Genomic DNA, 138,969 nt, shown 5'->3' on the forward strand with positions numbered 1-138,969 from the left:
TCCTTAACCCATTAACCTTAGTTTGTTGGTTCCAAACATTGTAGTAGAGACGTGGCGAGGGATCAAAATGTGGTGGTGATGTAGCACAACAACGGGATCGACTAGAGTCGCTCTGGGTGGCGCACGAGCGACGTCCTTGGGACCTACTGTTGGCCGACGAGAGTCGGATCCGGGCATGGACAGCCGGGAAGCAACTTCGTGATTCTGGATTCCTAATCCATCGCGTCGTCTTCTCTTTTCCTCCGCTACTTGTAAATATCTGTCGAGGTTGTCTGTGCCCTTTGTTGCGTCGTCGATGACCACCAACTCCTGTTCTCCATGCAAACAAGCTGCTATGCTTTCCTCGATTCCTCTCATGTCAAAGTACATCTCACTTTTCCTCTGAAATCTTGTGAGGCCGGAGTCAGGGGGCCGCTAAGGTGACGGTTCCACCTTTTACCAATTACTTCTTCGTTAGAAAGGGGAGTAATTCAATTTACATAAAAATCTAAAAAAAAAAATTAAAATAGGAGGGGACGGTCGCACCCTCGTCCTCAAGTGACTACGCTTCAAAGCCATTAATTAAAGGGTACTGATGCTTCTGGAAGTGTCTTCGTAATCTCAAACGTTTTAATGCACAATTGTACATATAAGGAAAAAGACGAAATCAAATCGAAATTTGTTTCTAAATGGTCCTTGGAATTTGGAATTATTAAAGTATACTCCAATAGTTTTATTGGAAGTGCCATTATATAATTTAAATAAGTAAATAAAAATTCCATCCACGGTTACTTTGACCTGAAGTGATTTTGGAATCCGGAGTATTAGGGTGAGCAAATCATCTGTTATCACGTGGGCAACGTGATTTTGGAATCGCCTTCGGATTTTGGCATTGATCCATTCCATTGCTTAACGAATTTTGTGATGGACTTTAGTCATAAAGGACGTGTAAACTGTAAAGTAAGCTGCAGACCGATAGAAAAAGGGCAGAAATGTCATTTGAGATCAAGAGCTCCGGCACTTATACCACATGATCACGTCTGACTTCAGCCCCCTCTCTGTCTCTCTTCGTCATGGCGAGAAGCTTCTCCCCGGCGATTCCTCCGCCTCCTCTCCTCCTCCGTCTTCTCTCCCTTCTATTCGTCTCGTCGGCCGTCTCTTCGCCGGTTGCCTCCGCGTTGAGGGCGGTGGCCATGGACAGTGGCACTCCCTGCACAATGTGCGCCTCCTGCGACAACCCCTGCCAGCCTATCTACTACCCTCCCCCTCCTCCCCAGTATCCAGCCACCCCCCAGTGCCCCCCGCCTCCATCTGCGCCTGGATCGACCTTCTACTACAACTCTCCCCCTCCTCCATCCATCGGCGGCGGAGGCGGAGATGGAGGCTACTCCTACCCTCCGCCGACGGGCGGGATCTACTACAAGGCGCCGCCTCCTCCGAATCCCTTCATGCCCTACTTTCCCTTCTACTACTCCAGCCCTCCTCCGCCCTCACATTACGATTTCTCCTCCGCCTCCGCCGCCGGCGGTCCCAAATCACTCGTCCTCTTCTTTTCCGCTTTCCTCTTCCGCTTTCTCTTCCGGATCTGGTAGGAATCACTCATTCCGCTTTTCCCAAATGCCCCGCTCGACCTCCCTTCCTTCAACAGAAGCAACACAGATCTGACGACTGAAGACTGAAGCAGAGGGCGAAGCAAGCAGCAACGATTTCTTCATCTCTGTCTAGTAATTATTAATCCTCAACTCCAAAGTATGTATTCGATTCTATTTAAAATTTGCATAAATCAATCAAATTATTGATGTTTGGCATACTATATAGTATATATATAGAGAGAAAGCTTTAATCAATCGAATCTTTATGATTTTGAAAGCGAAGGGCATTGTTTAGATTCTTTAGAATGAAGATTAGATGGGGATTTGTTAACAGTGATGGAGGTCGGTGTGATCACATGCAAGTTTGGTGGCACCCATACTCTTGTCTCTCGGTGTTCTCAATTATTGCTGCAGATAGTCTATAAGTTGTGATGACTACATACATAGTCTACATGGTGATGGCTAGTGCATCTAATTAGGTGAGGACCTCTGCATACCACTCTTGTTTTTTTCCTGAGTCCACATGTCTGATCAAGTTGTGATTTCCATGAGGTGTGTCTTAATTTTGTATGACATATTAAACCTACGTTTCATTTCTCCCAAAATGCCACTGGGTGGAGTTAGCTTTTGGGCCATTTTTTATGTCAAGTGTTTCAGCCACTTGGCGAATGAGGCCAATGGAGTTTGCATGATTGAGAGTGGCACTGCCGCACTGGGACATGACCAATATTCCACTTCTATTCTCTTTAACTTTTCCCTATATGTTTATCAGGAAATTTTATTCGTTATAATACATGTATATATGTATGCATATATTTTAGCTTGTGAAATTCTAACCATTTAGTATTATCTTATGTTTATATCCCTCTTCCAAAGAGATCAAGATTAACTCACTGATATGGTTGCTTGTCTTGAAAATATAAGACTTGATAACTAAAAAAAATTATTTATTTATTTTGTTTGAAGCGACAGAAGGTTAAATTTAATGAGAATCAACCGTGCCGTAGACTAAGAAATGATGCCTATCTTTACTTAAATTGTTTGGATGATTCGATCAAAAATAACAAACTATAACTTTTTCCTCTTTTACATATTGATTCAGTCCGATTACTGGTTAGGATTTGAACCTTAGACCTTAAGGTCACCATGTGTTAACCAACTGTCTATCCTGAAGTGCCTAATTTTACCTGCTACATGAATATTGTAGATGTGGTTTTGTTTAGAAATCTAATTTATAAGAAAATTATGATCAAATTTTTATAAAATAAATTATATCATTGAATAATATTATTTAATTACTTGACAGTAAATATTAATTTTATAAAATTTATATGTATTCATATATTATATTACACATGTGTATGGATAAAAGATAATTCTTCATCTGTCTTATAAATTTTATTTCCTATTTTAATATATTAGTTAGAATTTTAAAATGTTTCAAAACCATTAATTTGGTTCATTTATCATTAGCCACTGGGCCATAATTTCACAGCTAGTTGGGCTGCTTGGCAATTGGGCTAACATGATTTAAGTGGCTTAGGTGCACAGTGGCTGACTGTTAACTTTTAAATAATTCACCAAATTCATATAGGTTCACATACATAATAAAGTATAATTTATATATGTGACTTTATTTTCCTAGTTAAACTTGATGTAGTGCCTTATTGGTTCGATCTCATTCTTACCTGTAATTCATACACAGTCTTAGTTACTCATCATCAACTGCAAGAGACATAGTTTTTGCCCGACATCAAAATGGTCAAGTTACAGGCAGCAATGAGTCAGTGCATCTTCTCAATCTCGTGTATTTCTTCTGTCACTGAATTCCTTTGCATTAATGAAACCATCAACACAAGGTTCCCCTGCTCTCTCTGTTTCTTCTCATTGGGTATAAAAATATCTCATTTGGTATCTACCTTTTTCATACAAAGAGCCGTTGAATCTCTCTCCTGATTTATCTTCTTTCAAGTGCCGCTAAGATGATGGCTTCACCCTGCTCTCTCTGTTTCCCATTTTTAAAGAACTCTACCAGGCCTGTCATGTTCTTCACTCGCTCAAGTCTTAAATGATGGGCTTGGTTTGTTGGTTCAACCACCCCCTGCAACAGGTATCCAAAACTAAGGATCTAAAGGAGATAATTAAACATCGGTTGTTACTAAATCATTGGCGACTTCTCACCATAACAATGTTTAGTAATACACTAACATGTGTGTATCTCATCACTCTTTGTAGTCCAACTCTTTGATTGAACGATGTGTTGGATATTGGGGCCTAAATGGACCAATACGATTTTGAGGAGGAAAAATCGGAAGCCATCAATTGTTGAAAGTCGTAATTGACTTCAAAATTGAAATCTACGTTTCGCGTAGATAGATTTAGACTATTAATTTGCTCAAAACCGATTAAGGGTGAATGAGAAATTAATGTTCAAAGTCGGCCCAAAATAACGTTGGTTATTCATTAAGGAAATGCAAGGGAGAATAGTCCCACATCGGAAATTTCCGATGTGCATTCCTTACTTATTAATGATGTTGAGTTATTGGAGTTAACTCATAAAAGTACCAGGTACTCTCTGCTCAGGGGCGAGCAGGTGCTCGCACCTGTGAGCCCGCCACGTGCGCAATGGGCACTTTGCACTTCGCATCGTCGCGAGGAGCTTAAATTTATGCTCCAGGTGACATTGCAGTGCCTACATGGCACTCGGGTGACGTGTCAGGCTAGTACCTGACATGGCAGTGCCTATGTGGCATCCTCGTGGGCAAAGGGAGATGACTGGACAGTTGGTTGGGCGAACGGATGGCAGCCGTTGATCAACGTTGATCAAAGAAGTATGGTGGATCGCTTGTGATGCGATCTAGAGCGTTGGATCACAATGAGTCACGATCTGACGGCTTGGGATGAGACATGATCTGAAGCATCGGATCAATGGATCCAGATCCGATGGCTGATAGATCTGAGGGTCACAACTCTTAGATCTGATGGATGAGATTAAAGGGGCTATGTGAAGGGTTATAACTCTTCATCGGACGGACCAGATTAATCCACCCAAAGGTCACACCCTCCCTAAAGCCTCTTCCTTCAGTATAAATAGAACCCTCCAGATTGGAATCAAATCACTCAACTTAATCTTCTTCCTCAAGTATTCACTCACTCATCTTGTGTTCAAGAGTCCAAGAAGCCTACGAGAAGGTTCACTGGTCTCGGAAGTCGGCTACGATTCAGACGATTGTCGTCGTTGTATCTTGGGAAGAATTGCAACAATCCGTTAAGCACGTAGCGGAGCAATATCGTTTTGGAGATAGTGTCGAACACTAGCCTCGACGATCGGTTTGCAGTACTCCGAATTTACGGAAACAACAATAAACGATATTCCGTATAAACCGATATGGCTACCAACGACGTTCCAACCGCCATTCCGAGTTGTTCCGACGGCTCCGACCGCCGTTCGACATCCATTCCAAGACGGAGAAAAGCCGGAGAAATTCACCGGAGCCGACTTCAAAAGATGGCAGCAGAAGATGCTGTTCTACTTAACAACGCTAAACCTTGTACGGTTTTTTGCGTGAAGACCCGCCAGTCGCTACGGACGGTAGCAAGCCTGCTTGCGATACGTGGACGCACGGAGATTTTCTGTGTCGCAACTACATTCTCAACGCCTTGGACAACACGTTGTATAACGTGTATTGTTCATTGGAGACAGCGAAATCTTTGTGGGAATTGCTTGAGAAGAAATACAAGACCGAAAATGTCGGACTGAAGAAATTCATCGTCGGCCGGTTTCTGGATTTCAAGATGGTGGACTCAAAGAGCGTCTCATCTCAAGTCCAAGATATGCAATTAATACTGCATGATCTGGACGCCGAAGGAATGAAGCTGAACGAGTCATTCGCAGTTGCTGCGGTAATTGAGAAGCTCCCTCCGTCATGGAAGGATTTCAAGAATTACCTAAAGCACAAGAAAAATGAGATAGGGCTGCAAGACCTGATCCTGAGGCTACGAATAGAGGAGGATAATCGAAAGTTATCCGACTGCAGAGGAACCAAGCGGACTATAGACGATATGTCCAACCTGGTAGAGCCGAACGCTAAAAAGCCGAAACAGTTCAAGAAGAAGGCACAAGCGAAGAAGTTCAAGGGATCCTGCTACAACTGTGGAAAGGCAGGACACCTGTCCAAGGACTGCAGACGCCCGAAGAAGCCAACCAAGGGGCCAAAGGATGCTGCGAACCACGTCGCAACCTCTCTTGAGGACTTGGATCTCACTGCGGTTGTATTTGAAGCCAACTTGGTGGATACCAACCCGAAGCAGTGGTTCATTGATACTGGAGCAACTCGTCATATCTGTTCCGATAAGGCGATGTTCTCCAAGTATACTCCGATAAATGACAGGAAGCTCTATATGGGTAATTCCACGACGTCGCCAATTGTCGGACTCGGAAAAGTTGTTCTGAAGATGACGTCCGGAAAGGAGCTAACACTCATTGATGTACTCCATGTTCCCGACATCAGTAAGAACCTAGTTTACGGAGCGGCACTAGTTAAGGCCGGATTTAGGCTAGTGTTCCAGTCAGACAACTTTGTACTTACGAAGAATAATAACCGTAGGAAAGGGGTACCTAGAAAAGGGTCTATTCAAAATGGTTGTAATGCCTGTACTCCGAAATATTGATGGTAATAAAATAAATGCTTCCAGCTATGTTGTTGAGTGTTTTAATTTGTGGCATGATCGACTCGGACATGTGCATAATAATACTCTTAAACGTCTCGTCAAATTAAATTTATTACCAAACATCAATGTTGACGGAACACACAAATGTGAAGTGTGCGTGGAAGCAAAAATGACGAAACTACCTTTTCATTCGGTGGAAAGGTCAACGACTCCTCTAGAGTTAATACATAGTGATCTATGCGACTTGAAATTTGTGCAAACTAGAGGAGGTAAAAAGTATTTTATTACTTTTATCGATGACTGCACAAAGTTCTGTTATGTCTTTCTTTTAAGAAGTAAAGACGAAGCCCTAGAGACATTTAGAACTTATAAAACAGAAGTTGAAAATCAACTTGACAAACGAATTAAAATAATTCGTAGCGATAGAGGTGGAGAATATGGTGCACCGTTTAATGAATTTTGTTCAGAATCTGGCATTATTCATCAAACAACGGCACCTTACTCACCTCAATCGAACGGTGTTGCCGAACGTAAAAATCGGACACTAAAAGAGATGATGAATGCCTTGTTGATAAATTCAGGCTTACCTCAAAACTTGTGGGGGGAAGCAATATTATCGGCAAATCACATTCTCAACAAAATCCCTCATAAGAAAAGTGATAAAACTCCTTATGAACTATGGAAAGGCCGCGAGTCATCGTACAAATACCTGAAAGTGTGGGGGTGCTTGGCAAAGGTCGAAGTACCTAAACCAAAGCAAGTAAAGATCGGACCTAAAACGTTCGATGCAGTATTTGTCGGATATGCCCATAATAGTAGTGCATATCGTTTCCTAGTTCACAAATCAGACATTCCTGATATTCATGTGGGAACAACCATAGAATCTCGGAATAACCATAGAATCTCGGAATGCAATATTCTTTGAAAACGTATTCCCAAATAAGAAGGGAAATGTTGAAAATGATAACAACGGAAGTTCAAACGAGAATGTCGTTACCGAACTTAGCTGTTATAAAAGAACTATTGACGATCAAAACAAAGAGCCACGTCGTAGCAAACGGGCTAGAGTTGAGAAATCGTTCGGGCCAGATTACATGACTTTCATGTCAGAAATGGAACCAAGAACATTAAGTGAGGCTCTCTCTAGTCCCGATGCTCCAATGTGCAAAGAAGCTGTCAATAGTGAGATTGAGTCTATCATGAATAATCATACTTGGGAATTAGTAGACCTTCCTTCTGGTAATAAACCATTAGGTTGTAAGTGGATACTAAAACGCAAGTATAAAGCTGATGGATCAATTGACAAGTATAAGGCCAGACTTGTAGCCAAAGGGTACAAGCAAGAGGAAGGCCTTAATTACTTCGACACCTACTCATCAGTGACAAGGATTACGTCCATACGAGTGCTAATAGCCATTGCAGCACTGTATGACCTTGAAATACATCAAATGGATGTTAAGACTGCGTTCTTAAATGGTGAATTGGAAGAAGAAATTTATATGGAGCAACCCGAAGGGTTCATAGCTCTAAGAAATGAGAAAAAGGTGTGTCGACTTGTTAAGTCGTTATACGGACTTAAGCAAGCGCCTAAACAATGGCACGAAAAATTTGACAAAGTAATGCTGTCAAACGAATTCAGAATAAATGAATGTGACAAATGCATTTATGTCAAAGACACACCCAAAGGCTATATAATCGTCTGTCTGTACGTAGACGACATGCTAATAATGGGCAGTAATCATGATGTAATCATGACTACAAAGAAAATATTGACCAAAAATTTCGATATGAAAGATATGAGTCAAGCAGATGTTATATTGGGAATTAAAATTCTCAGGACATCAGAGGGGATAGTTCTAACACAATCCCATTATGTAGAATCAGTATTGAAAAGATTCAATGCGTACGATCTTTCTACTGTAAAAACACCTATGGATATAAGTCAACACTTAGCGAAAAACCATGGTGAGACCATATCGCAGTTGGAATACTCTCGGATAATAGGCAGTTTAATGTATCTTACAAACTGCACACGTCCGGATATTGCCTGTACGGTCAACAAGCTGAGTCGTTTCACCAGTAATCCAAACGACGCCCATTGGAAGGCATTGATGCGAGTTCTTAGATATTTGAAATATACTATGAACTATGGATTACATTATGAAAAATATCCCGCTGTGTTGGAGGGATATTGTGATGCTAATTGGATATCAGATACAAAAGACTCCAAATCCACTAGTGGATATGTATTCACGATCGGTGGGGGAGCAGTATCTTGGAAATCCACTAAGCAGACGTGTATTGCTCGATCAACTATGGAATCCGAGTTTATAGCACTAGACAAAGCGGTGAGGAAGTTGAATGGTGCGGAACTTCTTGGAAGATATTCCGAGCTGGGAAAAAACCTGTACCTTGATCCATTGTGATAGTCAATCGGCGATTGGAAGGGCACAGAGTATGTATAATGGGAAGTCAAGACATATCGTCGTAGACATAATACCATTAGCGGTTGATCTCGAATGGAGTGATTGCAATCGACTATGTTAAGTCCAAAGATAATTTGGCGGATCCTCTTACGAAAGGGTTGAGTCGAGATCAAGTATCCGCTCATCAAGAGGAATGAGATTAAAAATCTACAACTGAAAACGATGAAGTGGAAAACCCAACCTTGTTGTTGGAGATCCCAAGATCTTGGTTCCATGGGACAACAAAGTTTCAGAAGTTGTGGTTCAGCACAGGAGATAGTTTATCTCTATCTCAATCCTAGGATGAATTTGTGCTGTCCTACCTCATGTAGTGAGGTTAAGCTTATGCTTTTAGTGACTTCTATACCTTATAAGGTGGAGTATGGTAGGATACTCTTGATAGAAGTGTCACCTATGTGAGTGTGAAGACAGACCGCTCAATGAAACACTCATGAATCCAAGATGGTGTCCATGGCCAAAACGGAACCAACCATGAGAACCTAAAGTAGGTGAGATAGGTCTCTGTGTGGGTGTTATTGTCTTAGTATACACAAACAGCTGAGCAGTTCAAGACATCACGTTCACTGCACAGCCTAGTATACTCGATAGCATTCCACTACGGAAGGTTCAAAGCCACAAGCTACCTCTCCCGATGCAGTGACTTATCGATTGGACTCTTGTAAAGTGTCAGCATGCATACACGCATTACATTAATTTCCATTCATGTGGGGGATTGTTGGATATTGGGCCCTAAATGGACCAATACGATTTTGAGGAGGAAAAATCGGAAGCCATCAATTGTTGAAAGTCGTAATTGACTTCAAAATTGAAATCTACGTTTCGCGTAGATAGATTTAGACTATTAATTTGCTCAAAACCGATTAAGGGTGAATGAGAAATTAATGTTCAAAGTCGGCCCAAAATAACGTTGGTTATTCATTAAGGAAATGCAAGGGAGAATAGTCCCACATCGGAAATTTCCGATGTGCATTCCTTACTTATTAATGATGTTGAGTTATTGGAGTTAACTCAGAAAAGTACCAGGTACTCTCTGCTCAGGGGCGAGCAGGTGCTCGCACCTGTGAGCCCGCCACGTGCGCACGTGCGCAATGGGCGCTTTGTAGGCGCACTTTGCACTTCTTAAATTTATGCTCCAGGTGACATTGCAGTGCCTACATGGCACTCGGGTGACGTGTCAGGCTAGTACCTGACATGGCAGTGCCTATGTGGCATCCTCGTGGGCAAAGGGAGATGACTGGACAGTTGGTTGGGCGAACGGATGGCAGCCGTTGATCAACGTTGATCAAAGAAGTATGGTGGATCGCTTGTGATGCGATCTAGAGCGTTGGATCACAATGAGTCACGATCTGACGGCTTGGGATGAGACATGATCTGAAGCATCGGATCAATGGATCTAGATCCGATGACTGATAGATCTGAGGGTCACAACTCTTAGATCTGATGGATGAGATTAAAGGGGCTATGTGAAGGGTTATAACTCTTCAGTCCGGACGGCCCAGATTAATCCACCCAAAGGTCACACCCCTCCCTAAAGCCTCTTCCTTCTGTATAAATAGAACCCTCCAGATTGGAATCAAATCACTCAACTTAATCTTCTCTTCCTCAAGTATTCACTCACTCATCTTGTGCATTCAAGAGTCCAAGAAGCCTACGAGAAGGTTCGCTGGTCTCGGAAGTCGGAGTGCTACGATTCCGAGACGATTGTCGTCGTTGTATCTTGGGAACGAATTGCAACAATCCGTTAAGCACCGTAGCGGAGCAATATCGTTTACGGAGATAGTATCGAACACTAGCCTCGACGATCAGTTTGCATACTCCGGAATTTACCGGAAACAACACGATGTTGGTTTCCGTTGTTGGTTGAGTCGATCAATCTAGTAAAAAGAACCCTCGTCCCTTTCAATCTAGTAGGAAAGCCACCAACCTTGAGAAACATGCATTCATATGACAAGTCAATTAAATTGATGACTCATTTCTCCATGTTCCATCAAATACAGCTCAAGAACACCCATCACAATTTTGTTTAATTAGTCTAGTTTGTCCTTTGGAATCCATATTAATTATTGTGTGGAGACTAGTCCAACAAATCATGTCTTTTTTTTTAATTACAAATTGGTAGGGTTTTGGTAAGAACTGGTCTCACTATTCAACTTCTCCTCCCCACCTCCACCTTCCCGAGTTGATTAAACACTTCCTAAATATTTGGAGATTATTAAATAATTTTTTTTACAATATTTTGAGAATATGTCATTTTTGAATAATTTAAGCATATATTGACAAAGTTTGTGAGATGACAGTGATAGATTATTAAATAATTTATTTTTACAATATTTTGAGAATATGTCATTTTTGAATAATTTAAGCATATATTGACAAAGTTTGTGAGATGACAGTGATAGATCTACCTAACCTATATAATTAATGATTAATTGAACTAAAAAATCAATTATAGGTTTGGATGTCATTGTTTTTTTTTTTTTGTTTGTTATTTTATCTTTTCTTTTTAGTTGTCATTGTTTACTTTTATTTTTTTTATATAACCACTTTTTAGTTGTCATTGTTTACTTTGATGTATGTGCCAAGTCAGCTTCATGTACTCTATCCTTGACACTTTGGTGGACATGAAAGGTTCAAATATTGCCTAACCCTTTCAATAATTCCAATTTGACCTATTTCTTTGTCTTTTTATATATTTTTTTTAAAATGATTTTCTTTCTCAATATTTGACTTATAATTTTAAATCAACTGAATTTCCAGTGTCATTATATTCCGGAGTAAACTGACCATAACATTTCATTAAATGGTGATATAATTCATATAGTTATTATAAAACTATATTAAATCATATATCCTTTAGCTTTTTCTAAACAAATGATAATTTTCTTTACAAATTGGTCAATTTATATAATTCGTTTACCATATCGATGTATTCTATTCATATAATTTAAATTTTATTATATAGGACATCCGATTTGTCAGGAATAGTCGGAATACCATCGCATTGAAAAAAAAATTATTGGTTTAAAAGATTACGAGGATTCTTTTATATATAGAAATTTTTTTAATAAATCTTGGACCGATCATTACTATGAGGATTCTTTTATATAGAAATAATTTTAATAAATCTTCCATTGTTTCATGGAGTAGGCATATCGTCAAATTACTGTAATTTTTCTCTTTCTTTGATTTACTCTTTTTGGTATATCTTTGGCTCATTACTTTGCGCGATCTCTTTCTCTCTTTTTCTTTTTCCACGCTAAAGGTTGAGAGGTATTGTCCCTCCTCTTTGAGCAACAAATAGTATCAGAGTCATGGTCCAGATTGATTGCTATATGAGGTAGCCTTGAACGAAGTTGAGAGGAGATCTAGAACAAATCAAGAGTAAGTAGTGTAGGAGCGATGCACGTGAGAGAGAGGTAAATCATGTGATTTAAAAAATATTTCTTTTTTAGTTTTATAAAAGTACACAATGGAAAAGATAAATAAAAAGAAAAAAGAAAATATGAACACAAACGGTTAGTTGTTTCAGAGCCTTCAACGACTCCTACTTCAAGACACACAACTATGAGCAAACCACTAAAAACCTTTTTCGGAACCGCTGGAAGAGAGAATTGATTACAGGAATGAAGGAAGTGTAACAACCCTACACTTTCTTATAAAATAATTAAATTAGCTGAAAAATAATGTTACCCAACACGAAGATGGAAATTTGAATGCGCTCACGTATCGATGTTGGTTCGTATACAGTAGTCGAGGGTAGTGGAGTTGCAATACATCAGTATCGCGAAGACGACGTAGCAAGATGATCATGGACTCTTGAGAATGTGTTTTGTTTCAAATGTTGGTCAAACATCTTACTTAAAGAGTGTTGAATGCGCCTCCAACCTCATCTGAGGTGCCTCCAACCTAAAGTTTACCTCAAAAATTTCGGCTTTGATAAGCTCCGACACCTTCGACTTTTATCCATGCGGAGGCGCCTCCGTGCCGAGCTTCAGGGTGCCTTCGCCATATAGGAGGCGCCTCCACGCCAAGCTTCAGGGCGCTTCCACCACACAGGAGGTGCCTCTGCGCTTTTTTGCGTAGAGACTTCAGCCGAAGCAGCCAAGGCACCTCCAAAGCATAGGAGGCATCTCGGATCATTGTTCATCCGAAATTGAAATTTGCACTTAGCTCCTGCAAGTTCATATTAGTCCAATAATAAAAAATAACATGTAAAACTGAGTTAGCACAATACAGAGATAACATTATTAATTAGATTATGTCTTACTAAGATCATGATCTAGTCACAGTTTCAGTTTAGATTTCCAATATAGACCTAGATTGAACCAACGCTTACAGTCTTGCTTAGACTCGTCCTCACCATATTACTCTATTGGAGCGTGACACATGTGAGAGGGGGGGGGGGGGGTTAATCACGTGATTTTCAAAACATTTTTTTTTTTGTTTTAAAAACTTAAGTACGCAGCGGAAAGTAAAAGAAAAGTAACAAGAAGAACACAAGCCATTTTTTATTTTGTTCGGAGCCTTCGACGACTCCTACTCCAAAGTTTAGCTCCCGCGGACCTATTGATGGGCAATCCACTAAAAATCTCTTCCGGTACCCCGAAAGAAAGAATCGAATACAAAAGGTTAGATCAAGTGCAACACACTGCACTTGTCCTTTGATAGTAATTAAGTACAAAAGAAAACGTTACCAACACTCTCTATGGATCAAAATGAGAGCTCTTCTTGTGCTGATGTCTATCTGCCAGGCACGACCGAAACTCCTCGGATCAGTCGTCGGGCTCAACAGCTTTGTAGTAGAGTCGTAGCAACAACCAGAAGCAGTCGGAGGCTCAAATGTGTGCACAATAGCTCATATGTAGTTGTTGTACCAATGCCTCCTCGAGATTGCCTTATAAAAGGCTTGGAGGGCGCCTCCCATAAGCATGGAAGGCGCCTCTAATGGGATAAAATTTTATCCCGGTTTCGCTGCACCTTATTTGCGAACCGGTTAAATTTTATCCGCGGAGGGCGCCTTCCATAGCCATGGAATGCGCTTTTCATGAACAGTACCAAGGCACCTTCTATAGTCATCAAGGGCGCCCTCGGGTACTGCTCACCCGAAGGCGGCTTTGGTTCCTTGCTTGCTTTTTTTGCCCTGCAACAAATGTGTTAGTATAAATACCCTGCAAGACAAGTGTTAGCATGGATATAATAAATGGAGTAATTAGTTCCCGTCCTCCCAGGACTAAGAACTAGTCAATATCTCAGTTTAGGGATCCCAAATGGACCTAAACTGGATCGACGCCTACTGCCCCTCAATTGGGACGCGTCCTCACAGTCACTCTTCTCCAGTGACTTACCCTCACTTACCGTTTGCCAGACATCTGGTCAGTCCGTCGACCTAGTTGGACTTTGTGCCAGCTATCCGATTGGCTTGTTGACTTAGGTAGGTTTCGTGTTAGATATCCGATCAGCCCATCGACCTATCTGGATTTCGTGCTAGCTATCTGGTTGGCCCATCGACCTAGCTGGGCTTCGCACAAGCTATTCGGTCGCCCGTCGACCTAGCTGGATTTCACCTGCACACTCATTTAAAGTGTTAGATCACAACAAAACTAACTTAACCTACTTTGTCATTCATCAAAACCTGAGTTAGATCGTTAGTGGTAACCGCATCAACACACTTTTCTCCAGTGACTTACCTCACTTACCATTTGCAGTCTCTTAATCCACTAGGTCTTCCTGTCGGAATTGTACATCCAAACTTCAACCAATCGTCTAGAATCGAACATCCTGATTGGACTTCAGTCAGTAGTCAGACTCCGTAGACCCAACTATACTTCTTGCTAGAATCGTGCATCTGGACTTCAATCTAGTGTTAGATCAACTAGACTCGTCAATTCCTATACACTCGATAAATAGATTAGATTACACAACATCTAACTTTAATTCATTTGTCATTCATCAAAATCTAAGTTTGACCATTGGTGCTAACTGCATCAACAATTAGATGCTTGCGGGAGGCCTGAAGCAACTCAAGAGTGACCGGATGTGAATATTTGTGGGAGGTCTGGAGCAGATCAAGAATGACTAGATACTTGCAGGGAGGTTCGAAGTAAGTCATGAGTAACCGGATACTTATAGGGATACAGATGCTTGCGAGAAGACCCGGAGCAAGTCAAGAGTAATCAAATTTTTACGGGAAAGCCCGAATTAGGTCAAGAGTAACCTGATGCTTGTGGGGAGGTATGAAACAAGTCAAGAGTAACCAGATGCTTACAGAGAGGTCCAAAATAGATTAAGAATGATCAAATGCTTACGAGGAGGCCAAGAACATATCAACAGTGACTAGATACTTGTGGGGAGGTCCGGACTATAAGAGTAATGATGATCATTCGTTTGAGAAAATGATGATTAGAAATACAATTAAAATCTCATATTGGAAAAATATAGAAAAAACATTATAAATTTAAAAGAATAAACGTATCGGTATTAGACTTTTAGATAGAGTAAAAATAAAATCATAAAAACTTGGAGCTACAATGAATAGTATCATTTTATTATTATTATATATATAAATTCCTTCCGTCCTAATAAAATTGATTAAACTCCTAAAAAATTAAAAAGTTACGAAGTTTATTTTGTTAGTAAATTAATCAAAAAAAGTCTTTCTGTATCTTCTTTGTTACAAAGATGTATTTCTAATGTAAGATTTTTACTATAACATCAACGCTGTTAAACAAAGCATGAAGTGGAAAAAGAAATATAATTTTTGTTAAATTTAAGCAATCAACAATATATTAATTAAACAGAAATTAACAAGTGGGATTTAGACCTATAACAAATAAATAATGAGAAATTGACACGAATCTACTTAATTTAGATGACTTTTCTAACATTAATCTGATAATTATTTTTTAGATGACTAAAGTTATGCTTGCAATAAATAATATTTGCAAGTATTATACATAATACTAATATTACCTTCTAAATAAATTAAAATTATAGTTCGTCACCATAAGTATTGGCATTTATATATGAAACGACAATATGCGGATTGTATTTACCATATCGTTATCCTATTAATTAGCTTATGACGGTTAATGATTTAAAACTAAAATAATAAAATTTTAAAACATTTGTTGGAGCTTTTTTTTTGTTGAAAAAGAAAATAAATATTCTGGTAATTCCCATTTATTCTCATTTTCTTTTCAAATGAATGAAATATATATATTTTTCTAAATCCTTTTCCTTGTTCCGGTGCTTTCTCCCAGGCAGGCGCCACGCGCTCCCTCTTGCAATGGAACACTGAGTTTACCATTTTACCCCTCTCATAGCGTCCTACATAAAGTCGCCCGCCCCCTTCCCCTGCTTCGGTGCTTCCTCCTCCACGCGAGACGCGACCAACTCCATGGCCTCCGAGCTCATCTACCGCCGTCACGACGCCTCGCCGCCGGAATTTGCCGAAAAGTACACCCCAAAGTCGGAGAAGTCCCTCATCTGGCTCTCCCGCTCCCTCCGCTACTTCTTCCGCCAGCAGCGTCCTCTTTTCCTCCTCTTCGGTATGGCCCTCGCCGCCCTTTTCTTCCTCCTCTCCCCTCGCTCCTCCCCCTACCCTTTAGACTCCGATCGAAACATGTGGATGTCCACCGAGGCGGCTCACTCCTACGGCGCCCACCATTCCCACCGCGCCGCAATCCAGACGGCCTCGAGAGGGCTCTACGTCGGGGGGAAGATTCCGCTGGGGCTCAAACGGAAGGGGCTCCGCGTCGTGGTCACCGGCGGGGCGGGTTTCGTGGGGAGCCACCTCGTGGACCGCCTCATCGCGCGGGGGGACAGCGTCATCGTTGTTGACAATTTCTTCACGGGACGGAAGGAGAACGTGATGCACCATTTCGGCAACCCTAATTTCGAGCTCGTCCGCCACGACGTCGTCGAGCCGATCCTGCTCGAGGTGGACCAGATCTACCACCTCGCCTGCCCCGCCTCGCCCGTTCATTACAAGTTCAACCCCGTCAAGACCATCATATCCTTTTGCATCAGGTTCTTCAATCATCCAAACCTTTTGATTTCAATTTTTTTTTCCGCTAATCACAAAACTTCTTACTAGTAGTTTCTTTTCTTGGATGCATCTATCAACTCTCTTCTTGCCTTTATTTACTTCCAGTTGCTTTTTCGATCTAAACTGTTTGCTTCCAGATCGTTTGGATGATCCCTTTAGCCATCTATCAAACGATAGCTTCATTTTTTATTTTCCAAAAATCCGATCGCAACTGATATGATTTTGGACATCATCGCTATAATATTCTTTTTTTTTTTTTGTTAAAAAAAAATGTTCGTCGTGTCTGTCTCTTTAACTCTTTTCCGCACAAGACAAACGTGGTTGGAACTTTGAACTTGCTCGGACTGGCGAAGAGAGTCGGTGCCAGGTTTCTCCTCACCAGCACCAGCGAGGTCTACGGCGATCCTCTGCAACACCCTCAAGTGGAGACCTACTGGGGTAATGTCAACCCCATCGGTACGCCTCCTCTCTCACACAAATCGTAACAAAGTCGAGATTTTGAAATTTGATGGCTGGGTTTGGTATTGAAACGAACTGAGTTACTTCTTCAACAGGTGTTCGGAGCTGCTACGACGAAGGCAAGCGAACGGCCGAGACACTGACCATGGACTACCACCGTGGAGCCCAAGTCGAAGTACCCAACACAAACTCCCCTGATCTATTATGTTTCTTCACCAATCACAAACTACTTTTAATCAAGTAGTTTGATACAAGTTGTGTTTCTTCCACAGGTGAGGATTGCTCGGATCTTCAACACTTACGGTCCTCGGATGTGCATCGACGATGGCAGAGTCGTCAGCAACTTCGTGGCACAGGTATGCTACATTTGATTTCTGTTTCAAGCAGTCTAATTGGTTGGTCGAATGAGATGGAAATGCGTTTGGTGCGTTCACTTAGGCCTTGAGGAAGGAGCCGTTGACTGTTTATGGCGATGGGAAGCAGACAAGGAGCTTCCAGTACGTCTCTGATCTGGTGAGCTATGAGCTATCTATCTTTTTTTCCGTCTCGATCCATCAATTTCTGCTTTGAATGTTTCGTCGAGTTTGATTGAATCCATAATTTCAACAAAGCACTGTCGATGGATGGAATTTTTAACTTCAACTTGAATATGTTACGAAGTTGTTCACCTAGAATTTGTAAAATAAAACAGGTGGAGGGTCTGATGCGGCTGATGGAAGGGGAGCATATCGGTCCGTTCAACTTGGGCAACCCGGGTGAGTTCACCATGCTCGAGCTTGCAAGCGTGGTGCAGGACACCATCGACCCAAATGCGAAGATTGAGTTCCGCCCCAACACAGAAGATGACCCCCACAAGCGCAAGCCGGACATCACCCGTGCTAAGCAGTTGCTAGGGTGGGAGCCCAAGATCTCCCTCCGACAAGGCCTCCCCCTCATGGTCTCCGATTTTCGACAGCGCATCTTTGGCGACCAATCGGAGGCCGCCGCCACCACCAGCACCGGCGCAGATTAAGGTGTCGTAATTCGCGCTAGCAGCTATTCATCGTCCCTACGTTTTGTATAAATTAATGCTATTTCTGCAGAATGGTATAGTGTACGAGTAGCACAAGCAGAATGTAATTTTAGTTATTTGTTGTGGACCATAAAGTTTATAAATGTCATATTATTGCACATGAACTTAATCATCTTTTAACACAATAAATATCATATTATTATTTGCCTCCACAAGCTAATGTAATTGGTTCATGTAAAAATATTTCTGTCAATTATCCTTACATATGCTACTGTTGCCGAAGACCCCTCAATTTATCTTCCTTTTCAAGAGTGAGGGACCACCTACCTTGAAAGGGCTGCTGAAATGAAAATTTCACTTTTTTGTTGCCAATAAATGTCATATTAGTGCCCCTTGGAAGTTGATATTCAGGTAGAACTTACCATCAGAGGCACGATTCGATTTTTATCATGTGTAAATGCTGTTTAATAGTATCTCGTGTTCCTGTTTCAAGAAGACCGTTTGATTAAGACGAAATAAGTGACAACTTCACTTTTTTGTCACCAGAAATGTCATATTATTCAATTGAACGAATTATCAATTTGCCGTGCATTGGAACAGATGAAGAAATGAATTAGAGAAGAATAAACATTTCTTAGTTTGCTTTTCAGAATGTATAAGTAAAAAAATAAATATTCCTTACTGAACTAAGAATTCAAATATGAAAAAATAATTTTTACATAGAATAATAGACGGTATGTTCTATCTCTATCGATGGAACCTCGTACTATTAGGGGTTCCATTATCAACAAAGAAGGGTGACCACCGATGCCACCCCCTTCTTAATCCGCCCCTGCTTACTTTGTTCTTTATTTAAATTTGATTTGTTATTATATTTAATTAGTATCAATTATATATATATATCTATTGTAATAAGAAAATGTAATATTATTTTCATCTTGGAAAATTTGCACAATCTAATACCGACATAACAAACTCCACCTGAACGATCATAGCCAAATATAAAATATTTCCCTAAGATTTTCTTGTCAAAGAGATATAGATAAGAAAACAATTGGATTTTTTATTCAGTTTGAAGTTTGTTTTGTCTACATCCTTGTATTGCACTTTCAATATTTCTAATGATTTATTTTTTCGAAATACAAAAGAATTATTCGAAAAATAAAAAATAATAATAAAAGGGACAATTTGGTGCCTAAGATAAGTGGAATCAACCTGCAAGTTCACTTATGGGTGCTCGATCCATTACGTCCCTCGCAAGCTCTGCATTTTTCTGTAGCAACGGATCAATGTCTGGCAACTTCGGGATCTGGAAAAAGAAATAGTAATGGAAAAAATCACGATCATATCGACTTACAAATAAAAATTGAGAGAAAATAAAATTATTAATATTTGAAAATAGCCGGGCGTAATGATAAAATAAAACAAAATCGATTGAGAGACGACGACGACAACTGACTTGCAACATACAAGAGTAGATTACCCAGGAAACATACAAGATTTTATCCCAAGAGTCTTCCTAATGATGGATTGATGACATATCTGCAGTTTATGTGTTTGATCCAAGAAGCATGAAAATGAGATCACACACCTGTGCCAACAAATCAATCGTCCGGCGTAGAAGCCTAGCGAGATCACCCTCATCCATAGCACAGTCCATCATTATCTCTCTCCATGTTAGACCAGAGGCCCAGGCTTCAACCATTCCCGAGAACTGACCATCTAACTCACAGGGAATCTGGATAGTAGAAGATAAGCTTACGTAGTGACGGAGTGTAATGACTCAGACATTTAGCCGGTAACATACCTTAACACCATGATTCTCTTGAATTTGTATAAGACTGTTTCTTTGGTCCTCAAAGAGGTGGAGCACAGCAATAACGTTCTTGGATGGCTCATATACATAGCTGAAAAATCAAGAACAATGTCTCGTAACAATACAAATCATCCACAGTAGTCAAATTGTCCACAACATTTAATTTGTAGGTCTTTGGATCAATAGATCAGTATAACACTATCAAAATGATTAGAAATATGTTGATTATATATATATATATATATATATATATAGACAGTTGATATCCTGTGCGCCCGCACAGTGCGCGACTGTGCGCGCGCAGGAATCAACTGGTTTTAGTTTTTTTTTTATTTGTTTTTGTTTTTTTAATTATTTGTTTTTAATTTTTGAATTAAAAAAATAATTAAAATATTTTTTTAAAATTTTATTTTTAGGTTTCAGGCTTTGGGTTATAGTATCAAAACTATTTTTTTTTAGATTTTACATCTAGGGTTTAGACTTTGGGTTATAGTATCAAATCTATTTAGGGTTCAGGCTTTGGGTTATAGTATCAAAGCTATTTTTTTTTTAGATTTTACCTCTAGGGTTCAGGCTTTGGGTTATAGTATCAAAGCTATTTTGTTTTTTAGATTTTACCTCTGGGGTTCAGGTTTTCCAATTAGATTATAGTGTTTAGTTTTTAAAAAAAAATAAAATAAACTTAATTTAAGTATTTTATTGAGTATTGTAATATATTGAGGGGATATATTAATGTATTAGAAATTTATATAAGGAAATATTAATTTTTTTAATTTAAAATATTAAAAAATAAAAAAATTAAAAAAAAACAAAGCTTAATCTTCTGCGCGACGCGCACAGTCTACTATCATGCATAGAATGGTTTTGTTGTTTTTACAATGCGTAATAAAAACACATTGCGAATGAAAAAAAAAAAAAAACCTAAGCATCCTAAGGTAGGTAACTAACTTGGCAGAAAAACCAACCTGTTGCTTTTCCAGGGCCGCAACTTTATACCCTCTGAAACTAAACTTCCACACACTGCAGCAAGTTGAGCTGGCTTTAGGTCCAATAGAATTTTATTCCTTAGTATCATGGCAAGCCATAGCTCATTTTCTCCTCGTATTGTTGCTGCTGTTTCACCCAAAGGGAATATAACTTGAGTGTTCAAATCCAACGCTTTAGTTTCTTGTATCACCTTGCTTATCTAGTCAGAAGCAACATAAACTCACAGAATTAGCAGTCTTACAATATAACAGCAGAGGTGCAGCTATTCATAAGCCAGGGAAATAAGATATTGGTGGTGAAGGCAACCAAGTATGTCACTGCCCTGAAGATTTATTATCGGCAGGCAAATGATTTGATTTAATTGCTCTTGTATCCTAATGTAATCTATTTTTATTCTCTAGCTACACAAAATTCAATATGAAGGCTGCATCTGAATGACCCTACTAGACATATACAAGGACCAGACGTTTTTAAATAAGCCCAGCCACATTATCAGTTATATGCTTTGCTCGCTGTACATATTCTATTAATCAGTATTAGATACGATATATAAGCAAAAGAAAACTTAATACTGACTGCTTAATTAGATACTAGAAAAAGCCAAAACAAAGAACACCAAATTTAAAATAGCACTGCATAGATATAGAGACATTGAAGCATACTAAATATGCACACCTGCAAGAATTCTCTCCAACCTGTTGGCTCAATTTGTGATATTCGTTTACGTAATCGCTTTGACCTAGCGTCCATGCGTTCAATTTTCTCTTTAGTAAATTTGGTTTTATCAATGATCTTTTTGAATTCCTTGAATCCTTTGGTGCTTGTTATCATTTTTTTCAGTTGTGAAACTTTGCCTCTTTGCTCCTTGTAACGTTCAACAGCATCCTGGTATGCTCCAGATTGATTTGCCACCTGCAATAATAACCAACAAATGTTCCTCAATCATGAACAAATACAGCTTTATTAACAAAGCATTCTGCTATATGAACAGAAAAAACTTTCTTAATTCATCAGACTTCAACTTTCATCTAACAAAAATAGGGAACAATCTTCTCCATGTCAATAAAATGAAAATAATCAATAATGGAGCATAAATTATTGGAATTAAACCATGGAATATGCCAGCACTTTTAGTAGTCTCTAAATCCTAATTATTTTTCCCCCTGGCACAAATTGTCACAAGCTAGCTATTGATATTTTTTATGTACATGATATAAGTAAAATACATTGCCAGAATAGAACAGATTAATTAATTGATGATGAAAGCTGAGCAGGATAAATATAAGATCGAAACAAACCTCAGCATCTTCCGGAAGGCTACTCAATACAGGAACATTTAAGCTCCACGACCATGTCTCAAGAGATCCACCCATGGACAACAATGACCCAAATTCAGAATCAACAACCTTTTCCCACTGAAAATCTTCCACCATGAGAAGTTTCATCAATGAATCTCGCGGTAGATCACCATTGCCTGATGAGATGTTAGGAAATCCTGTTCTGTAAATAGATTTTATCCATTTCTCTGTGAAGAGATACCATGTGTTATCTGAACTGAGAGCCAGATAATAAGCTAGTTTCCCATCCTCGTCATCTGTTGCAGCTTTGGAATCTATGTCCAAGTTGCCAAGATCAGAAGAACCTAATTTCACCTGTAGCACCAGTTTTCAGTTACAGGTGAAAAGGGATTCTGGCCACTTAATTCATTTTTAGGTCACTTGATTTAAGAATCTAGATTACAACTTGAATAAATACAATTCTTCCCTATTCAAACTAAGACAATATAACATTATTAGAGAAGAAAAACCACATCATACCACATTGGTAAAAGTTTTGGGTTTTCTAGGAATAATGCTGTCATGGTATATATTTCAGTTCCGCATTCACTGAACATGCAGATTCATGATGACGGCAATAAGTTGAGTCACAACTATTTGGATTGGACCCTTGATTGAAATGTACAACCATAGAAAAATATTTTGATACATTCAATAACTGTGGCACTAGTAATTTTCTACTCCCAACAGCTGACACTTGTAAGTACACTATTGTGCATGTACCTTACCCATCTACACAATTACTAGATTTTTTCTCCTTTTCTAAAACTCATCACGGTAAATGTCCAAGGATTCTATCATAAACTTCTGAGGATTATAATTATTTACAGAAAAAAAGAACTCTCCATATCAGCCAAATTTAGCAACTATATACAAATTATACATGAGTTGGCAATGGTGAGCCTTAAAAGGGATATCTGTTTTTTGTTCTTTCACCATTGCGATTCCATATCATACAAACCAAAGTTTCAACCAACCAATCAATTTGATCATCTGGGTGTGCATACTACGACTGTGTGTGCCATGTAAACTGCCAATAAGTCTGCCTATGTTAAACCTCCCCATGCTCCTACTTCATGAAAGCCCTGAATTAGGCTACCTTTTTAGCTGATGGTGGCCCTTTGTCCTTGTAATGAAAAATAAATAAATCCAATTTAAAGTTATAATATATGAGGGAGAGAAGGAAGCAACATAGCAAGAACTAATATCATAATCTAATTATACTCAAGTGCATGCGCCAAGAAATATTTCCAACTTCACAATTTTACTATCTAGAACATTTTTAACTTGTCTAGATAAAGAAACAAAGTTTATTTTTTTATACTCACCATATTTACAATCTTTTCTGCAGACATAGAACTGAGTTTTCCGATATAAACAGCAGGTATATTGTGCTGAACTGCTTCCTTGTCTTTATATTGCAAACAGACAAATGGAAGGATTTCATTTCCAATTTCTTCTAGCAATTGTCTCCAAGCAGCCATGCGTTTAATTTCCATCTGTCGCCTGAGTTCAGTCCTAGTCCGTTTCTCAGCCTGAAAGAATGATTATTAATTTATCGTAAGATAGCAAATATTATTAATTATTAATTATTAACTTCTCCACAGCAACAACAAATATTTTATGCTTAAGATAATATAGTTAACTTGTACTACTTCACTTATAATGCACTTTTGTTAGGACTAATAGTATATGTTGGTGCAGCAGGGCCAGCAAGAGAGAGGGTGAATTGTCTGTACAAAGTAAAGCTAAACCCATCTTGATCATTCAACTCAGATTAGTAGCACAATTAAATTAAATAGAATTGAACAACTAATAAAATAAAAGAGGCTAAGAAATTACTTGGTTACAACATAGGTGATTGTTAATCCAAAACAAAAGAAAGCATTAAAAAAGTCTCCTTCATGTAGGCGGAGAAGTCTCTTACACTCGTTGAACCTTCAGAAATGTGCTAGGAAATGAATACAAGAACTGTTGAATATTTCTTAAATCCAAGGATCTATTTATAGCCCCTGTATCCGTAGCTTGAAAACGCCTTCAAAGAGGTCCAAGGCGCCTTCCATCAGATAGAGTTTATCTGCTGAGGGTAAAACTTTATCCTGGCTAACGGCTAGGGAAGGTGCCTTCCATGGGCTGGAAGGCGCCTTCGCACTGTTCATCGAAGGGGCCTTCCAAGCCATGGAAGGCGTCTTCCACAAGGCAGATAAGCTCCCATAAGCTGATCTCTTAGTGTGGGTGATGCTCCAGCTATTCAGAGTTGAGCTCACCCGAATCCAACTCTGACCTTCTCTTCGAGTAGCCTTCCTACTCGGCTTCTTGTCCCTCGGACTGTCGCGCTCATCATTCTCGTCCGGCGATGTCCTCTTCCGCAACACCTCGTCCTTCGGATGCACCGAGCCCATCGACTCCTTTCCCGTGTCATCATTTTCGCTAGTTGCATCTTCCGCTCGACTTCTTGTATTCCTAAGCTCCTGCACACTTAAACACAAGGATCAACTACAATAGGACCTAACTTAACTTAGTTGACCACATCAAAACTACTAGAGGTACTTACGATCTTCCCCTTTTTGATGTGCATCACCCTAAGTTAAAGTTAGGATTAAACAAACTAATAACATAATTATGTAAACATTTTGCAGTTAGAATAAGATATTACAATTCAAAGAATTAAGCAAGTTAACCAAATTGCAAAATTAGTAAAAAGGTAAAAAAGTCTTTACTCCTTAACTTATACCTATTTTTTCTCCTTTGATCACATCAAAAATCAAGAAAAAATACGACAAATAGTTAAACAAATTAGAAAAAAAAAATTCTAGGTGTACATTACAAACATCACTAATAGGCTGATATTTTTCAGAAATAATTTTCAAACATAATCGATTTTTAATAATTAAGTTTCGATTTTGAAAAAAAAATAATTTAAAAATTACTTTTCAGTTTCGAAAAATCTTAAAAAAATTTGTCAAATTTAAGCAGAATAAGTTAAACAAGTAGAAAAAGTTTCACAAAAAGATATTATTTAGTCTAATAGAAATGATTTATTTTACTAAAGCAACTTATTTTCAAAAATAAATCAAAAAAATATTTTTCAACTCTAAAAATTCTCCAAATTTTTCTTGAATATGATATACAGATTGTGTAATATTGGAAAAATCAAAGTTCCTGAATTTCTATTTTTCTGAATATTTTATATTAAAAATTAACTTTTAACAAAAAAATTATAATAAATCAAATAAAATTCGAAAAATGTTAAAAAATTTTGTTATGATAGAAGACCTCATGTTTTATCCCGAAAAAATAAAAGATTTCAAAGATCAAGTCTGAAAATTATTTTTAATTTTCAAAATATCTTTTTCGTTAATAAATTCATAGAAAATAATTTATTAGTTAGAAAATTGTAAAAATATTTCCTTTGACAGAGTATTATATTTTATCACAGAATAAATTGTTTTTCAAAAACTAAGTTTGTGAAATAATTTTAAACTTCAAAATACAATTTTTGTTAATAATTTTATAGAAAATAAATCATCAATCAAAAAATTCCAAATAAAATCCTGTTTGTATATCATATTTCCATTTTGCACATGAAAATTTTTTAAAATTAAGACCAGAAGACTAATGAAATAAATGATTTTATAGAAATGACTAAATTAAGTAAATTAATGCATAAATAAGATTTTGAGCAGAGAATATAACAACGAAAATTACTCAAACAATTATCTTAACATTGAAAGAAAAATTAATCTAAAATAGATTTTAGAATCCAATATGGGTTCCTACCTACTGGATTTACTAAAAATTTCGATGATACATAATTCCTAGGGAATTTCCTAATCTAGCCTTGGTGATTTCTAATGTACCAATTAATTTTACCATACTTTCTAAATTTTGATTTTTGAAAATCGTTTGAGCATGCATGGTCATTTTTCAATTTTTCTATTTATACTTTTAATTTTAATTTTCTATTTTTAAATTATCAAACATATCTAATAGACATGAATTTGCTAAGTTTCATTTTAACCTAGCATTATCTTTTTCTAGTTGTACTATATTCTTAGATAATATCTTGATAAACTCAAAAGATTGCTAGGAAAATAGTGCACGTACCTCACTTATCCCGTGTTCTTAAGCTCCCCTTCTTCGCAGAATCCCCCCTTTCATCAATGCTCATTTCTAAGCTGTTTTCATCTTCTCTATGGTGGTCTACTAATAGGGCTAGTCTGACGTATTTTTCAACTTCTGATTCCGATGATGACTCATCCCATGTTGCTTTTAAGTTTTTGTGCTTTGATTTGATTGGCACTTTCTTTTTCTCCTTCGTCTTCAGTTTTGGGCAATCATCCTTGACGTGCCCTTCTTCATTGTAATTGTAGCATCGGATCTTCCGCTTGCTCCGAGATTGTTTCTTAGACTGAATCTTATAAAATTTATTAGATTTAATAAACTTACTAAATTTTCTTACCATTAGGGCCGCTTCGCCTTTGTCGATTGACGCTTCGGAGTCTGAATCGTCTGTTCTTGCTTTCAGGATAACGTCCTGATTGGGCTCCTTTTTCAATTCTACACATCTAGATTTGTGAAGTTCTAAAGTGGAAAATAAATTTCTAAAGTACTTACCTCTAGATCTTTTCAAATATAATAGGAGTCTACTATAAACGTCCAATCTTGTGTCCTAGGGAAAGCATTTAACGCATACCTTAAAGAATCTCGGTTAGTTACTTGTTCTCCGAGATTCGTAAGTCCGGTGATTAACTCCTTCAGCTTAGCGTGCAGTTGTGCTACTGACTCTCCTTCTTTCAGCTGGAAAATGGTCAATTGGTTCTGGAGCAGATCCCGTTTAGCGAGCTTGACTTCGAACGTACCTTTGTAGCTCTAGGAACTTTTCCCAAAGTTCCTTTGCTGATTTGTAGGCGCTGATTCTGCTGACTTCCTGCGGAGATAGCACGCTCAGCAGATAGAATTCGGCTCGTCCATTTGCTACGAAGTTTGCTTGCTCCTTCTTGGTCCATTGGTATTCCTCTTTTTCACTTCCTTGTGGGTCTTTGGGAGCTACAAAATCATATTTAATTATTAAAAGCAATCCAAAGTATGTTTTAAAGAATACCTCCATGTGTTTCTTCTATGTTGCGAATTCTTCCTCGAACTTCAGCAGGTAGATAATCGATCAGGTCATTGTCTCGGTGCTTCAGTCGGCGGTTAGTTCTTTTGAGGCGTTCTAGCTCTGATGTCACTTGTTGGTGCAATGGGGCCGGCAAGAGGGGGGTCAATTGTCGGTACAAAATAAAGGTAAACCCTTCTTGATCTTTCAACTCAGATTAGTAGCACAATTAAATTAAATTAAATAGAATTGAACTAATAAAATAAAAGAGGTTAAGGAATTACTTGGTTACAACTAGGTGGTTATTAATTCAAGGCAAAAGAAAACACTAAAAAAGTCTCCTTTGTGTAGCGGAGAAGCTTTTTACACTCGTTGAATGCTCAGAAATGTACTAGGAAATGAATACAAGAGTTGTTGAATATTTCCTAGGTCCAGAGATTTCTTTATAGTCCTTGGAAAATGTTATCCGCAGCTTAAAGACACCTTTAAAGAGGTCCAAGGCACCTTCCATCGAATAGAGTTTATCTGCTGAGGGTAAAACTTTATTCTCGGCTAACGGGGAAGGCGCCTTCCATGGGCTGGAAGGCGCCTTCGCATTGTTCATCGAAGGCGCCTTCCAAGCCATGGAAGACATCTTCCACAAGGCATATCAACTCCCATAAGTTGATCTCTTCGTGTGGGTGATGCTCCGGCTATTTGGAGTTGAGCTCATCCGAACCCAACTCCGACCTTCTCTTTAAGTAGCCTTCCTACTTGGCTTCTCGTCCCTCGGACTGTCGCGCTCATCATTCTTATCCGTCAATATACTCTTCCGCATCACCTCGTCCTTCGGATACACCGAACCCGCCAACTCCTTTCCCGTGTCATCCTTCTCGCTAGCTGCGTCTTCCGCTCGACTTCTTGTATTCCTAAGCTCCTGCACACTTAAACACAAGGATCAAATGCAATAAGACTTAACCTAACTTGGTTGACCATATCAAAACTATCATGGGGTACTTATAGTACACTGTCTTTTTCTGGCACAACATGGTCAAGGACAAATTGAACATCATTAATAAATGATATAAGGCATAGTAGAGGTAAATATAATGCAAAATGAACTGTTATAATGAGAAACTAGTAAAAGAAAATTAATAGTAGAATGACTAAACCCTAACAATTATATAAGATAGAATGGAACTCGAGGAGCCGTTATTGAATATATTACGTCTTAGTTAAATTCAGAATAGTTACCAATGTTTAAGTTTGTCAATTTCGGCATTGTGCCTTCAGGGATTGATTAGGTAGAGCCACAAGCTTGATACCCGTGATGCGACTTCATCCTTAGGAATTTAATAATATGGATCATCTCTTAAATAACAATCAAGAGAAATCTACAAAATCAACGGAAAAGATCTTATGGAACAATAATTCATCAAAAAAGTTAAAATTGTTTCATCTTTCTAAACTAAATATCATAACTATTACCTTGAAACAAATTAAATGGAATAACTGTCAAATCAAATTTAGCAACTTTTTAACCAATATAAATAGCAAAATTTTGAACCAACAATATCCCAAATTCCCAGTATTCTAAACTACAAAGTAATGACTTGAGAACTTTACCCTTAATTGTCCTTGCAGTCCTGAGATCTCAGTATAATCAATCTCAGATAGTTGTTCCTGGCATTTTCTATCGATAGCATCTTCAATAACTTCTAGAGAAAGCATCCCAATTTCTACTTGTATTTTTTCAAGCTCTTCTTTAGCAGCAAGCATGACATTACTGCCGACATAGTTTCCAAAGCTTTGCTCCACTAGCTTCCGTGCTTCTTCCAAAGTTCGCTTGCACTGGGAAAGCTCTTTACATTCTGGATCATTAAACATACGAGTAACTTTTGAACCCTGTCGAACATGTGGTGACGCCATATTACAACAAGTAAACAAGATATAACTTAACAGGAGATCTGCATAAACAGATGACATACAGAAAGGAGATTCAAAACCATCCCATATGAAGCAGTAAATTGTGAAACAAGTGGTTCAAGGGCAGCAGAAAGTAGTTCGTAGCACTCCTGAGCTCCTTCATAGGGTGTCTGGATAAAAACAACATAGCCCACTTCATCAATGCCTCTTCGTCCAGCACGGCCTGCCATTTGGAATAACTCATTTGGGCTTAAAAATGTTCGTCCAGTTTCACCCTTTTTGCTAAGTGAGGAGATTACTGATGTTCTAGCAGGCATATTAATCCCTGCAGCTAATGTTTCGGTGGCAAAAACAACTTTTACTAAACCACGCTGAAATAATTCTTCGACAAATGACTTCCACAGAGGTAGGCATCCAGCATGATGTGCAGCAATTCCATGCAAGAGACCCTTCACAGCAACTCCTCTAACAGCATCAGGATACTTCATCCTAAACCTCCTATATTCAAGTTCGACTTCACCAGATTCACACTCGTCTAAAAGATTGTAATCTTCAACATACTGAACTGCCGCATCACAACCTCTTCTACTAAAGATAAACCAAATGCCTGGAAGCATGTCCCTCTCTACAAGCTGCCATAAAGTATCCCTAATCTGAGGAATCTGAAGCATATAATAGCACACGACCACATGTCAGAAAAAATTGGTTTAACAAGCATACAAGAAATATATCCTCAAAGTTTCAGCAAACATCTATGGTGGTGAAAGAACTGGAATTAACCAGCAAATTGGTGACCTCAAGTTTATATTCTACACCTGCGAACGACGAATGTGGTTCATATCATTTTTTGACAATGGTGTCTGCCTTGATATATGAGCAACACTCTTGTAACCATGTCCACTGCGCATACTTTGCTTCTTAGTTTTGTTTTCACGGGATAGTTCACCTCTTGAAACAGAAGCTTGCATAAAGTCCAGAGAAAGCTTCCTTCAGAAGAAAGCAAGAAATCAAAAGATGTAGACCAACTTCAATATACAAGTTTAGTTTGGAAAACAAATGGATTACTAGATGTTGCACAAATAATTGTGAAGAATAAGTTTACACGACAATTTAGAACATAACATGGATCAGATGATATCATTCCATAATTGAAGACCACTTGAGCAGATATTTCTACCATTCTGATAATCTTAAGCCTTGATCAATTGATCTAATTCCTCCTAAGAACCCCACTTTAGGTGCTGTGGCAGTTGCCCAGTAAATATTATCGGATATTGAGTGTTAATTGATATCAGCAGTTCTGCACAACCTTGTATGCCATGAGAACATAAATGGTTAATTAGAAAATCAGCTACAAGGAAAAAGAATTGGTGAATCATATGCAAACTAAAAGATCTCCAAGAGATCAATCAAGTGGAAAAGGAGTTTCGGAATTTAAACCTAACAAACGAACCGAACCAACTGAATTTGAAAAAATTCGGTTCGGTTATTCAGAATTTCAGTTTTTTTTCTTTAAAATATCAGTTATATTGGTTAATTTGGTCGGTTTAGGTTTTAAAATCCCTTATTTGGTTAAACTGAATAAATCACAACAACAACAACAACAACAACAACAACCAAGCCTTATCCCACTAGGTGGGGTCGACTATATGAATCCTTTTACGCCATTGAACTCTATCTCTTATTATATCATGATCTATACTTAAATAAATTTTATCTTATTTTATTATTGCTAACCAAGTCTTTTTTGGTCTTCGTCTTCCTCATTTGATACGCGTGTTTGTCATAGTTTCACATTACCTAACTGGAATATTGTCCGTACCATCTTAAATATATCTCTCGGAGTTTTTCCCCAATAGATGCTGATCCGGTGGTAAGAATCCGGAACCCCATAACGAGGGGTCAACACCACGGGGAGGTCAAAGGGCCCAGCGGCCCACCAGAGAAGGACGAGCCGATCGGATTTAGAAGAAAGGGACAGCTGGTAGTAAAAGGCACCCTGGTAGGGACCAGGGTTCCGACGCTCAATGAAACAGTACATAATGACCAAGCGGAGGGACTGGCCGCCCGGCCGACGCAGGAAATTAAGGCCGTCCGGACGACGTTCTTCGCCCGGTCGGCCGGACGGACGTCCCGGCCGGGCGGTGGGTAAAGGAAGGGAACACCCTCTGACAGCCGTCAAGTCGTATGGCTACGCCATACTCCTAGTCTGGCAACGGGGTGTCCTGTTGTCCCATCGAAGACATGCTCGGACTGTAGTAGTATGGTGTCAGGTAAGCTCTCTGACAAGTGCATACCGAGGTGTGGGTTGCTGACACGTCTGTACCTCGATGAACGTGCATTAGTTCTCTCCTCGCTCTATATATATAGAGCCTCTTACTTCGCCGCAGGTACGCGAAAAAGATCATTTCTGGAGCCACCTTTTGCATTATTTGCTTGCCTGACTTGAGCGTCGGAGGGCCGTCGCCAGGACACCCCTCCCGGCCCGGTTTTGCTGCAGGTTCGCCGGAGCACTCGAGGATCCAGCAGGGAGCGCCACGTGCCCAGTGTCCGTTGACTCCTGATTCGGACAGGATCAAATTGCGCCGTCGTGGGACGCATGTCGAATCCGAAGGTGGGATAGTGACGACGACACGCGCGACAAGGCAGGGAGAACTCCGCTGGATTCGGCCGGCTGAGACACGTCACCTGCGATGGCGAAGCAGCCGAGCGGCAGGAGCAACAAGCAACATCTGCGTCGGGTGGCGGGCGGAAGCACCTCCACCACCGTCGCATTCCATCGGGCCTTATTTCGCACCACCGGCTCGAAGAGATAGAGGATCTTCTTGACGAAATGCTGGCGAGGCAGACGAGAAAGGGAAAGCTCCCGGCGGACTCGTCTCGGCGGATCAATCGCCAATTTTGGAGGCTATTCGAGACCCTCCGCCCAGTACTACGTGCCTCAACGATCGGCGAGTCTGATGGAAGCCAGACCCGGATGATCATGGGTAAGTTCGATAACACTGCCACGCTCCATCAATTCACAGATGAGTAAAGTCGAGTCTTTCTTACCACTCTCGGGATCGGCTCAGCGATGGTTTCGGAGGTTGCCGGACGGATCCATCACTTCAAGGACTTCCGAGCGGCCTTCCTCCACCACTTCGCGGTCGGCGTTATCGGAAGACAAGTGTCGGCTTGTTTGCCATCAGCAAGAGCCAGAGAAGCGCTTGAGCTTACATCCGGTGATTGACAGTGGCGATGGATATTCCAGCCACATCGGAGGCGATGATGAATGCCTTCACACGAGGCCTAGTGGATGGGGACTTCTTCCGGTCGCTCGTCAAGAAACCGCCCGAGATTATGATCACATGCTGCACCGAGCCAATGAATACATCAACGTGGAAGAAGCGCGAGCCGCCGGAAAAACTCCAATGAGAGGGCGCTATTCAGCCGGAGGAGACCGCTCGTCACCGCTGAGGACGAGGCGGCGGTCCACTCCCTCGTGTGAGGTTCCAAGTTAGTAGGCCGCTGAGCCAAAGAAGAGATGGACCCCTATGTTCGCTCCTTCCACCGGACGGATCGCACAACACGAGGGATTGTCGAAGCCTTCCCGTGGCTAATCCGTTCCTAGGAATGTCGAGCAGCGGTCTCCTCCAGTGACGAGACAAAGGACCCGTAAAGCCGGACCCGCACCGAGAGGCGACATCAACAGACGCCCGATCGACACCGATCTCCAGGCGGGAGAATCACGTCGAGAGAACGATCCGGCCGTCCGCTCGGGAAGAGGAAAATAAGCAATACTTCGAGGTGGGATCAGCGTTATTCTGGTGGGCCGGCCGGAGGAGACTCCAACCGAACGAGGAAGTCCGGCAGCTCCGGATCCACGCGGTCGGTTGCAGCCGAGCGGGCAAGTGGACCGAAATCACTTTCGGACCACAGGACTTAGAAGGAGTTGAAGTGCCCACGACGACGCTCTGTTCATTAAAGCGGTAATAGCAAATTATACTATTCACGCGTATTCGTTGACACTGGAAGCTCGATCAACATCGTATTGAAGGCGTTCGATCACTGCAAATTGATCGAGCCAGCTACCCGACAACCCGCTCTATGGGTTTACTGACGAGTTGTGGTCAGACAGATCCTGGCTACTATTGGGAGAGGAGCGCTCGGGAGGACCGGGACCATAAATTTCGTGGTGGTCGACTCTCCCTCATCCTACAACGTCATTTTGGGACGACCGGCGCTCATTCCGCTCGTCTCAACCTTCCATCAGAAGATCAAGTTCCCGTGGAGGACAAAGTGGGAGAAGTGCGAGGAGACCAGCTAGCGGCTCGGCGATGTTACATCGAAATGGTCGAGCGAAGCTAACGCTCGGAAGGCGCCCGAATCGAGGTACACGCCATAGCCGAGAAACCTCCCGCTTTAATTTATGATGAAAGGAGGAGGTTCAGATCCATCCGACCCGATCGGAGGCCACGACTTTATCGCCTCGATCCGGAGGAGAAGCGAAGGAGGAACCGATCGATGCCTCCAGCGAAATCATGATGTCTTTGGACACATGAGTTGCCGAATTTCGCCGAACCTAGCGCATGAGTTGCATGTCCGACCGGATGCTCGGCGATGAAGCGAGAAAAAGGATTTCGGTGCGGCGAATGCCATCATCCGGGAAGTAGAAACTTCGGAGGCCGCCACATCGCGAGGTGCGGTTCCCAGTGGGCGGCCAACGTAGTATTGGTCTCAAGCCGGGCGGCAAGTGGAGAGTCTGCGTCGACTTCGGGACTTAAACAAAGCATGCCCCAGATTTTTATCCCCCGGATAGATCACCGGTGGACTCTACGGTGCGAATTAATTGCATGACGCCTACCAGGATATCATGAGTGCGCTCGGGAAGATCAAGAAAAGTAAGCTTTACCGACGACACGTATTGCTATAATGTGATGCCGTTCGGATTGAAGAATCCGGGGCCACCTATCAACGCTTGATAAACAAAGTGTTCGGGAGCAGATCGGGCGAATCTGGAAGTCATGTGGACGACATTCTTATCAAATCCGTCCGAGCGGCCGATCTCTTGAGGACATGGAAGAAACCTTCCGAACGCCGCAAATATGAAGTCAAGCTAAATCCCGAAGTGTTCGGAGCAAAAGGAGGGCGTTCTTGGGGTGCATAGTGACCGAGCGGGAATCGAAGCAAAACCAAGGTGAAAGCTCTACAAGACATGCCGCCTCCAAGAAATACAGGATCTGACCGGTCGGATAACCGCGTTGTCAGATTCATCTCAGCGCCGGAGCCTCCTTTCTTGAAATTTTGCAAGGCCACTAAATTTCAGGACGAGGAGTGCGATCGGCGTTCAAGAATTGAAGACGATCTTAATTCCCACTGTCTTAGCCAAGCCGATCGGGGTGAATCACTTTATGTTTATCTGTCTTCATGAGCATGTTGTAGGCTCGGCACTTGTGAAGAGCCGGTGTATTTTCTAAGCCACATTTTAAAAGATGCTGAATCTCGTTACAACGGGCTCGAGAAGTTGGCCTTTGCTTTGGTTCTAGCCGCTCGGCGCCTTCGACCATATTTCTTGGCTCACACCATCATTGTCCGGACGAACAGCCCGCTAGGAAGAGTGTTGTTGAATCCAGAAGCGTCCGGACGGCTCATCAAATGGACTATAGAGTTGAGCGAATTCGATATCAAATACCAGCCCCGCTCGGCGATCAAAGCACAATCCTTGGCTGATTTTGTGACCGAAGTGCAAAGGCCAGAGCCGGAAGCCATGTGGAGAATATATGTGGATGGGTCTTCCACTCGACTCGGAAGTGGGATCGGAATATTACTACTCTCACCTCAAGAAGAAAAGATGCACCTATCCGTCCGGCTAGATTACAAAGCTACCAACAATGAGGCAGAGTATGAGGCCCTTATAGCCGGATTGCAGGCAGCACGGCATGTGGGAGCCGGTCGGGTGACACTTTATTCGGATTCACAGTTGGCCGCTCAGCAACTTTCCGGCACCTTTGAAATCAACTGCGTTCGGCTTAAACTCTACGCTGAGGCCTTTGAAAAACTCAAAGCTACTTTCCGAGAGGTGCTTATTCAGAAGATTCCCCGAACGGAGAACCAGGCTGCCGATGAGTTAGCCAAACTCGCAAGCTCAATAACGCCGGTCGCCATTCAGCAACCAATTGAAAAAATACTGCTGGTGGCGCATGTCGACCGGATGCAAGGCCTCACGTTTCCAAGCGACTGGAGGACACCTATTATAGAATTCCTCCGTTCGGGCACCACACCATTCGATGAATATGCAGCCCGGCTCCTCAGAAGAAGAGCCGATCGGTTTACACTCATCGGAGATCAGCTTTACAAGAAAGCTTTCTCGCGCCCGTTGCTGAAATGTGTAAGCTCGGAGGACTCAGCTTACATCCTCCAGAAAGTACATCAAGGATCATGCGGGGGTCATCCGGGCGGGCGCTCGTTGGCCAAGAAGATCCTCTTGGCCGGATACTTTTGGCCAACTTTACAAACAGATGCCGCTCGAACAGTATCTACCTGCCTTTCATGCTAGAAGTATCACAACTTCTCCCACCGACCGGCCAAAGAAATGAAGGCATCAAGCGTTTCATGCCCGTTCGACCAATGGGGAATGGATATCGTCGGTCCATTTCCGATGGCGGCCGGGCAGAGGAAATTCTTACTAGTGGCGGTAGACTATTTCTCCAAGTGGGTGGAGGCCGAGCCGCTGGCAAAGATCACTGAACAAATGGTTAAAAAATTCATCTGGCAACACATCATTTGTCGGTTCGGCATCTCTCGCCGACTAGTGTCCGACAACGGGCGGCAATTCACAGGGAAGATGTTAGAGGATTGGTGTAAAAGCTACGACATTGAGCAACATTTCACGTCCGTGGCCTATCCTCAGAGCAACGGTCAAGCTGAAGTCGCCAACCGGGAAATTCTTCGTATTTGGGAGGGAGTTGGCCGGATGAAGTGCCGAGCGTCTTGTGGGCCATCCGAACGACGCCAAAAGAAGGGACAGGAGTCACACCGTTCCATTTGGTATATGGCGGCGAGGCCGTCATTCCGGTTGAAGTCGGCGTCGAGTCTGCCCGGATCTAGAGCTACGATGATGACAACGCCGAAAGGAGGAACATGGAGCTGGATTTGGTAGAAGAGGAGAGGGCAAAGGTGATGGCATACCGTCAGCGGATGAAGCAAAACTACAACCGGCGCGTCATTCCCAGATCATTCCAGGTTGGCAATCTTGTCTGGAAGAAAGTCAAGCCGGTCGGCGACGTCGGCAAGCTTGAAGCTCCGTGGGCAGGTCCCTTTAAAATCATCGAGAAGCTCCGCTCGGGTGCGTATTACTTGGAGGATAAGGAAGGTCGGCAGCTAGATAGGCCGTGGAGCGCGAACCACCTCCAGCCTTACCGAGCAGAGTGAAAGGTGTGCCTATGTAAATCATCCTGTGTACTTTTTTAGACTGAATACTTGAAATGCAGAAATAAAAAATCAAGAAAACAAATATAAGGCATTGTCAACGAGGATCGAAGGCCCCGTACCGTTCGGACGGAGGTAAATTATCCGAGTCAAAATGCTCAATGCTGAAGACCCCATGCCATCCGGCCGGGCGTACAATACCCAAGCATCAACACAGATTCCGAAGGCCCACGAGCCGATCGGCCTGGAGGTTTATATCCGAGCTGGGAGCTCGAAGACGAAGGCCCCGAGCTGCTCAGCCGGAGGTATATTGTACGAGCCAAAAGCTCAATTCCGAAGACCCTGTGCCGTTCGGCCAGGTAAACGTTGTCCAAATTAGGCTTAAAAAGCTCGTCTAGCCCAAACGTTAAACCGCCGACCGGCTATAAATAACCGCGCCGTCGAGCACCGACGTTAAATATCGAGAGACGAGCCGGCGTCTATAAACGTCCGAGCGGAAAGCCGACGACCGGCTATAAATAATCGAGCCGACCGGCTATAAATAACCGCGCCGTCGAGCACCGACGTTAAATATCGAGAGACGAGCCGGCATATATAAACGTCCGAGCGGAAAGCCGACGAGCCCCGTCGTTAAAAATCGAGAGCCGCGCCGACCGGCTATAAATAACCGCGCCGTCAAGCACCGACGATAAATATCAGGAGACGAGCCGGCGGCCGAGTCGACCACCGACTATAAACTTTCGAGAGGCAAGCAAAGGATGGTTAATCGGAATTAAAGAGGCAAACAAGTTTGCGCGCTGAGCGGCTAATCAGGCGCGTAATGAGACATTAAAGATAATTCGCTCGCCTGGCATAGCGAGGTGCCGAGCGGGATGATTATAAAGAATACTTAGTAAGTTCTTGCCACAATAAAAGGTGAAAGGAATAGAAGATCATCTATTACGCAAGCCAAAAAAGTCATTACAGAGATAGCCTGGGCCGAACGGCGGGAATACAAAAAAGTTTATAAAAACGCTCCTCACACATCAAAATCAAAAAGAGCGTCGGGGATGGTGTCCATCACGCTCGTTAGATCCTCGGGGGGATGGTCAGCTCGGCAGGCAGGTGACCTTTGGTCTTTAGATATCCCACCACCGCCTTAATCGCCTCCTCGAACGTGAGGGATATCTTGTCGGTAAACTTCTCTCCGAAGCCCTCCGAGCAAAGGAACGCTTTCCTCACTTCGTCAAAGCGGGCCGACTCCCCCTCTTGGTATTCCTTGAGCGCGGCGTGGGCGGCATCTCTGGCGGCTTGGAGCTCTGCCAAATCTCCGTCGAATCTTTGGAGATCCGCCGAGCGGCCCTCCTTCTCGGTGGCCAGCAGGGCGTCCAAGTCTTTGATGCGTTGTTCCAACCCCCTGATCTCCACCTTCATATGGTCCATATCATTGATGGCCTGTTGCTTCCGAGTGTTCGCCGTTTTGAGCTCCTTCTCCCGTTGCTTGATCATCGCTTCAAGCCGAACGACTTTGCTCGCCAAATCGTTAGCCCTTTTCCGTTCGGCATCGCGATTTTTGGCCTTCTCCAGAGCGGCCGTTGCCCCCCGCGGGTTTTTCTTTTTTCAATTCGGCCTCCAGCTCGGCCAATCGATCGCTAATAGCGATCTGCTCCACCCAGTTCTACCAACAAATGTCCCCAGATTAAAAACATAATTCGAATATGCAAACAAAGAAAAGGAGAGCATACCCGTGGCTTTGTTGAAGGTTGCTATCGCCTGCCGGGAGTCATCTTGGCTACGCCGAGCATCTATCCAGCTTGGGCAAGAGGCCCGTCGAGTGTCTCGCTTGGGGACCATTGGCCGATCAGCCGTATGACGCCTCGAGGGAGGCGCGAGCAGTCTTTATCACCGCGCTCGGCTCGCTCGAAGCGGCCTTATCGGACGCCCACCCGTAAGAGGAGGAAGCTCACCCATCGCTGATCGCAGAGTTGGAAGGGGGACGGCGGCACCTCAGGCGGCCCTCGGAGAACCCCGAGGGTTGGGGTACTCGAGGAAACCGTCCGGACAGCACCGTGCGCGCTCCGCTCGGTGGCTCATCAAGTTTAAGCGAGGCAGATTCTGGTTGTCGGCACATCCGAGTGCGTAGCGGCACATCATCGGCTGAACGACCCTCTACCTCGGCCTCAGTAGGAGGTTCCAGGTCGCCCGCGGCCTCATTGTGAGAGGCAGGGACATCTGAGGCTTCGGGGACAATTGGTGCCCCCTCACCTTCTCCGCCGGCCGGATTAGATGGAGCAAAGCCCCGCTCGGCGGCCTCCTTGTTCGTCACCTCCTTAATCTGAGCGGCCTTCAGTTTGAGCTTCTCGGTAGCTCTGGCACGCCACATGACTTCAGCTGCAGAAGCAAAAAATAAATCAGTTAGAACAAAACAAATGGGAAGATAAGGAAACTTACTCATGCTGCAGGGCAGATCAGCTGGGATAGAAGACAAGCCGAATATATGCATTACTCCCGGAAGGAGCATCTCGTCAATATGATAGCGCTGACCGACTAGCCGTTCGGCTGCATGGAGATAGTCCGCGTCGCCTCTAAACTTGCCGAGCTCCGGTTGCGCGGGCATAGCCGTCTGCCACTTGGTGCGGAAAGTCGGCCGCTCGGGAAAACGTATATAGAAAAAATGCTCCTTCCAATGTTTGTTGGAGCTCGATATGATCGAAAACACGAAGCCTATCCTAGACTGGAAAACAAAGGTACCCCACTCAGCTTGCTTGGGATAGTAGAAGTAGTGGAATATTTTTGGGTCCAAGGGGATGTTGTTCAGCTTGAACAAAACTATCACTTCGCCCAGCAGCCTAATAGAGTTGGGAACTACCTGGCCGAGCGGAATGCGGAAATAGTTGCAGACTTCTAAGAAAAATTTGTGGGGTGGAAAATGCAGTCCGGCCAGAAATTGGTCTCGGAAGAAAAGCACTGTGCCGGACGGCGGTTCATGAGGTCGATCGGCCGATGTGGCTAACACTATTTGGTGGTCGGTCGGCAGGTCATAGGTCTGGACGAGATGCAATGCGTCTTCCTCATCAAAACGGCTCTCCATGGCCGTGTACCATAGACCAGGAGCGCCGCCGGTCGACTGTGAAGTGCTAGTCATGGTCAAGGGACGGGAATATAGGATTCCGAGGGAAGGGGCGAGCAAAGGATGGAGAAAAGCCGATTGCAGGAAACGAGTAACAAAAAGAAGAAAACGCTGGGAACAAGAAAAAAGGCCTTACAAACAAAGAAGATGATCGACGAAGGGCTGAGGTTTGCCAAAGAGTTGAGGGGCGAGGTCGCCGGAAGAGAAAACGAGCAGAGAAGTGCCGGAGGAGAATGAAGCAGCGAGGCGGCGGCGGAAGCGGAGCCGCAAGCTTTATATTGCCGCTCGGAAGCAACCTCCACCGTCCGATCCAGGTCGTTGATAACGAGGTCATCATCCAGCCGTTCATTTCAAACGGCGGTTGTCCCATCGGAAGTGACGCCACCGCCATGCGCTGACAAGCGCACGATCGCCACGCGTCAGTAAGATACTGGCCGCATTTAATGAGCTCCCCTTACTGTGCGCAGTGCACGTGATAAACAGTGGGAAGGAGCATTGGACATGGATTCCAAGAGAAGCACAAGGCACGGACAAGATACTGCCGAACGGATGAGCATCCTTATGCCTGGCTGAGCGGACTAATGCAAGGATCATTGCTCAGTTAGATCGGCAGTCCAGTCAGTCGGACTGCGCCTCCTTCGACTAGACTCGAGGGGGAGGCAAGTGATCCGGTAGTAAGAATCCGGAACCCCATAATGAGGGGTCAACACCACGGGGAGGTCAAAGGGCCCAGCGGCCCACCAGAGAAGGACGAGCCGATCGGATTTAGAAGAAAGGGACAGCTGGTAGTAAAAGGCACCCTGGTAGGGACCAGGGTTCCGACGCTCAATGAAACAGTACATAATGACCAAGCGGAGGGACTGGCCGCCCGGCCGACGCAGGAAATTAAGGCCGTCCGGACGACGTTCTTCGCCCGGTCGGCACGGTCGGTGGGTAAAGGAAGGGAACACCCTCTGACAGCCGTCAAGTCGTATGGCTACGCCATACTCCTAATCTGGCAACGGGGTGTCCTGTTGTCCCATCGAAGACATGCTCGGCTGTAGCAGTATGGTGTCAGGTAAGCTCTCTGACAAGTGCATACCGAGGTGTGGGTTGCTGACACGTCTGTACCTCGATGAACGTGCATTAGTTCTCTCCTCGCTCTATATATATAGAGCATCTTACTTCGCCGCAGGTACGCGAAAAAGATCATTTCTGGAGCCACCTTTTGCATTATTTGCTTGCCTGACTTGAGCGTCGGAGGGCCGTCGCCGGGACACCCCTCCCGGCCCGGTTTTGCTGCAGGTTCGCCGGAGCACTCGAGGATCCAGCAGGGAGCGCCACGTGCCCAGTGTCCGTTGACTCCTAATTCGGACAGGATCAGATGCAATTTCGATTTTCTCTCTAATCCTCTCATTTCTTATTTTATCCATCCTCGTATATCCACACATCTACCTTAACATCCTTATCTCTGCAACTCTCATCTTTTGCTCATGTGCTCGAGTCATAACCCAACATTCAGCTCCATATAACATAGCATGTCTAACTGCGAATTTATAGAACTTTCCTTTAAGTTTTAGAGGTACTTTAAGGTCACATAAAACACTCGACGCTCCCCTCCATTTCAACCATCCTGCTTATATTCTATGTAAGACATCTCTCTCAATCCCTCTATCGTTTTATAAGAATGATCCTAAATATTTAAAGCTCTTGGTTCCGAACAACTCGTCCTCTCCTATCTTAACAATTGTCTCATTACTTCTAATATTGCTAAACTTAAATTCCATATATTCTGTCTTTAATCTATTAAGCCTAAAATATTTCCCTTCTAGTGTTTCCCGCCAAGATTCTAGTTTAGCATTTACTCCTTCACGTGTTTCATCTACCAAAATAATATCATCTGCAAAGAATATGCACCACGGTACTGTGTCTTGAATGTGCGCAGTGAGTTCGTCCATAATTAGTGTAAAAAGATAGGGACTTAGAGTTGATCCTTGATGTAACCCTATCTTTATTGGAAATACTTCAGTTACTCCGCCTGAAGTTTTTACTCTGGTTGTTACATCCTCGTACATATCCTTACTTAGTTTAATATATGTTACGCTAACACCTCTCTTTTCTAAAATTCTCCATATGATTTCCCTTGGAACTCTATCATAAGTTTTTTCTAAGTCAATGAATACCATGTATAGATCTTGTTTTTGCTCCCAATATTTTTCAATTAATTATCTAAGAAGATGTATATCTTCTATTGTCGACCTTCCAGGCATGAACCCAAATTGATTTTCGATCATTGTGGTCTCTTTCCTTAATCTTTTTTCTATTACTTTTTCCCAATGTTTCATGGTATGACCAAGGTTTAAAATTTCGACCCGTGCCGAGGTTTCAGTCTCAGACCGGAACGATACAGTTTCGGTATCGTATCGTGTCGTACCGATACAATTTCGATATTTTTTATTTATCTATAGTAATTATAAGATAAATATGTTTATTGTGTATATAAAAATAAGTTGTATATTGATTTATTATAAGTTCTCAATTATTGAATAATTTAATATTGTTAGAAAAAATAATTCAAATTAAAATGGAAGTATCTATAATAATAATAATAATAATAAATATATAAATTAATACAAGATATTACTTTATATTAATAATAATTATATAAATTAACTATTTATTCATTTAATTAATTATTAATTAAATAATATATATTTTAAATAGTAAAAAATATCAAGTAAAAGAATTTTTAAAAAAAATTTAAAAATATCATAATATAAATATAATTTATTAGAATTTTTTAAAATTTTTTTTAGAATTTTTTTAAAAATTTAAATGAAATTTAAAATAATAAAAAATATATTAGAATATAAATAAGAATTATTATATATTTTTTAAAATTTTTAAATGAAATTTAAAATATTATTTTTTCAGAATATTAATTAATAAAATTTATTTAATTTATTTTAATTTTAAATATATTTTTTATATATTTTATTAGGATAATTTAATTAGGGTTTATAAAAACCTCTTCGAAATATCGCACATCCTCTACACATCCTCCTTGGGAATTCTTTAAATTAATTAAATAAAATAAATAATTATTAAAAACAGAAGAAGAAAAAAACTCGGGCAGTACGCGAGATCGCGCCGCGATCATCGCGGGCGATCCCGCGAGGGGCGTCCAGCGGCACCGGAAGCGTCGTCGGACGCTTCCGGCGTCGCAAAAGCCATCGCGCACGATGCCTTCGGCGCTGCAGAAGGCGTCGCGGGACGCTGCCGGAAGCATCCCGCGTCTCCTCCGGTGCCGACGGAGGCATCCTGCGTCTCCTCCGGCGCCGCCGAGACGGGGACGCCTCCCGTGTCGGTTTCGGCCGCCCGGCGGAACGGTAAAAACCATCCATGTCGGGCGGCACGAAACGACATTTCAAACACTGGGTATGACTCATTAGTTTAATACCCCTATAGTTTATACAATTTTGTACATCTCCATTGTTCTTATATAAGGGAACTAAAGTACTTATCCTCAATTGAACATGCATTTTTTTTCGTTTTCAATATCATGTTAAATAATTTTATAAGTCATTCAATACCTTATTTCCGTAGACACTTCCATACATTTATTGGAATATCGTCTGTGTGCATCACATTTAAAGTTTGTTCTACTTTTAAAGTTTGAATTCTACGATAAAAATTGAAATTTCTATGCTTATTTGACCTACTTAAATTACCTAAGTTTTGTTGGTCACCAAAATCTTCATTAAAAAGTTGATGAAAATACCTCTTCCACCGCAGCATCGTTTACTAATACACTATTACATTCATCTTTAGTACATTTTATTTGGATAAGATCTCTTGTTTTCCTTTCTCTCACTTTAGTTATTCTATAAATGTCTCTTTCCGCTTCTTTTACAGTAAATTTTTGATATAATCGTTCAAAAGTTTCATTCTTTACTTCACTCACTACTTCTTAATTTCTTTCTTGGCTATTGTATATTTTTTTAAGTTTTCTTCGTTCTTACAAATATATAATTCCTTATAAGCTATTCGTTTTTCTTTCACTTTCTCTTGTATTTTCTCATTCCACCACCAAGATCCCTTACGTAATGGTGCATGTCCCTTTGACACACCGAGTACACTCTTAGCTACTATTTTCAACTTTGATACCATCTTATCCCATGTTGTATTAGAGTCATCGTATATTTCACCTAATGCTTGTACTTCTACCTTCTCCTTAAATATATTTTGTTTCTTATCCTTTAACTTCCACCACTTAATTCTAGGAGTCGTATATATTTTCTTGCTATTAATACTATGTTTGAGGCATATATCCAACATTACTAACCTATGTTGGGTAGTTAAACTGTTTTATGTGATGACTTTGTAATCTTTACAAATTTTTCTATCCTTCTTCCTAACCATAATAAAGTCAATTTGCGATTTATTATTCCCACTTTTGAACATGACTAAGTGTTCTTCTCTTTTCTTAAAAACGTATTAGCTAATATAAGGTCATGTGCTATCGCAAAATCTAATATAATTTTCCCTTCCTCATTTCTCGTTCCAAACCAATAACTCCCATGTACCCTCTCATATTCATCATTTTTCACTCCGATATGCCCATTTAGATCACCTCTTATTAAAATCATTTCATTTGGTGGAATATTTTATAATATTTCATCTAAATCGTCTCAAAACCTTGATTTGGTAGCTTCATCTAATCCTACTTGCGGTGCATATACGCTAATTATGTTTATAGTTTCTTTTGCCACTATTATCTTAAGGCTATAGTCTTATCCCTTTTTCTAACTGCTCCTGCAACTTCATCTTTTAACGAACTATCTACAATAATACCCACTCCATTTCTTGCTTTACTCTTTTCAGTATATTATAACTTAAAACCCGAGTTCTCTATCATCTTTGCCTTCTCGCATATCCATTTTCTCTTGTACACACAAAATGCTAATTATTCTCCTAATCATTATATCTACTACCTCCATTAATTTACCAGTCAGAGTTCCTATGTTCCAAGTTCCAAATCTTAGATTATTAGTTTTCATATCATATTTGTTCTTATCCAATCTATGGTTTGAGAACTCTTGTCTATTTAACACTACACCCAAGTTCCCATAGAGATGTAGCGGTCTTTGCTAATACGTTGTAGCGGTCCTTGCTAATACGTTATAGTCAGACCTGTAACGCGAACTATTGCATATTTAGCACTACACCCAAGTTATGGAGATGTAGCGGTCCTTGCTAAGACGTTACAGTCGGACCCTGCAACGCGTTTCTTCCGAGGAACAACCTAGCATTAACACAATAGTTTAATGAATTCATTCATTGAATATTGGTCATAGTTTTAACGCTGGTTGGCAACCTAACATAATCCTCCTCCTTTATCAGGTTTATCTGGATTAAACCGAATAAATCAAAATAAAAAACTAATCGGCAAATTCCTAAGTAAGTGAACCTATAAATTTCTAACTAATCGGTAAATATCACACCATCATTGTTGAAAAATTCAATTAATTCGGTTAATTCAGTTTTCGACTGAATTAACTGATATTTTATTGGTTAGGTTTGTTCGTTTTTTTATTGGAAAATTTGATCAGTTCGGTTGTTCGAAAAAAATCGGTGTTTCAGTTAATTGGATTTAGTTTGGTTCGGCTTTATCCGAATACTCAACCCTACACAATGCCACTCATTACCTTACTAATCCATGCATGTGTTACACAGATACAAACAGTTTACACATGGCAAAGTCATTTTTATAGAATCATAATAAAAAGAGCATTAACACCAAACATTATTTCTCCAAGTAAAAATCCCAAAGTTCAAGAATACAAGATTACTGAAATTTTTTCAAACAAGTTCATCGAGCTAAACCTATAGTATGATGCAGGATAGAGAAGCTAAAATGTTAGCTTGAGCACCTAACATGTATACATTAAACCAAGGAAAAAAGGTTGAGAAATATTTCAAGCAGTCTTTATAACCTATTACAGGACTTAAATATGCTTAGCATTACCACAAATACTATCAGGAACTACCTGTTCATTTTTTTCCCTTTCTCATCAAATAGTGGTAACAGAGAGTTCTTCAGCGAGAAGTGCCATGTAAGGGGAACTGGCCGTTTAGTGGATGTAACTAACTCTGTTTTACCATGAACCTGCATTCAAGTAATTGGATTTGTCAAGGTTGGAATGCAAGCTATTCAATAAGATGCAACAAAAAAGCATAAGCCTGATCCTATTAATGTCTATATTTAAGATGTACTTATAGGTTCATCCTTTCATCAATCATTTAAACATAAAGAATTAAGCCTCTTAATAAGGTTGTACTACATTACTACGAAGAGATTAAATTGTGTGCATGCACTTCAAAAAGTCATGCTTCTCATCTGAAATTTGTTATGAATCACTTCTGACCAATTTGACTCTTGAACTTGTACTTTTATATATGCTAAAACTTTGATATTTTGAGGTATCACCTTGACCTATACACAATAGTCAATAATAATTCTCTGCATAACCAACAGGGAACTCCCATGAAAATTCTCTTTTAATGATGTGTTTCCAACAAAAGTTTCTCAAACGTCAGGTGTATTTTTAATTTTTAGTCAACAGTATACATATTCATTAATTGACAACTCCACATTGAACCACTATCCAAGGTCATATATACTTTCACACAGGAAATAAATTCAAAAGAAGAGAGTGATAACTAATAACCATATCCTTTATATCTATTAGTGTGCTTCCAACAAAAGTCTCTCAAAGGTCAGGTGTAATTTAAAATTCTAAAATCACATATGCAAATTTAATAATTGACAAACTCTGCATCGAGCTACTACCCTATGTCATATATGTACTTTCTCACAAGAAATGAATTCAAAAGAGAGAGAGTGATGACTAATAATCATGGTTTAATTGACATTGTTAGCAACTTTAAGAAAATTATGAATTCCACAAGAGAACACAAACAAAATGGATATCAATGTAGGGGAAGTTGAGGTGGCTTGAAGATGTCAGCAATAAGTAGGATTTACAATTGTGATAGCCTAATTTAGTCTGCAATGGAGAATTATAGGCTCATGAGTAAATTAATATTAACTTGATCATAAGCATTTTTAGCAAATGGTTGGGAACATGGGCCTATCAAGTTAATGGAGGTTAATTAAAAAATCTGAGATTTTTGTCCCAAATAGTATCAGAGAGAATCTAGTCCTAAGCCTGACAAAGTATTTAGATAGGGTTGCCTAGGCCTTACGTCTTGTCAATCAAGATAGATTTTGCTTATAAGGGTTGCCAAGGCCTCAATCTTGACAGGGGTATCAAGCTTTAAATGGGGGAAATTGTAATAGCCTAATTTACTTTCTCATGGAGAGTTGTGGGCTAATTAAAAGAATCCATAGACTAGATGAGTGAATTACTATTGACTTGAGATTAAGCATTTTCTGATCAATTGTTGGGTGTTAGAAATTCATGGCAAGTTCTCTCATTTGAGTAGGTTGTTATAACAAAAATCTCTTTTGTTGTGCATGATATACTTGCACCCACATGCAATGATAATTTTGTGAAAACGACAGACCCTCTTAAAAGTGGATATCTACTATAGCTTCTATAGGGCAACAGGACGAAGACTAGAAATAAGAAATATGGCAGTTACACCCAAGGTTGAATTGGAAACTTCGATAGTAGCTAATCACCATGAACATGAGATAATTTGGAGAAACTCAGATAGAAGCCAATCAAATAGAATAAATAGAAAGCATCTTCCAATGAGTTGATTAATAATAGAAAAGAACATGAAAGCTTCTGGAGTCTCATCTCACCTGCTCTATCCAGCCAGCCAATTCATCTGGATTTGCTACTGTAGCAGATAGACAAATAAGTTGTACTTCTTTTGGTGAATATATAACCTGAACAATTGCCTCAATTTTACTATAAAAAACTACACAGAAACAGGAACTAGTAAACAGAATATGGCATTACTTACTATCTCCTCCCAAACTGTCCCTCGAGATATGTCACTAAGATAGTGAACTTCATCTAAGACTATCACATCAACTTGAAACAATCTGCTTGCAGAAGAAATCATTCCTATACTGGAAAAATAAACGCTAATCATTGCAAGATCTATTACCCACTAAAACAAGGGCAAAGTGATGTTCTATCAGAAACACATGATGGAGGACTTGTCAAAGCCTAAGAGCGAGCTCAATCCAACCCAAAATGCCACAGCACTTAGACAGACAACTTGTTGATATTTAAGCATGCTTAGAAGACTCACAAAGCAATGTGGGACTAAGAGGCAAAGTTTCTTTCTCACATCACTTCTTTAACTCCTGTAACATATCTGCTTTCGACTAGACTAAAACGTCTTATATTGACTCCTTGTCAAATAAGCGGTTCCTGAAGGTTAATTGATTGTTGACTTGAATTTTAGTTCAATGGATTGTCTCAAATGTTAGTACTTCTAGGGGATTCAATTTCCTAAATATCATCTTCTTCAATTTAGTTGTTCTTCATACAAGGGTAATTTATATATGAACATTGCTCTACCATCACACTAGCACTTGCTAAATGATAATCATTGTAGGCATATGGAATTGTGCCTCAATTCTATTGCTGTAACATTAGTCTTACCATATATTACTTTATTCTCAACACATGAAACCCCTTGTGCGATTTTAATCCAATGACAGTCCCAGTGTACAGATATAATAACTGACAGAACCTTAGAGTGAAAACTAACTATTTGGTACCTGAAAATTATACCAAGGATTTTCTCTTAGTTGTATTTATGATCATTAGGTAATCCTATTCCAAGAAGTTTAGTTTTTAAGAAAATTTATACTTTAATAAGCACATGACACAAAGCAAGTTCATAAAAAGGTCTAGAAACTTGTCTATGATAGCACATGTTTATCTGAAGGGCACAGGTAAATATGATTTTCTACCTCTGATCAGCTTGTCTAGTTATGACATTGAGTACCTTTGATAGAGCATGTTACGCAAAATCTCAGTTGTCATGATCAGAATAGGTGCTTCTCTGTTGATAGCTGAATCTCCAGTTAGAAGGCCAACATAGTTATCACCAAATGTCCTCCTGAAAGAATTGTATAAAATCAAATAGTGCAGTTAGTGGAAGAAAGGAATTGAACTCCATCCTTGATGTAGAGTTTCTGTTCCATATAGCTTAAAAGAGATAAGGACTTCAAAAGAGGTGTTGTGCAAAAAAAAAAAAAATGGATTGAACCAATAAAGTGGTCGCCATTAAAGAAACCTACAACGGACTAAGTAATTATTATCTTTTTCTGATCCACAAATACTGACATATAAAATACCTCACCTAGAACTCCAAAAAACTACCTTAAGTAAATAAACCAAAAGGTATGGACATCACAAAATTGACTAAACTCTGACTGTGTTAGGACCAAGAAAAATGACGATACTGAGTAGCTTGACATTAAAGTGCAACTCAACAGACAACATAATATTAGTGCAATCAACCAAATAAAATGGAAAGAAGATAAGAACGTTGGGTCTGGAAGTGTCTGTTTTCACTGGTCACTTGCAATGACTTATACATTGGCTATTTAAGTGTAGAATAACCACTTAAGAATCCAGCTAATGAGCCAAATCTACCTGAAATCCCGGAATTTCTGATTTGACAAAGCCTTCAATGGTGTTGTGTAGAAGAGACGTCTTCCTCTACAAATTGTGGCTACAGCAGCAGCTTCAGCTATTAAAGTTTTCCCACTGCTTGTTGGTGCGGAAACAACGACGGATGAACCTCTCAAGAATGCTTGGATGGCTAAGCGCTAAAAAAAAAGAAGAAATAGTCGTTGGAAAACAACATATTAGTTGAACAAACATAGGACTCTTATTATCCTTCAAATACTATTGGGAAACATGAGATAACAGGAATAATGAAAATTTTTCTATAGCACCTAATGTTACAACCAAGTGTAGGAACGCTATGTAACCGAGTTAAATCATCAAGAAGCAATAAGAGAGCAAAGTTCATGTTATCATAGCCATATTTATTCTTCTAATGTACATTCTTAGGCTTGTCAGTTTTTCATTCAATTGATTAGTTTCCTTTATTTTCACTTTAATAAGTCATTCCCTTTAATTTGTCTAAAATAAATTATTTCACTTTACTTTTTCTAAGATGTATATTGTCCTCGGATAAGCACTCTCTCGGAATTATATAAACTGAATAAATGAAATTGTAACCTTGGTAGTTAGAGATTGACCCCTCAAAGTGAAAAAAAAAAAGAAGATGAAATTAAAGGAGAATGATCTTCAATTGACTAAATATATTATTGGTCAATGAGAGATCCATATAGAGAAAATTCCATCTAGATGAGAAACCCGCAAAATATGACAATTTGTTGCTTCCATTTCGAGACAAAAAAAAAAAAAATGGAACCGAACCTGGAATTTGTCAATTGGAAAGTCATATATCCCAGCGAGCTCCTCGTAATCAATGATCTCCTGGCCAAACTCTCTCACTTCAGCAAGAAGCCTGGCCACTTTCTCTGACTTCTGCTCCTCCGATTCATTATACTGCCCGGACTCCGACTCCAGCAAAGTCGCCTCCGGTTCCCCATCCTCATCCTCCTGGTCACTCTCGGTCGAAATCCCGTCTTCGTACTCTGGGGCGGATATTTCTTCGTCCTCCTCGTACTCCTCGTCCTCGTCCGCATCCGAAAGCGGCTCCTTTATCGGGGAAGTGGATCCGAGAGGGTTCACGCGGAGAAGGAAGAGGGAAGTCAACCTCGTCGGAGCGTCGACCGTGGACCGGCGAAGCGGGAAGGCACGGCGTGAGGTGGGAGGAGGGAGGAGGTGAAGCGGAGAGGCAGAGCAGAGAGCCGGTGGTGCGAGAGAGCGCATAGCGGATGGAGCTAGCGGAGTGCGACGGCACGGAGCGGTTTTATCGTCATTGCCGGATTTTTTTTATTGTTTTTTACAAATTAATTATTAAAAAATAGAGCAAATTGCTCAAAATATTACTGAATCTATAAAATCTAATAAATATATTATGAGTTAAATCCATTTTAAATTTTTTTAATTATAATAAACTTTCACAGTGTAAATTTCTTATCGTATTCGAAAATAAAATTTTCATCATGAAAATAATATAGAGAAAAAATTAAATTCTTTAATTAAATATTTTATTTTCCCACTTTAGCCAAATAAAGTAAGTTTAGAAAATTTTAGGAGAATTTATGATATTTTAAATGAATACTGTGCCTTTTTGAAAATTACCAGTAATTTGACTGGTCACCTGCGACTCTGCGAGGTCGATAATAAGTAAATGGACGAGTCGATGTGTAGATTTGTAGTAAAAACCCAGACTCATTTCTTGCCACCTCTCGCTGTCGCCGGAACCAACCAAAGGCGCATCTCTGCGCGCACTCTCCCTCTCCCTAGGGTTTCGATCCGCCCTGTGCTCCGTCTCTCCTCGTCGTCCTCTTCGATCTACGCTCTCACTGCCATCGCCACTGCCACCGCTGGTGACCATCTCCATAACCCGAGTGCAGAGTCGATCGCTCACTGATATCCCTGTTCGTATCTGCCTCTATTTCAGCTGATGGCCAAGACCAAGCCCGGCAAGAAGGACCTCGATTCCTACACTATCAAGGGCACCAACAAGGTCGTCAAAGGTATCTCCGCGATCCCTGCCCAGATGGCTTGCTCCGTTTTGGTCTATTATTCTCGACATGGTTTAATTGGTTGTGGGGGTGCCGTCGTGTCGAAGTCGGTGACTGCGTGCTGATGCGGCCGTCGGAGTCGGAGAAGCCGCCGTACGTGGCCAAGGTGGAGAAGATCGAGGTGGACCACCGTAACAACGTGCGGGTGAAGGTTCGGTGGTACTACCGCCCTGAGGAGTCCATTGGCGGCCGACGGCTGTTCCACGGCGCCAAGGAGTTGTTCCTTTCGGATCACTACGACGTGCAGAGCGCGCACACCATCGAGGGAAAGTGTATTGTGCACTCGTTTAAGAACTACACCAAGCTTGAGAATGTCGGGGCTGAGGACTACTTCTGCCGCTTTGAGTACAAGGCGGCCACTGGGGCTTTCACACCTGATCGTGTTGCCGTGTAGGTTTTGCCTGCTTTTCATCTGTTTTCTCAATGATCCGTGATCCTAGATTTCTTGTAATTGCATCTTTATATGTCAAGTTTGTGTTTTTCCTTCTTTTCGTTTCAGGTACTGCAAGTGTGAGATGCCTTACAACCCTGATGATTTGATGGTACAATGTGATGGATGCAAGGATTGGTAAGTGAGTTCGACTCCTCATTCAAGCTGTCTGACTTGTCATTTACATAATTGCTTCAAACTAGGTTTTGGAGGACACGCGGAAAAAAATTCTATTATTTTTTTTAAGTTAAAAATTGTTATTGTCTGCATGCACTCATGATTCGGAATGCTAAAGTTGGGAAATTTCTCCAATATGGGCTTGTCCATCCATCTTGCAAAATTCCTAAACAAAATCCCTCTTTTAGAAAGGCATCAACAAGATCTCTAGTTGATAGAAAAGTTGAAATGTAAATTAGTAAAACTTATAAAGAACTAAAAATGCAAAAAAAAAAAAAAAAAACAGAAAGGAATGAATTAGATAAAAAGAAAACAATTCAAGTATGATCATTGGCTGTCGATGTTTACACTCTTTTTGGTTTGGCACGCTGCTTTTAGCTTCCTTGACATCTATATAATCTTAACCCTATTTTCCATTTTTAAACTTATTGAGAGGATATAAGGACGGAGGACTTAAGTTTACGTTGATGAAACAATATGAAACAGAAAGAATTTCCTTAAGTGGCATCTACATTGAAGGATTTGGAAGAAAGGAAAGGGAGAAACTTTTAAATATCTCGTCAACTATACCGTTGACTGAACAGTAAATGTCAATCAATTAACAAGCTAACAATTTTATTCCTTATATTTTCATTCACTTTTGACTTGATCAAAACAAACAAAGCACAAATCCTCAATATTTCTTTTATCTTTGTTTATTTCTGAGTAAACAAAGACTCTTGTGTTCATCGTTGCCAAAATCAATATCAAGATAAGAACTAGATGGTCAAAACACCTAAGTATTGCCCTTATTGGATTAGTATAGTTGATGAAATTGAAAGACAAAATCATTAAGCAAAATAAAAAAAAAAGGAGAATAATTAAAATAGTGTCAGAGATAAATATATATAAGAAAACAATATGGTGCTCAATCATAACCTACTTGAAGAAAGGGAAATGTTGAAGTCACAAAAGTGTGTGTGATCGGAAGCCTCCTTTCAAGGAAAGGGAAAGGCTGAAGTCCTCCACATACACATACACGCACATGAATGTGCGCACGTCAAAGCATTCACCCTTTTGATGAAAGGGAAAGGTTGAAGTCTCATAATTAAGATGTATATTATGTTTTATTAAATATTTGATTATCAATAACACATATAATATATAAATAGTAAATAGTATTAATAGAATTATGTTAGCAACACAATACATTATCAAATTTTCAATGATATTGTAATAATTATATTGTTATGATTAGTAGGTTAATAATGGTATCAAATTAATACAATATTATTTGATAATATCATATATTAAATTATCAGCAAACGTTAGGTTATATATATATAAGATTATTAATGTGAATTTATTTATTAATTTCTTGATAATTCTTCGAATCTATGTTTTTTTTAAAAAAAAAAAACCTCATACGTCTTTGTAAGATGATCCATTTCTTAGGAAAGATTGGATTAGCCTTTCTTCCAACTTGAGCGATTCATATCAATTTTGGCAACTTGTAACCTTTCTATTCCTTCCTTTTGGTTCTAATTGATCTTCATTTCCAAATAGTAAAGTGGGCATCGTTCACTTTATCAATTTATCAGACATTTCTGACATAGCAAATCAAAATGCTAAAAGTTTTCAAAATGAAATCAAATCGGAACTGATATGCTTCAGTCCATTTAGAATTGATATTAAAAAGGTCCATCAGTGTTATCATCTTTCAAGTATTGTATACGTACATGCTTATCTATTAAGTTCAAATTTATCAATTTGACATTGTTCGAAACCATAATCCAATCGGAACTAAAATCTTATTATTTTCAAAACCAAGCCTTAAATTGATATATCAAATTTTTTTTATTTGGTTTGATTTGTCCAGTTTGTTTGTTCACTTTTCTGTTTTGATGCCCACAGTACCAATGACACAATATAAAGTAGGGAAATTCTTTAAAATAAAGTGGACTAGGGATCTTTCTAGGTCACTTAAAAATTATGGTTGAGTTATTGCTATATAGGACTTTTTTTCATTTCTTTTTGAAGCATTGTTCGAAAGCTTTTCCTTCATATCCATTTGTTTCACCACCCAAGTACTATTTGTTGTATGTCCTTTATGTTGGGAATACAATCAAGTCCCACGTTGAAAATGCATGGAAAAGATCATCGGTTTAAAAATGAAAGATATCTCCATTGATACGAGACCTTTTGGGTAGAGCCTAAAAACAAATCCATGAGGGCATAGGTCTAAAGTGGACAAATATCATATCATTGTGGAAATATGTGAATTCTTTTGGATATAACAAGTGGTATCAGAGCGAGGTTGCTCTTCACCAGACTAACCGGCGAAAGAAGCACGAGTCAGAGTCATGGTCCAGACCAAATGCCACGTGTGGTGACCTTAAACGAAGTTGACGGGAGGCTCGAAGTAGATCAAGAGTAATTGGATACTTGCAAGGAGGCTCGAAGCAGGTCAAGAGTACGGGGAGGCCTGGAGCAGGTCAAGAGTGATCGGATGCTTGAGGGGAGGTCACACCATGAGAGTGATGATGGTTTTTTGTTTGAGGGGAGGATTGTTGGGAATACAATCAAAGTTTCACATTGAAAATATATAGAAAAGATCATGGGTTTAAAAGATGAAAGATATCTCTATTGGTATGAGATCTTTTGGATAGAGTCCAAAAACAAATTTACAAGGGATTAGGTCCAAAGTGGACAATATCATACCATTGTAGAGATATATGAATTCTTTTGAACATAACACTTTATTCTGCATGAATGAATCTTACAATACTATCAATTCTAATGATATTTTCATGTAATTGTTCTATATAAAAAAATGCTCAACAAGATGCGTACATCTTGTGATTTTTCAAACCTCTAAATCTAGTAACCTTTTTCCTGTGATATTAATAATTGTTTGTCCAAAGATAGTGTGTGTTGGCGATCAGTGATAGATGTGCCAATTTATACAATTTTCTAGTAAGATTGCAAAATTATAGGAAACCTGCCTGTTAACAAAAGTAACGGTTGGAGATTAATTTAGAATCTAGTCAACCCTGTCTGCGCTAGATTTTTTTTTTTTGCTAGCCTTGATTGTTTGTATTTATCATCTTCAGTTTCCATATAATTCTGTTTGTCTCAAGTGTTTGTACACAGTCAATTTGGCATGTTTCTTGAGCTTTTTTACCTTTGCTTTCATTTTAAAGCTATTTATGTTCTTTCTTTTGTTTTATGCAAAATGTTTTATTATCATCATTTAGTTGCACCTTTCATGAACTGTCCATGTTTGAAGCATGTTGATTCTTTCACGCTGAGGCAATTCGACAATAAAATACTTATAATTTTAAATAGTCTCTTCTCTGCTTGTGGTAACCATGATTGAAGTTAGTAAGGAAGACTGACAACTAATGACTAATATAAATATATTTGTTTGTTTATTAATACAAATGTCTCTGAGAGGATTATTGACATGCTTATCTGAGCAACAATGTGAACTGATTTGATCATGGAGGTCACTATCTGAATGCATTTTGTTATACCTACAGGAAATTTTTTTGCACACTTTATCTTGTTTCAGTTTGTGGTTTCACACACGACTTTTGGAGTCCTCTTGTCCATTCATAGGATTAAGTTTCTACATAACACTGTGCCAGTGTGCAAGGTTTTGCATGAAATTATTAACCATTTAAGGTTTCTTCTCATGCACTTTTATCCATGCGTGTTATAACTCCTTTCTTGAATTGACAGAATCCCTACAAGTAATAAGTAATGCTTCTTGCCAGTGCAATAGTTTTATTCCAAAATTATGGCATGCAAGTATTTGGTATATATGGTACTTTAGTAGCTTGATTGAAAGATAAGCATATTTATTACTTTTCCAATGATGATTTGATATAATGCATAGATAACTAAAGATTTCATCTTATGCTTTCTTGTTCCATGGATGAGATCCTATTAGTTACTGTATCTATTGAGGATCAATTCTTAGGATTTAAGTTCTTGTAATCAAGGTTGTTTCTCTTTTTTCAAAAGTCTGCTTAGCTACAATTTATGCTGAGTTAAATAAATGATTATTTAAATAGGTTCCATCCATCTTGCATGGGCATGAGTACTGAACAAGCAAAAATGTTGGAACATTTTCTGTGTTTAGACTGTGACTCGGAAGATGATGCAAAAAGATCATCGAATGGATATCCAGATTCGACAATTTCTGAATCCAAGGTAATAGTACTAGTATTTATTTGTGCAATTCTTTAGGCACTCAAGTTATACTTGTTTAGAAAAAATAACTAACCGCTCTTAATTGACCAAATTCATGTGATAATTGTCATTGGAAACACCTGCTATTTCTTAGGTAGTATGACATCATTGATAATTTTGCTACGGTTGTGTAAGTGTAAACAAACCGTTCTTAGAGCTCCGTCTTCTTGGTTTTATTTTTAGGAGCATTGATTTAGTGTAGTTTTCAGTTCTCATTCTGTAGTCAGGGCAGTTTCCAACTTGCTCTAAAGATTTTTAGATTGCCCTATCAAGTCTCATAGCCTGTTGATTTAATGGTTCTCTATCAATAGTCAATATTCATTTGTGTACTTTTTCACGGATTTTACATTTTTTTTTTCGTGTTTCTTTTAAAATGCTGCAGGTTGAACCTAAGAGAAGAAAAAGGTAACTGCTAATTGCTTTAGATGGATGTGCATTTTGTAAAACCCCATCATAATGCTGGTACTATGAATGAGATTGTACAGTGCAGAGAACAAAGAGTTTGACCATAACCATTGCACTGTTATGAACTTTGTGATTGTTTAAGGTGGCAATATTTGCACTGGAGGAATCAAACGCTGGTGTTTCTCAAATCTCAAATATTCACCCCTCTTGATTACACTTCAGCCATATGAATATGCTTTAGTTTCAGTTCATGTCGTGTGTTATCTTCCAACCCCTGTCTAAACCACATCCGACCTGACCGTTCGACCTTGGACTACTAAGGAGGTGTGGTCAGGTTTCAAAATATCTCTTGTTTGAGTAAGATGTGTGGAAGTTGAAAGTTTCTGTAGGTTTTTCCTTGAATTGCTCTTTTCTTTCAGGTGAAAAATGGCATGAAATTTCTGCATCACGCGCAGAGACGGAATGAATACTAGACGGTCCGGTCCGTCTTCTTCCTTAGATTCTCCGAAACCCATAGAATCCGGTAATTTGAACATAACTTGAGTTTGGATTTGCATTTGTAATAATATTTAATTTAATTACTAATTATCAACCAATTTATTGATTAATCGGATCGTAGCTAAGAGTTGATCGCTTTTTCTTCGTGGATTTTTCATCACGTACATTCATGAACAATATTTAATATTAATTTATAAATAATTTTTTTTATTAACTAAATCTATAAGCAAAAATCGGCGATTTATCAAGCGATGCAGTTGGTTTTGCATATTATCTAAAAGCGTAGTACATTTTTAAATTGTTCAAATCACACAGCTCTTTTCATTGCCTTTTCCATAATACTTCTCTTCTTTTTTTTTATTATAATTTTTTTAAAAAAAAAACTTATTTACTTCTCTTCCTTTTTTTATTTTATTTTTTTTAAAAAAAAATTTAATTTCTCAACCTTCCTCTTTTATCTTTGCTTCCTCCATCGTTAGAGCATTGGCTATGGCTATCGTTGTCCCTTCGTCTTCGTCTTCGTCTAGCAGTATAAAGAGACATGGTAAGTCGGTGACCGTTTGAGATAAGGTTGAGTTTTGGACCGATTCATCTATCTCTTTGTCACTCCTCTCTAGCTCTTCAAGCAGGACGATGACGCGGCCTTCGTCAGTAGCTTTGCCCTTTACATGATCCCCTAGATGTTTGCTTACGCACTCAATTTCCCCCTCTCCAAATTCCTATGGGTGTAAAGTAAGGTCTTGGTCTTGGCCAGCGTCGCTGTCATCACCCTAGTCTTCCACGTTGCCCTCACTTGACTAATCGTCGGTCACTTCCGCCTCGGCCTCTCAAATGTGGTAGCATCGCTCAACTAAGCTTGGTGGATTGCATCGCCAAGGCGAACTGTTTCGGCGCATGGAACGCTTCAGCTGGGCAGCCTTTTTTGTTTGCGTACATCACTTGGTTCCCTTTGAAGGATGCTTAAATTGTAATCATTGCCGTATCGTGATCCTCACGCCGTTGCATTTCATTTACGACAATTTATCATCAGACGTATATGGTATATTGTATTTATCAAAAGATGTATCATCGTTTGGTATTTATCAAAAGACATATGTAAATGATGTGTAATACCGAATATAATCCTTCCACCAATCTCCTCTGATCAGTCATCATTTCCCAGGCATCCGAACCACATTTTTGAATAACTTTGATTTTAAAAAAATAAATTTGATCATTAGTGTACCTTCCTCCTTCGTGACATGCGAGTGCAGCTTCCTCTTGTGAAACCCTAGTTTAGTGACCTCGAGTGTTTCTCAAGCGGCATCAAGTATTTCAGTTCAATTAAAACCCAGGACTGTTCGCGAGCCAACAGTGAAGGATTCTAGGGTTTGCATCAATCAGCTAGTATCATAATGGCGCAAAAATATCGGTCGAGTGTATCATCATTCTCTCCACATCAATTAGCTGTAAAGGTTGTCATTTTACAAACTCTGTGATCTTGAGAAGCTGAACTAGTATGATTAAATTTTTTTATTTTTATAAAGTATAGGGTTCAGTTGATGTTGGACAGAAACTGCATTGGAACAGTGTTCTCGGTCACTTTAAAAGTTTTTTTCAAGCATCCACGAAGAAAGGAACGCATGAAGGGTCTGTTATTTTACATTACCGACACATAATGCTGATCAAACAGTCATCCTTTCGTATTTTTTTGGACATAGAAGATATGCAGCACATCCGTGGGATTTTGGTAAATATATTTCAAAATTGGGATTCAAGTAGTCAAACCTTTAGATTCTCAGGTACAATTTATAATTTCATATTTTAATCACAAAGTAGTTGTATGGTAAAATTTAATCTTTTGCTAAACTTGGGCCTGATACGATGCTGTATCAGGCCTAACGTGAGTCTGATACAATGTCGTATCAGGCCCAACGTGGGCCTGATACGATGCCGTATCAGGCCTAACGTGTGCTTGATATGACATCGTATCATGTCCATGGTGTTCCTAATACTTTTGTATGTGTTGGTAGAAGTCTAATAATAAGTTAACTTGGTCAGGTGTTCCGGTTGGCTTCACAAGAGGAGACGTTTCATTACTGCTTGGTATTGCAGACCGAGGAGCTTCAATTCCGATGAATTCAGCTAAAGCATCCAGTGACATCTTTCTAACTTACTTCTCAAACAAAAAAGAAGCTACTAGATCAAGAATTGAGGAGTTGCTTAAATTTTATGGCAATCGCGTTGAAGGCGAAGATGATGTTTTATTATTTTGCAAATTCTATATTTTGTATATATTTGTTTGTGTATTATTTTCTTCTAGTACATATAAGGTCACATTAAGTCTTATAGATATAGTAGATGATTTTGAGAATCTTGATAGATTTAACTGGGTTGAAGCAATCCATGAATTTATGACTCCACAATTACCTAAGATTGGGGACATATTTTCATCAACTCAGACAAAAAAGTCTAACACCAACCTCCCTTACCTAAAGGGATTTGCTGGTCTTTTGGTAGTAAGTGTATAATTTATGTGAAATTTTTTAATATTTTGTGGACATTTTTAAAATAGTTAACCCTTGTGATGGTGAATCAGGCATGGTTTTTGGAGCATGTTCCAATCCAAAAACCATACAACATAAAAGGAGCAAGAATAAATAAGTGGAGGAATATTCCTTCACATATTAGTAAGGTGAGGGAATTGATTGACCAAGTCTCATCTGAAGAGGTAAATTTTGAATACTTTGACTATAGTTTGGTTAAAAATTCTTGTTTTAACATGTGGTTTAATATTCTTACAGGTTGTGATTGACTTAATTCCTAACCAAGATGAAAGATCATTGGTTGAGAACCTTGCTGGTGTTGATGACAGTCCACATGCAATGGAGGCATCACAAATTGAAGTCACTGTAAGAGGAAGGCAGATTAATAAGGAGTGTTGTAATTGCATTATTCAAGCAAACAGAATTAAAGAGCTAACAATGGAGAACATGCAATTGAAGGAGAGGGTGAAAGAATTACTTAAAATAGTTGAAAATAAAGACATGGAATCTCAATATAGTGAGCCTGTAGACGATCCTCAAATTGAACCGGTAGGTGTTACAACAAGAAGTAGGAGAGGACGTGACAGAAGTTGCTATGATTACAGGGATACTCCAATTGATAGTTCATTGTGGCTCAAAATTTTACCTAAGAGGCAGCATAGAAATATACAAATAAGTGAGCCTGCGGAGAAAGTTACAAGTCTAGGAGAAGGAAAAAAAAGTTGTCAAAGAATATGTTGTTGTGGGCAAGTGGAAAGGAAAAATTGATTTGGATGAAATGGAAGAAGAAATTAATATTGTACAATTGATGGAAGACAAATCTGATGAAGAGGCAGAGAAGGATGTAGATATGTTTGCCAAATATGACAAAATGAGGAAACAAGCAATTGCTGTAAGACGATATCTGTAAATTTCATTGTAATTCACTACAAGAAAAAAGCTAATAGACAATGCTTTTAAAGAGTTGTCTTTGTGCCTGAAAAAACGTTGTTAAAGGCACTGTTGTTAAAAGTCTGCTCAACGACAACGCTTTTAAAGCGTTGTCATTTGTAGCAAAGACAACGCTTTTGCAACGCTTTAAAAGCGTTGTCGGTTTATGCAAAGGCAACGTTTTGCAACGCTTTTAAAGCGTTGTTGTTGGTAGAAAAGACAACGATTTTGCAACGCTTTAAAAGAGTAGTCATATTTTGCAAAGACAACGCTTTAAAAGCGTTGTTGTTTTTTTTACAAAGACAACACTTTTTGCAATGCCTTAAAAGCGTTGTCGTTTTAAAGAAAAAAAATTTTAAAAAATATTTAAAAATCATTATTTTTATATTTACGAAACTATTATTTTTCTTTTACCATGTCTAGATTCAAATTTGACATATAATCAACTCAGCTAATGATTTCAAACTCATACCAAAATAATAGAAATCTGACGTTGAAGTAATATTAGTATTTAATTACATGAGAAGCTAGTAAATATCAAAATTAACACTAATTCTGTTTCAAAGTAGATAGTGATATTCACATATAAAACAAAAGAGCACAAAAAAATTGTTTTGAATAGCTACAATCTGTTTAGCCAACAATCTGTTTACTTCTAAGAAGTAGCTACTAAATACTGAATACTGAAGAAGTAGCCAACAAGTTGTTTACTCAAACAGTATAGTAGTTACTGAATCTAGACGCTTAGTGTACTGATCAATTACTGAATCCAGACGCTCCTTAATGAACTGATCTCGACTGTCCTGTATCCACCTACAAAAGTAGCAATAACATGTTTCAAGTCTATACATGAGCATTACTGATGGCTCTCAAAAGAAACAAAACAATCATTGGAGACGAATGAATGAATACTCACAACCAATATTAGATGAACAATCATTGGAGAACTAGTATTAGATGCTAAAATTGCATAAACTTTTGAAATCCTATCAAGTTCTGAAAATAACTACTTTTTTTTTACTTCAAATTCCACAATGGCTTCAATTATGACATCTGCACTTTTAAGATCTTCTAAACTTGATGTGTATCTCGAGTGGTTCAACAAATCAGTACCTACAAGCCATAACACAGATGCAACAAGTGTTGGAAAATGAAACCCTATAAGCTCTCATTTGCAACAGCAGAGTATCAAGCCATTAATGGCTGGGCAGCATGAAGGAGAGGGACTATCTAATGCATACGTGTTTAATAAGGCTGAGAAAACAGGGACAATGACGGAGTCATTACAGATTAGTATGGAGAATAGTAGGTTTCTCAATTTTTGCACTGCAGTTCAGATGTGCAGTTTCGGAAATCAGATTACTGTCCTGGCAAATTCTGAAGCAACAGATGTTTTCAACAACCAGTGAAATAGGGACTGATGAGACCATTTATAGCAGCAAATTGGAGGAAAGACCTTCAATGGTACATACAAATTCTCGAACACCATTCCAAGGAGTATGAAAGAACCTTTTTTTTTTTAATTCTGATTTCTACATCTGATACTCTACAATATCTAATAACTGAAGCTGTCTTGAGTTTTCATAATCAGCAACCATCAACTGACTTGACTTGCCTTGCTGTTTTTTTGGGAAAACCAAGAGAGGATTAAAAAAGACTAGCAACCATCGTTCATGAAATTTTCTTCAGTTATGTTCAAAGGGAAACGAGTGATTTTCCTACACAAGGCTAAATGGAGGTACCAAAAAGGTGAACAACCCATATAAGAAACTTCCGAACATAAATGGAGGTACTCAGAGAATACCCACTGGTATTGATCAACATTAGAGTTGTGAAGGTTACAACATTGCTATGGCGACTTCATAGCAAACAATAAAAAGTTGCATAAAGAACCAAACACCAAATTTTACCATCAAACATTAGTAAAAGTTGTAGACATTTCAAATCAAAATAAACGAGTTCAAAATGTGAAACTTTGCTAGAGAATCAACTATAATATGATAAAATATGGTTTGTAGTACTCAGTATAACATCCATTTCTCAATTTTTGTCTTATGTCGCATCGGTGTTTTTTATTTCATATTTACATGAAGTATATATCTTGTAATACAAGCAAATATCCTGAAGTTCAATAATACAGATCTATAGTAAGCTTCTACGCCTACAACTAATGAAGTTCTATAAGAACTTCTTATGAGACATCAGTTGAGGTTTGTGCTGTTTACATTCCTTTCTAATTTATTTGTATGGAGTCATTAGAAAAGCCAAAATGAAGGGTAGAAACTCAATATAGCCCGAAATTCATATTTCTTCTAAAGAAGCAAAAAGTTGCTTCTTGCTAAAGATAATGAACTTAGTTACATAAATCTTAGCTAAAACAAGGTAATGAACTTACATAAACTTGAACGCACCTACTCATAAATATGATCTTGTATACATTCTGTCAACTCCGATCGCACCTCATCAATTTCTTCTCGAGAATACTCTGCTTAGCTTGTGTGAACTGTGAACATTAATGAGGAAAAAAAATCAACATTGACTTTGCATATTTTAAATAGTTTATTTCAAATAATTTGAGACATAAGCAAGTAAACATTACTATAAATTGAATCTCTTTCGATAATTTTGACTTCTTCAACAATTTGTCTCATAAATCACATCACATAGTAACCATATTATTTGACATCTTGTAATAAGCTTTATGAAGCATAAGCTTTACGAAGCAATCAAAATGTAGTCTAGATTACTATGTAAGATTTGAAAAAAAACACAATCAAATCCTTAACACACCTCCACCGCCGGGCCTTGAGGATGAAGAAGGCTGCAATTTAAGCATTTTTTAATCAAACAAGAAAAAAAAATTGAATTGTGCACGACAAAACTAGTTTAAATTTGCCATGAATTGTATTGGGACTTTTCGTTACTTGTAGACTCCATTTAAAACAAAGCAACGCCCAAAATATTGAAGAATTCATAACCTTTGCATGGAGTCAAAAACTACTCTATCACTCCGATCCCCAAAAAGTCTATAAAGGGAACGCTTTTTCTTAGATGATTTTCCTCATTTTGCTCAAATCTTCGACCAGCCGACCCATCGCCTGCATCCATTCCGCACCCATTTAGCAGTTTACCATCGAACTCGGAGTCGAATCCGTGTGAATCAAAACGATCAGTTCCCTTGATGTCGTGGAGCTGAGCGTTTCCATATGCATTTGGTTGTAGAAAATGAATTCTGGGACCGGGAAGAGTTCTCGAAAGTCCCGTAAAACAAGAATTCAACAACGACGAAGTTGTGCAAATTGGCACCACAAAACTTAAAAATTTATCTTATTAAACATATCAAAAGAATAGGAAAAAAATCTATGTCAATAAGTCATTTGACACCGCCTGCTCAACCAATACGACACCATATAAACAATAATATAGAGTAAATATTGATAAGTTTCAAAGATGCAAACGAATAAATGACACAATTCAAAGTTATTTGCAATATACATATTTAATTTTAATAGCTAGTTAATTTGGCATTCAAATTTGTTTTACTTTAGTGATTATTTTGTAGTTAAGTTTTTGTTTATGTAAAAAAAATATTATACTATGATATATTAGTCGCAAATTTGATGAGGATAATTCGAAATAAATTATATTAAAGAAATAAACTGAGACTCAACCTATCCTGATGATTTATTGATTTGACTAAACAAGTTGAATTAGACCAGATGTTTTTAGCCCGATTGATTATATCAAATTGTTACAAATCCTATACAATCATAAACAAAAAATATTTTAATCATACAGAAATTTCAGTAATTTCTTTCCTTCTAAGTTAGTATCTCTGTTGGGTTCTCTCTTCACTTGGAAGACAAACTTTACCTTCAAGATGAGGGAAAAAAATATTGCACCCAAAAAAAAAGGGAAAGAGGAAATACCAAAAATTGATAAGTTGGGCGACCAGATCGAATGAGAAGAAGAAAAAAAAAATCCAGAAAATGTAACAGTATAAGCTAGTAACTGATTCCAATGACAACCATTTCAGATTTAGGGCTGGATTTAAAGATTAGGGAAACAATCGAAAGAGAGGGGCTGCCGAGGACAAGGAATCATTGGGGTTACAGTAGCATACCAGAAGACAACAGGATCTGCTGCGGGGGCGAAGGAGGCGAAGAGATGGGTCGATCTGTCGTGGTCGATCGCCTCAGCACCGGGATTTGCCGCTTGACGAAGGTGTGGTCTTGACGGAGAGGAGTTCGGAGGAGTGGTTCGCGGAGAGGGGTTCGACAGAGAGGGGTTTGCCGGAGAGGAGTTGGATGGAGAAGGTCGCGTGAGATGAGGAGTTGGGAGAAGGGTTCGGGATCAAAAACGATCGGAAGATAGAAGTTGGGAGAAGGGTTCGGGTTTTCTACTCCTTACCTAGATCCAACGGTTTGTATTAATCAAGATTTAGATGAGAATTTAAACATAGACAACACCTTTTATAAAACGTTGTCGTAGACACTAAAAAAAAGTCTAATAGACAACGCTTTTTACGAAGCGTTGTCTTTGACCCGTAAAAATCACTACTAGACAACGGTTTTTAGAAAAACGATGTCTATTAATAAGAAAATAATGAAATAGACAACGCTTTTCACTAAAAGCGTTGTTAAAAAAAAATAGACAACGCTTTTTATAAAAAGCGTTGTCGTTTAAGTGTTGTAGAATCCCAATTTTCTTGTAGTGATTTGTTAGATTTAATGGATTATCTAATTGCCTTTTTTGTTTATGTGCATAGTATGTGAAGAAGCAATTTAAGTCTTCGAAGAAAAAACAACAAGACCAAGAGGTGGCGTACTTGTTAAAAGCCTTGGAGGAAATAAAGTATGTAAATTACATAGTTGATTAGTCAAGACTATTATATACTTCTCTAATTACATAGTTGAGCTAAGGTTATCAAAATTAAATTTGTAAAAATAATCTCTGATTTGTTTACTTTGTAGGTTTACAAATGATATAGTTTGGGAGGAACCACCCTTTTGTTTAAATTTGTATTCCCTTTTATTTGGTGTGAATGAAGAGATATTGACAAGAGGGGATGTAATTGACATGTATTGTAAAATTCTATTTAAGGGGGCATTCCCGTCTAGAAGCACATACAACAAGTCAATATATTGTTCAACATTCTTCACAGTAAGGAATTGATTTGAGTATAGTAAAAATTAGAATTCTTTTTATTATTTGGTTATGTATGTATGACTTTGCATATTTGTAGTCATTAATGAAATCGTCAAGTAAGTTTGCCTTCCAACACCTGATAAAGACGGATATAGGAGATGAAGAGGTAAGGTATATATTTATACCTTTGTGCAGTGATAATGCACACTTCCACTTACTGCTGGTGGACACCAAATCAATGACGTTCAATCAGTACAATTCTCTAGCAAGTGGAAGTAAATACAAATATGAATTTGAAGCAGCGGTGAGCATCTAATAATAATGTGTATGGTTGTATTTTAATATAAATGCTAGTTGATGGAAAATGAAAATTTCCTCTTCAATCTTCAAGTATCAGATTTTAAATTATATAGTCGTGAGCACGTTGCTGCTATTCATCCAAACTTGGAAAGGCATTATCCGTTTGATAAATGGGTCTCTCGCACAATAGAATGTCCACAACAACAAGCAAGGTAAATCGAGCACAGAGTGTGAATATAAATTATTGATAAAAAAATATTGACCATAAAAATGTTGTTGTTATTTACAGCGTTGACTGTGGCTTCTTTGAGATGCAATACATTCGATGTCTCCTATATGATATGAAGATGAACTTCAAACAAGGAGACATGAAAAAGATTAGAATTGATGTAATGGTATCAATTTTGAGGGATAAATATTTTAAAACATTGGATTAAATATCCAGTCTTGTAAGGCAAAAACTTGTATAGAATGTAAATGAACTTATTACGTAGTGTAGGTAGTTTAATATCTTTGTATGTAGTATTTGTTATATAATACAGTGGTATGTAGTATATGAGAAGCTTATAAACTGTCACTGGAATATTAATAATATTGCATAGTGATTAGTCAAATATAAGTCACAATATACAAAATGCGATGCTGGTGCTTATCAGTGGAAAGAGACATAATGTATATAAGTTATACTGCACACCATTTCTATCTTCTCAAAACTAAAAACATGGTAACGGTTGGGATTGTTTAAAATATCAAATAGGCTCGGACCAATAGTCGGTTTCAAGAGAACAAGGTCACTAGGTTCCGTGTCAACTGGCATGGAGCAATACCTTCTTAGACAGGGGGTATAAATACTTTTTGACACCAGATATGCCTAGGGCTGGAATTTTTTACATAATTCCCGACCCTTCCCGACTCCCAACCCGTTCCCGTCCCGAATTTTTCCTAACCCGAATCTTTCCCGACCCAAGTGGTCGGGATTTTTCCCGACCTGACTAAAATCGGGAACAGGATCGGGTACAAAAGTTCTACCCGACTGGCTTCCCGACCCGACCCGAATATATTAATAATAATTTTTAATTCAACTTTTTTAAAAATATATATATATATATAATAGGTTTAAAAATTAAAATATCAAACTTTAACTGAAGTATGATTTTAAAAAACACAAAAATAAAAAAATAAAAAAATAAAAATAACTAAACAGTAATTCAGTAAAGTAGCAAACTAGGGTTCCGTTGTTACGCATCTCAATTCTCAAATTCTCATTCACTCCTCGTTCACTTCTCGATTCGTCCTTGTGCGAACCCTAGAATCGCTGCTCAGGAAGGTGGCTGCTTGAGGATCGAGGCGCAACGACAAACAATTGGCTTGCTGGTGAGCGTCACGTGATCCCTTCTGGAGAAAATCCCATCTTTGGAGGATTGGATCGCAAATATTTGGTAGACGATTTCGTAGGGTTTCTCGATCCCTCGCCGTCTCATTAGATAGTTTTCCTGGGAGGATTTAGGGTTTGAGTCGGGAGATTCGGTGGATTGTTCTATTTAGTGTGAAATTCAGCCTATTGTTCGAGCATCTTCCTTTGATCGGAAAAGGGTGATTAGCTAGAGCAGAAAAGATGAAGCCGAGGAGCAAACCAGATGAAGATGAGGCTGACTTCTTCCCTTGCCCTCCGAGGAAAAACTGGTCTATTGGGTTGATCAAATTCATCTCTTTTCTGGTCATATTCATGGTCGGGGTCGTCATAGGCTTGTCAGCGAGTGGTCGCTTCACCCGTTCCTTCAATTCACAGACCGAAATCTTTTTCTCGAGTACAATGTACATGGCCAACTGTGATAAGGAGTTTTTGAGCTTCAAGAGTTTTGTGACTCCTGAGCATTTGATGCATAGTATGACAGACGAAGAGCTATTCTGGAGAGCTTCTATGGTGCCGAAGATGGAAGAGTATCCATTTCAAAGGATGCCAAAGGTGGCCTTCATGTTCATGACAAGAGGGCCTCTGCCCTTAGTGCAACTGTGGGACAGATTCTTCAAAGGCCATGAGGGGCTGTATTCAGTATATGTCAACACACTTCCTGATTACAAACTTAATGTCTCCGAAAGTTCCACGTTCTACGGTCGGCAGATCCCTAGCGAGGTGAGATTCATCTTTTGTTTTTGAAATGATGTCTCCTGTGTATACTTAGTATCAAAGGTTAAAATCATAATTGAAGTGCTACCCACTGCCGTGTCAAGCTTTGTAGATGCATGAGACTTTCACTGGTTTTATTATTCCTAGCAATCTACTCTTCTTATTCCAAGCAATCTACTCTTATTATTCGATCGAACTGATATTTAACTCAAAATGCTACTGTATAATGAAAATATTTGAACATTCGGGATATCATCTCCCTACCTGAAGGGATCCCAAACATTCGGGATCCCAAACATTCGGGTCCCGACACTTGTCGGGTACGGGATCGGGAGAAAAATTGATTCCCAATTTTTATCGGGATCGGAATTGGGTAAGATGGTTACGGGACAGGTCCCTACCCGATTCCACCCTTAGATATGCCTTATCCCCAGTCAGACCTTCACAGGGAACGTGATTTCAGGTAAATCCAAGTAGGGGAGGGCCATCAGTGGGTTTTGGTCAAAACCCACTGATGGACCTAGACACCTCTGATTGGACCCAATTAAGTTCGAGTGGTAATCTGGAGTTGCAAGGACTCCAAATCTGCTGGAAATTCCTTATTTAAAGCTCTTTAGGTGTTGGGAAAAAAATAAAATATAATCAGTCTCCGTTGGGCCTGATATGCTTGAATATCAAGCCTAACATGGGCCTGATATGAGTGCATATCAGACCCAACGTGGGCCTGATATGAGTGCATATCAGGCCCAACGTGGGCCTGGTATCGTTTCATTTCATAAAGCTTGATTCTATCTCCCCCTAATATAAACTCCAAACATTCTAACAGTGGCCTGATCAAAAAAATAAAATAAGATCAATTTTAAAAGTCCCCTTCCATAGGGTTGAAAAAAAAGCTGTGCACTATTCCGTGCCAACTGGCACGGAGCAATACCTTCTTAGAAATGGGGTATAAATACGTTTTGACACCAGATATATCTTCTCCCCAGGAAGAACTTCACAGGAAACGTGATTTCAGGTAAATCCAAGTAGGGGAGGGCCATCAGTGGGTTTTGGTCAAAACCCACTAATGGACCTAGACACCTCTGATTCGACCCATTTCAGTTCGAGAGGTATTCTGGAGTTGCAAGGACTCCAAATCTACTGGAAAATCCTTATTTAAAGCTCTATAGGTGCTGGAAAAAAATAAAATATAATCAGCCTCCGTTGGGCCTGATATGCTTTCATATAAGGCCCAACGTGGGCCTGATATGAGTGCATATCAAGCCCAACGTAGGCCTGATATGAGAGAATATCAGGCCCAAAGTGGGCCTGGTATGATATCCTTTCTTATAAATTTATATGATCTCTCCCTTTCTATAAACTCAAAATGTGCTACCATGCTCCTTATGAAAAAATTAAAAAAAAATAATTAGAAGGTGCTACCATAGGGTTTAAGTCTATAGCATGGCCATAAGTGGAATATGTGGCAACTGGCACGGGGTCATACCTTCTAATCCATGGTGTATAAATTCTGTTTGACACCATATATACCATCTCCCCACCAAGACCTTCACAGGGGACTTGATTTCATGTAAATCGAAGTAGGGGAGGGCCATCAGTGGGTTTTGGTCAAAACCCACTAATGGACCTAGACACCTCTGATTCGACCCATTTCAGTTCGAGTGGTATTCTGGAGTTGCAAGGACTCCAAATCTGCTGGAAAATCCTTATTTAAAGCTCTATAGGTGCTGGGGAAAAAATAAAATATAATCATCCTCCGTTGGGCCTGATATAAATGCATATCAAGCCCAACGTGGGCCTGATATGAGAGAATATCAGGCCCAAAGTGGGCCTGGTATGGTATCCTTTCTTATAAATTTATATTATCTCTCCCTTTCTATAAACTCAAAATGTGCTACCATGCTCCTTATGAAAAAATTTAAAAAAAAATTAATTAGAAGGTGCTACCATAAGGTTTAAGTCTATAGCATGGCCATAAGTGGAATATGTGGCAACTGGCACGGAGCCATACCTTCTAATCCATGGTGTATAAATTCTGTTTGACATCATATATACCATCTCCCCACCAAGACCTTCATAGGGGACTTGATTTCATGTACATCGAAGTAGGGGAGGGTCATCAGTGGGTTTTGGTCAAAACCCACTAATGGACCTAGACACCTCTGATTCGACCCATTTCAGTTCGAGTGGTATTCTGGAGTTGCAAGGACTCCAAATCTACTGAAAAATCTTTATTTAAAGCTCTATAGGTGCTGGGAAAAAAATAAAATATAATCAGCCTCCGTTGGGCCTTATATGCTTTCATATCAGGCCCAACGTGGGCCTGATATGAGAGAATATCAGGCCCAAAGTGGGCCTGGTATGATATCCTTTCTTATAAATTTATACTATCTCTCCCTTTCTATAAACCCAAAATGTGCTACCATGCTCCTTATGAAAAAAAATAAATAAATAATTAGAATGCGCTACCATAGGGTTTAAGTCTATAGCATGTCCATAAGTGGAATATGTGGCAACTGGCACGGGGTCATACCTTCTAATCCATAGTGTATAAATTCTGTTTGACACCATATATACCATCTCCCCACCAAGACTTTCACAGGGGACTTGATTTCATGTAAATCGAAGTAGGGGAGGGTCATAAGTGGGTTTTGGTCAAAACCCACTGATGGACCTAGACACCTCTGATTCGACCCATTTCAGTTTGAGTGGGATTCTGGAATTTTAAGGACTCTATCGGTGCTAGCAAATCATGGTTTAAAGCCCCATAGCTATAGTGACACGTGATGAAAAAAAATCAGGCACCGTTGAGCCTGATATGCTTAAATATCAGGCCCAACGTGGGCCTGATATTCTACCATATCAAGCCCAACGTGGGGCCTGATATTAAAAAGTATTATTTCAAAATAATAATAATTAATCTTACACATAAATCAAGTCGATTAAATTTAAAATAAAATAATGGGATATCAGGCCCAAGTTTCAATCTGCAAAAGTGCACACTCTCCTGCTTCGGTCGTCATCTTCTTCTCGAATCCATTCTACGCAGCTCCGTTTGAGGCGTGACTCTACCTTCATCGGCGTTCGAGAATCAGTTTCATACGTAGATCGGTTGCTCATTTAGTTATGCTTTCTATAACCGTTTAACCTAGGGTTTGTGTGGGCGTGTTAGAATAAGAGCGTAGTCGTTTTTACGGGATCTAAGAGTTGTTTTTCTGGGTGTGGTTATACAGTAGCTAGGTTCGCAATGGCAACAAAAGAAGCGTTGACAAGTGTGAGTGATGATCGACCAAATTATCCAAGTTATGTCAACAGAGGAAGAACTAAAAGAATGAACTAGAAAAGTACTATTTGCCACTTCAGAAAGTTTATCTCTTCTGTTAACCCGACTGCAGAACAAGAACAGAAGATTCGAGACACACCTTTTTCGTGGATCCTCGACCTCCCTGATAGTTCTTTTGTAAGAGCTCAGGTACAAAATATGTTTGATAATTGGGATCATGAGGAAAAAAACTTTATCTTCCATGGGAAGAAGCTCAAATTTACAAAGGTAGATGTGGGACTGATTCTTGGCCTACCCGACAATGGAGAGATAGTTCGTCTCGATTTAAATGAGGCTTCAAGCGCACTGTACATGGAGTTTTTCCGAGATTCGGATTGTTCTGCCAGACATTTGGAGAAACTGATTAGGAAGTCGAGATCAAATGACAAGTTGTATTGTCAGCTATATATCTTGTATCTTTTTTACAACTGTTCTATTTTATGGGAGTAGCAGTGTTCTCAGAATACCTGTGCTCTCCTTAATTGACTGTGTAGATGATTTTGACAACTTAGCTAGGTTTAATTGGTGCAATGCAGTATACAGTTTCATGGCTCAACAATTAGACTCCATTGGATTGGAGCTTACATTAAGACCAAAATCACAGGTTGCTGATGCAACGCCCAAGGCCCCCTTGCTCAAGGGATTTCCAAATATTTTGGCTGTAAGTCCGATTACATATATATCACTATATTTGTAAAGATTATGAATTATTTTTATAATCATATTGTAGGTATGGGTGTGTGAGCACATCAGCATTATTGATCTAGACCATCCAGAAAAATTGCCAAGAATACTACGGTGGAGATGGCCTAACTATCATGTTGATACAGTCAAAAAAATGATAAACCGTGTAACTGCAGATAAAATTTTAGTAGATTTAATTCTGGCAGAATCAAAGTTGGATTTACTACCAAACCGGCCTCAGCCAACTGAGTCTCTTGAGTTGGTTGGCCAAGGATCTTTACAGCAAGCCGAAGAAGGTCTACTGCAGTGTGACGATACGGTAGATTGTATTTTGTGCAAGGAAAAGGATAACAAAATTGATAGTTTAAAGCAAGAATTACATAAAGCTACTCAAAGTTTGGAGGAAGCTAATAAAAATCTGTCAACGGTGATAGAAGAAAAGGATAGTCTAGTAGCAACAAAGGATATTGTGATTGCTAATATGGAATCTATGCTTAAAGAAAAGGATCAACAAATAAGTGAACTGCGTAAGGAACGGGATATGAGTGACACCAAGCCTGACACTATAAATTCTGACGTGGATAACAGAATTTTAAATGTTAAAGACAAAATCATCGTCGATGCCGAAAATAAGATTAAAGAGCTCCAACAAGTCATACAAAGCATATCAGGGGAGCCAAGAGCATCAGAAGGCATAGACCCTAATCTGACTATAATTCCAACTAATTTTCGGGTAGGCCCCAAAAGAAAGAGAACTCAGAGAAATTTGATATCCGAATGCACCAAAAAAAAAGGCAAACAGCTTGTTCTTTCTGTCGAACCAGATGCTCCTGCACCATCAAAGACCGAAGATACAAGTTCATCACAGCTAGAAACAAAATGTCATGAACTTAACAAGGTCAAAACTAAAATATTGAAGGTACGATCGAGAGTAGGTAAGTTGTTATTTTATAATCCTTAATGACATAGTATAATTTTAATTATCTCAGCAAGCGAAGACATTTTTTAAAAAGAGTCAAGAAGGTGTGATAGCCGATGCATTATTGAAGCTCAGTCAGTTAAGGTAACGTAGTTGCCAGCCTAAATACTTAAACCACATGTCAACGAAGGATTATTATTGGAGTTTAATGATATTTTTTATACTTTTAATTTATTAAATACCATTGACTGTATCCTTGTGTGTAGGGTGACGGTGCAACCAATATGGACAAATGATAATTTCTCTTTAGATATGCAATCTTTTATGACAATATTTGATTGGACTCAATACACCAATGGGGATTGCATAAATGTTTATTGGAATATTCTTGCTAATGAAGTCAAAAACTCTAACTCACCGTACCACCCATCCATATTTTGTGGGGTTGGATTCCGAGTATGTCCCTTATCTCATTGTAAATTATTTATAATATATATTGGATGCAGTCACCTAAATAGCTCTATTATTTGCATAGGACTTGTTCGGAATGATGCACGTGGATGCATTGAAACAAACTGCAAAAACTGATGACGACAAGGACATTAGATATATTTTCTGTCCTCTAAATAACCAAGATGATCAATGGCATCTAATGGTCATGGACCTGGAGGAAGGTCAAATAATTCATTATAACTCTATTGGCACCACAAAAAATTATACTTCTATTTTTAATCAAACTGTAAGTAACAAATTTCTTATATCCAATAATCATTGGTTATGTATTAATTACTATGGTTTGATATTTGTAGGTGTTATTTTTTAAGGAGCTAAACTGGTTATACTATCACAGATGGCATAAAGGTTTAGCACCTTTCTCCGGGAGAGAGTATAAAATGAATCAAGTTATTGGCCCCACACAAAGCAAATCGTAAGTATTTGTGTATGTTCCATAATAATTGGATTTGGCTTTTTAATGATGGATTGTCCTTTTGTTTTATAGGTTGGATTGTGCTTTTTTTATAATACGCTATGCAGAGAGTTTGATGTTCCAGAGATCTATAGACTTTGTACAAGCTGATATGAGAGCTTATAGATTTAGACTTGGACATAAAATCACGTCTTACAAAAACTTTAAACTATAGATACTGAACAATTGTAATATACTATTCTTGTAATGATTTACTGTTTGTGTAAATTAAATTTATGGTGAATCAATTTATTTTATTTTAATTTCTTTTTTGATAAGGAGCATGGTAGCACATTTTGAGTTTATAGAACGGGGGAGATAGTATCAATTTTTAAGAAAGGATATCATACCAGGCTCACGTTGGGCTTGATATTCAAGCATATCAGGCCCAACGGTGCCTGAATTTGTTTTTTTTTCCATCACTTGCCAGCAGACCTATGGAGCTTTAAACCATGATTGGCTAGCACCGATGGATTCCTTCAAACTCCATAATACCACTCGAACTGAAATGGGTTGAATCAGAGGTGCTAAGTCCATCAGTGGGTTTTGACCAAAACCCACTGGCCAAAACCCACTGATGGCCCTCCCCTACTTGGATTTACCTGAAATCACGTTCCCTGTGAAGTTCTGACTGGGGATAAGGTTTATCTGGTGTCAAAATGTATTTATACCCCATGTCTAAGAAGGTATTGCTCCGTGCCAGTTGGCACGGAACAGTGCACAGCTTTTCTTTTCAACGCTTTTCTGAAGGGAACTTTTAAAATTGATCTTATTTTATTTTTTTGATCAAGCCCCTGTTAGAATGTTTGGAGTTTATATTAGGGGGAGATAGAATCAAGCTTTATGAAATAATACGATACCAGGCTCACATTGGGCCTGATATGCACTCATATCAGGCCCACGTTAGGCCTGATATTCAAGCATATCAGGCCCAACGAAGGCTTATTATATTTTATTTTTTCTCCATCACCTATAGAGCTTTAAATAAGGATTTGTCAGTAGATTTGGAGTCCTTGCAACTCCAGAATACCACTCGAACTAAAATGGGTCCAATCAGAGTTGTCTAGGTCCATCAGTGGGTTTTGACCAAAACTCACTGATGGTCCTCCCCTACTTGGATTTACCTGAAATCACGTTCTCTATGAAGATTTGATTGGGAAAAAGATATATCTGGTGTTAAAACGTATTTATACCCCATTTCTAAGAAGGTATTGCTCCGTGCCAGTTGGCATGGAACAGTGCACAGCTTTTTTGAAGGGGACTTTTAAAATTGATCTTATTTTATTTTTTTGATCAGGTCCCTGTTAGAATGTTTGGAGTTTATATTAGGGAGAGATAGAATCAAGCTTGATGAAACGATACAATACCAGGCCCACGTTGGGCCTGATATACACTCATATCAGGCCCACGTTGGGCCTGATATTCAAGCATATCAGGCCCAACAGAGGCTGATTATATTTATTTTTTTTCAACACCTATAGAGCTTTAAATAAGGATTTGCCAGCAGATTTGGAGTCCTTGCAACTCCAGATTACCACTCGAACTGAAATGGGTCGAATCAGAGGTGTCTAGGTCCATCAGTGGGTTTTGACAAAAACCCACTGATGGCCCTCCCCTACTTGGATTTACCTGAAATCACGTTCCATGTGAAGTTCTGACTGGGGATAAGGTATATCTGGTGTCAAAACGTATTTATATCCCATGTCTAAGAAGGTATTGCTCCGTGCCAGTTGGCACGGAACAGTGCACAACTTTTCTTTTCAACCCTATGGAAGGGGACTTTTAAAATTGATCTTATTTTATTTTTCTGATCAGGCCCCTGTTAAAATGTTTGAAGTTTATATTAGGGGGAGATGGAATCAAGCTTTATGAAATGATACGATACCAGACCCACGTTGGTCCTGATATTCACTCATATCAGGTCCACGTTGGGCCTGATATGCAAGCATATCAAGCCCAACGGAGGTTGATTATATTTTATTTTTTTCCCAGTACATATAGATCTTTAAATAAGGATTTGTCAGCAGATTTGGAGTCCTTGCAATTCCAGATTACCACTCGAACTGAAATGGGTCGAATCAGAGGTGTCTAGGTCCATCAGTGGGTTTTGACCAAAACCCACTGATGACCCTCCCCTACTTGGATTTACCTGAAATCACATTCCCTGTGAAGTTTTAACTGGAGATAAGGTATATATTGTGTCAAAACGTATTTATACCCCATTTCTAAGAAGGTATTGCTCCGTGCCAGTTGGCACGGAACAATGCACAGCTTTTCTTTTCAACCCTATGGAAGGGGACTTTTAAAATTGATCTTATTTTATTTTTTTTATCAGGCCCCTGTTAGAATGTTTGGAGTTTATATTAGGGGGAGATGAAATCAAGCTTGATGAAATGATACGATACCAAGCCCACGTTGGGCCTGATATGCACTCATATCAGGCCCACGTTGGGCCTGATATTCAAGCATGTCTGGCCCAACGGAAGCTGATTATATTTTATTTTTTTCCCAGCACCTATAGAGCTTTAAATAAGGATTTGCTATCAGATTTGGAGTCCTTGCAACTCCAGATTACCACTCGAACTGAAATGGGTCGAATCAGAGGTGTCTAGGTCCATAAGTGGGTTTTGACCAAAAACCCACTGATGGCCCTCCCCTACTTGGATTTACTTGAAATCACATTCCCTGTGAAGTTCTGACTGGGGATAAAGTATATCTGGTGTCAAAACGTATTTATACCCCATGTCTAAGAAGGTATTGCTCTGTGTCAGTTGGCACGGAATAGTGTACAGCTTTTTTTTTCAACCCTATGGAAGAGGACTTTTAAAATTGATCTTATTTTATTTTTTTGATCAGGCTCCTGTTAGAATATTTGGAGTTTATATTAGGGGGAGATGGAATCAAGCTTTATGAAACGATACGATACCAGGCCCACGTTGGGCCTAATATGCACTCATATCAGGCTCACGTTGGGCCTGATATTCAAGCATATCAGGCTCAACGGAGGCTGATTATATTTTATTTTTTTCCCAACATCTATAGAGCTTTAAATAAGGATTTTCTAGCAGATATGGAGTCCTTGCAACTCCAGATTACCACTCGAACTTAATTGAGTCGAATCATAGGTGTCTAGGTCCATAAGTGAGTTTTAACCAAAACCCACTGATGACCCTCCCCTACTTGGATTTACCTGAAATAATGCTCCCTCTGAAGTTCTTACTGGGGAGATGGTATATATGATGTCAAAATGTATTTATACCCCCTGTCTAAGAAGGTATAGCTCCGTGAAAGTTGCCACGGAACAGTGCACCTATTTTATTTTTCAATGACCGAGAATTGTTGTCCTATCTTATTTTGCAAGGATTACTACAATCCCTTTGTGCGAGTTTTCATTTATATTTCACAACATATTTACGTGACTTTGAAATTATGAACCCCTTCCTGTTGAATTAAAATGTATCGCATTTTTATTTTACACAATGGAGATATGGTGTGAAGTATTATTTCTGCCTTGCAGGTGATGGTTTGCACTTCTCATACCTACAATAACACTGTAACACAAAAAAATACTCCATAAACCTATATAACAGAAACATCACTTTCCACAACTGTTTTTTTACAATCCTATATATGTACTTCATACAAAACATATGGCTAAACTCCTCCATTTTACAATTCAGTCAAGAACCAAGGGCTGGCGACATTCTACAGGTCCTCCGATTATGGCCCATCGTATTGCACCTGCTGCATTTGATTTTTACCTTCCCATTATGTTTTGACTCGATCCTTGCCTTCTTTCGCCTACCAGGCTGCACAAGGCTACGGGGACATAGCACTATAATGTTGCTGACTCCCCTAGGCCAAAATTTCTTGCTTCGACAGGGGTAAATATGATCCATGTATGTCGTTTTCCATTTCTGTGAATGAAAATAATGCTCACAATATGGGAGTGTATCCATGTTCCGGTGAATTATGACGGCAATTGCATGTGAGCAAGGCAATCCTGAAATTTGAAACTCCCCACAGTTACAATATTTTCTCTCCAAATCAACAATGTATGAAGCACCCCATGTCTCTACTTCCATTTCGGATTGTGAGTAGGGGTGGACATTATATCGTCTAGCTTTCTCCCTCCTTGATTCCATTTCTTTGGTAGCATGAGGTGTCAACGCAACATACCATTTCGACGCTTCCTCCTTACGGTTAAAGAACCACTGAGCTACCTTTCTTCTAGTATTATCAATTAACCTGTTTATCGGAAGTTCACGTGTCTCCTTGAACAAAGCATTTAAACTCTCTACACAATTGGTGGTTAGCATTGTGTACCTTCTGCCACTAAAGTGTGCATTAGCCCATCTTTTAGGGTCAATGTTCTAAAGTCACTTATGAGCATCTGAATGTTTTTCAAGCATGGACTGCATTATGAGATCATATTGTAGTGTTGTGTTTGCTCGAGCTGCTGCCCAAAACAACCCTAAACCTGACCTACTGCCAGTATCTGTTACCATATTGCAAGACATGTGGTGGCAACAAAAAGCATGATGGGCAGTAGGGTAGACTTTCCTAACTTCTGCTATAATGCCACGATGTCTATCTGATACTATACTCATTGACTCTGGATTAACATTAAAGAATCTCTTCGTATGATCCAGAAACCACTCTCATGTAGACCCACATTCAACTTCAGTGATTCCAAAGGCTACTGGGAGGACATTGTCATTAGTATCTATTGATGTAGCCATCAACAACACACCTGGATATTTGCCTCTTAGGTGTGTGGCATCAATTCCAATTAATTTACGAAGATAAGACCTGAATACTCTTCTACAAGCTCCAAAATCTCAAAAACAGCGTTGGAACTAATTATCCCCATTCCTGTGTAGTGCCACATAGGTTTCAGGATCCCTGACTCTTAACTCATGCAGATATAGTGAAAGATCTCTATATGCTTCGTCATAATCTCCAACAACTTTCTTCATCACTTTCTCTCGAGCTATGTATACTTTTCTATAGGATATGGTCACTCCGAACCTGGCTTTTATATCTGCTATAATCATACTTGGCTTGTATTGTTCATTAGCAAGAAATTGCTCTTCAACAAAAGAAGCTACAAAGGATGAAGAGCATGCTTGATGATCAGCACTTTTCCTAATGGTGCGACATTGGTGTTCCTTTATATATTTCGTAACAATGAACTCTACATCCCCCCGGGTAACTACTCTCCACTTACACGGTTGATTGAAGCAGATAGCTTTTACTTTATTTTTCTGAGTGTCAACTGGGTTATATCTCATATGTTTAACCATGGCATGCTTCACAAGTTCATTCTTGAACTCTTGTCGAGATGGAAATATCTGTCCTACAAAAAATCCATGCTAATCTGTTGCCTCTTCAATTGACCTTTGGAGCAATCGAGAATTTAGAATATATGGATCATCCGCTATTGGGAACTCCTCCTCTAAGTCACTGTACTGCTCTTGAGATATTTCATATTGTTCAATCTGCATATCATCAGCAAAGAATTCTTGTACATCTGTATTGCATTGCATTTCCTCTCCATTTCGGTTATAATACCCTTCCTCCTCACTCCAAGTAGGCTCATAGTAATCAACAAGTGTTGCACACGGGTTCAGAACCTCATCTTCTTGAATACTAGCTTATTCATTTAGATCAAATGTGAAATTACTACTTGTATTTCTATTTGTGTTAGGCACACAACTATACTGCGAAGATGATGGAATATTTGTTCTGGATACTTCTCCTACATTAGCTGCATGTCCAATGCTAGAATTTGCATTAAGAGTATTCCATATCTCAGAGAGAATTTCTTCAGTTATATGATCATCCCTGATAAATAAATTTCAAACTATTTTAGTAAATTTGTAACTACATAATCTATTGCTGTAGTTAAATTGTAATTTTGCTCAAACTAGGAAGGGTCTGATGTAAAAACAAAGTTTTAACCACATAACACGTTATCGATATCAGGCCCAAGGTGGGCCTGATATCATAGATATCAGACCCCTTTTGAAGCAGATACTTCTTGTAAACTAGGACCACCACTGACTAAATCCTAAACCATAAATAAATAATTTTTAGCCAAACTTAACTATCAACGTCAGAAACTAACATAACTTAAATCAATTAAGTCTTCTATTACATCATAATTCAGGTGTTGTTGAATATTATTCCCCACACAACCAAAATAAACCATAACAACACTTTTTGCCGCCACCCTTCCCACCAATACTGTCATTTTTATTTACCATCAATACCCTAATTTACAGTAAAAAAAATCAATACATACATGTCTAAATCTTTAAATGTGTGCTTCTACTAAGTTCCCTCTTGGAAGAAGTTTGTCATTCTCGGCTGACGTTCTTAACTTAATTTGTCCTTGGTCTCCTCTAGCAACTCTTACGCCATTATGCAATAAACCTAACTGGTCTATTGTAATCCCGCCAACCAGCACGAGCAGTAATGGCAAGCGCAGGGTTCACATTTCTTTCAAGTTTATAACACCACGCAGAGGGATGGAGGGAGAGAGACGGTGAGAAGACGTGCATCCGAACCACAAATTATTTTTCAATTCTAATTTCGGCTTGGATGCTTGGAAAATTGTGTTTGAAAAAGGTGGTTGCCAGTTTAGCCAAAGGGGCAATTTGGGAATTGATTTTGGTAAACTGCGTCTTTTGGTAAATACAAAACCGTGATGCGTCTTTTGGTAAATACATTAAACCTAGTACGTCTTTTGGTAAATTGTCGTTTCATTTATATATATATATATATATTCAACATTTTTTTTTTTTGAGTTTCTTGTTATTGTTAGAGGTAAAGCTCGACGAATCAGAGAAATCAGTCACGAGAGATGGAAAATAAGCGTTTTCGGAGGATGAGACTGACTTCGTTGATTCTTTGTCGGAGGGCGACTCCGATCGCAGAAGTATCGGTGTATCCTTAGTAACAAAGTAAGTTTTTGATTTCGTATTAAAAATGTGAATTTTGTATATTTTAGGATGATTCTATTTTTTTAACCTGCACTACAAGAATTTTTGCATTCAACAACACCCAATAGACAACGCTTTTTAATAAAAACGTTGTCGTTCTTTGTTTTACAACGCTTTTAGTGAAAAGCGTTGTCTATGGTATTTACTTTTTACTAAAGACAACGATTTTTAATGAAGTGTTGTCTTTAGTGTTGTTGTTTATGGTCAAAGACAACATTTTTTTAAAAAACGTTTTTTAAAGTGTTGTGTATGTTTCCCCTAAACTCACTTAAAATAAATTCGCAGCCCTCGCTTTGCTAAACTCTAAACCCTCAACGCGCGCGCGCCTTCTCCTCACCACTCCTCTCCACGAGTTCTCCTCTCCACTCCTCTCCACGAGTGCCTTCTCCTCTCCTTCTCCTCTCCACGAGTGCCTTCTCCTCTCCACTCCTCTCCACGAGCGCCTTCTCCTCTCCACGAGCGCCTTCTCCTCTCCTTGCCGCGTGATCTCCTCTGAACCCTAATCTCGACCCAAACTCCTCACGCAAAACTCCTCACGCCGGCCCAACTCCTCCAAGTCGAGATCCCTAATCTCGCATTTCCCCATCTCCTCAATCAAAGTCAGCTTATCCTTTCTCAAATCTCTCGAGCCCTCGACGCAGATCCAGCGGAGTGTAGACGCCGAGCGGAACAATCGCCAGGATGGTCTGTATTGCGTGCCTGTTGCCTTTGTTCTTGATCCCCGTCGTTAACGCCTTGCCTCTGCTCTTCGATCTCATCGTCGGTAAGATCTACAGGCTTTTCGGCTGGGAATACAGAAAGCCTGCAAGGGTGCCAGCTGCTTGTCCATACAAGCCTGCTTCAAAAAATGTTGATGGTTTAAATGCAGGTACAGAGTCTCTTGTGGAACCTCATAAAAATTCTGCTACACAATCTGATAAAAAAGAAGAATAGAATCAGAGTCAGCAGCTGTTTCCATGCCAAATGAACAGTTTGAAGTTTGTATAAGCATGTTAAAAAATCCTACTTAATGATCTTATGGCAGTGTGTTACATGTGGTCTAATTATATAAACGAGTGCAGTTTCTGGCTTCTTCCTGTGGTGTTATGGCACATGGATGAGATGAAATGTGCATTCGATGCTATTATTATTTCTTGAAATGTCGTCTGCTCAAAAAAAAAAAAAAAAAAAAAATCAAAGTCAGCTTACCCTTCCTAATCTTCTCACGGCTCCTCAACTCCTCTGAACCCTTCGATCTTAGTTCCTTCCTCGCAGAGCAGATTCGAGAGTAGGAGGAACGGAAGAAAGAAAGGTAAAATTTCTTCCATCCCTCTAGAATAAGATTTTGTTTATTTTTGATTATTTTCCGAACTAGCCATTTTGCCGGATTCATACTGCATCAATTTTCCCCCTCCCCTGATTGTATTTTCTCATGATTTAGTCATTCCTCGATGGCACGGATCGATGAGTACATAATCTGATGAAGACTGATTAAAAATATGGTTTGCATAGATGAGTACATAATCTGATGAAGTTTGTGCTAGGCACTATATATTTAGAGTTGTTGAAGTCAAAGTGAGGCTCAATCTGACTAAAATACCAAAACACTTTAATTAGGATTCCTGGTTCTCAATCACGTGGGAATCAAAGAGGAAGTCCTACTCAAAAGAGGATGTCCAACTTAACTAAGGAGACTTCTTATATATCATTACATTATTTTTTTCATTGAAAATGAGGTTTTTTTCCATTTTTTATTATATGTTTAATAAGGAGGTCCTGTTTAGTAAATCTACAGGCATTTTGCATATTATTGGCAACTGATGATCCTATACAGAATTGATAAACCTCTATAGTTCTACTTGTCACTCTACTTTTTATTGCTTTGTACTGCTTTTGATGTTTTGATTTAATTGAAATTTGGAAGCCAATGTTAATTCATATTTTTTTCCAGGTATCTTGTTCAGATAATCACATTCATCTGCTAAAAATGCCTACAATGGATATCTCAAAATCCATATCGGGAATCAAGGTTTGTCATACCATATGGTTTAGACATCAATGCTTTGTTGGCTTAGTTTTACTGAAAACCTTTCCTGGATAAACTTTCGTATGTTGATATATTCTAGTATATCTTCAGCCTCCTTTTTCGTTTCCTCTCAAACATGAAGGATCCTGCACACAAGTTGCATTTGAGCAGACAACTGGATTAGTTGCTGTTTCCACTGAAGATTATTGTGTACAATTCTATAGCTTGTTTGACAACCATGAGGTTTCAGAGGTGATGGCTCTATTTTTGCATTCTGATATTATCATCTAGAGCTTGACATCTCTTTTTTCCTTTTAAGAAAAAGCAAGTTCTCATGATATTTATTTTATTGCTTAGGTCCAAGTGTGCAAAAGAAATTTTCAGCCTGCAGATGACGTTATGGTACGCCATTAACTAATCAAGATATATTTGCGGTGCTGTATCTGTTATGACTATTACCTTAACTTTTGTTCTGTTGTATCCGTAGCTCTTTGAGTCAATCGTCCATGCATTAGTAGGCTGTTAGTTTAGAAGCAATTCTAATTTGTAGTTTGACATTTGGAAAGAATGCATTATTTGTACCAACTGCCAAATTTCTGTAAACAGCTTGATTGGAGTTGCATTTTTATGGATTCTTTGGGTCATTTTTTGCTAAGACATTATTGCTTCCAGGAATTAGCTCTGTAAATATCACTGTTACTGTTGGGTTCCATTAACTAGAAACAAGTATATTTGATACAACTCAGTTATGGGGTACAAAAATATCCATTTTGATTCTGATTAGCCAGCCACATAGAAGGCAGGGATATAAGCTAGAAAGTACCACAATTGGTTCCTATTTGCTGGAAACTGGAAATGCACGTGTCATAACTCCCACAGGCTCTCTTTGTGGCAGTTGTGGGGTATTCAATTACATGTTTCTATTGCTGGAGTAATCAGTCATGGATTGTCTGGGACAAGATAGAGATTTAATTTAGTTTAAAGCTCAATAATTTCTGAGATTCATGCTAAACTACCATGCTAGGATTGGTGTGTAGTTTGTGTTTCAATAGAGCGAGATCACAAATTTGCACCTATTTAAATAATGTCTTGGGGATGCATTTTGAGAGAGTCAATCTTAAAATCTGCTTGGTTGCTGTCATAATTTGTTTTAAGCATGTAATTACTTTTGCATTACAACATAGATAGCTATCATAATTCTTGTAGATGATGAATTAGATCTTTGAATTTTTGGCTAACTCTTCGTGGATGTACTTGTACTTCGATGGTTGCAGCTATATGTGGCTCTTGTAGGCATTTCTCTTGATGGCTCCTTAATGGCTACCATTGATGTGACAATTCCTGAAGAAAAATTCGGGGGTTTGGTTTGTCTAAAATACTGGACTCGTGGTTCCCTAGTGGCAGAGTACTTATTATCCACTGTCATATATGAGCCTCACAGGTAAGAAGACTACAAACAGAGCTTCATCTATTGTTCTTTATTTTTTTGTTTATTTATTCTATAAATCTTTCATAACTTTGCGAATAGGGACCATCAATCTTTTAATTTTCTATGATGTCAATTGGAGAAGTATTTAATTTGGCACACCAATGTGGTCTTTCATATCAGTGAGACAAACATATTTCCTTTTCAATTTTCTAGATACTTTAGTTTTATGTAACAGAAGTTTCATTGGTTTTTAATTTCTATATAGTTTTGGTGCTTATGATTTGGTTATTATATCCGCACATTCACGCATTTCTTTTGCAATATGAAAAGCATCCTTGAATGATCAGATCATATCTTATTCCAGCATATTGAACCTTTTGATTGTTGGAAAAGAGTGATAAGTTTGATTGTTACCATTACTCATTTTAGAGAAATTCTTCAAGTTGACAATCTTGAATTAGTTAAATGTTGATCAATTTTATATTGAAACTTCATTTCTGGTCTATATGGTTATGGGCTGACGTTGCTTATCCTTGAGTGATCCATATGGTTGTGGGCTGGCTTAGCTCTTCTTTGAGTGATTGGTTGCCAAGTTGTTCTCTGCTGCTTAATAATTCTTGGTTCTTTGTTACTGCTGCCGTTATCATTACTACCATCCCATGTTTGTCCCAACTGTTTGGAATCAGTTACATGAATCTTATCCTTCGGAGATCCAGGACAAATTATAAGATTTTCACTACTTGACTAATGTTTTCTTTGCACTTCTTTAACCCTTTACACCTTCCACTCTAACAGATAAAATAAACCACCTTTTTATATTTTCTTTACTTTCTGATGTAGTGATGCTCAAGTTTCATCTCTTGCATTTCGCCCTGGACACAACATGGCTGTCACATCATCTTATGGTGGTGATTTTAAGGTAGTGTCTATTAGGCTCTTTTCTTTCTGTTGCCCCATTGTATATAATGATTAAATGAGTAATCTATTTTTCAGGTTTGGGTTCATGGTTCTCATGCCGACAGAAATAATGAATCAATCCAGAGAACTGGTTGGAGATGCCAATCTGTTGGTTCATACAAGTATTAAATTTTGCTGCCAATGAAATGTTTTTTCCTTTATTATATTAATATCATTGCTCATTTGATGCCTTTTAGTTTTTATGATTTATTTTAACATAAAAAATTATTTGTATCGAATGAAATTGAAATAATTTGTGGAAGCAGACAGCTTTCAAATCAAGCAGAGATATTTAAAGTAATACTTGTATTTGATGCTACTCAGAGCTGAACCAGTTGATTGGGCGTATGGAACTTGCAATTTTGTATATACATTAATTATGAAAAAAAGATACTGTTTCTTAATTTAAAGGATGCCTTGTTTTTTAATTGAATTATTGGTGAAATCTTTAAACTATTTTTTGAAATTATTTGCTTGCATATATTTCTTTTCCCATCATATAGTGTTGTTGCGCAGTGGAACTCCCATGAAATTAATTTCTTTGAATTGATGACAGGGGAAAATCATTAACAGCTGCTGCTTTTTCTGCCGATGGATCAGTCCTTGCTATTGCAGCTGAGACTATAATTACATTATGGGATCCAGATTCCAATATTCTTGTGGCTATGATTGGAGATACACTTTCGGTAATCATCATTTTGCCTATATTGTTATCTGGCAAATCGAAATAGCAGTGAATGTCCTTACATCTGTTTTTTTTTCCTTTTTCTTGTACAGCCAATTACAAAGCCTTCATTTGTTGGGGAATCAGAATATCTGGTGTCCTATACACACGGTTTAAAGCCACAACTTTCAGTTTGGAGTACTTCAAATTTGGCATTGTACTGGTCTCACGGGATTGTTACAGAAGGTGTGCATTTTTTGGCTCTTAAATGATCGTAGTATAAATCCAAGACTAAAAGAACCAGAAAATTAAAATGAAATAAAAAGAACCAGTCCATTTTTGGCACTTTAGATGTTCATGTCAACAGTTCTATACAACAACAATCTTGAGTCCTAAAGCTTCTATTTTGCAAGTGTCTCTAGCATACATGCACTAATATTAATAAATTGCAAATGTCCAAAATAGGCAGCAAGAACCAGTCCATTGTTGGACCAGTATAAACTTACCGTGGCTTTGCGAATGGTGTATGATTACAAACAAAGCTCACATTTTGTGAAATATTTATAGAATTTTTTATATTTCTTTAACTTTATACTATTTTCTCTTTGAGTAGTTAGAAGATTGTAATCTTTTGTCTTGTTGATGGTTCCCATTTTTTTACAGCCGTAAGCTGTTCCCATGATGAATCTCAATTCGCCGTCTTAGCTCTTCTCAGTTCAGCAGGTGATGCTGATGCAAAAGGAAATGGGGTAATATTTTTCTTCGATGTGGAAGATCCTGTTCCTGTGGCAACCTAAGAGGAATAAGTCATTTCCTCGATGGCACGGATGAATACCTAAAATCCATCCTCTACTCCACCATTCTTTGCCACTCCTCAAGCCGAAACAACTGCAAAGGTAGAGTCAACATCAAGTATTACATTGTGCCTGGCTACAAGAAGACCGGGCCGCAAAATCCAATAAAGACAGGTCAAACATCAAGTAGCATTTTGTAACTTATTCCTCTTAGGTTATATGCTTGGTTAATATATATGCTTAGAACTTGTAAAGACAGGTCAAACATTAATATGCTTGGTTAATATATCCATCTACAACACTCCCGCTTTTTCCTTTAAATATGATTTTCATTTAGCACAGAACTAATGCCAATTTTTTTATTTTGATGCAGTGTTTAAAGAGCTTGAGTAGAAGTTGGCCCTAAAGAAAACTTGTCAGTTACGATATAAACACACTTACGGTATGAATTACATGTATATATAACATTGACATATTATTTAGTACGAGATTTACATGTATGAAAGTTTTCATACAAAATTTCTTGATTGCCTACAACCCCAGGTGTGCTGATGACAAGTTGAAGAAGATGGCTCTAAGAGTGATAGCTGAAAGCCTTTCAGAAGAAGAGATTGCTGGACTTAAAGAAGCAATTCCATGCGATGGACACCAACAACAGCGGTTAGTCAATGATGAGGTTTTGTAAAACTTGTGTGTTTGAAAAATTATTGTCATGAAGTTAAGGATAACCTGTATGATACAAATTTAATTTGTGGATCAATATGTATACATTTTGTTTGTATAATATAAAGTTTTATTTATTTGTTAAATAGTCTTATTATAAAAATGATTGTGGTTGTGGATATTCAATTATATGTAAATTTTGAGTATTTTTTATAATTTTTGCTATTTAATTAAGAAAAACACTATTTTTTATAAATTTAAAAAGACAACGTTTTTAAGTAATAAAAGACAACGCTTAAAAAACAATGTCTTTGAGACCAACCACAACGCTTTTAAAGCGTTGTCTTTGATATGTGCATTTTTACAACAGCATCTTTAACAACGCTTTTTAAGAACGAATAGACAACGCTTAAAAAGCGTTGTCTTTGTGACCAACCACAACGCTTTTAAAGTGTTGTCTTTGATATGTGCATTTTTACAACAGCATCTATAACAACGCTTTTTAAGAACGAAAAGACAACGCTTAAAAAGTGTTGTCTTTGTGACCAACCACAACGCTTTTAAAGCGTTGTCTTTGATATGACTTTCTACAACACCATCTACAACATCACTTTTTAAGTACATACGACAACGCCAAAAAAGCGTTGTTGTTTAGCTTTTTTCTTGTAGTGCTGTAGTCGTTTGATGAAATATCAAAACAGACGATGATGGAGAAAACTTGTTAAGACATAAATGAAGGAGGATGGATGGATGGAAGATAAAAAAAATTTAGATTAAAAAATAAGGCTTTGTATACATTTAATCAAATATACTTAACATACTTTCTAAATTTATACTATAGATCTATGTCACTGGTCTTTCATAAATAATAAAGTATCTATAATTTAATGTGTAAATAATAAATCTCACTTGTCTTACTTAAAATTTATATATTTTTAAAAAAGTTTATTTATTATGATTTTCATAACCAGAAAATAATCAATTTTTCATATGCTAATTAACATTCTTTTTTTTTTTTTTTTGAGTTTTCCTTGTATTGATTATGAATTTTTCTAGTAAGTTTGTTCTAGCTTTTTTTTATACTTTCATTTTCTTTCTATATTTTTAGGTTTGATCGTTAACTGCTGAATCTACAAGGGTATACTAAGGAGGAATACTTGAGGTATCTTATTATAAAGAATCATCCATGATACTTGAAAAGGCTTAAGAATTTAATTTTTTATTGGATTACATGGAGAACTTCGCTCTTCCTAACTAATATAACCGCAAGCATGTTGATTTTTTGTGAATCTTAAAAAGGAATATTCATAATATTTTATTATTGTTGTTATCTATATAATTGTTATTTCTATATACTATTAATTATCACTTTGTCTAAATTACTGGGTTCTTCTTGCGTGTTGTTGTTATAAAACTTAATAAAACTTTGTTGCTATTATTGTTGTAATTGTATGATATGATAGTTGTAAATTTAATGCTTTTTATAGTATGATAATTATTTTGTAGTCATTTGGATATCATGATAATTTTTAAATTAGCAACACATTGTTATATTGTTCCATTATTCAATCCAAATCAAAAGTTGTGATCTCTCAAATTTTAAATCAGCAACATATTGTTGTTTGTTTTTTAAGATCAGCAACATGAAGAGTTGTTGGTCTTTTGAAGATCAACAACATATTATTGCTGACTTAAAATTTGAGAAATTGTAACTTTTAATTAATATTGAATCACGGTACGCATAATATATCAAATCAAAGCTTATTTAGAGATCTTCGATTTGATATATTATACGTCCCATTGTTCAATCTGAGTCAAAAGTTATAATCTCTCAAAATTTAAGTTAATACGTTGTTCCTGATTTTCTAAAGATCAACAACACATTGTTGTTGGTTTCTTAAAATCAGCAACATGAATACTAGCAACAATTTATTGCTGACTTAAACTTTGAGAAATCATAACTTTTGACATCGATTGAACCATGGAATACATAATATATCAAATCGAAACTTGTTCAGATATTTGATTTGATTATTATACGTCTATGCTTCAATCCGAAGAAAATGTTATGGTCTCTTAAAATTTAAGTTAATAATACGTTGTTGTTCACTAGAAATGAAGTTGGAAGTTCACTATAAATGGTATGACGATGATCCTCATTATTCGATGCTACAAATAAATATGACTCCCCTATGTTAAGCAAAATTAATTTTTTTTGTTTTAGAATGTTAGATAAAATTAATTTTTTCAAAAATCTCTAAATGAACTTCGATTTGATATATTGTGTCTCTCATGATTGAACCCGAATCAAAAGTTATGATCTCTTAAAGTTGAACTTGTAGTTGTAGCAACTACGGCTTCGTATATGTTACAATGTGTATGTATACTGGGTAAAATTTAAGAGACTATAATTTTTTAATCGGGTTGAACACAGGACGCACAATATATCAAATTGAAGATCTCTAAGCGAGCTTCAATTTGATATATTACATATTTCATGGTTCAACCCAAATCAAAAGTTATGATATCTCAATGTTTATGGTTCAACACATTGATACTAGTCTTTGTTACTGATCTTATAAAGACTAGAAACACGTTGTTGCTGATCTTCTGAAGACCAGCAACATATTGTTGCCAATCCTCTAGAGATTAGTAACACATTGTTGCTGGTTTTCTAAAGATTAGAAATATGTTGTAGCAACTATGAAATCTTAGTTGCTACAACTACAAGTTATAATTTTGAAAGATTATAACTTTTGATTCAGGTTGAATTACAGGATGCATAATATATCAAATAGAAGATCTTTGAATAATTTTTGATTTGATATATTGAGCATCTCATGGTTGAACCTGAATAAAAAAGTATGACCTCTTATAATTGAACTTGTAGTTGTAGCAGTTATGGTTTCGTAGATGCTATAACATGTATTCTGAGAAAATTTTAAGAGACTATAACTTTTAACTCTGGTTTATCCATGGGATACATAATATATCAAATCAAAGATCTCTAAACGAACTTTTATTTGACATATTATATGTCTCATGGTTCAATACGAATCAAAAGATATAACCTCTCAAAATTTATGGTTTAACACGTTGTTGCTGATCTATTGAAGACCAGCAATACGTTGTTGTTGATCTTATGAAGACCAAGAACACGTTGTTGTTGATCCTCTGAAGATTAGCAACACATTGCTACTAGTCTTCTAAAGATCAACAACACATTGTAGCAGCTATGAAATCGTAATTGCTATAACTACAAGTTATAATTTTGAGAGATCGTAACTTTTGATTTAGGTTAAACTATGAGACACACAATATATCAAATTGAAAATTATTCAAAGATCTTTGATTTGATATATTGTGCATCTCATGGTTTAATCTGATTCAAAAGTTATGATTTCTTAAAGTTAAACTCGTAGTTGTAACAGCTACTGTTTCATAGTTGCTATAACGTATATGCTAGGTAAACTTTGAGTGGTCATAACTTTACTTAAATTGAACAATGAGATGCACAATATATTAAATCAAGATCTTTGAACTAGCTTTGATTTAATATATTATATCCCGTAATTCAAGCCAAATCAAAAGTTATGACCTCTCAAAGTTAAAACTTTTAGTTATAGTAGCTACAATTTCGTAGCTGATACAACATGTTGCTAATTTTTTGAAGACCAGAAACACAGTCTTTTGCAAATCAGCAACCATCAACTCATTCTAAAAGTAGTTGATGAACCTAGAGATATTTGATTCACTCCAAACAAAGTCTTATGTGCTTAGCTTGGTCTCCTTATTACACTTATGCCGTCAAACACCATCGTGATACACTATATTGAGAGCAACAATTTTTTTCAACTTAATTCAAGTATGATAAATGATGTCAAAAGCGTACTATAAGGGTCACGACAATCATGCTCACTGACCAACATCACAAATCAGTTTCTTGGATTTCCATTTTTTTTGAAAATGTCAAAATTTTAATTTTTTGAATAGCGAAGGTCCATCAGCTAGTTCTATCCAAAAGTTGTTGATAGACCTAGAGAACTCAAAATAATTTCAAATGAAGACCTATATACTCGTTTAATGTCACTGAATGACATGTGCTCTCAAATAATAATGTGATACACTATATTAAGAACAATAATTTTTTCAACTCGATTTAAGTATGAAAAATAATATCATAAAACTCATTATTAGGGTCACGATTGATTTTCTTAATATATATAAAAACCTCATTAACAATATGTAGATTGTTCAGCTCTAATTTTTTTTATCCTTATATTTTATTGTTGCTATTTAAATGTTCTATCTTTTGAAAATAATATGGAGAATGAAATGGTCCTTAAATAAATTATGTTATGAAATGTCAAAATCTTGTACTAGATTTGAACATTAATACTATGATATTATATTTTCTTATAATTATAATAGCATTAATCTTGCTCTATTCCTTTTTTTCTGAATTAACAAGAACTTCTTTAATTATTTTTTATAGAATATTTATCTCTTCTTGCAAAAGATAATGAAAGGATATAAAGCAAAAGACATACCAAGGAGGACCACTTGAGGTATCTTGCTACAAGAAATCATCTTGAATACTTAAAAGATTGAAGAACTTGATTTTTTATTGGATGATATGGAAAATTTAACTCTTCCTAGCCAATATAATTGCAAGCTTGATTGGTTTTATGTGGATGTTGAAAAGAAACATTCATAATATTTTATTATTATTGTTGTTGTTTATATAATTGTTTTATTGTATACTTCTAATTGTTATTTTTATCTAAATTATTGTGTTCTTCTAGTGTATTATGGTTGTAAAACTCAATAAAACTATTGTTGTTGTTATTGTAATTTTATGGTATGATAGATGTAATTTGATATTTTTTATAGTATGAAAATTATTTTTTTCATTGGATTATTATAGTTGTTGAAATATTATAGTTTGTATGTTATAAATTGATATTTGGTATGTTATAAAATGATCTTGTACCTATATTTGGAAATATTATTATCTTAATATATGTTAGTAATGAATTATTGTTGAGATTTTATCATAGGACTTGTTAATATTATTATCTTAACAAGTGAGTATGATCGTTGTGACCCTAATAATGAGCTTTTGATATCATTCTCATGTTTGAATTGATTTTTAAAAAAAATCACTGTTCTCAATACAGTGTATTATATTGAGGGTATGAATATCTTCAGAAGCATTAGACGAGTACATAAGTCTTTGTTTGAAATCATTCTGAGTTCTTTAGGTCCATCAACCACTTTTAGATGAAACTGGCTGATGGACCTTCGCTATTCAAAAAATTATAAATTTGATATCTTTGAAAGAATAGAAGTTCAAGGAACTCATTTGTGATGTCAGTGAGTGAGATCATCATAACCCTTATAATGCACTTTCGACACCATTTATCATAGTTGAATCAAGTTGAAAAAAATTGTTGCTCTCAATATATTGTATCGTGATGGTGGTTGATGGCATGGGTGTAATAAGGAGACTAAGTCAAGCACATAGCACTTTGTTTGAAGCGAATTAGACATCTTTAGGTCCATCAGACACTTTAGGGATGAAACTAGTTGATGGTTGCCGGTCTGCAAAAGACTGTGTTGTTGGTCTTTAGAAGATTAGCAACATGTTATTGTTGGTCTTTTGAAGATCAACAACACGTTATAACAACTACGAAAACATAGTTGCTACAACTATAAGTTATAACTTTGAGAGAACATAACTTTCATTTATGATGACCTATGGGACGCACAATATATCAAATCAAAACTAATTCAAAGATCTTTGATTTAATATATCACACATCATATGGTTCAATCTAAGTAAAAAGTTATGATTTCTCAAAATTTACCCTGCATGCATGTTGTAGCAGCTACGAGATGGTAGTTGCTACAATTACAAGTTATAAATTTGAGAGGTCATAACTTTTGATTCATATTACACTACGAGATGCATAATATATCAAATCGAAGATCCTTGAATGAGCTTCGATTTGATATATTGTGTGTCTTGTAGTTTAACATGAATCAAAAGCTATGATCTCTCAAAGTTATAACTTATAATTGTAGCAACTACGATTTCATAACTACTACAACGTGTTGCTTATCTTCCGAAGACCAGCAACACAGTTTTATACAGACAAGCAACCATCAGTCGATTTCATCCCAAAAGTGGCTAATGAACCTACAGATGTCTGATTCACTCCAAACAAAGTCCTATGTGCTCAGCTTTGTCTTCTTATTACACTCATGTCGTTAAACACTATCACGATACACTGTTTGAGAGTAGTACTTTTTTTAAAAAAAAAACTTAATTCAAGTATGATAATTTTTTTCAATATAAAGACCAGCAACAACATTATTGTTAACTTAAATTTTGAGAGACTATAATTTTTTACTAAAATTGGACCACAAGACACAATATATTAAATTAAAGCTTATTCAGATATTTTCGATTTGATATATTGTACGCTACATGATTCAAACCGAATCAAAAGTTATACTCTTAAAGTTTAAATCAACAATATGTTGTTGCTGATTTCTAAAAATCAACAACACGTTGCTAGTTTCTCAAGACCAGCAACTCGAAGAATTGCTGGTCTCCTGAAGATCAACAACTTGTTATTGTTGACTTAAACTTTAAGGGACCATAACTTTTGACTAAGATTGAATCAAAAAACACGTAATATATCAAATCGAAAATCTCAAAATGAGCTTCGATTTGATATATCGTGGTTCAATCCAAGTCAAAAGTTATGACCTTTCAAAGTTTAAACCAGTAATACGTTGTTGCTGGTTTTCTGAAGATCAACAATATTTTGTTGTTGGTTTCTTAAGATTAGCACCACATTGTTACTGATTTCTTAAGATCAGCAACACGAAACTAACAATAATGTTATTATTGACTTAAACTTTGAGAGAGTATAACTTTTGACTGGAATTAAATCATGGGACATATAATATATCAACAAAACTCGTTTTAAGATCTTTGATTTGATATATTATACGCCCCGTTATTCGATTTCAGTCAAAAGTTATGACCTCTCAAAATTTAAGTCATCAGTACTTTGTTGATCGCTAGAAATAAAATTGAAAGCTTACTATAAATGGTATATTGATGATACTCGAGGCTGCAAATTGGAAGAAACAACAAGGCAATTAAGGGGCATGTAGCAAGAATTCGCTTGATGCTGAATTGCAGTTTCGAATTGATCGATTAGCCTTTCATTATATGTGCTAATTACCATAGCATTATGGCGGATCCAATGGAGAGCCACACGAAGGAGCCCAGTTCGGCGAAGGCTGCGACCAGCTGAAGTTGTTCCATACTTCCATGGCTGGGGCAGTTCCCATGGTGATGCACGTGAACTGGCCTTCCACCACAATCCACCAGGCTCAAGTTGAGCGGCATCGCCTCACTGAGGAAGCCAAGTTGGAAGTGGCCGATGAGGATCCAAGTGAGGTCGACGACGGCAACGCTAGCTATGACCAATACCTTACTGTGTGCCTGTAAGAACTTAGAGATGGGGAAGTTGAGGGCATAGGCGAACAACTGAGGGATCATGTAGTGGGTGAAGCTGTCGATGAGGATTGTGATGTTATCGTCTTTGCAGCAAAAGGCGAAATCCTCGTCCCCAGGACCCCCATCGACCGGACCCACGGTCATTATGAGGGAGGTAAATCGCAGCATCCGAGCTAATATGGGACGGACCGGGTGAGATACAGGGATAGGAGATTTATTCCCCCGTTGCCACTGAGTTTTGACCCGGCGGCCTCCTTGCAGCAACTTCCGCCCCATGCCATCTCGGATGACCCACGGGGTCTTGCGATGTCATCGTCTTGCTTGAACAGCTGGAGGAGAGAGTGGTGAAAAGGTAGACGAATCAATCCAAAACACGGCCTTATCTTAAATTGTCACTAACTTACCGTATCTTTTTGCGCTACTAGATGGAGGCGAAGGGACGACGACTGATAGCTGCAGCTCTAATAAGAGGAGTATTATGGAACAATAACAATAACAACAACAACAACAACAATAACAATAAAAAAAAATAAAGAATCGAAAAACTAAGAGTACGTTTGATTTGCACGTTTTCCATTTTTAATTTTTGAAAAATGCACATTTTTTAGAAAACAGAAAATGACTTTTTGTCATTTTCTATTTTTCTAGAAAATGTTGGTTATTTTTTTAGAAAACAGACACGGAAAATGTAAACCAAATATCATTTTTCAAAAATATACATTTTTCATAAAATAAAAATGAAAAACACACAAACTAAACACAACTTAAATTATTTGAACAATTTAAAAATGGACTGCACTCCCCCATCAAAGTTCGGTTTCCATCCTTCTAACCCCGGTTCAAATACTTGCCGATTCGGAAGGAAATGCGTTAACTTTCACTCGCGTTAGACTGCTAAGATCTACTCATTATAAGTTACAGGGTCCAAAAAATATAAAATAAAAAATAAAAACCCTAATTATTTAAGATCTGCCGGCCGCCGTCTCGAACGATCCCCCACTCTTTTTTCCGGCGAGCGATTGCAGACGTTCTCAAGCTTACTTGACAGCACCAGAGCACGTCGTCTCCATAATTGGCCGCTGTCTCGCCGTTTGGTCATCCTCGTGTGCACCGCCTCACTGCTTCATGAATTCTAGGTATATCAAAAATGGTCAACAAAACCTTTGCTTTCTCTTTTCCTCTGTTTCAGTAATTATTATCTTTGAGTAAAAATTTTGACTTGCTCGCAGTTTTTTGCCTGTGCAGCAGTTTGGTATTTTTCACGTCGTTGGAAATGGATGGTGCTAGGAAGGATTCGTATGTCAAGTGGGTTAAATGCTGAAAATAGAGATCTGGATGGATGAAGTAAATCAAGGTACGGTTTTGTCAGGTAAGTTACTGCAAAGGCTCTGATCAATTGAACAGAGGGTTCCTAAGTACATGCTTCTCTTGTATCTAGAGCCTAACAGGACAATAGTAGAGTAAATACGTTTCTTTAGTTGGAGAGCAACAAAATGTTCCTAAGTTTTTGGTATTGAAAGTAACTTTAATTTATGTTACTGCTAGAACTTATTTGTGAGAGATTCCAACTTCATGCATTGAATCATTAATATTAGTCATTAGAAGTTATATGCTTATTTCTATTTGCTGCTTTTGGCTTATAGTTTTCAGGACTGAGATTCTACCTATGAACGGTGAAGGGTCCATAGGAGATTTCAATGTCATGCATTGAATCATTAATTTTTATCACTATAAATTATGTGCTTGTTTCAGTATTTTTCTTTGAGTTTATGGTTGTCAGGATTGAGACTCTACCTAGGAATGGTGAATGGTTCGTAGGATCAAATTATAGGATTATAGCTTAACGTGTTGTCCTGCTCTGATTCTAGCCTTGGATGCCTATTTGCCTTTTTATCTTTGTTTTGAAAATTTGATTCATCACTCTCAACAGAAACAGCTGAGTTGACCTTAGATTGTGCCGTTATCTATCTTTTTCTTCAATCTTCTTATTTTTATGATTGAGATTGTCCCACATTTTTCTTTAGAAGGAATAGGTGCTCATGTAATGCAAATAAAGTTGTTGGGTCTAAATTAAGGTTATCTTTGATCATTGTTCTGATTTCTTTCAAAATGTTATTCTTTCTAACTATCCGTCAACTCTTGAAGCAAACTCACTAGAATCTGAGCTGATGATAGTAACTTATTTATATTTCTTTTCTTCTGTTTGGCTTTGTATATCTTTGTATTCATTACCCATTTGAAATTAATAGTAAAATGATGCATTAATTCTTTCTCCTTGTGTTTGCTACATTAACCTTTTCTTCCCCTTGAGTTTAAGTCATTTCTTTCTTCAACTTGTGTACCAGGTCATGGAAAAGTTACAAATTCCTCAAATACGGACATGATGGAACCTCCGTACTGCAGATTATTCTCTGATAAGTGTGATATGAAGTCATCTTTTAGAAAGCCCACCAATAATGCAGATTTTAGGAAGTATCACTGTCATATGCCTATGGTAGATCATCTCTATTTTCATCTTGTGGTTAGTAAATCAAACCCCACGAGTTGTAAAGTTTCCTCCTGCAAATACTATTTAGACTAATAATATTGTGTTTCCTCCACTTTTTAAAAATTATTCTGGGTTGAAGTTCCTATTGCAAAATATTATCAAAATAAATATGGAGATTAAGTATTTTACTTGATTTAACCTATGCTCACAACTATATCAACATCAATAATTCCCTAAGGAGACTCTAGTTTGTGGACTTTGATGGTTTTTCTTTCGTAAACATATTTTAAGTATGCTGATAAGAATCTTTTTCGTGCTATGAAAGGAAAGATAAGCGTCTATTGAAGTTAAGGAGGATAATCTTGAATACTGATGGGAAGGCTCCTTGCAAGAAGCAAAATGCTGGAGAATTGCGCCTTCACCAAGGTCTGTCTAAATTCATTTCAAGTGACTAGAATATTTGGTGATGACTCGTCTGTGATCTTATATTCCTATGTGTATGCTTGTTCATGCCATGTGAAGGGAAGGAAGATGATTTCCTGATGAATGTCCTTCATAGGAAGATAAGTTTATATTTATCTTCTGATAACTTTTCATCAAAGCAGGTTGATGATTCTCATCCATTTTTCTGGAATAGCATCATTAGACGCTACGAGCGAAATCAAGAACCACGGAAAGCTATAATTACATTCTGTCATATGATGCAGAGAAACATATCTCCTGACAAGTTCACCTTTCCTTTCATACTCAAAGCCTGTGCGAGTGCTATGGCCCTGAGAGAAGGTGAGCAAATTCACTGTCATGCCATCAAGAGTCCATATAATTCGGATCTGTTTGTTCAGGGCTCATTGATATTCATGTATGCCAGCTGCCAAGAGATTGATTCTGCTCGTGCTTCATTTGATGCGATGCCCTACAAGAATTTGATCAGTTGGAATATGATTATTGATGCCTATATTAAACATGGAAGACTAAATACTGCTCTTGAGATTTTTGCGCAGATGCCGGAACGTGATTTGTTCTCTTGGAATTTAATGATTGATGGCTTTGCGAAAAATGGACAGATGGAGTTTGCCCAAAGGATGTTTGATGAGATGCCTGGAAGAGATATTGTTTCCTGGAATTCTATCATTAACGGATATGCAAAGTGTCGAGACATGACAACAGCAAGGAAAATGTTTGATCAGAGTCCATTCAAGGATGAAGTCACTTGGGGAATTATGCTCAACGGGTATGCAAAGTGTGGCCGAATCACCACTGCCCATACTTGGTTTGAAAAGCTACCATATAAAAATGCAATCAGTTGGAATTGTTTGATAAACAGGTATCTTAGATGTGATGATGTTAAATCAGCACAAAAGTTGTTCGATTTGATGCCAAACAGAAATGTAACTTCCTTTAACATCATGCTGGATGACTACATGAAGAAAGGTGAGTTACAACTCGCATATCAAATGTTCTACAATATGCCTGTGAAGGATGTTACCTCTTGGAACATTATTATCGATGGGAATGCTAGACTTGGAAGAATGAAGGTAGCAAGAGAGTTGTTTGATGTTATGCCATGTAGGGATGTGGTTTCATGGAATTCATTGATTGCTGGGTACAAGGAGAATGGTGAATCGAAAGAAGCAATTGAGGTATTTATCAAGATGATTATCTCAGGGAAAAAGCCGGACAACTCGACTTTAGCTATGGTTCTCTCAGCAGTTGCTGATTTAGGCCTTATTTTCCAAGGTAGATGGATTCATTTGTACATCGATAAGCATGACATTCCTCTGGATGGCATTGTTGGGGTTGCGCTCATAGACATGTACTCCAAGTGCGGTTATGTCGATATTGCTCTGAGTATCTTCAATAGCATACCTCAAAAGGAAAGAGATCACTGGAATTCTATGATATCAGGGTCTGCAGTGCACGGCCGTGGTAATCTCGCCATCAACTTATTTGAAAAGATGCAAAGATCAATGGTAAAACCAGATGATATAACTTTTATTGGTCTTTTGAGTGCCTGCAGTCATGCTGGCCTAGTCGCCGAGGGTCGTAGGTATTTTAACCTTATGATCTCCAAATACGGAATAACTCCCAAGATTCAGCATTATGGTTGCATGGTAGACCTGTTAAGCCGCGCAGGCCATCTAGAGGAGGCAATCTCCCTGGTCAACGACATGCCGCTGAGAGCTAACGATATCATCTGGAGAGCCCTTCTTGGAGCTTCCAAGAACCAGAGTAATGTCGAAATAGCCGAACGTGCAGTGAGAAACCTGATCGAGTTGGATCCTTGCGATAGTAGTTCGTATGTGCTGTTGTCGAACATATATGCTTGCAGGGATCAGTATGAGAGTGCCGGGGAAGTGTGGAGAACCATGAAGAGCAAAGGGGTTCCTAAGAACACTGGCTGTAGCTGCATAGAGGTCGATGGTGTCATCCATGAGTTCACTGTAGGACACATTGCACACCCGCAGATCGACTTATTGTTGCATAGCATGACACAGGCATTAAGATTGGAAGGCTATTTGCCATGTTCAAAAGGCTCAGTTGGCTTGGTCTTTCACGAGTGATGCTCGACCGATGAACTCAACTCGGGAACTAGAAACTAATTGATCTGGTTCTGGTTAAGAATGTTTTTAGAACTGGACTTGACTGATCGGTTCAACTGGCAACTCAGGAATAATTGGGAGCCAATCAATTCGGTTTGATCATACCTGTTGAGTTCAGTTTGGGCTCGCTTCAACCAGAAACAAATGAAACCAGTAAGTTTGTCGTTCGGTTTGTGCGCAGATCCAGTTATAGAAACAATAGTTTGTGTTGGATTGGCCGGGAGAATTAATGATTTATAACAAACCAAATCTAAATAAATTCGTATTTTTAAATTTATCCTGATGAAAAAATTTTAAATTACGGGATTAGTCACTTTTAGAATTAGTCTGAAATAGATACACGTGTGTACATTTAGATATGCATGAACAAGCTTGTGACTAGTCACAAACAATTTATCAATTCTTATCAGGTAGCAAGCTCATCGAAGTGTAGAGTTTATCATTGCCAGGAGAAAGAAAGTTCATTTCGGTTAATTTGGATGAACGAAGTAACATGTCAATTTCAGGTACATTTTGAATCCATACGTTGAATTGATATACGAGAAACAAAGAATACATTTTATCGTGGAACTAATGAATGGAAATGCATGGGTAGAAATGTATTTTATTATATTTTTTCCTATAAAATTAAATAAGAAATGTCAATTACTATATATTCATAAGAACTAACATTAATATAAAATTTATTATCTAAAATATCATTGACCCAGCCAACCAGCCTTTAAATGATGGTATATTCATATTATAGTCCCTCTATTCTAACAAATTAAGAGATGAGACATAATAATGATAATAATATATTATTTTTATTTTACAGCACTGATTTAACTGACATTAGCTGGCACGCGCCTTAATCACTCGGCCAAAGCGACTTGATGATTCCGATTGGAAGATAAATATATTTATTATAAAATACTACATCAATGATATCTCCATTTTCTTCCATTAGTTGCAAAGGATATAAATCATTTACCCTATAATTATTATTATTATTATTACTTTAATTATCTGAATTATAGTGTCCATTTGTTAACTTTTTAGATTTCTCTGCCATTCAATAAATGAGTTTAGTCTAACTCTACTTGAATACGTAAGAGTTTATATGTTTATTTTATCTCGTCAAATCAATCGTGTGAGGCTGCTGGATGATGAATTTCACCATATGCTATCATTCTTATATGTTTATTTTATCAAGCTTAAAAAATATGCCTATATTTATTTATTAATACATATTAAAAAGATCGGTTATATTAGGAAAACAACATTGTGTCTCTTCAGGTTCAGTAATAAATAATCTTCTCGGATGAATCTAGTGATTAACGCATGAAATATTATCATAATAAAATTTGGGGTTCGAATCTCGATAAAGTCAAGGTAAATACCTCCATTATGTGTTAGTCACTATTTCAAAGGCTAGTAGCCGTCCGTGATTTACTTCCTCCGTGTTGACCTTGGGATGAGTTGGCGGTGGCGCTGGGGGCGAGCATATTCGCCTTTTGCCACAATGTTCAGTAATAAGCTTCTCCGTGTTGGCTTTAAGACGGGTTGGCATGGGCACTGGGGCGAGTGTATTCGCCTTTTGCCACAATGTTCAGTAATAAGTTGTCCCCTCGAGACAATCTAGTGGCTAGCACATGAGGTGTTGTCACAATGAGATCTGGGGTTCGAATCTCGGCAAAGTCGAGATAAATGTCTCCCTTATGTGCTAGTCACTATTCCAAAGGTTAGTAACCGCTCGTGATTTACATCCTCTCCTCTATATTGACCCTGGGTCAGGTTGGTGGGGGCGCTGGGGGTAAGCGTATTCGCCTTTTGCCACCATGTTCAGTAATAAGTTGTTCCCTCGAGACGGTCTAGTGGCTAGCGTATGAAGTGTTGCCACCATGAGATCTGGGGTTCGAATCTTGACAAAGCCGAGGTAAATACCTCCCTTATATGCTAGTTATTATTCCAAAGACTAGTAGTCGCTCGTGATTTACTCGTGATTTACCTCCTCCATGTTGGCCCTAGGACGGGTTGGCAGAAGACGCTGCGGGCGAGCGTATTCGTCTTTTGCCACCATGTTCAGTAATAAGCTAGTCCCCTCGGGACGGTTCAGTGGCTAGCACATAAGATGTTGCTACCATGAGGTTTGAGGTTCGAATCTCGGTAAAGCCTGAGACAAATGTCTCCTTTATGTGATAGACACTATTCGAAAGGCTAATAGTCATCCGTGATTTACCTCATCCGTATTGACCCTGAGACAGATTAGGGGGAAGCTGGAGGTGAGCGTATTCACCTTTTACCACCATATTCAGTAATAAGCTAGGATTTGCCACCATATTCAGTAATAAACTAGGATGGTCTAGTGGCTAGCGGATGTTATCACCATGAGATCTGAAGTTTGAATGTCAATATAACGAGTCGTCCGTGATTTACCTCCTCCGTGTTGATCCTGAAACAGATTGACAGAGACACTAAAGCGAGCGCATTCACCTTTTTTGCCATCACGTTCAGTAATAAGCTCAAGAGATCAAAAACTGAAAGAACAATTATCATTTAAACAATATCCGAAGCCAAAGAATTCTCTTCATGGTAAAAACCATCACAACCTTGAGTCTCGAAGTCGAACATACTTCCTATACAAGGAATGTCTTAATTTTATCAAAAAATTGGAAGAAAAAACTACAATATGCATTTCTTTCAACGAATGACATTTAGAAGCCCTTACATCCAAACAGCAAATATATCGAACAAAAACAAAGAAATTTGAGAACATCTGCCGTCACCTACAGCTGAAATTGTCAACATTTTGCAGAGACCGTCATACTCCTTTGTACAATGTATCCTTTCTGAGGTTGTTCTACCATTATTGACACTGACATCCATCTGGTTGCATCCACAACCTCTGCGCTAGAGATCTTTTAGTAGAAAAAATACTTGTCATGAGTCCGACTTAGATTTTGATACCAAGAACTTAGCAACTGCCTGATAAAGTTGTTCTTCTTCAAAGGGCTTAGAGACATATCCATCCATTCCAGATTGCATGCACTTCTCATATGTGGCTTGGATCACATCAGCAGTCATGGCGAGAATCGGCAGGTACCACTTAGCAATCGTAGATTCCTCCCCATATATAGAGTCTCCTTCATTCTTGATGCATTCATTTGCCATGCTCTCCATCGACCGTATAAGTTTAGTTGCTTCAAACCTGAAAAATAAACCTCTATGTGAGTTCATTAGCTGATTATCTAGCTTTGTTCTGTAGGTGTGAGATTCAAATAATAATGCAATTTACAGAATTTTCAATATTATCAAGCATTACATGACATGATTTTTCCCCCTTTTTGGTGATTGTTATCTAGCTTTGATCTGTAGATACATGTAACAGTTTCCTATTTTCTAATCACCTGCTCACCTCAGGCCTATCAGATATATAGTGATGCACGCCTTAGCTAGGAGACGTCTAGCATACAAACTCATTATGCAAGTAATCAAAAACACAAATTTTAACAGATTCTAGAAAGTTCCAATATTTAGTTTCGAGAAATAAAAACCGCTAATTGTGTGAAAAATAAAATTTTGATCCATACCCATCCATTTCAGGCATCTGAACATCCATGAAACAGGCATCAAACTTATGAGGCAGTTGGAGGAGTGAAACAGCATCTTTCCCACTTTCAGCACATTCCACCCTCGCTCCATATTTCTTAAGGATGCCTGCAGCAACTCTAAGATTTACTTTGTTGTCATCGACCACCAATATATTCTTACCTGCTAATAGAGTGTGCAGATTAGCTGGACCATTCAACATGTCTTTCCTTTGTGTCTTTTCTATACCAAGCACATGATGAAGGCATGCTGCTACGGTGCTTGCTCTGAGAGGTTTCATGATCACAGTATCGATAATAGAACCAGCTTTTGTTTTCTCAGATTCATGGGTCACCAAGAGTATGACCTTTGGCAATTCTAGGATGCAACCATTTTGCTTAAGTGACATCAGTTGATCATGCAAGTCAACATCCATACCAGTGTACCATGAGTCTTTTTCAACAAATATGATGTACGGTTGTCTCCTGGATAGAAATTACAGGAAAAGAAAGAAATAATCAAAATAACAACTGAGGAATATGAAAAGGACAAACATAGTAGCAAAATCCTGAATATTATAGTAATCAAAAGTGTTCATGCAAATAAATCAGAAAAGATTTTCAGTTAGTGATTGGGCATAACATGTCATTGAGCTAATTCTCTAATCTGAGCAGAGTGTGACAAATGGTACCAAAGCAAACCCAATTCTAAGTATGATGAAGTGTTAGGAAAAGGCTACTTGTATGATGGTGGAGTTACCACCAAAGTTGTCGATTAGGGATTATTCTACGCAGTAAGTTGGATTTTGAATCTTGAGGGAAATGTCAAGCCTAAAGTATGGAAGATGTTAACACCTTGGAGCAGTGCCCGCATGGTGAGTGTGGATTAGTGTTGATTTATATAAATTTTGATGATGGTGTGAAAATGTACCATATAATAAGCAAGGCATGGTACAATTCCACATAATCTGGTTCAGGCCAAAGTTAATAAAGAGAGCTAGTTCATATTGTTCATGTGGTAGTGGCTAGATCAGCAGCATGTCTTTCCATGATATTGATCAAGAAACCAAGGCAGTAATAGTATGCACTGAAAAATATACATCCTTCAATAGTGAGCAGAAAAAACATACACTGTGAGACGTACCCAGTTTTTAGACTACCATTCCGTCCAACCAAGGAAATTAATGCCGTCTTGACTGTTTCTGAAATGTCAACAGCTATGCCCAGCCTATTTAAATGGTACTGTGTTACAGCACTTCTAACTGGTTTGCCATCAATTAGGAACGCTTTCATTCCAGTAAACCCAGAAGGTAGAATCTCAAAAGGAGATCTCTTTGTCTCTGTAATTGTATCTTTATTGCAGCTCTTGACAACAGCACTAAATGTAAACGTACTTCCAACATTTGGTTGGCTGACGAAGCTAATTTGCCCGCCCATCAATTCAACCAGACATTTAGTAATGCTCAAGCCAATCCCAGTACCTCCATAGTTTCTGGAAGTTGAGCTGTCAGCTTGCATGAAAGGTGTGAAGACACGATCCTGGGCTCGTAAGGGGATCCCAATCCCTGTATCTTCAACGCTGACAATCAGAGTGACATTTTCCTCAGCTTTCTTGGATGTCACTTCACTTCCTGAGACCTCAGGTGCTAACTTTTCATCTGAAAGTAGAAGCTTGAAATTCTCCCAACTATTTCTAACATCTGGAGCTTGAAATCCACTCAAAGTATTAAAATTATGAACTTTATCTGCTCTTGTTTGCCCATTTAAGCCAGCATAAACTTCTTCTATCCCTGGATTTGAGTTCCCAACCAAATGGACTTGAACAAATATATGGCCCCTCTCAGTAAACTGTGAAAGTATGAATGAGTTATGAACAGGATATAAGCAAAACGACAGATCAATTGCTCCCTCAAAGTTTCAAGTTAGTCTACCTAAAGATAATAGGAAAAAATATTCCAGGACTTACTTTAACTGAATTCCCCACTAGATTTGTTACTATCTGCCGAAATCTCCCAGGGTCGCCAGTGACGACTTCTGGAACTTTATCAGATACAAATACAGCGAGCTGTAATCAGCCAACACATAAGAAACATACCAGAAATTGCATGCAGTAAATTCATTGATAAAACCATTTAGTCATGGAAAAGGAGAGAATAGAATAACTCAAAGAACTTCATCCTAAGGGACATAGGCTTACTTCAATGCCCTTCTCTCTTGATTTTGAAGAAAACAAGGAGATCACATCATCAAGGTTTGACCTCAAATCAAATGGAACTGCCTCAATCTCCAACTTGCCAGCTTCAATTTTTGCCCGGTCAAGAACTTCATTGATTAGTGAAATTAATGCCTTGCCACAAACTTGAGCAGTTTGAGCATAATCCTTCTGGGTTAAATTAAGGTCAGTATCCAAAAGCATGTCTAACATTCCTGCCATAAAAATTGACAATGGACAGTTTACACACTAGCAAATCATATAAATCCAAAAACTGACAGCAGAAAGAGGATCGATACCTAGTACACCATTCATAGGTGTTCTTATCTCATGCGATACAGTTGCAAGAAACTGTCATATTAGCAAAAGGAAAGAAATTAGAAATATGAAGAAAAGAGGAATTTCATGATCCAAAGGAAATGCCATACCTGAGATTTTGCAACATCTGCAGCCTCTGCTTGAACTTTTAGTTCTTCCATCTTCCGACAATCTTCTTTAACATTGTCATAACGATTCTTTGCAGTAAATACTATGTAACCACCAAGCATGATGATTACAAAGATACCAAATGGAGTTGTAATAGCAGACAGTGGAAGGGGAGGTTTTTCCCTGTACCTGATCAATACAGCCAATTATTTTAGCAAGCATGAAACGCCTGGGAAAAAAAAATTGCATGTGTAAACTAATTTGTAATACCTAACCTGCAATGCATTTGGTGCTTTCTGAATGGATCTCCAAAATCAAGCATGCTGACATGTGAAAGAGGCATATAACCCTCTGGATCTTGAGGCCCATACATGATCAGGGATTCAGTAGTATTGGTTATATCATAAACATTTACCTCAATATCTTGACTACCAGCAAGCTGCCTCAATAAATTTTCCACAAGTGACTCTACATCAAACGCACCCCCAAGATATCTGTGAGGAAGCAAGTATTTCAAGGTGGAAGATGGTAAAAGACTATTGGCTGAAGATAAACTTATAAAATAAAATGCTTGTATCTAGCAATACATAATAAAGGAATATAGCTAATATTAGGACTAACAGATTGCAGTTTAGACATATACAATACAACATTTAGATGTAATTCTCAACTTTTTAGAATCATCTACATGAATCTCCTGTCGATCAGATATATTGGGCTATATTGCTAGTAAAATCCATTTTATCAAGAAATAAGATATATTTTTAGTTTTTCATTTGAGTGATATGGCAAAATTCTAAACCCGTTCATGAAAAATGAATGCATTATTGCTAAGGCCTAGATTTGGCAACTTCTTCTTTGTTATTAGGCAGGTTTTCTCACAAGGCAAATTAAAATATACTTTTAAGCCATTAAATACTTGAAGGTATTAACCATAAATCAGATAGCATGTAGTGAAGATGTTAGTAGAAATTGAAGGCCGATAGAATTGGAATAAAGTAAGTACATGTATAAGACAATATCTCACCCTGCAGTTGTTTGCACACGTTGTTCTACTGTTGCATCCTCAGGAAGGCCGGCATAATATACTGGAAATGTCAAAACTACACCAAGATGATTCGACTTAAGAAGCCTAAAAGGTTTTGTGAGAACAGCTTTCCCAGTAGCCCTAGCCCGTAAAATATTCTCTCTATCCTCCTGTGTAAGAAGCAGGAATCAACAAAAGCTAAAGGAACAAAACCATTGCCAGAATTAATAAGTTGCCAAGTGCTAAACCTCGCTGGACATCATATCAAGTGCCCCGATATGAGATACAGTCTCCTGGGAATAAATTACGGGAGCATACTCATCCTGTATGGGTGATGGCTCTCTTTTAATGGTCATGATTGTCCACCCCTGTTGACTCTCAAATGTTTCCCTTTGGGAATGAACAACTCGCTCGGCATATGCTACCCCATTCAACAGAGGTCGTTCGAAGGCTGTTTTTGCAGTATAGTATGCAAACGTCTCCTGCATTTGAACTCAAATTAACTCAAGCACAATGTTCAAATAGGTAAAATAGAAGAGCGATTTAAACAATGTAGATTAGTAAACTATGTATCCTAAAAAAGAACTAGTGATATGTGACTTATCAAGAATCACAAAGGAATGTTTTTGCAGTGTAGTATGTGAGTGTCTTCTGCAATCAAACTAAAATTGACTCACACACAATGCTTGAGAAGGTAAGAACATATAACAGATTTAACCATTACAGACAACTAAAATATGCTTCCTATAAAATGCATAACTGATACCAGAATCTTGCATATGTTTATCCAATGGGTAGTAACAGAAGATACATTGTTTTTCAATATAAAGGGAGGACAAGATGGAAAAAAAAATAATGTCTAAATACATTTAACCCCCCCCCCCCCTATAATTTAAAAAATAAAACTCCGCCCGTGACGACCTAGTCATGGCCGGTCCCAAGCTCGGATAAAAGAGGAGGGTTGCGTTAGATTGTCAACCAGCATTAAAACTATGACAAATATTAAATGAATGGATCCATTATATTTAAAAAATAACATTTAACCCCAATTGACCAAAAGTCAGATGCGAGAAAACTTATAAAAGACAATTGTGTCCTTGTCCTTTTTTTTTTATCATTTTTTGATAATAACCTCAAGAGGAGAAAAAACACATTGAATTGACCATTATATCCTTTGGTAAAAACTCTCAAAAATTCATACATGCACCAGTATAAACAACAGAAAAAACAGCATAACTGAAAGGGATAACCAGCCAAAAACTCATTCCACCACCCTCTCACCAAACCAAAAAAGAGTTAGAATTATAAATTGATGAACCAAATCAAATGAAGATGGAACAAAGTTCATCATTAAAAATCTCCTCCGCATCATCAAATGTGGCATACAGTTAAGTAGTAGTGAAGTGGTGGTGTGGCAAAATTGCACCAATACGCACATCAAAGACATTACTGAAGGATTGTTGATGGTGAGAGAGGGGGTGAATCTCGTCCTTTTTAAACTTTCTTTTCTTTTGTTAAAATACGAATTCGCAGCGGAAATAAAATAAAGATAAAAAAAACAAGAGACAAATCTTTTTTACTTGGTTTGGAGCCTTGACGACTCCTACTTCAAGGTCCACAATCCTTACCGCTTTCATTGGACAATTCACTATATGAATGATAATACAAGTACAGGTATAATGGAATTTAAATACAGTTATACCGACAACGAATGAAATAACAAGAGGCGTAGGTTGTCAGTGAGCTTTCCGACGTCATAGGAACAGAGCTTGCACATGTAGCACAATAACAAATGACTTGATCAGAGATGTGATAATTAGCTCGGATCCTAAGTCCTTTCATAACCCTCGTTCAGTCGACAGATAAATTGTTCTGTCAACTGATCCTTTCCGTCGACTGAATGATCTATCAGTCGACGGATCTCTGATATTTCCTTGTGTGTTGTGATCCGATCTGTGTAATCCCGTAAATCAAGTTGTTCTGTCGACTGATCCGCCTGATTCGTCGACGAGACCTCTGGCCTTCCCTGTTTGCTTCGATCCAGTCCATCAGATCCCGTAAATCAAGCTGTTCTGTCGACTGAACCACCTGACTCGTCGACTGAACCTTGCTTTCCTTGTATGCTTTGATATGATCTGTTGGATGAGTTTTATCCATCAACTGAACACTCCGTCGACAGAACAATCTATGGATCCGTCGACCAAACCTTACTTTCCGTCAATGGAACATCAATTTATGCAAAACAGTGTTAGTACAATAGCACAATATTTTTCAAGCAAAAACAGAGTTTAGAACAGATATAATATGCAATATGAAGACAGTAAGAACTGTCTTGATCTCAACTTAGAAACCTCCGTCGATTTCTTTAGTTAGATCAGTACCTAAGGTTTATCTCTAATGGGACACGACCTCACTTCATTATCTCCATAGTTTACCTTAACTCACCTGCCAAACATCGGATCCTCCAGACTTGTTTGGACTTTCTCTGCTCAATGTATGATCGTCTGATCCACTAAGACTTTTCATGCAATACTAAATTAGCACAATAGCAATAATAGTAATGCAAAATAGTGTTGGTAAAACTATACTTAGGTTTATTAAAATCCACTGATCCGATTGACCGTGCATGGTCGACCGGAAACCATTCGATCACACATGCTTGAAGTTCACTCCTTCAAGACTTCTCACTACCTAGGGTTACCTCCCCTAGGGTTCCATTTTCTGACTTCACTCACCAAGGCTTTCACCACCTACCTTCACTCATTAGGTCTTTTACCACCTAGTTTCACTCACTAGGGCATTTACTTGGAGTTCACTCCTCCAAGACCTAGAGTTACCTCCCCTAGGGTGTGTTTGGTTGAGAGTTATCCTAGATAATCTTGGTTATCCATCTAAGGTTATCAACGAAAACCTGTTTGGTTTAGGCAATCGGTGATTCCTGAGTAATGAGTAATGATCAATGCCCGACACGTCCGCAAAAGGAGGGCATGCAACCCGGAATTGGAAAACCTCAGTTGTTTTTCTTGATTCTGGGGTTAACAAAAAAATTTTGCCAAAAATATCCTCTGATACTTATACTTGGGGGCAAAAATACCTCTAAAATTTTTATAACAAAAATTCCATTTTAAATTATAAAAACTAAATAAAAAATAAAAATATGTGTTATTTTATTGAAAAAATAAATTTTAATTTTTTAAAATATAGTAAAGTTAAAATAATGTAATTTTTTTTTAAAAAAAAGTAAAGTTAAAAAATCGTAAAGAACGTAAACTTAAAAAAAAATGTAAACTTCAAAAAGAAAATAATAATAATAATATACATTATTGATTCTGTAACTGAGGTAATACAGTAAAATATTAAATTAGGTTATACATTAAAATCTTTAAGCAAACAAGTTTTTGTTACATTACCTAGGTTGGACCAAACAATATTAGATTATGTTTTATTCTCCATAACCTTGGTTATGTGATTACCTGGTAATCACATAAGCAAGATTATACTTGATAGCTTGAACCAAACGTACCCCTAGGGTTTTCCTCTTTACCTAGGGTTACTTCCCCCTAGAGTTTTTCTTCTTGCCAAGCATCAGGTCACCTTGACCTGCTTGGACTTAACCAAGCTCCATTAAACATATTGTCAACCTTGTCAGTCATCTAGTCAACCACTTCTTGTTAGTCATCTAGTCAACCTTGACCTTACTAGACTTCTCACTTAACTAGGTCAACCTTCACCAAGCTCCATTAAACATATTGTCAAACATCAAAACCTTGGAGGTTGATTGCACCAACAATTACAAAATCTAGGAAGGAAGTTCATAAGTCACAAGGTTAGTGCTCAAACATCTTAATATACCACATAAACTCAAAACTACTAACATATAATGGATGTCAACTATTATTTGCATGCAGAAAAATGGTGAATGTGGGTTCTTCCGGTGGATGGATGAAATAGAAGAAGCACAAGAAATGGGTTCTTTCAGTAGTCTTTATAGAAAGAGTTGATCTTGATTATATGTGTGTTAGAGTTACAAGATGTGTTAAAGCAGATGATCCTAATTATAATTAGCACATAACTCTAACACTTAATTTCATGTGTTTCTTCTTCTATTTCATCCATCCACCGGAAGAACTCACATCTACCATTTTTTTTGCATGCAAATAGTAGTTGACATCCATTAGATGTTAGTGGTTTTGGATTTATGCGGTATATTAAACCTTATAGTCACAATAGACCATAAACTTCCTTCCTAGATTTTGTAATATTTTTGATGTGCGTATTGGTGGTATTTTCCCAAACCAACACTTCACTTCTACTTCATTGTATGCCACATTTTATGATGAGGAGATTTTTAATGATGAACTTTATTCTATCTTTATTTGATTTTGATTCATCAATTTAGAATTTGAGCTCTTTTTGGTTTGGTGAGGGTAGTGGAATGAGATTTTGGCTGGTTATCTCTTTCAGAATTGCTACTTTTATATTGTTTATGCTGATGTAGGCATGAATTTTGTAAAGATTTTTACCAAAGGATATAATGATCAATTCAATATGTTTTTTCCCTCTTGAGGTTATTATCGAAAAATGATAAAAAAAAAACAAGGACACAATTGTCTTTTATATGTCTTCTCATATCTTACTTTTGTTAAATGTTATTTTTAAAATACAGAGGGGCAAAATACTACTTAGATAGAAAACACAAGGGGTTAGTATTTAGCCTAAGTAAAAAGAGTATTAATGCAGGTAGCTATCAAACATGTCTGGAAAAAAATGAACAAGAGAAAATTAGGAGAAACGCATCTTTATCCTCACATTTCCAAGAGAGGTAAAAGGAAAGAACTAGAGGATCAACCAAACAGGAGAAACACAGCATAAATACCCAATCAATTAAGAGAAGAAGAAGAAGGAACAAAAGTGGAAATGAATAATGACCAAGACCTCTACTTGTCCCACCTGATCAAGGGCTGGTGGCTGCTTCTGGTAGTAGAAAGTGGAGATGAGGATGCCGAGAGCGTGCACATGGTTGACGCTTACAGCAAACTGGTCCTGAATCATCCTCGCACGCTCCTCGCACATGCTCACCAGCGCTTCCTCCGCCTTAACCATGTTCTCCCTCCGGAAGTAGCAGTGCGACGCCAAGAACACGCCCACCGCAATCGCCACTCCGCCAACCACCGCTGCCCTCCGCCTCCACCACCACATCATCTTCCTTCTGTCCTCCATGAATGCCCTCTTCTTTTTCCGACTCAAAGTCGCACCACCAACCTTTTGCAAAATTCCCACCTTTGGATCTGCTTTCTCGCTCTGCGGCGGGGGAACGTCCAAATTGCAGTTTAGCTTGGTTTGGCTCCAAGCAAACAGCATCAATTCTTGTGTTGATTTGCGGGAAAGAGGATGAAGGCGTGGTTAAGACCTTCTTAAAAGGGGGAAACCCCGCTTATCCCAATGGCAATGAGCGAGACAGCCAGCTCGCCTCTCTCTCTTCTCTGGTTTTCTTCTCTGCTATCTCTCTCTCTCCTCCATTAAAAAAATACAAAGCGAAGGCGAGTCAAGTTGTGGTTTGGTACTGGCGACAACAACTGAGCACGTTCGTCTCTCTCCCGACTCCCGTTCCACTCTGTATTAAAAAGCTCGAAGGGGAAGAAACACAACCTTCAAGCTCAGAATTGAGATTTAAGGGTAGAAGCGTAATTAGCATAAAAAATGGAAATAAAAAAAAAATCTGGTCTTCCTCCGCAACCGGAGCACAATTACGCGAGAAGCTTACAATACTTTGGAGAAAAATCGCTTTCCCAGAGCGGTAGCGTCGAGGATTTAGCTCAATATAAAATCCCGCTTCTTCCGCTTCCACCGACCTCCCACTTCCCAATCCTAACCTACGGTTCCAAAAAAAAAAAAATCTTGTTCTTCCCTCGCTCTCAGCGATTTGTTTTTAGTTGCAATCTACCTGTTCTTCAAAGGAATCCCTAATGCGATTGGCTTCCACCTCCAAGACCAGATTTTGCAAGACAGTCTCAAGTATGCTAGCGAGCGGCGACCAAGAAGCCCCCCTCTCGGATATTTACCTTCACCCGAAGCAACTTCGGGTTCCAGGTCAGCTCCCGCTCCAAATGCGGTGATCGTGAAGACCTTTTCGTTGTCGAAAGAGATATCCAGAGCTCGAAAGATTAGGGTTTTAGTAGTTTCCCACCACCGCGCAGGGCCACATGGAAGCGAGGGGGAAAGAACACGTTGACCTCCGATCGCAGCCGTCAGCGACGGGCTTTGAGCCCGTCTCCAGGTTATAGACGAATAGTCCTTTATTAAAATTAATATCGTAATTTTTTTCATTTAACTAATTTAATTATTATACTTTTATTATTCACTATCGTTTTTATGTGTCTATTTAGTTTCGGCAATTTATTAATGATGCATCAAAAATTTTAAATTCACCATATGCACATATTATTTTGGTATTTATTAAAAAAGCGTACACATTTAAGTTTACTTTCCATTCTAACCAATCTATTTTTTTTATCCATTTTTTGCTCTATTATTTTTTTCTATTTCCTCTCTCGCCCTCTTCAAACTTAAGAATTTAGGTAAAATCATTAAAATAGTCATAAAATTGATAAGATTTTATATCATACTTTAAATCAATTTTAAAAAAACATGATATATTCTTTTTAATTGATCATTAAATATTTTAATCTAAATTATAATATAAATCTATATATATAACACTTTAATTCATACAATCATAAACTACTCATAATTTTAAATTTTTAAACGACCAAATATTTACCATGAAAAAATAACATAAACATAAATTTAAGTCTAAAGCTTAAGTAAAATTTAAGTCTAAAGCTTAAGTAAAGATAAATAAAACACAAGATAACAAATTAATATAAATCATTCATAGGCAAATACAAATTTAAAATTATCCCAAAACGATATCATTTTGTCCAAAATAGTTCCCTTTTATTAATGACACAAAATCGGTAAAATTATTTCAAAAATCATGTTTTTACAAGTTTAAATGTAATTTTATGATTTTGATCTGATTTTACGATTTTGTTCCGATTTTACTTTAATACACGATTTTATTACGATTTCACTCGATTTTCATAAGTAAACTCACGATTTTGTATGAGTTTACGAGTTCACTCGCGATTTTGATAACATTGGATTGACCTTTTATAATATTTTAATATATTTGAAGAAATCGAAATAAATAATAGATAGTATATTTGAATTTCTTGTAACTCCAGAAATTTACAGGAACTGAAATAGATGAAATTTGATATCTCTAAATCAGTGTATTTTGACCGAAACCCTCTAATTAACCTAGAGAGCTCTGATTGTACTTATTTCAGTTCATGTGGATTTCTGAGGTTATAAGGAGTTCAAATATACTATCTATTATTTATTTTAACTTCTTGGAAGTGTTAAAATATAATAAGAAAGAATCGTCAAAATTCTTCATATTAGACCTGATATGTATCATATCAAGCCCAGCGTGGGTCTGATATGGAATCATATCAAGCTCAATATGAGTCCGATAAGGAATGATATCAGGCCTGCGTTGATCCTGATATGATTCCATATGAGACTCAATATTAAAAATTTTTGATGATTCTTTTTTATTACATTTTAACAGAAGCTGAAATAAATAATAGATAACATATTTGAACTCCTTGCAACTCCAGAAATCCATAGGAATGAAATGAATACAATCGGAACTCTCTAGATCTATCAATGGATTTCAATCAAAATCAACTGATGGACCTAGAGATCTCAAATTATATCTATTTCAGTTTGTATCGATTTATGAAATTATAAGGAGTTGAAATAATATTTCAAGTTAATTAATATTCTTGAATATACGAGGATATTTAAGTCATTTTTTGCTTTATGATGGTAAATTAAAGCTCATTATATTACATGTTGGGATAGTTTTGGTAAACTACAACTGGAAAATTCAGATAATGATAGAAGGAATAAATGCGATGGCAGAAAAAGAACTATACGCATGAATTTTGATTGCAGAAAATAGCAGGTGAAAAAAAGGCAACCTGTAAAACCTATTGTCAAAACCTCACACGATGCATGGAGTACATGAGCACAATACTCCATTTTGCTTCAACATTTTCCGAAGATATGGCAACGCTAACCAAGGTTGGGGAAGATTTAGAAATACTAAATCTGCAGCTCCACAGAATTCCTCAGGAAATCTTTGTTTGAACAATTTAGGTGTGTTAGATTTTAATATTTAGGTAAAGATTTAAATTAGATTATTATTATATTTGATATGTATTATGAGTCTACAGGATATCGATATAATAAGAAAAGTCTAAGTGTGATATTAACAAAGAAGAAAAGTCTAAGAGTAGTCTTGACAGTTTAAGTTCAAATATGTAGTCTTGGCAACATAAGTCTAAGTATGACTTGGTAATGGTTGAAGTCCCGGACGTGAGGAGCCTCTTGGTAAAGAAAAATCCGACAACTAGGACAAGCTCAAAGGAAGTTCCAGAAGACAAGCTAAGGCGCGAAGGATGGGAAGAGATTCGAGGGACGCGAGGCTGATGGAGGAGATTAGAAGGCTAGATCTAGGTTGGTCGGACAAGGACAGAGTGTTGAGTGAATGTCAAAATCCTAGGGTTAGGGTTTTACCAGTCGACTAGTAACTAGACCAATCGATTGGCAACTGGACCAGTCGACTAGGCTAGGACACAAAATATTTCTGTATCCGACGGTTGTGAAAATAGTAAACTGGTACAGTAGAAGTTATTGTAGCGATTACTGTAGCAGTTACTGTAACAATTACTATAACAATCGACTAATACTTCCATCAGTCGACTGGGATCGAGCCGTTAGTATGTAACGATCGAATTCCACAGAGAACCAGTTGACTAGTGATTTTACCACTCGATTGGTGGCGGAAAACACAGCTAGGTGTTTCTTCCCGAGCTCTATTTTAGAGAGCTCAGGGTACTTGGCTAAGGTTAACGAAAATAGAAGTAGTTAACCCTTATTAGAATCTACCAAGCTCTTATGTGATCAAGTGTGCTTGTGCGAGGTTGTGACAAGATTTCTCCACCCACAAGGAGTTATTTGAGCTCGCCATAGTTTTCTAAGGAGTCATCCACCGACGAATCGAGATTATCCATCTTTCAAGCAGTCGTGGAGTAGGAGCCTTAATCTCCGAACTACGTTACATAAACATGTCATTGGGTTTGTGTTTCTTATCTTGTATTGCTTAGGATTTAGCTTCCTTATTAGTATTTTATTTTGTATTTCCCCTGCGTACTAACGAATGTAGGAAGCGACGATTTGGGTGATAGACTATTCACCCCCCTCTAGTCAGGCATCAAGGTCCCAACAATTGGTATCAGAGCGGGTCATTCTTCTATGGACTAATCACCAAGGGAGCAAAGCGCTAGAGGAAGATGGAATGTGAAGGTCCGCTAGGATGGGATATTCAAATCTCACCTCTATATGATCGAGAAGACTTCGAGTATTGGAGGAAGCGGTCGGAGACTTGGTTCTAAATGGATTGGGACCATTGGACCACATTATAAGATCCTTTCGAGGCTCCAATGGACAAGAAAGGAAAACGCCTCCAACCTCAATATTGAACCAAGGAGAAAAGGAAGCAATCGAAGGCGGATAAAGAGGTAACGAAAATTCTATTAAATTTATTACCTCCTAACATTTTGTTGAGTGTAGGTAATTACGAGAACACAAGTGATCTTTGGAAAAACATCATTGTATTCCATGAAGATCCTACAAAACTCCAAGGAGTGGAGGAGCCCAAGAAAAAGGGCTCATTGGTTCAAGAGGAGAAGGACCAATCGGATGTTGACATATGTTCAACATCCGAGGAGGAGAAGGAAGATGAGGAAGTGTCATCCATATCTTCAAGGGAGAAGGATGTCAAATCGTCCACATCTTCGAAGGAAAAAGAAGAAGAGCAATCCAAGGAAGAGGATGTCTTAGAAGCTCAACCTTCAACCGTGCCCACCGAGAAGAGCACTAAAGCCCACATCAAATGCTCTGAGTGCCGAGAGATGGGACACCACAAGAGTAGGTGTCTTTCACTCAAGAAGATAAATGAGATAAACTCTAAATCCAGTAAAGTTCTTTTGAAGACTAACATAGGTTGTAGGGATGGTGCTAAGGAGAAGAGGCACATTCAATGCTTTACATGTGGTGAGCTAGGCCACTATCACACGAAGTGGCCAAGGAGAGGAGAGCTCAAGAAATTGGCACACTTGAAGAAATGGGAGAAGAAGGGGAGCTCAAGTCAAAGGAGAGCTCCAAAGGTAAAAGGGAAGGTAATCCCTAATTTGAAGTTTAATCTAATTTCAAATTTCTTCGTGCTTATTAGGAATAATAAAAATTATGTATCCATGCATAATTATGGATTTAGGTATAATGATATGAATAAATTTAACACGATAGATAACCCTAGGAAATCAAACACTAAGGTTCGACCTAAAAAGAAACAACCTACCTTGCCTAAGAAGAGGAAGGTGGTTGAAAACCCAGACATTAATCCCAAGAAGGGGAGACATATGCCTAGGAATGGTAGGTCTAGGAATGCAAAGGTGGGCATGTTGATTCTAGGGTTAGAACCCTAGAATTGGAAAATCAAACCTTGAAAGCAAGACTTAAGGAAATAGAGAAAGTCCTAGATAGGTCCATTATTGGATTAGAGAACTTGATATGTGTTTGGGTGGTCAAAGACCCAAAAATATCAAATTGGGTCCCTCCAAGACCAAAAGGAGATCAAGTGCTAGAGTAGCGCATAACATTAATAAGAGAGGAGTGACCAAGGACAAGAGAGTGTCATCCAAAACCAATGAGAAGAAATATGTTAGGGTTGCATATAATTATGACAAGGATGAGGTGTCCAAAGTTAAGGACAAGAATAGATTAACCAAAGACAAAGTGTCTAAGGTTAAGAAAGTCAAGTTTGTAGGGCAAGTGTCACCCGAGGTGCATGAAGTAGCCTAACCATAGTGAATGAGTCACCTAGGGAGATGGCTAAGGATAAAATATCTAGGGGGAGCTCGAAGAGTCTTTAGGACATATGATAAATGGATCTCAAGCGGACCATGCTTGGGACTCAAGATGGGTCATTAAATGCGCCAAAGTGATATGGAAACGGATTTGAGTCTCAAATCTAAGAAATTGGCACAATTGAGTTGTGATTCATGCATGAAATCTAAAATGGTATTCATATTTCATGAAAATTGATTTTAGATGTATAGATGTCATATAAACTAATGCAAGGGATGCATTGTGGTTTAGTGTGGCAGATACATTAAGAGGAAGTCAAAACTAGGACTTAAAGTTAAGGTTCAATTGAACAATTTAGATAGTTTTGAATTTGGTGTCAATCTTAGGATCCGTAATCAATATATTTTTTCAAGTAGATATTGGTAAAATAGACCTCTTCATAAAATTTAGAATTTTTTAGAGGTCTGTGGAATTTCTGGTGCATTTCTGAAGTTGAGTCAAAAATATTATTTTTGGCTGAAATAGTGTACCAGTCGACTGATACAATTACCAATCGACTGGTAATACTGTTCACGAGCACAGAATATCTCTGTGAGCTCGTTTTGAAGTGAGCAGTCAACTGGGGTTAATAGCAGTCGACTGATACAGTCTGAAAATATGTTTTAGCAATAAGAAATGATCAAAAGGATGATGAATATGTATATAATCTTATGGGAGATTAATACATGATGTTTATGATCATTAGAGGTTAAAGAGTCCAATAATTGGGATATTATTGGAGCTCTTTTTGATATATGGTAAAGGGAGAGAAGTGTTGGGTTTAAGTGAGAAACTTACACGCCCTAGTAAGAAACCTAGCTCAAGGGGGAGCTTAGGTGAAGGGAGAGCAATTGCTCACTTGTTGGCAAAGCGAGAGAAGTTTAACTTTACGAGAAATCCTAACTCAAGGGGTAGCTTAGGTGAAGGGGAAGCCTGGGGTTAGGTTTCATAACTTATGCATGAGTAGATATGCATGTTTATTTACATTGTTATTATATTTATGTTTCCCTAAGTTAAACGGGTTGCCAAATATCAAAAAGGGGAAGATTGTTGGAGCAATCTAGGTGCCCTAGGTTTTGATATTTTGGCAAAGGTTTAAGTTAAATTTATTATTATATTTGACATGTGATCCTGTCTGAAAATCGTGGAGACGGAAAGCTTGGGATGTGGCTGCTGCGTTGACTGGATGTAGACCATGCTCTGATTTACAAACACAAGAAACGTTAGTGCTGAGCCAGGGAAGGGGTCCCTGGCGTTAGCCCTCCGACGCTCAAGTCAGTCACCGACACGAAGAAGAAGACAGAACAACAGTGACGCAAGCGTAAAATAGTAAATAATGCGTACCTCCGTCAGTGTATGGATCCCCTTTTATAAAATGCCCTGGTGGGTGACGCAAATACTTTTCGAGGCATGGACACGTTCTCCCATTGGTCACAGACATGTTCTCCAATTAGTCTTGGGCACGTTCACCAATTGGTCGTGGGCACGTCTGTTAGAGCAATCTAGGTGTCCTAGGTTTTGATATTTGGACAAAGGTTTAAGTTAGATTTATTGTTATATTTGATATGCATTGTGAGTGTGCAGGATATAGGTACAACGAGGAAAATCTAAGTGTGATCTTGGCAAAGGAGAAAAGTCCAAGGATGAGTCTTGGCGGTGTAAGTCCAAGTATGTAGTCTTGGCAACGTAAGTCCAAGTGTGACTTGGCAATGGATGAAGTCCCGGAGGTAAGAAGCCTCTTGGCATAGGAAGACTCGACAACAAGGACAAGGCCGATGGAAGCTCTAGAAGGCAAGATGTGAAGGATGGGAAGACATCCAAGGGACGCGAGGCTGATGGAGGAGGCTAGAAGGCTAGGTCTAGGTTGGTCGGGCGAGGACGAGTGTTGAGTGATTGTACTCATGGCAAAATCGTATGTTTTTTAGGATTTACTGTAGCAGCACTGAAGCGACACTGTAACAGTATTGTAGCGATACTGCTACGATACTGTAGCAGTACTGTAGCAGTTGACTGGTATACTGTATCAGTCAACTGGTAGCCGACCGTTGGGTAACGGTCGGCTTCACTTGAAGGACCAGTTGACTTATGCATACACCAGTTGACTGGTAGCGGAAAAATAGCGGAAAAACCATGCTTGGGCATGGTTAACGAAATAGATGTGGTTAACCCCTATTAGTAGTCTTCCAAAGCCTCCAAGCTCTTCTTGTGATCTAAGAGTATTTGGATCAAGGTTGTGGTGAGGTTTCTCCACCAAGAAGGAGGTTTGAGCTAGCCGGAGGTTTCCGAGGAGTCATCCACCTACGGATCGGGATAGTCCACCTTACGGGCAGCCGTGAAGTAGGAGCCCTAATCTCCGAACCACGTAAACGCCTTGTGTTACGGTTTGTTTTGTATTTTCTTATTATCTATAGGGTTTAGCTTTCTTCTTGTTAGTTTGTATTTTGTTTTCCGATGCGTACTAACAAGTATAGGAAGTGACAATTTGGGTGAGACGCTATTCACGTGTGGTGAGTGGGGACACTACCAAACAAAGTGTCCAAGGAGAGGAGACCTCAAGAAATTGACGCACTTGAAGAAGTGGGAGAAGAAGAGAGTTTCAAGGGTAAGGGAGGTAAACCCTAATTTGAATTCAAGTTCAAATTTAAATTCTTTCATGCATGCTAGAAATCATTTTCATTATTTACCCAAGCATAATCATGGATTTAAATATAATGATAGGAATATGGTTAATATAGGAGATAACCCTAGGAGACCTATTCATGCTAAATCTAGTAAGAGTAGACCTAATAAGACCCAAACCACTTTGCCAAAGGGAAAGAAAGTAGGTGAAAACCTAAGCATTAATCCCAAGAAAGAGAAACATATGTCTAGGAAGGTGGGTAGGTCTAGGGATGTCCAAGGTGGACATGTTGACTCTAGGGTTAGAACCCTAGAGTTGAAAAATCAAGCCTTGAAGGCAAAGCTTGAGGAAATGGAAAAAGTTCTAGAGAGGTTCATTATTGGATCTAAAGGACTTGACATGTATTTGGGGTGGTCAAAGACCCAAAAATATCAAATTAGGTCCCTCCAAGACCAAAAGGAGGTCAAGTGCTAAGGTAGCACATGACATTAGTAAGGGATGTGTGACCAAGGACAAGGGAGAGTCATCCAAAGTCAATAATAAGGAATATGTTAGGATGACATACAATTATGGAAATGATGAGATGTCCAAGGTGAAGGACAAGAAGAAACTAACCAAAGATAAGGTGTCTAAAGTTAAGAAGGTGAGTTTTGTAGTCCAAGTATCACCCGAGGTGCACCGAAGTGGCCTAACCATAGTGGATGAGTCACCTAGGGAGGTGGATAAGATTAAGAGCTCAAGGGGGAGCTCAAAGAGTATTTGGGGCATATGATAAATGATCTCAAGTGAACCAATATGTGTCAAAGGGATTAGAGATGGATTTGAGTCTCTACTGTAGTTGGTTGGCACAATTGGATTAAGTTTCATGCATGAAAATATGACATTGGGGTCATATTGCATGAAAATTAGTTTTTGATGTATAAATATCATATAACCCCATGCTAGGGAAGTATTGTGGTTTAGTATGGGCAGATACATAAAGAGGAAGTCAAAACTAGGAATTTAGGTCAAGGGTTCAATTAAACCATTTAGATAGTTTTGAATTTTATGTCATTCTTGAGATATGTGATAAATATATTTTTGTATATATTTTTCCCAAGTATACAAGGTTAAAATAGACTTCTCCACAAAATTTGAGAATTTTTGGAGGTTTGTAGAATTTCTTGTGCATTTCTGAAGTTGGTTGGAAAAGGCTGATTTTGTAGAAATATGGTACCAGTCGACTGGCGCAGATACCAGTCGACTGGTAACAGTATTTTTGAGCACAAAATGTCTTTGTAAGCTCATTTTAATGAGGGCATTCAACTACACAGAGGGCTCTGTGAGTTGAAATTGAAGGGGGCAGTCGACTGAAACCAGGCTGGAAGTATTTTTTAGCATTAGAAAGTGATTAAAAGGATGATTAACATGTATGTAATCTTATGAGGGATTAATACATGATGCTTATAGTCATTAGAGATCAAAGAGTCCAATAATTAGGAGATTGTTGGAGCTCTTTTTGATGTATGACAAAGGGGGAGAAGTTTAGATTTAAGTGGGAAACCTACACACCTTTGCAAGAAATCCTAGCTCAAGGGGGAGCTAAGGTGAAGGGAGAGTGATTGCTCATTTATTAGCAAAGGAGGAGAAGTTTATCTTTGCAAGAAATCCTAGCTCAAGGGGAAGCTTAGGTCAAGGGGGAGCCTAGAGATTTAGGTTCTATTATTTATGCATAAACTGATTTACATATTTATTTGCATTGCTATTACATTTATGTTTCCCTAACTTAAATGGGTTGCTAAACATCTAAAAGGGGGAGATTCTTAGAGTAATCTAGGTGTCCTAGGTTTTGATATTTGGACAAAGGTTTAAGTTAGATTTATTGTTGTATTTGATATGCATTGTGAGTGTGCAAGATACAGGTATAACAAGGAAAATCTAAGTGTGATCTTGGCAAAGGAGAAAAGTCCAAGGATGAGTCTCGACGGTGTAAGTCCAAGTATGTAGTCTTGGCAACGTAAGTCCAAGAGTGACTTATCAATGGATGAAGTCCTGGAGGTGAGGAGCCTCTTGGCAAAGGAAGACCCGACAACAAGGACAAAGCCGAAGGAAGCTCCAAAAGGTAAGACGTGAAGGATGGGAAACATCCGAGGGATGCGAGACTGATGGAGGAGGCTAGAAGGCTAGAAGGCTAGGTCTCGGTTGGTCGGATGAAAGCGAGTGCTGAGTGATTGTACTCAGGGCAAAATCCTATGTTTTTTAGGATTTACTGTAGCAGTACTGAAGCGAAACTATAGCAGTATTGTAGCGATACTGTTACGACACTGTAGTAGTCGACTGGTACACTGTAGCAGTGGATTGATATATAGTATCAATCGACTGGTAGCCGACCGTTGGGTAACAATCGGCTTCACTTGAAGGACCAGTCGACTGGTACATACACCAGTCGGTTGGTAGTAGGAAAACAGCTTAGTGTTTTCCTCTCGAGCTCTATTTAATAGAGTTTGGAGTGCTTGGACATGGTTGATGAAATAGAGGTGGTTAACCCCTATTAGTAGTCTTCTAAATCCTCCAAGCTCTTCTTGTGATCTAAGAGTATTGGATCAAGGTTGTGGTGAGGTTTCTTCACCGAGAAGGAGGTTTGAGCTCGCCAGAGGTTTTCGGGGAGTAATCCACCGACGAATTGGAATAGTCCACCTTACGGACATCCATGGAGTAGGAGCCCTAATCTCCGAACCACGTAAACGCCTTGTGTTACGGTTTATTTTGTATTTTCTTATTGTCTATAGGGTTTAGCTTTCTTCTTTTTAGTTTGTATTTTGTTTTCCGCTGCGTACTAACAAGTGTAAGAAGTGACAATTTGGGTGAGACGCTATTCACCCCCTCTAGCGGCATCAAGGTCCCAACAACGACCTCCTATTTGTCGTCGTACAATCCGCTTGTTGACCAGGCCCCATGGCGGCGACACTATCTCCCAAAAGGATATCCCAAGATAGGTCAGCGATCCCGCTGATCGGCCGAGCGAGATAGCCGCTCAGCCCAGTGCTCCTTTGCTTAGCCAAGTATTTCTCTGCTCAGTCGGACTCAACTACTCTTCCGTACGGCAACGAGTCTTGATAATATGTTCTCACCCGATCGGAATAACGCTCCGGTCATCTCAACGCTCCTCTGCTCTGTAACGAACTTCTGATGGTCTTGACCCACGGGCTCTTCGCTTGGCCTATCCCTTTGTCGATCGGGCAAAACATGCCTGATCGGCCCATAATGTAGAGCTCTGCTTGGATACCTTTTAATGGGCCCGTTGGCCCTCTGGCATTGACCTCCTTAACTTTGACCTTCACGTCCTCCTTTAACCCACACTTAATGGGCCCCTTTTATCACAGCATCACAAGTCTTTCCCTCAAGTCTAGTCGAAGAAGGCTACAATTCTAACTGACTAGACAAGTAGTGCCTTGGGTAACCTCCGCGATCGGACACTCTCTGTGCTCTAGAAGATGGTCAGTTAATATCTACTAATTGCCATTCAGAGGTAATGAGCGGCGAAGTTTGGTCGCTAATTCGGCGATTTAACTCGCCGATCGACCATTCCTTTTTTGGCCCGAACTTCTGATCGGATCACATTATTTCGTCGTATTGCTTTATATGTTGGCTTGGGCGTGTAGATGCCGCTCGGATCATACCTCATAAGCTTAGTGTTGGATCGACTGCTCGGCTGTATCATAGTCAGATATCTGTGCCAATCAGGATGGTTGATGCCAACACTTAGCGAATTTTTCCATTTCTCTAGACTTTCTTGTTTGGGCGCCCAACGATAAGAGCTAATGTCCTCTCAATTTCTAGAAGACCGTGCAAATCTCTGCTCATTATGGCCTAGCACGCCGCCCATGCCTTTTGATTAAACCTCATTAATGCTCTGCTATAACTTGCTGCCACGTGTCCCACCTTCTGTTGCCGCATGCTTGACGTGATAGGTGGATATCCGCTGGTGATGTGACGTCGCCTTTTCAAATTCTACGGCCAGATCTTCTCCTGGTTTTTCACAACCCTTGATCGGACGGCTCAGGGCAATCTACCACGATGTTTATAAACATTACTTCGCGTCACTGTCGTCTTTGTTCCTTGTGTTTTCATCTTCGAGCAGTCTCTGTGACGTTTCTTCTCCTCTTCTTCTCTGGCGACCATCTTCAGTAAGCTTCTTCTTATTTTCCTTCATTGAATCCCTTCGTTGCTTCTTCTTGAATTCTTTATTTTCGATGGCCGACTTCGCGCAACCTCATGTGCCCATCCCCGAGCTTTGGTACATTTCCACCGAATTTAGGTTTAACGGGGAGGAGATAGACCAGCTTAAATCCATATACCATTTTTCATCTAATTACTAGATTGTCATTCCCTGTACCTATGACCGGTCGCACGAACTGCCAGTCGACTTTTTGACCTTCTTTAAGGACTAGTTTTGTGCGGGCCTTCATTTTCCCATTCATCCCTTCTTTTCTACGGTCTGTAAATATTTTCGTATCTCCCTACATCAATTAATGTCAAACTCTTTTAGGTTGTTGTGCGGTGTAGTAGTTTTCTTCCGCTTGCACGATATCCCTTTGACGCCTCGGGTTTTCCATTACTTCTATTATCCTAAGTTATCTGAGCCCGACACCTTTTTATTCCGAGCTCGTGTGGGCTCAGTCTTCTTTGACAAAATGTCGACCTCCAAGAAACATTGGAGGAAATACTATTTCTTTGTTCATTTTCCCGAGCGGCTCGACTTCCCGACCGGCTGACAGATGGAAGTGATGTAGCTTCCGTCACTCAAGACGTACCGAAGCCGATCAAACTATCTCTAAGAGGCGTCCAATTTAGTCGGTCAGAAGTATCACATCCACTGACTGCTGTTAGAGGACGTCCTGTATATGTTCAGCCTAAGCCCGATCGAAACACGGCTGTCGTCCAGCTTAGGTATGCTCTTTCTTCTCCTCATCTTTGAATATAACTGATGTTCTTCCTTTTTGTAGCCCACATCATGCTGAGGGCACGTTTGGCTAGCAAAAGCAGACTTGCGGATGCAGACATCAACGTCGCGAGAATGACCGAGTTGGAGAGTCGCGACTTACAGTCGGTCATTCACTCTAATGACCCGCTCGGCGGGGCGGAAGAGACACACTCGCCGCCCAGCAAGGGTGGACGGAGTCAGGCAACGACTAGTGGATCCGCGGCTGCTACAGGTGACCTTCCTCCCGAACAGCCTTCAATGTTGCTGATCATAGTGGCTTCAGAGTCGGCCACCTCCAGCGAGCCTCTGACATGACGCAAGAGGCGCCGCAGGGAAGCTTCCTACTGCTCCGCCACTTCTACCCTACAAACCCCCGCTAGTACCGCTTCTCTCCCATCATCTGAACAGGATGAGACATCGACGCCCATTCTTCCTGAGCAGGGAGCCGCAGCGCTCCATACTCCTCTATCCTCCGATCGGATGTCTTCGCTATCCGGGCTGTCATCGGGGACTATCTATGCACCTCAAATCACCTTCATGCTACCACAATCCTCACCGGCTACACAAGTATCCATCATCTGGCCGCCCCCGATGTCCAAGTCTACTAGGAGAGCGACTTCTGAGCCTTCCAATCCGAGCGGCCAGAGGCAAGTAACGGTCATCATCCATTTTCCCACTGATGAATGGCGTAACCCGGACGACGTTGAGTCCCGTACCCCCGAGCACCATATTCGGATTCAAGGGCCGCTAGCACAAGTATGGGTCGATGCCCGAGCTAGCATGACGGTCATCTCACTGGGGAAGCTTGCGAATAGCCAAACCCAGACGACTACTGGGGTACGTATGTTGCCTTTATACTTACTTTCTTTCATCCGTTCGACACTTACAATCTGATTGTTATTGTAGTATTGGGTAAAGAGTCTAGCCATGTGCCAAAGGCTGACCTTTCTGGAGCATGAAGTCCAATAGCTGCACGCTCTGAGCGACCAATTAGAGGTCGCTCAGGCACACACGGAGCAGCTGGCTACTAAGGCAGCCTAATTGAAAGCTGATCTGAATAAGAGCTCTAAGCTGCTGCAAATGGAGAAGGCCAAGAGTGCTGAGCAGGCTTCGCAACTGGCGAAGCTCAATAAGCAAGCTAGCTCCTTTGAAACGAAGATCAATTCAACCAACGTCCAGAAGCTCCGAGCCATCGAGGACCTGGATATCAAGAATAAGGAGGCTCGGGTTTTGGCTCAGAATCTTAAGGAGGCTGAGGCCGTATTGAGCGTCGAGCGGGAGAATCGATCGACAAAGCAAGCTACGACGAAGGTTCAGCTCGCTGCTAAGGATGCTGAATTGGAATCGTTGAAAGCCGAGTTGGAGGCACCCCAATCAGCTCTCCAAATTTATCAAGATGAAAAGCCTAGTCGGTTCAGGGTTTTGAGGCGAGATTACCTCCGCTTGGACCCATTCAATGACCGACTCACCGGCAGGGCGCTCCGCCTCTTCAACCTCGCCATTGATGGGACGCTCAACTAGCTGAAGGATGGTGGCTATCTTCCATCCGCATTGACCAACAAGGTGATTAACTGGGAGAAGCTGATCGAGTCACTGCCGGATGATGTGCTGGATTACCTAGAGTGGCCCCCATCTCTGCTCCGCCTGCCTCCTTTTGCAATGTCTCCTGATGTTTTGTAAAAATCTTCTAAATGTCTTTGCATGATCAGTCGTTCGATGCATCTTTCTTCTATTAATTTTTACTAACATTCCTTCATGCCTCGTTGTTCGATTATGATGAGGCTTTGTACTACTTAGCGTTTCTTGAAAACTTTCTATGTATAACTTACTACTTTCCCGATCATCAGTGTAACTAGTCTTAGAGACGTCCGAATGCTCATTCCAGCATAAGCCGAACGACTATATCATAGCGATGTGTCTCTGCTTTGGCCACTATTCGACCTTTTAACTTAGCCTTTATGTAAGCCACTCAGCCTCATTCATCGCCAACTCAACTTTAAAGTCGTCGCTCGGCTATATTCGTCGTAAACTCGAGTTTATAGTTGATGCTCGATTATTAAAGGTGTAGACGAGGGTTTATAGTCATCATTCAACTATCGAAGGCATAGACAAGGGTTTATAGTTGTCGTTCGATTGTTGACGTAGATTAGGGTTTATAGTTGTCGCTCGACTGTTGACGTGGACTAGGGTTTATAGTCACCGCTCGACTGTTGACGTAGACTAGAATTTATAGTCGCCACTCGACTGTTGGCGTAAACTAGGGTTTAAAGTCACCGCTCAACTGTTGATGTAGACTAGGATTTATAGTCACCGCTCGACTGTTAACGCAAACTAGGATTTATAGTTGCCGCTCGACTATTGACGTAGACTAGAGTTTAAAGTTGTTGCTCGACTGTTGAGGAAGACAGGGGCTTAAAATCATCGCTCGACTTTTAACTTGGACGAACAACACAAGAGTCTAGAACACTTAGGATTTTTATGCATTGTCTTCCTGCATCCACAAGACATACACTTACATAAGTACATTCAGATTTAACCACGCACCTCTCACCCGACCCTATATGGATGGAGATGGTTCGCGCTATAAGGCCGCTTAAGCTTTCTCCCATCCTCGTTCTGTAGGTAATAGGCTCCCGAGCGGAGCTTCCGAATGACTTTAAAAGGTCCTCCCCATGAAGCCTCCAATTTGGTAACGTTGTCGACCGACTTCACTCTTTTCCAAACTAGGTCACCAACCTAAAATGACCTTGGTGTCACCCTCCGATTATAGTTCTGCTTCATGCGTTGTCTATACGCCATCAGTCGGATGGTGACCTTATCCCGCGCTTCGTCCACCAGGTAGAGCTCCATGAGCCTCCACTCAACGTTTCCATCATCGTAGAGCTGCACCTGATCGGTCTCTATTTCGACTTCCACTGGAACCACTGCCTCACCGCCATACACAAAGTGGAATGGTGTGATGCCGGTTGCCTCTCTTGGTGTGGTACGATGAGCCCAAAAGACGCTTGGGAGCTCATCGACCCAGCTACCTCTAGCATGGTCGAGCCGAGCTCGTAAACCCCTAAGGATTTCCTGATTGGTGACTTTTGCCTAGTCGTTGCTCTAAGGATAGGCCACTGAGGTGAAAGCTTGCGCAATGTCATAGCCCTCACACCACTCCTTGAGTCTTCGTCCGACGAACTGCCTCCCTATATCCGAGACAAGCCTACGAGGGATGCCAAACCGACATAGGATATTCTGTAATATGAACTTGATGACCATGTGTTCGGTTATCTTGACTAGCAGCTCGACTTTCACCTACTTTGAGAAATAATCTATTGCAATAAGTAGAAATATGTGTTGACCGATTGCCATTGAAAATTGTCCAACGATATCCATGCCCCATTGGTCGAACAGACAAGACACCTTGGATGCCTTCATCTCCTCGGTCAGTCGGTGTTGGATGTTGTGATATTTTTGACACAATAAGCAGGTGACCACTGTTTGTTGCTACTCGGAATATCGTACTGGTTCCCTTGTACAAAAATTTTGTACAAGTCCTGAAACATTCCTAACAACCTATTATGTTCTTTAGAAATTAAATTTGGAATCACAAACAGAACTTAACATTAATGATTCCAAATTCAATTTATCTGTTCTTAGAAGTTTAGACTTGGATCGCAAACGATGCTTAACATTATTAATCCAAATCCACTTATGTTACAAATTTGATTAAATATTTATTTCAGAGATCGACTTCCAGGTTAAACATGGTGAGGCACTAGGCCTTCTTGGTTATGGGAGCATCCACCACTTCCTAGACAAAGTCTTTCAACGAAATTCAATATTTAATCTCCTTATAGTAACCCTAGGTTTAACCAATAAGAACAATCAAATCACAAGATCGAAAAAACAAAAGAAACATAAATTCGAATCATAAATCCGAAACCTAGAAACGTTAGCCTCTTGTGTTTGTTATTTCAAGATCTAAACAAAAAGATGAACTAGTTATGATGCGGAAACTAATAACTAGTTATACCTTTTGTAGCTTATAGACCTCACGATCTTCTATCGTATTCCTTTTCTTATCTCGGACGTCGTGTGAGCGACGATCTACCGAGACAAGAATCCACCCAAGTTTCCTTCTTCTCCAAGCAAGTTTCGGCCACCACCAATCTTCAAGAGATGAAGAACTTTCGGCCACCAACCAAGTTCCAAGGGATGCTAAGAAACAAAGTCTCCTATCTCTCCTTCTTCCTCTAACAAGATCCGGCCACCACCAAGCTCCTTGAGATGAAGATGTCGTCGACCACACAAGGAAGAAGAATAGGAGAGGAAGAGGAAGAGAGGGCCGACCACCACCAAGGAAGAGAGGAATACTAGAGGATATATTGTTGTGAGGTGAGACACCTCTACCCTCTCTTTTATATTCCTTGGTCTTGGTAAATAAGGAAAGTTTTAATTAAAACTTCCTTAATTTCGTTGCCATTGAAAGGAAAATTTAATTAAAAATTCCTTTTCTTGTTTCTATTGGCCGACCACCTTCAATCCTCCAAACAAGGAAAGTTTTAAACTTCCTAATTTGTTTCCGAAAATTTTTAAAATAAAAAATTCTCTTTAAAAATTACCTTCATGGTTGGTTATAAAAGGAAATTTTTATAAATTAAAATATCTCTATTAAAACATGTGGATGATTTCAAAAAGAAAAGTTTTCTCCAAAATTAAAATCTTCTTTTTAACTACAAATAAGGAAAGATATCAAACCTTTCTCTTAATCCTTTGTAGAAACTATAAAAGGAAAATTTTAATTTTAAAACTCTCTTTTAAATCATGGCTTCCACATAAAGAAAGATTTTAAAAATTAAAATCCCTTTTATTTTATTGTGGCCGGCCACCCTTGCTTGGGCTCCAAGCTAGGGCCGGCCACAACTTAATCCATTCAAGGCTTGATTTGGCCGGCCCTTGCTTAAGCTCCAAGCTAGGATTGGTCGGCCACCTAAGGATGGGTAAGAAGGTAGGTTTAAATGGTATAAGACTTTATAAATAAGAGGCTATGACAGGGACCGAGAGGAGGAATTGGTTTTGGTCTCCCGATGAACTTGAGCTTCCCGTGTTCGCCCCGAATACCCAACTCGAGTTCATCAATAATAACTCATACCACTAAAGAGTTATTATTGAACTACCGCACCAATCCTATATTACTATATAGACTCTTTTGTATCATGAGTGTGTTAGTCTCCCTGCGTTTAAGATATAGAATGTCCACTAATTAAATGAGTTACTGACAACTCACTTAATTAATATCTAGATCCAAGAGTAGTACCACTCAACTTCATTGTCATGTCAGGCTAAGTCCACCTGTAGGGTTTACATGACAATCCTTATGAGCTCCTTTTGGGGACATCATCAACCTAAATTGTAGGACACAGTTTCCTTCTATAATCAACAACACACACTATAAATAATATTATTTTCCAACTTATCGGACCTATTGATTTATCGAACTAAATCTCACTCACTGATAAATTAAAGAAATAAATACTAAATATATGCGCTTGTTATTATATCAGGATTAAGAGCACACACTTCTATAATAACAAAGGTCTTATTCTTTTATACAGTCAGTATAAAAAGAAACTACCTTAAATGGTCCTGCTCAATACACTCAGAGTGTACTAGTGTAATTTTATAGTCAAGATAAACTAATACCAAATTACACTACGACTATTCCAATGGTTTGTTCCTATCCATCTTAGTAGTGAGCTATTATTTATAATTTATATGAAACTGATAACATGATCTTCTGTATGTGACACCACACACCATGTTATCTACAATATAAATTAATTGAACAACTACACTTATCATATAAATATAGACATTTGACCAATGTGATTCTTTATTTTAAAAATAAATGTTTACAAAAAATTAGGCTTTTAGTATACACTCTAACAACCACCGTCCGAGCGGCATCATCTTACAGTGTGGGCCAAAAATATCCCAACAACAAGATCTTTTGGGTCATCGATCTGCCGCCCGAATAACTTCCGCAGGAGCCCTGATGCACTTCTTGAAGGATGTACTCAAGGTCCTCCGATCCGACACACTTGAGCAACGATCTTGAGAAAGTTCTTTTATACAGCTGGTCTCCGATCAGAGTGAACCGTCCTACCCTCTTTTTCAACAGGTGAGCTTCTTCCTGATCAGTTGGAGTGCTACCCGATCGGAGGAACTCTATCTATGGGCTCCTCCAGTTGCTCGAGAAGTTTATTCCATCCATCCTGTCGATGTGTGCCACTAGTGAGACTTGCTTGATCGACTGCTCTATCGCGATCGGTGATAATGAACTGGCTAACTTAGCCAACTCATCCGCGATCTGGTTGTCCGATCGAGCGATCTTATATATAACAACTTCTTGGAAGTTTGCCTTCAACTTCTCGAAAGCTTTTGCATATAGCCTGAGTCGAGAGATACTTATTTCGAATGCCCCCAATAGCTGCTGAGAATCCGAGTGGATGATGACTTTTGCAGCTCTGATATGCCGAGTCGCCTGAAGTTGGCTATTAAGGTCTCATGCTCGGCTTCATTGTTTGTAACCCGATAGTCTAGCCACACGGATAGCTGCATCCTGTCCTCCCGAGGTAAAATCAAGAGAATGTCAACCCCACTACCTTGCTGAGTAGATGATCCGTCTATGTATATTTTCCAAGTCACGTCTGGCTCGGCATTTTGGACCTTAGTGACAAAATCTACTAAGGGATGGGCCTTGATCGTCGTCCTAGGCTGATATTGTATGTCGAACTCACTCAGCTCGGTTGTTCATTTGATCAGCCGTCTAGATGCCTCTGGGTTAAGAAGGACTTTTCCCAAGGTACTGTTGGTTATCACGACGATCAGATGTGATAGGAAGTACGGACGGAGTTTCCAAGCGGCGAGTACTAGTGCGTAAGCCAATTTTTTTAGGACAAGTGTAGCGGGACTCTGCATCTTTTAATATATGACTCAGAAAATATACAGGTTGTTGCTTAGAGTCATTCTGGCGCACCAACACCGAGCCAACCGCATACTCGATGGATGACAAGTAAATCATTAGCGGCTCGCCAGTGATGGGCTTAGCCAATATAGGCAAGAAGGTAAGGTACTCCTTGAGCTCTTCTAGCGCCTTGTCGCATTCCGCATTCCATTGGAACTTAGTCGCTCGACATAGTATCTTGAAGAACGAGTGACTCCGGTCGGATGACTTGGAGATGAACCTTAATAGCGTTGTGATCCGTCCGGTTAGCCGTTGGGCCTCCTTCAAGTTACTGGGTGAGGGCATGTTCTGTAGCGTATTCACCTTGCTCGGATTCGCCTCTATCCCCCCATTCGATGACAATGTATCCGAGGAAGTGACCGCTTTTCGCTCTGAACATACACTTATTTGGGTTTAGCTTTATTCCATACGCTCTCAGGGTTCGGCAAGTTTCTTCAATGTCTGCACAAAGGTCAGCAACTCGGAGGGATTTTATTAATATGTCATCGACATATACCTCCATGTTGCGGTCGATCTACCGCCGGAACACCTTGTTCATCAGCCTTTGGTAGGTGGTGCAGACATTCTTCAATCCGAAAGGCATGACATTATAACAATAAGTTTCGTCGACAGTGATGAAGTTGACATTTTCTTGATCCTCCCAGGCGAGCGACACTTTGTGGTAATCTTAATATGCGTCGAGCATGTAGATCAGCTTGCAGCTCACCGTGGAGTCCACCATCTAGTCTATCCTAAGTAGGGGATAGAAGTCCTTCGGGCAAACCTTGTTCAGATCGTGAAAGTCGATGCAGACTCGTCATTTGTTGCCCGGCTTGGAGACCAACACGACGTTTACGAGCCAGCTCGAAAACTGAACCTCGCGAATGTGGCCGACCTCCAGCAACTTCTCTATTTCTGCTCTGATGATCTAGTTATGCTCTATGCTGAAGTCTCTTTTTCGCTGCTTCACAGGCCTGGTATCCTATTGGACGTGAACCTCGTGGGTCGATCAGGCGAACACGTCGTGATTTCGCCTAAGGCAGTTGACCAGCTCTACCTTCTTCTCCTCTGTCAGGCCAGTAGCGATTAAAGTTGTGGCTTCTGATCGGCTAGGATGAATCTGGACTTCCTCCTTTTCCTCGTAGATCAGCGTGGGAGGTTCCTCCCTGATGGCGTTCACTTCCAGGCGTGGGGTCTTCCGCGACTCTTGCTTCTGACTTCACCATCTCAACGTAGCATCGCCGAGCGACCAACTGGTTGCCTTTAACTTCGCCCAGCTCGTTGTCCATCAGAAACTTGATTTTCTAGCAGAAAGTAAACATCACCGCTCGAAACTCGTTAAGGGGCAGTCGACCCAATATAATACCGTAGGTAGATAGCGTGCCCACCACGATACAGTTTGTGATCCTTGTCCTCTTGAGTGGCTCCTCTCCGAGTGATATGGCCAACCGAGCCTGGCCGATTGGCAATATTTCATTTCCTGTGAACTCGTAGAGAGCGGTCGTCATTGATTGTAACTCACTTTGGTCAATTTACAGCTGATCGAACACCTTCTTGAATATTATATTCACCGAGCTGCCGGTGTCAATAAAAGTTCGGTGAATGATATAGTTAGCAATTATCGCTCGGATTATTAGGGTGTCATCATGAGGGATCTCTACTCCCTCTATGTCTCGGGGGCCGAAGCTGATCTCGGGTCCCTCGGCCTTTTCCTTGCTGCACTCCACAACATGTACTTCTAATCGCCAAGCATCTGACTTCCTCGCTTGATTTGAATCACCGTTGGTTGGTCCACCAATGATCATTCTGATCTCTCCCCAAGCGACGTTCTTTTTGTTCTCTTCTTCTCGAGCTTAGGGTCGACTCCGTTCAGTAGAAGCTCAAGCAGGACTTGTGTTATTTCTTCTTTGAGGATGATGATGATGCCGCACAGACGCCACTCGATCGTCATCTCGCCGCCCTGCTGATTGGCGCCTCTTATGGTAGCGGCGACTGCTGGCAAAATGATGTAAGAAGGTCACTCGGAAGTCTTTAAAGTTATAAATCGACCTGCTCGACAATCTCTTGAACCAGCGTTGCGCTGATCCAGAGAGGGTTGTGAGGAAAACCTGACATTTCACCCCATCGGTATACAGATGAAGTGTGGCTGTGTTATCAAACATGGCCAAATTGTCATCAGGATTGGCCATCCCATTGTACTCCCTGATTGTCAATGGGGTGTAGTGCTTTGGCAAGGGGTCGTCCAAGATCCCTCGAGAGAACTGCTGATTCCTCCGCTCAGGTGAATCATCATTCTTTGGTGCTTTCCCTTTCCGTGCGTCCTGAATGGGCACGTCGTCCGAGGAGGATCCTCGGTCTTTGCCCGCTCGGCACTATTCCTCTGATGGAGTGTAGAATAGCGCTCGATAGAAGGGGATCAGCACATTGGGTGCGTCTCCGTACATGCCGATCGACTTCTTACTCTATCCCTGAACGGGTACATGATCCGCTCGAACTCCATATCCGTCTTGGTGACCCGCCACTGAGGTCGCGGGTTCTTGTATTTGTCGTTCGATCAGCGCCTGTTGCTATTGTTGCTCTAACATTTTTGTCGCTCGAGTTTGTATCAGCATATCTAGCTCCTACTTTGTCAAAGTGACTGTAGTGAGTCATCGCCAACATCCTCCATCTTTGCGTTCCGGATTCAGTCTACGTTTCCACAGATGGCGCCAATATGATCATGTCCGAAAATCATGGAGACGGAAAGATGGGGATGTGGCTGCTGCATTGACTGGATGTAGACCACGCTTTGATTTGCAAACACAAGAAACATTAGTGCAGAGCCAGGCAAGGTGTCTCCGGCGTTGGCCCCCCGATGCTCAAGTCAGTCTTCGACACGAAGAAGAAGACGGAACAACAATGGTGCAAACGTAAACAGTGAATAATGCGTACCTCCGTCGATGTACAGATCCCCCTTTATAAATGCCCTGGTGGGCGATGTGTGCACTTTTCGAGGCATGGGCACATTCTCCCATTGGTCGCGGGCATGTTCTCCAATTGGTCATGGACACGTTCTCCAATTGGTCATGGGCACACCCTCCTATTTGTCGTCGTATAATCCGCCTGTTAACCATGCCCCATATTGGCGGCACTATCTCCCAAAAGGATATTCCGAGATAGGTCAGCGATCCCGCTGATCGGCCAAGCGAGATAGCCCTCGGCCTGTACTCCTTCGCTTGGCCAAGTATTTCTCCGCTCGGTCGAACTCGACTACTCTTTCATGCGGCGACGAGTCTCGATAATATGTTCTCGCCCAACCGGGATAACGCTCCAGTCATCTCAACGCTCCTCTACTCCGTAACGAACTTCTGATGATCTTGGTTGTACGGGCACTTCACTTGGCCCATCCCTTTACCGGTCAGGCAAAACATGCCCGATTGGCCCATGATATAGAGCTCTGCTCGGATACCCTTTGATGGGCCCGTTGGCTCTCTGGCGTTGATCTCCTTGACTTTGACCTTCACGTCCTCCTTTGACCCATACTTAGCGGGCCCCTTTTATCACCGCATCAATATGTATTATGAGTGTGCAGGATACAAGTACAACAAGGAAAGTCCAAGTGTGGTCTTGGCAAAGGAGAAAAGTCCAAGAGGAGTTTTGGCAGTATAAGTCCAACTATGTAATCTTGGCAACGTAAGTTCAAGTGTGATTTGACAATAGTTGAAGTCCCAGAGGTGAGGAGCCTCTTGGCAAAGGAAGATCCAACAACTAGGACAAGGCCAAAGGAAATTCCAGAAGGCAAAGCGTGGAGGATTGAGAGACTTCCGAGAGACACGAGGTTGATGGAGGAGGCTAGAAAGCTAAGTCTAGGTTGGTTGGGCAAGAATGAATGCTGAGTGAATGTACTCGGGAGGTGTGGGGGGGGGGGGGGTCAAAACCCTAGGGTTAAGGTTTTACCAATTGACTGACAACTAAATCAGTCGACTGGGCCAGGGCATAGAATATTTCTGTATCCGCCGACTGTGAAAGCAGTAAACTGGTACAGTAGAAGTTACTGTATCAGTTATTGTAGCGATTACTGTAGCAATTAACTGATACTTCCATCAATTGACTGGTATCGAGCCGTTGGTATGTAATGATCAAATTCCACAGAGGATCAGTCGACTGGTAATTTTACCAATCGATTGGTGGCGAAAAACATAGCTACGTATTTCTTCCTGAGCTCTATTTAAGAGAGCTCGGGGTGCTTGGCTAAGGTTGACGAAATTAGAGGTGGTTAACCCCTATTAGAGTCTTCCAAGCTCTCGTGTGATCAAGTATGTTTGTGCGAGGTTGTGACGAAGTTTCTCCACCCACAAGGAACTACTTGAGCTAGCCGAAGTTTTTCGGGGAGTCATTCATCGACGGATCGAGATCATCGACCTTACGGACAGCCGTGGATAAGGAGCCCTAATCTCTAAACCATATTACATAAATGTGTCATTGTATTTGTGTTTCTTGTCTTTGTATTGCTTAGAGCATATTCTTGTTAGTATTTTGTTTTATATTTTTGTTGTGTACTAACGAGTACAGAAAATGATGATTTAGATGATCAACTATTCACCCGAGATCAAGGTCCGAAGAATCCTTCCCCTTGAATGTCACGAACTGTGACGGTAACCAAGCTGCTCAATCCATTCCTTTCAAAGGCTTCCCCCAGGAAAAAGAGCCCTTTCAAAGGCTTCCCCCAGGAAAAAGAGCAGAATTATTAAGTCATATAGTTCATTGGGATGCTGAGAAAATATATTGCATACATAAGAAGAGTTGGAAAATATTAGCATCATTAAACATGAAAAACCATTTTTGCATAGCAAACAAATCTTCGACAGAATGAAATAAAAGACTATTTTTTATTAAAACACTTTACTTTTTCATCTCTATAAAGCTTCATTCATGTTTTTAGAAAAATAGGGTTTTAAATCTTTGCATATACTTGTAGCTCTTCATAATCATAAGAATGATACATACCTATCAGTTTACTAGGAAAAAAAAGGCAACAGAAAATCTAATGAACTAACGCAAAACACAATGCATATCCAGGTCCATGTTGAGTTTGATATACATCATATCAGATTTAATATAGAAATTTTTATTATTCTTTCTTATTTCATTTTATCATCTTTGAGAAGTTAAAAAAATAATGAATAATATATTTAAACTCCTTATAACCCTAAAAATTCACAAGAACTAAAATGAATACAATTTGAGATATTTAAATTCATCAGTGGATTATGACCGAAACTCACTGATGGACCTAGAGAGCTTTAATTGCACTCATTTTAATTCCTATGGATTTTTAGAGTTACAAGGAGTTCAAATATACTTTCTTATTTCGATTTCTTAAAGGTATTAAAATATAATAAAAGAGAATCGTCAAAATTCTCCGCATTGGGTCTGATATGATACAACTTCAGAAATCCGTGGGAACTAAGATGGGTGCAATCGGAGCTCTCTATGTCAATCAGAGAATTTCGATCAAACTCCATTGATAGACATATAGATCTCAGATTTCATCTATTTCAGTTTTTATGAATTTCTAGGTTGTAAGAAGTTTAAATATGTTATCTACTGTTTATTTCGATTTCTCTAAATGTATTAAAATGTTATAGAAAAATCAATTAAATTTTATAAAATATTATCCATACGTTATTCATGCATGAAAGAAGGTAGAAAGATTT

General features: G+C 38.9%; 7 protein-coding genes and 1 long non-coding RNA gene across 19 annotated transcripts; 5 read left to right on the top strand and 3 right to left on the bottom strand.

Moving 5' to 3' along the window:
• Window positions 1–921: 921 nt before the first annotated feature.
• Window positions 922–1,794, top strand: LOC121990584 (leucine-rich repeat extensin-like protein 1). The gene has a single exon (XM_042544695.1). It carries the CDS (start codon window positions 1,053–1,055, stop codon window positions 1,569–1,571), a length of 519 nt encoding a protein of 172 aa, XP_042400629.1. The 5' UTR covers window positions 922–1,052; the 3' UTR covers window positions 1,572–1,794.
• A 14,283-nt stretch (window positions 1,795–16,077) lies between these two features.
• LOC121989227 (UDP-glucuronic acid decarboxylase 4-like) lies at window positions 16,078–18,426 on the top strand. Its single transcript, XM_042543129.1, has 6 exons — window positions 16,078–16,739; window positions 17,084–17,231; window positions 17,330–17,409; window positions 17,507–17,590; window positions 17,673–17,747; window positions 17,926–18,426. Exons 1-6 carry the CDS (start codon window positions 16,125–16,127, stop codon window positions 18,244–18,246), a joined length of 1,323 nt encoding a protein of 440 aa, XP_042399063.1. The 5' UTR covers window positions 16,078–16,124; the 3' UTR covers window positions 18,247–18,426.
• An 859-nt stretch (window positions 18,427–19,285) lies between these two features.
• Window positions 19,286–50,809, bottom strand: LOC121989229 (DExH-box ATP-dependent RNA helicase DExH15 chloroplastic-like). The gene is made up of 16 exons (XM_042543130.1): window positions 50,330–50,809; window positions 49,535–49,710; window positions 48,882–48,995; window positions 47,883–47,991; window positions 47,719–47,805; window positions 45,935–46,053; window positions 30,205–30,376; window positions 29,452–30,051; window positions 29,090–29,368; window positions 23,715–23,921; window positions 22,348–22,701; window positions 21,725–21,961; window positions 21,028–21,248; window positions 20,054–20,153; window positions 19,838–19,984; window positions 19,286–19,555 (listed from the first exon to the last, which is right to left on the bottom strand). The coding sequence occupies exons 1-16, from the start codon at window positions 50,786–50,788 to the stop codon at window positions 19,457–19,459; spliced, it is 3,480 nt and encodes a 1,159-aa protein (XP_042399064.1). The 5' UTR covers window positions 50,789–50,809; the 3' UTR covers window positions 19,286–19,456.
• Window positions 50,810–51,227: 418 nt separating this feature from the next.
• LOC121989230 (chromatin remodeling protein EBS-like) lies at window positions 51,228–57,453 on the top strand. 4 transcript variants are annotated; one of them, XR_006114208.1, is made up of 6 exons: window positions 51,228–51,561; window positions 51,657–51,999; window positions 52,109–52,177; window positions 56,275–56,413; window positions 56,835–57,191; window positions 57,277–57,453. XR_006114208.1 is itself a non-coding variant. In XM_042543132.1 (6 exons), exons 2-6 carry the CDS (start codon window positions 51,489–51,491, stop codon window positions 56,859–56,861), a joined length of 651 nt encoding a protein of 216 aa, XP_042399066.1. In that variant the 5' UTR covers window positions 51,228–51,411; window positions 51,486–51,488; the 3' UTR covers window positions 56,862–57,453. The 4 variants fall into 4 exon arrangements, 2 of the variants coding, with proteins under 2 accessions (XP_042399066.1, XP_042399065.1); XR_006114207.1 differs by having other exon boundaries at window positions 56,835–57,181; XM_042543132.1 differs by having other exon boundaries at window positions 51,228–51,411; window positions 51,486–51,561; window positions 56,835–57,453.
• Window positions 57,454–83,206: 25,753 nt separating this feature from the next.
• Window positions 83,207–83,681, top strand: LOC121990585. The gene is made up of 3 exons (XR_006114631.1): window positions 83,207–83,293; window positions 83,402–83,542; window positions 83,648–83,681. It is a non-coding gene; the product is annotated as an uncharacterized LOC121990585 (long non-coding RNA).
• A 12,581-nt stretch (window positions 83,682–96,262) lies between these two features.
• LOC121989231 (pentatricopeptide repeat-containing protein At2g45350, chloroplastic-like) lies at window positions 96,263–100,641 on the top strand. 9 transcript variants are annotated; one of them, XM_042543137.1, is made up of 5 exons: window positions 96,263–96,473; window positions 96,567–96,706; window positions 97,683–97,831; window positions 98,151–98,251; window positions 98,348–100,635. In XM_042543137.1, exons 3-5 carry the CDS (start codon window positions 97,794–97,796, stop codon window positions 100,384–100,386), a joined length of 2,178 nt encoding a protein of 725 aa, XP_042399071.1. In that variant the 5' UTR covers window positions 96,263–96,473; window positions 96,567–96,706; window positions 97,683–97,793; the 3' UTR covers window positions 100,387–100,635. The 9 variants fall into 9 exon arrangements, with proteins under 9 accessions (XP_042399071.1, XP_042399068.1, XP_042399070.1 ...); XM_042543134.1 differs by having other exon boundaries at window positions 96,567–96,691; XM_042543136.1 differs by having other exon boundaries at window positions 96,583–96,706.
• Window positions 100,642–102,997: 2,356 nt separating this feature from the next.
• LOC121989232 (probable histidine kinase 6) lies at window positions 102,998–113,909 on the bottom strand. The gene is made up of 11 exons (XM_042543143.1): window positions 112,610–113,909; window positions 107,908–108,141; window positions 107,660–107,829; window positions 106,908–107,126; window positions 106,635–106,821; window positions 106,506–106,557; window positions 106,192–106,421; window positions 105,961–106,059; window positions 105,139–105,842; window positions 103,998–104,480; window positions 102,998–103,615 (listed from the first exon to the last, which is right to left on the bottom strand). Exons 1-11 carry the CDS (start codon window positions 113,018–113,020, stop codon window positions 103,348–103,350), a joined length of 3,057 nt encoding a protein of 1,018 aa, XP_042399077.1. The 5' UTR covers window positions 113,021–113,909; the 3' UTR covers window positions 102,998–103,347.
• On the bottom strand, window positions 113,205–126,944 carry LOC121991459. The gene is made up of 3 exons (XM_042545457.1): window positions 126,816–126,944; window positions 113,604–113,953; window positions 113,205–113,532 (listed from the first exon to the last, which is right to left on the bottom strand). The coding sequence occupies exons 1-3, from the start codon at window positions 126,942–126,944 to the stop codon at window positions 113,205–113,207; spliced, it is 807 nt and encodes a 268-aa protein (XP_042401391.1).
• Window positions 126,945–138,969: the final 12,025 nt, after the last annotated feature.

Source organism: Zingiber officinale, chromosome 6B, assembly GCF_018446385.1.
Source record: "Zingiber officinale cultivar Zhangliang chromosome 6B, Zo_v1.1, whole genome shotgun sequence".
In the NCBI taxonomy this organism is placed as follows: Eukaryota; Viridiplantae; Streptophyta; class Magnoliopsida; order Zingiberales; family Zingiberaceae; genus Zingiber; species Zingiber officinale.

Excerpts from the sequence above, each read along its gene's own strand:
- LOC121990584 (XM_042544695.1), top strand. The coding sequence starts at position 1,053 with ATGGCGAGAAGCTTCTCCCCGGCGATTCCTCCGCCTCCTCTCCTCCTC.
- LOC121989227 (XM_042543129.1), top strand. The coding sequence starts at position 16,125 with ATGGCCTCCGAGCTCATCTACCGCCGTCACGACGCCTCGCCGCCGGAA. Across the intron at positions 16,740-17,083 it reads TCAACCCCGTCAAGACCATC|AAGACAAACGTGGTTGGAAC; the intron begins ATATCCTTTTGC and ends TCTTTTCCGCAC. Across the intron at positions 17,748-17,925 it reads TCCAGTACGTCTCTGATCTG|GTGGAGGGTCTGATGCGGCT; the intron begins GTGAGCTATGAG and ends AAAATAAAACAG.
- LOC121989229 (XM_042543130.1), bottom strand. The coding sequence starts at position 50,788 with ATGCGCTCTCTCGCACCACCGGCTCTCTGCTCTGCCTCTCCGCTTCAC. Across the intron at positions 47,806-47,882 it reads GGACAGTTTGGGAGGAGATA|GTTATATATTCACCAAAAGA; the intron begins GTAAGTAATGCC and ends GCAATTGTTCAG. Across the intron at positions 21,249-21,724 it reads GTTGGAGAGAATTCTTGCAG|ATAAGCAAGGTGATACAAGA; the intron begins GTGTGCATATTT and ends GCTTCTGACTAG.
- LOC121989230 (XM_042543131.1), top strand. The coding sequence starts at position 51,489 with ATGGCCAAGACCAAGCCCGGCAAGAAGGACCTCGATTCCTACACTATC. Across the intron at positions 52,000-52,108 it reads ACACCTGATCGTGTTGCCGT|GTACTGCAAGTGTGAGATGC; the intron begins GTAGGTTTTGCC and ends TTTTCGTTTCAG. Across the intron at positions 56,414-56,834 it reads CGACAATTTCTGAATCCAAG|GTTGAACCTAAGAGAAGAAA; the intron begins GTAATAGTACTA and ends AAAATGCTGCAG.
- LOC121989231 (XM_042543137.1), top strand. The coding sequence starts at position 97,794 with ATGCAGATTTTAGGAAGTATCACTGTCATATGCCTATG. Across the intron at positions 97,832-98,150 it reads ATCACTGTCATATGCCTATG|GAAAGATAAGCGTCTATTGA; the intron begins GTAGATCATCTC and ends GTGCTATGAAAG. Across the intron at positions 98,252-98,347 it reads AGAATTGCGCCTTCACCAAG|GGAAGGAAGATGATTTCCTG; the intron begins GTCTGTCTAAAT and ends TGCCATGTGAAG.
- LOC121989232 (XM_042543143.1), bottom strand. The coding sequence starts at position 113,020 with ATGCTGTTTGCTTGGAGCCAAACCAAGCTAAACTGCAATTTGGACGTT. Across the intron at positions 106,558-106,634 it reads CAGATGTTGCAAAATCTCAG|TTTCTTGCAACTGTATCGCA; the intron begins GTATGGCATTTC and ends CTAATATGACAG. Across the intron at positions 105,843-105,960 it reads TAGTGGGGAATTCAGTTAAA|TTTACTGAGAGGGGCCATAT; the intron begins GTAAGTCCTGGA and ends ATACTTTCACAG.
- LOC121991459 (XM_042545457.1), bottom strand. The coding sequence starts at position 126,944 with ATGACCGTTACTTGCCTCTGGCCGCTCGGATTGGAAGGCTCAGAAGTC. Across the intron at positions 113,954-126,815 it reads AGGATTGTGGTAGCATGAAG|GACTATTCGTCTATAACCTG; the intron begins GTGATTTGAGGT and ends ATTTTAATAAAG. Across the intron at positions 113,533-113,603 it reads GGGATTCCTTTGAAGAACAG|GTTAGGATTGGGAAGTGGGA; the intron begins GTAGATTGCAAC and ends TTGGAACCGTAG.